This window comes from Passer montanus, unplaced genomic scaffold, assembly GCF_014805655.1.
Source record: "Passer montanus isolate IOZ18808 unplaced genomic scaffold, ASM1480565v1 scaffold6, whole genome shotgun sequence".
In the NCBI taxonomy this organism is placed as follows: Eukaryota; Metazoa; Chordata; class Aves; order Passeriformes; family Passeridae; genus Passer; species Passer montanus.
In genome coordinates, this window is record NW_024371037.1 from 14,937,251 (window position 1) to 15,070,535 (window position 133,285).

The 133,285-nt window shown below is 40.1% G+C and overlaps 1 protein-coding gene, 2 long non-coding RNA genes and 1 other non-coding gene across 11 annotated transcripts; 3 read left to right on the top strand and 1 right to left on the bottom strand.

Annotated features, from left to right (window-relative positions):
* Positions 1-9,451: 9,451 nt before the first annotated feature.
* LOC120510805 lies at positions 9,452-9,601 on the top strand. The gene has a single exon (XR_005629595.1). It is a non-coding gene; the product is annotated as a U1 spliceosomal RNA (small nuclear RNA).
* Positions 9,602-49,006: 39,405 nt separating this feature from the next.
* On the top strand, positions 49,007-89,213 carry LOC120510697. Of its 4 annotated transcripts, none has more exons than XR_005629555.1 (5): positions 49,007-49,227; positions 52,708-52,830; positions 53,783-54,075; positions 83,052-83,204; positions 86,295-89,213. It is a non-coding gene; the product is annotated as an uncharacterized LOC120510697 (long non-coding RNA). The 4 variants fall into 4 exon arrangements; XR_005629557.1 differs by lacking the exon at positions 53,783-54,075 and adding an exon at positions 56,458-56,650; XR_005629558.1 differs by lacking the exon at positions 53,783-54,075 and adding an exon at positions 56,461-56,650.
* Positions 89,214-89,292: 79 nt separating this feature from the next.
* SLC38A4 (solute carrier family 38 member 4) lies at positions 89,293-110,370 on the bottom strand. The gene is made up of 16 exons (XM_039726761.1): positions 110,260-110,370; positions 106,242-106,472; positions 105,356-105,446; positions 103,954-104,069; positions 100,947-101,020; positions 100,728-100,820; positions 99,084-99,165; positions 98,908-98,990; positions 98,740-98,798; positions 98,096-98,374; positions 97,903-97,982; positions 96,711-96,811; positions 95,610-95,734; positions 92,889-93,033; positions 91,807-91,904; positions 89,293-90,377 (listed from the first exon to the last, which is right to left on the bottom strand). Exons 2-16 carry the CDS (start codon positions 106,358-106,360, stop codon positions 90,276-90,278), a joined length of 1,647 nt encoding a protein of 548 aa, XP_039582695.1. The 5' UTR covers positions 106,361-106,472; positions 110,260-110,370; the 3' UTR covers positions 89,293-90,275.
* Positions 110,371-120,006: 9,636 nt separating this feature from the next.
* Positions 120,007-129,820, top strand: LOC120510716. Of its 5 annotated transcripts, none has more exons than XR_005629566.1 (5): positions 120,007-120,226; positions 122,216-122,273; positions 127,016-127,128; positions 127,424-127,547; positions 128,045-129,820. It is a non-coding gene; the product is annotated as an uncharacterized LOC120510716 (long non-coding RNA). The 5 variants fall into 5 exon arrangements; XR_005629564.1 differs by having other exon boundaries at positions 120,010-120,226; positions 122,216-122,256; XR_005629563.1 differs by lacking the exon at positions 122,216-122,273 and having other exon boundaries at positions 120,017-120,226.
* The last annotated feature ends 3,465 nt before the right edge of the window (positions 129,821-133,285 follow it).

Sequence of the window (133,285 nt, forward strand, 5' to 3'; positions counted from 1 at the left end):
TGTGAACAATCATCTTGTTACTGTTTCCTCTCTTCATTTTCTTTTAAGTTTTAAAAAATTTTTTTAGAAAAACATTATTCTTCCTAAGAAGTCATATGTCTGTTTTCTACCTTTTCTCACAGTTGGTGTAGAGATGTTTCCCTTTTTTTTAAAATTTAGAGGTATTAATTTTCAGTTGGAGAGTATTAGGTTAACTTAAACATACACTGAACAAGAAGGTTCCAAATGTGCGTGAATGTTTGTATTTTGCTTCTGGAGCAATTAAAAGGTTTTATTGAAGGTTACATTAAAGGAGTCATAGAAAACAAAGTAGCTCTTAAAAGACATCTAGTTCATCCTCTGTTCTCAGGACATGGATGACTAAATCATTCTTGGCAGAGATTAATCTGGTTCTCCCTTTGTTGTAATTTAAGTCCACTACTGTTCGGTCTCTCTGCAGTCACCTTTTACACATCTGAGACCATTATCATGTCTCTCCACAGTCTTCTCATTTGTAGGTGGTAAAGAGCCTGGTCCTTTCAATGTTTCCCAGGCTCAGGGAGCTCTCCCTGTTTTCTTCTGTTCTCTCACCATTTAATTCCTGGCATACCTGGAAATAATGCTTCAGACTGAAGATTGCTCAGATGGAGTACTAAGTATTTCTAGTGGCCCTTTCTGAGGATGATATTTACTTTTCTTGTAACCTTGTGACATTGCTGGCACATGTTCTTTTCTGACCCATTGCCATCTCTGATTCCATTTCTAGAATTGCTGTCCATTCATCCCCATCTTATATTTGTTCAGTCAGTTATTCCCAAGTGCTATGCTTTGGATTTGTCCATAGTGAAACACATTCCATTTGGTTAATGACCACATACATCTTATTTTGATAATGCATCCTCTCAAATTCTTCAGTTCATCCTTCTGAACTCCAATCCTATGGTCTGCATAGGTCTCACAGCTTTTCCAAGCACTGTATCCTTTGCAAACCTGACATGAGTGCTATTAATTCCATTGGGCAAACCACTAATGGAAACATTAAAAGTGCCATATCTGGGACAAGTAAGGTGAGATGTAATGGTATGGAATGTCCTGGTCAGTGACTCTCCACTGTTGCAGCTCACAGGACAGGTGTGGTGTGGACAGGTGGTTGTTCCACTGATGGGCTATGACTTGAGTGAGCTCAAGGGAAATTGTATCAAACCATTCCAGATCTGGGGAGGTCTGAGTCTCTTCAGCAACAGTGCTGATGATGGTGCCCATAAAGCCCAAAGCCAAAATGACTATAGCCTGAAGCATCATTGGCTCTTCCAGAGAACCAGGAGAGTTATACTCTGGTCCCTCCATCTTTATGCTTCTGGATGTAGAAATCACCTCTATATAATCATACTGGAACTTAAAAAAAAAAACAACTTATAATTTAAACTGTTTAGTGAAAAATTAAATTGAGTTCAGCCTACTTTCTCTAAAAAAAGAAAAAAAGGCATTCTTAAGTGGGGGGAAGAAAATTTTAAATGTGAGCAGAAAGTAGAAGTATGGTTGGGACAAATATTCAGAAACTAGAGCTGTTGTGCTCAGAGTAAATAATGATGTTTAAGTTTTCTTGTTTAGGGAAAATCTTGTTAATTTTTACTTTTGAAAACATAGGTTTAATTTCCCCCCTCACTTAAATGACATAAATGGCATGTTTCATTACGAAATTGTATTTTTCTCAAAAAATATTGATGAGGGTTTTTTTGCTTTCATCACTGCCTCTCCATGAAAATAAGCCACCAGATATATTTCAGCTTCAGAGTAGTTTTTTTGAATTTCATGTGTTTTAAACTACATTTCTGTTACAGTTGTTTTTTCCAATAACTTCTAATAAATAGATACTATACAAGAATGGCCTTTTGACAACATATTTTCCTGTGAAAATGGCCTTTCTTTCTTAGAGTTTCCTGTAAAGTCTTTCTTTATCCAAACTCATGATAAAGATGAATTTGCTGTTCTTGCTAACAATTTTATTGCACTCTTTTCCAAGGCCAGTTACAAGAAAATAAATATTTTGAGCTGTATGTGCCCTTACCCTTTCTGTCATTCAGCTCAGCATATGAAACAGTTGAGATCCACAAGGAAACATTTTAATATGTTTTGCTCTCATCAGCCTTGAAATTAGCTGCAAAAATAATGCCCACTTATACTTAACTCCTTTGTTATAGGCATGGCATGACAGGATTCCTGAGACTAAACTCAGATTTTTGCAAGGGCTCTTTAAAAGTACTTGCTCATTTAATGGAAGTAAAGTTACCAAATACCACACCTGCTACGTATTACATGGTTTCTAAAGTATAGCCCTGTATTTCCTTTGAAAGGGGGTAAGGCATGGAAAAATTTCCTTAAAAAATGATGTGTCAGACACGTAATTTTCCCTTAAGATATAACTGATTCATAGAGGCTGATTCCTGCTGCTGTGTTACTCAGTGAACAAAAACAACACAGCCTGATATAAAGCATTGTTTTGCTTTATGTTAATATTTTTCATGACTGAGTGGCACTGCATTATATCAGCATAATAAAACCAGAATCATCCACTAGTATCTCAAACATTAGAATAATTAATATATGATTTTGGGCATAAAAATACTGAATACTCGCACAGGCACAGTTTGAATGGATTGACCTGAATTTAACTCAAGGTTTGCTCAATACAAGACTAGTTTGAAAGAGAGCAAATGTAGTTACCAAATCAATGGCATATGACCACAACAGAAGCATATTTGATGCAAAAAGGAAATTGAGAAATCCAAGACAATAAGATAAGGCAGTGGTCTCTTCATGGTTTATTAAAGTTAGGAAATGTGTGACCTAAGAGACTAACTTGCCTCATATTTTTGCAACTCTCATTCAGAGCTGGTATTTTGCATTTCAAGCAGTATTGTTACTTGAAATGAAAAGCTGAAACTTAAATTAATATTTTCATAATTTTTTTTTCCACTTTGTGATGTGTAAATGAAAGTTCAGACTTCTTTTTTCTGTTACTCGTCCATCTTTTACCCCAAAACCCAGATAATGTTTGGACTGGAACCTTCTTTTTTGCTTGTTCCTGAGTACCAGGTGCTGTTTACTGACTGAAAAGCATGAGTTAGTAGCAACTGAAGGGTTAGGCCTGGCTTTGTTAAACCATACGAGACTAGCCCACATATTTATGGCTTCTGCTAATGGGGTGAAAGGACTAACTTACACAGGCTTTTTTTTTTACCTGCCTGCAACTTTATTCTAGCTGTCAATATCCATCTACCAAGCTCCAGTCTCCATCAGAACTGAATGTCTGGTTACTCACTAACATATTCTGTCAAAATGATTTGAGTGACTTTAAATACTTCCTAGTGGGAGATTAAAAAACAAAGGAAAAATAACCCCTGAATCAAACTTGACAGAACTGGGTTAGAGGAGACTATGCACCAGTGGCACCTCACCTGGGATGGAGGCCTGAAGGAGCAGCTTGGGGAAGGCTGGATGGGGCACCACTGACTCTGAAAGGGCCACAGACAGAGAAGTTTTTCTGACAGGCTGGTTTTTTTTTTTTTAATCTAGCCTCACCTTCAGTGCATTTTTCAGTTAAGAAAAAAGTGTGAGGTGACAGCAGCATCAGCAAAATGGCAGCAGCAAAACATCTAAAGGAACAAACATTCCCAAGAAAAGCAGGGTTTTTTAGCTGTAATTTTTAGGCTTTGGGGTGTGGGGGGACTAATTTGTAACCCATTTTAATGCCTGTGATTAACTTGTCTTTGGAGTCACAGCTACTGCTAGAACCATGGTGACTTCTCACCTTCACTGAAGGTTTTATACCAACTTGGAGCACTTTTGCACTCCTCTGCACAGCTGCTCCCCAGCCACTGGAGAGTATTTCTCAGGACGTCAGCCTGTGCTAGGAAGATAATGCCAGTTCAAGGAATCCTGCCTTCTTGCACACCTGCTCATCTCTCCTTCCTGCCCCTATACCACAATGTATTACCCTCTCCAGGCTTTCTCCTGACCTAGACCCTTTCTGCAATTCACCTCCTTGAGGAGCCTCACTAACAGCTCCCTGAGGATGGCTCTGGGGGCAGCAAACTGGTGTGGTGAGAGAGGAGAGACCCAGGGCTCTTAAACTGGTTTTGCTGTGGAAGCCAGTGACAAGTGATACTACCATTGAGACAAAATGTCTAAAATTACTGTAGAATAAATATATTAAAATATTCTAGAAATTGTTTGGAATGCTGAAGATGACGGTACAGGTAGGACTTTTTTTTTCAACTTTTCAAAGACAAATGATCTGAAAATATGCACATTTATTATGCTTTCCAGCATGACAAAACATGAGCATCCAAATTTGTTAAAATATTCTGGAAATTGTTTGGAATGCTGAAGATGACAGTACAGGTAGGACTTTTTTTTTTCAACTTTTCAAAGACAAATGATCTGAAAATATGCACATTTATTATGCTTTCCAGCATGACAAAACATGAGCATCCAAATTTTGTTTTTGACTTTCAGATCCAAAGAACACTGTGTATGATGTATTAAAATGAATTATTGTGGTCCCTCGCATTTGAAATTTTCTACTTAGAAGTATAAGAAGGAAAGCATTGAATTAACATTTTAGCATCTGTAAAAAATTGCTCTTATAAAACAGCTGTTTTGACCTGGCTAAGAGCGTGGGGACCACTGCAGCTTTGTTCATTGGTGAAAGTCATGTCATTTCAGGTAAAATTTTAAAACCTGTATAATCTGGGCAACAGTGAGTTCTTTTGTACTGTCTCTTCCTGTATTTGTGAAGCTCCTGCTGCAACAGAATTCCAGTAATTTGAGAATGAGAACATTAGAGATCACCTATAATACGAGCAATAATCATAGTTCAACTGGCCAAACACTGATTTCTAGCATTCTGTGTAGGAAGATTACTAACAGGCAAGAGTCCAAAATACTTTCAACCTTCTTAAAATATTTCCAAGAAAATATCTGATTTTAATAATGACTATGCAATATGTAGGAAACATGAATGCTAGAGGTTAAGAGATCAGCAAAGAGTTCTCAGCAGCACCGATTTAACACAGGAAGTATTGGGAAAGTCTAAGATTAAACTGTTCTGCTACAGCCAGAACGGAAGCTGGGGCAAGAGAAAGAAAACATGGGTTTGTAAACATGATGACATCTCTGTGCCAGGAATATGAGCCACAATAGTTGTAAAACCTAGGTACAAAAAGTTCATTATGGATTCTAGAAAGTAAGTCAGAGTTGGGAATTGTGTCACCATAGATTAATCTATTTCCCCTTTTGATTAAAAAGTCAAGGGAGTGCAAATGCAATCAGATAAAGCACATGGTAAATCACATACTTAGATACCCCCTTTAATGGAATATAATAATATGACAATGAATTCTTTTCAGGTTAGAGATACTTTTCTTTAAAGTATTTAGGCACACAGGTAAAATATTGCAGAGTTTTAAGCGAAAAGAAAAGCATGTTGTTCTAACTTGCTTAGATCTAGAATGCACCAGCTATTCAAAGAAGCTGAGGAAAGTGTCATGATCATCTCTGTGCTTTTAAACGAGGAGAAATTCAAATGCTGCGAGAAGTTGAATTCCGTGGCTTTCACTCAGGAAAGCTCTCAAGCACGTTCTTATTTTTAAACTCAAATATTCCAACGAAAATCACTGGTGGTGCCTCAGCAACTTGCAGTATAGAGTTGTTAAAATGTTTCATGTTTTGGTTATTTTCATTATCTTGCATGTGTGTTGTAGGTTCCCCTACTGCAGAGCAGCAAGCAGCTACATGTCTCTTGTAACTGCGGGTACAGAGGAATTTACAATGTAAGCGTTTTGTTTCATATTTTGTGAACTATGTGCCTTCACCTCAAGTCTTTGCTGTAGATTCATTGTAGCACAGAAATACTGCAGAACTAACAGAAATTCAGTGGAGAGGATGGGGGATAATGATTCTTTATTGTCGAAAGACATTTATTTGTGGGAGACTTTATAGAGCAAGAGCAATTTATCACAAGTTTTATTGCTTTGCATGTGAGGTTGGGTAACGATTTAATGAAACTCTATTGTTTGCTAACTGGAGTCATGGCATTTTGTAAAGGAGAGGGACCTTTTATGTAGCAATACAGAAATAGTCTGGCTGTCATATTTGTAAAGGAAATAATCTACATTCATTTCTTAATAATAAGGGGGCTTGAAGTTATGCAAGTACACCAATGTAAGATGGTCTTTAGCTATTTAAGAGACAAACTATTGCATTATTTTTTCCCCTAGTTCTTCCTGTTTTGTTCATAGTAGTTTTAGCATTTATTTGCACTTACAGCCTCCTGCTTCTAGAGGAAAAGAAATTATTTTTGAGATGTAGACGATTTACTGCCTGCAATATATAAAATTGTGGTTTGCTTATATTTTACTGCAGCCTCTACCCATATTCTGTGTTCAGTTAGTACTTCATGAAGGAGAATAATATCCTCTTCTCCTTCATTGTTTCTGTTGATTCTGTGTCTTGGGATTTTAACAGGAAGAGAGGCTCCAGTTTAAAGCCAGAGTTAGGAACTAAGGGTTTCAAAAATACAGGCTAAGCAATTACCACAGAAGTGGCCAGAGCAGCTAGTTTGACTGTGGGTAAAAGATTTTCCAAAATTTTCCTTTAAGCAGTGGTTCTGGTTACAGCTGACTATAATAATCACAGTTAATAGTGATTTTCTTCATGGCATCCTGTTTGCAGCATCTGGACCGGCAGAATCCTGATTTCTGCCAAGGACTTCCAGGCAACCACAGTAACAGGCAAATGCTAACACTGCTGTCAGTAACAGAGAGATTATCACTACAATTTAAAAGACTGAAAGCTGAGAATAGGTTTACCTATACTGCTGGACTTTTCCTTAAAAATGCAACAGAAAGTAAATTCTGATCCAAAATCTACTTATATGGTTTCTGCATGTTGTTTTGATGCAACAAAAATGCTTCTAGATGTACACAAGACTAAAATAAAGTGTGCTAAAAATCAGTACAAACCTTACTAATTTTAATTTTTTTTCCTCTGAATGTTTAAACCAGTGCAGAGTGGCCAGCATTAACATGCTTCTGATCATCTGCTGGTCTGCATTGGGATGCTCTGCATTGGGGCACAGGAAAAGATTTTATTTTACAATCTAGAGAAGCAGTTGCAGTCTTTCAAAATATGGAAATTTGAATCACTGCAGCCTGTGAACTACTCTACATTTTGTGACACAAGAAAGAATGAATAAACTGCATCCTCTGTGCATACCAGGCTTGGGTGCACAGTGTTTGCTGATATGAGAATGCACCTTCTTTTTACTCTTTCTGTAAAAAGTGTCTTTGGTGATATTTATGCCTCCAATAGCACATTTACTATGCTTTGGAAGTTACCTTGCTTTATAAGTGTTCAAGTTTTCTTTTCTTCAACTTGGAAGATGCTGATGGACTTTAAATTACTTGTCTCTAAGGAAGGAAGCCAGTTAAAAAATGGAGACTCTTGATCCATCTTTCACACAGACATTATGATGTTATTCCAATGTCCTGGAATGAAAAATATCAAATAAACATCTTAGATTTCGAGATGCTTTTGTATGAGGAGGGGTAAGATTTGAAGCATGTGCCATTACTGATGATGTGCCACATAACACAAGCTGGGTTTAAAGTTCCTCCTGCTGCTGGTGATTGGTGGCCCTGGAGGTTGGGCTGTTACTTCAGAGCAGCTGAATGAGCCAGTGTTTCAACTGTGTTTCTGATTAGGAGAATGCTCAGTATTTGTGCTGAATGTTTTACAATATGCACCTATGTTGATTTTTGATTTTTTTTCTTAAAGAAATCCCCATAAACTGTTTACAGCCATCTCAAATTTCTAAGAAAATGTTCTGATATCTAGGTTCTTCACAACTATTGAATTGCTTATGTATTTAGTTAAAATTAGCTTTTTAGCCTGATCACTTCTGTCATCATTGCACATATTTGTATATTAATGGTAAATGAATGCAAATGGGAGCATGATGACACTCAAACAAATTTAAATTTTAATTTGTGTGAATACTGTTTGAAGGTTTGGCCTGGTATTATTCAAAATGCTGTGCTTCTGAATCAGAAGTCATAAACTTACGAGAGAGGGTGCTGGAAATAATCCATGGACATCTTGTTCTTATTAGACATGGGCTAAGTCATTCTGACAGATTTCAAACCTGCTGAAATATTGTTCATTAAAATCTTGATGTTGATTTCAGCATTACTGGGAGCACATTTTGCTTATATCTTTAAGCATGACTATCAAAAAGAGACAATACAAGTATACATGATGAAAAACAATGTGAGAAAAGAATCAGAGAGCTGACAGTGAGAAAAAGAGACACACTGGGAAATCAGCAGAGAAAAAAAATCCCAAGTTTTGTAGTTATGTCTGTTTAGGACTGAGCCTGTGCCAAACCTTGGACTTGGAGGCTGTTCTGTCCTTAATACATTGCACATGATTGTCTGTAGCTAGAAAAACATTTTTCGTGGTTTTAAAAAAATTGAATTATCCTTAAATGAAATAGCATAAACTATGAGTTTAAATGACAGAGTAAAAAGAAATTAAATTCATTTTGTAAGTGCTCAGGGAATTTAAAAATCCCTTAGGTTCACAAAACCTCAAAATCCATAAGGTTCATGTATTCCCAGAGTAGGACACCCAATGAAGTTAATGAACTTTAATTAAGTTTTCATTACTTTTTCTATTTAGCTAACAGATTCTCCTTTCAAGACATGTTTGTGTTAAGGACAAGATCAAAAATACCCATTGACAGTTCCTGTGCAATCTAGATAGACGTTAGCTAAGAAGAGAGGTTATAAAACCTGGGTAACTTTCAAAGGTACAAGATCATGTGCAGTTGAATATTACTACGAATGTTTATTTCAGTAGCTATGTCTTGTTCCAGGCTCATTTGCCTTTTAGGATCTGAATTTTTGTCCATTGGAAGGATTTATTGTGTCTAAGCTCCAGAGAGGATGATCTTTATGGTATTCCTTGTAATAAAATTGCTAAGTAATAATTACTGGTAAGTAATAATCCCCTTCCAACAGAGCTTTTTGGCTTGCTCCTTAGCAATGCCAGTTTCCACCTGATGTCATGTCCAGACTCTCAGCTTAGTACCTGAACAGATGAACTGTGTCCATTTTTCAGACCTTGGACTGCTTCTGAGCACAGTGGAGCTGTCTCTAAGTGCTACCCTCAAAAGGCTGGTGGCACTCAAACCTGCAGCTGCCATGTGTCCTCTGGGTAAGTAATGCCTGACAAGTGGGTGCCAAAGCAGGGCGTGTGTGGAGTCAGACAGCGAAACAAGCTGATGTGAATAGTCAATGTCAGTAGACTCTGATAATCTACAGAGATACCATAGGGCTGGCTGGGTGAACACAAGAATGGCTGTGCTAGGTCAGGGCAAGGATTCACACAACCCGGTATGGTGTCTGTGATACTTATCTGGCAGGGAGGTGTTCTGATCCTGAAGGTGGTTTTTGAGAGGGAGCCTTGTTACTAGCACTTCAAGTAGTCTGACACCTGCAACTTCCCCAGATCCAGGGAATTTGACTTTAAAATTTGTGATGTGGGAGATTGTTCTTTATCCTGAATTAAAAATATTTCTACCACCAAGGATTGTTTTTGTTCTTTATCCTGAATTAGATATTTCTACCTCCAAACTACCAGTAAACTCAAGTGAATGCCTTAATTTAGGAAAAATTTATGAAGAGGTGGTTTGGTTTCCACTTAAGTCCATATCAACTTTTAGCATCTTTGATTTCCTTTGCAAGGAATTCCACCCCCTTAATGAGAACTACACCTTTTAGTTCAGTTTGAATTCTTATTTGGACCTTCATTTGATAGTGCTCACTTTTGAATTGGTAGATGCAGTACAAATTTGCCAGACTACCCCCTCCATGACTCTTGTGATTTTGCACATTTCTGGCACATTCCTCAGTCATCTCTTTCTCTGACTAGAGTCCTGAGTCATTTGATAATTTCTTTATTTGGAGCCATTTCAGACTTCTGACCACCTGTCCTTGTTCTTTACCACTTTATTATTATTTTTTTTCTTTCTTTCTTTTTTTTTTTCTTATTTTGTTTAGAGCCCCATTTCTTTATTCAGCTTTGGAGATATCTCTAGATTGTAGGTGCAGCCTTCCTCCAGGTAGAAGTCTTCCTTAGTGTTATTAGCCTGATTAGACAAAAATGATATGTAGTGTCTAATTTTTCTTAGGACATTTATGTACACGCATCAGTGTGAGTATATGTGAGTATTTGAGATTTACTTTTCTACCTGAGTATGATGGATAACACAAAAGTGTTTACACATTACTGCACTTGGAGCAGGTTTGGAAGCTCAGGTGTCCTGCTTTCCTGGCCAGTATATGACCCAGTATGTGACTGGAGACTCACACAGGCTCGCTCTCACACTCAAATTACAGGATCATCACTTCAGCCATATGCAGTGTAACTGCTTCAGGGGCACCCTTAGTGCAGCATGGCTTTGCCTCCTGCTTCAGGCCATCTCTGAGAGATAGCAGACGTGGGTTTGTGTTTGCTTGGGATCTGGGAGCAGGTTTTCCTTATCATCTGCAATTGCTAAGCTATTGCGTAACAGGACTCCTCCTCCAAGTGAAACATCTGCTGCAGTACTTCCTCCATTACTTACTCCTGTAGTGGGGAGTGTGTGCATGTGGCACACAGCACTAGGAAGTGTGCCCAGTGGCACTGCAGGGATCAGAGGCCATGGGTCACAGAGCAGTTCATGGTGACTTTGGATCACGTGCAGGTGATAGCATACTGAAGAACTCTGCTGACAAAGGCTTAGGTGCATATAGGATTAGAGGGCAGGAAAGACAGAATCCTAGGATTTATCTGGGACTGAATAAGTGCACAAGGTTAACTTGATCTCCATAAGATGTTGATAATATTGCACAGAGAGTTGTTGAGCAGCAATTGCATTGTCATCATCATTATCAACATCCTGCAGCACTGGCAACCTGTGTAAGAGGTCAGCAATATCCTAGGCGCTTGATGTGGACTTACTAGGAAATAGCTGTTTCACTAAAAACTATCTCTCTGGGTTCACAGAGGTGCATTACTGTTATACCTGTGTAATTAACGGACTTGGGGAGCAGAGGGATTTACAATTGTCTAAGCCAAGATTACTCAGAAAGTCTCTGACAGAGCCCAGAAGTGACACCTGACACCTGCTGCCTGGAGTCCCAGTATCATAACTGGCCACCAAACTAACCTCCCTCTCTTCCTTTCTCCCTCTCCCTCTCTTATGCTTTCTACTGTTCTTCTGGGAAGAAAACTTGTAGGGAGCACAGAGGAACAAGTTGATGGTTCAGGGAGCTGCTTAGAATGTTTCTTTCAGTGATTTCATTTTCCCTCTAACCATGTCCAAATCCCGTTGCTTTCACAGAACAGTTTTACAAAATAATGGATCAGTCATATTATTTGTCTGTGAAGAGCAAGGGCTGTCTAGTTTTCATTTAAGAGGGAGTAAATGAACAGTCACAACCTTTCTTGGGGACAGCTGATTTAAAACCTAGGTGATTAAAACTGGAAATCAACTAGAATAGAGGTACTCGGTTTAGAAATATGTTAATAGAACACTAAGGTTGGGATTTATACCCATAGCTAACACAAGTTTCATGTGTGTGTTGTGACATTCCTACTCACTGTTATCAAGTGCAAGCAAGGTGACTTTCTGGTCAAGTATCTGTAACGTAACTATGAAGTAATTAGGGTAAAATTGTGATTTTAGTAGAGGGATGTGTCAGATTTTCTTGGTTTGGGGGTTTGTTCACCTATTGTTTTAGGTAAAAGCAAGGCAGAGATGGAGAGAAGGAAATTCACCTTCATCTTTTCCAGAAGAGGAGAGGTAATGGTTTAATGTGATTAATGATTTAATGGTTTCATGTTCCACAGCTGTCCTAGACAGAGCAAATCACTCTAACTGCACCTCAGGGATGCCATAGAAGCTGGAGCTGTGTGGGTGCTGGTCCCTGTGCCACTGAGGTCCTGTGTGGTGCTTGTCAGAGGGAACTTTTCAGATGGAACTCGTCTTTAGATCTGTGTAATGAAGTGCATTAATGTAGCCTGGAAATGTAGCTCATTTCTCCTGGGAGGCTCTGGTACATTTGGAAGGATACTGTGCTCCTTTACTGGTGTGTTGCTTCTCTGCCCAGCTGAGTCCAGAGTGAGAGTGGCAATGATGATGGCAGGGAGACAATTTGAGGTGTATAACCTCACATTGGAGCTTTTCCTTCTGTGTGTGCAAAGGAACAGGGGCTAAAATTCATTTCTCATTGGAGTAAACTAAGAAGGTAAGGACGTGAGAGTTTGTATCTGAATTTGTTTATTTCAGTTTGCAAGTATAATGAGTTGTGAATAAGAGTGTTCAGATAAGGGGTTTTTTTTAATGAATGCACTATTACCTATACAACACCACCACCCTGTTTTGTACAGTTGTTTGAAATTAGTAGAACTGTTGTTGAATATGAAATAAAAACATCACTAAATTAGCTGCAGATCGATATTCCTTTCTGTGAGCAAAATAACAGGTGCTACTCTGGTTCATGGAAATTAGTTATCAGTGCCTACTAATATATTCTAGTGCCAGGGAGACAGGTGAAAATTCACCAACGAAAGTTTTATTTTGTTTTGTTTTGTTTAAAATCTCATAGTGAAATTCCCAGTAGGGGAGCTTAAGGCAGAAATCCAGAGGTACCTAGAAGGAACTTTAAACAATGAGCAAAACATAATAATAATAATAAAAATTAAACTATTTGTGTTTCATGTATAGGAAAATCAATTTATATGTTTGTTTTTTCCAAAATACATAATCTCCAGTAATATCCATTTCAGTAAGATAATTTAACACTTTAGATGTGTGAAAGTACATGTTTATTACAGTCTATGTGAGTCTTTCTTGACCATCCATACAGAATAAGGAATTTTGCTCTCAAAGCCTTACAAGGTCTGGTGCTATTGAATACATGAGAATAATGGTGCTAACAAAATTCTCATCCTTTCTTCAGCCATGGCCTCTTTATCCTTTTTTTGAGTGACTAGTGTTAACATCATTGTCCACATGTATTCATGCACAGGAGCTTTTAATCTCAGCTTTTGTGCACTGAGTCGCTGTGCATATGTGGACACACAGTCATAGTCATGTTAAAAGATGACAAAATGACTTTTGCTCCAAGTGTTCTTCTACCATTTACTCTTTTCTGCAGTGTATTCACATAAGTGGTCTTTCAAACTTCCTTTATTTGATAATGTGTAAGCATTTCCATCATGCTATTGAAATTATTTTTTGGGCTTATATTGAAAGACTATGTATAATATGCATTATGCCTAGGTAGTAGTTATTGTTTTTCAAACAAGTTGAAATGTTGAAATACATATATATATATATATATATTTCAAGTTACTTAGTTGTTAATGTCTGCCTTGAGTATTGTAATCTGCTAGTGTCGAAATAGAAAGCTGCATGTTTATTCTTGCAAAATAGTAATAAAGGAGTATAACTACAAAAATACACTGTAACATAGAGAAAGATGTAGAATCAAAACATATTCTCAGCTATGTTAAAAACATTAGTGGATTGAACTTACGGGTATGTTCATGTATGAAATGAGAGATACAGTAGTTCTGAAGAAATTTAGTAATTTATGTTTTATGAATAATTTTCAGAGCATAAATTGTATGGTTCAATGCTCAGATTGATTTCCTTGAATTATGATTAAAACTATCTTTTGGATGTTTGTGACTAAGAGTTTTCTCAAAATATTTTACATGTTTGTGTCTGCAAAATGAGAGTTGTTTTTAATTTATGCAAGATGCATAATCAAAATAATATATAATATACCTCTGAATGAGATAAGGATTTAATATTTTTGGAACCAATTGTATATTTATTAAACAACAATAATTTCCTTATTTTTTGTCTAAACATTTGTTATTTTCATCTCATTTTCCAGAGACACCTCATTATTATGCTGTTTGTTTTATTGCTACTGCAGTATTAAAAAAAAAATCTCCTGTTACTTATAAATAGAAACTTAATATGGGTTATAGTTCTGACCAAAACTGAACATAAACTCTAATTAGATTATGGTACCTCATATACAAAATTATTAAGGTCACTTATGATCTTATGAACGAATGACCTGTGCATCCAAGAGAAATGGGAAAGGGCAAAGGCAACACAGCTTGTTTTTCTACTGCACCCCATTTGTAGGCAACAGTACGCAGACGAATATACAGTAAAAAGAAACAAAGTCTGAAAGTTAATACCCCAGGCGCCAAACACATGTCTGTGAAAGAGGAATGCAAGCAGACATTTCTGTGTGCAGTACATTAATTCCTAATGGGCTCTCTCTCTTTTACAAAGGTCACATCATTGGATGGAACAGAATCCCATGTCAGCAATGTCTTACCTGCCTTGGTGTGTGTGGAGTAACGGCAATGGATTTCCTTGCTATGGGGTTAACACCCTACAGTAATTGATTAATACTTCTCCTGGTAAGACATGGACAGCTCAACAGGTCAGTCCTATTAGTGCTGGCTGTGTATAAATCAGGCTTTTTATGCTGCCAAAATATTCTCAGCCTCAAAGTTCTGGGTGTCCCTGTAACACTAGAAGGATGAGATGCTGAGAAAGATGTCTGCACAGGATCATACCCCATCTGGAGCTTTGTTCATATGGCCCTAAATTTAATATCCATCTTTCCTTTTTAATGATGGTGATGTGATGGAAAACATAAGGTTGATAATTTTATCTCTGAAGCTAGGGTGTAATGCAGTCATGAAGTGTGAAATCAGTGCAAGCCTTGCCATAGCCTCCAGTGAAGTTTGCCATGGGAGAAATTGAGCCTGGGCAGAGCCAGTGAAGGGGACACTAACATGCACTCAGGAGAGAATGGAGTGGCTTTGCAGATGGCCTCTCTGCTCCTGAACAAATGCACAAGTCACGGCCAGCTGCAGGAGTGTTTCCTGGCTGTAGCCATCTGTCCAGCAGAAATCATCAAACCCACACCTGCTTCAGTCACCAAACAACTGAGAAAATGTGTTGGCACTCACAGCTGAAATCATATAACAATCTGAAGGGTTGAAAATAATAAGCCAGTCCTTCAGCCTTTACCTCTTTTGGGAGACCATTCTTTCTAAATCAAGGCTCCTAATTTAGAATTTGGACTATTTTGTACTTCTGGTTTGATATAGAAACAAACAACTATACTACATATGTGGTATGTAGTACTATATGTAGTATATTTGTACTATACTACATATAACTGTAGGACTGCAGTTTGCAAATCGGATGTGTCAGCATTCCTCTTGGTTTCAAAAGTATTTTTTTTCTCAACTAAGAACCACAACATTTCATAAAGCAAGTTTATGCAGGATTTAAACTGTGATTAACAGGTAGTGTAACAGTATTAGGTTAACTTTTGTCAAGGGAAGCCAAGTGGAAGAAGAGTAATTGAGACTGGGATTTCTCACTGTCTTTGTTATCCAAATATTTGACAAAAATAAAGCTGATCTTTATATAAGTAAGTAATTTTTTCCAAGAAGGAGGTTGGTAGCATACACTGCTACTGCATTTGTGTTTCAATTTCCCCTTATATCTAGATTTCTATACAAATATATAAACAGTTTATACAACTTGTTAGCATGGTCTGAGTGTTATAGATATTGCATAGCCATGTTTATTCTTTATCTTCAATTTTTTCCTTTAACCTTTTGAAAACTAACTGAGAATCTTAAATGGTAAATGTAACATTTTTGTAGGTGATTCTTACTGAAATCTCACTCTTTTGTGCAGTGATAATAAGTTATGAAGAGTGTAATAAATATACAAGCATCCTAGATATTTTGAGTCAGGCTGTGTCTTTTTGACTCTAGCTATAACATTGACTGTGAAAATTTTAAGGGAGGGTGAGAAAAGCAGATTCTGGAATTTAGGTCAGATATCTTTTTCTCACCCATCATCCCTTTGTGAAAGAATGAAGTTTGTGCATTAGAAAGGTGCAGGATGTGAAACCTCCAAGTGCTCAGAAAAATGAATTTCAGTGTTACGGAATAAAATCCGATGGGTGGAAATGGCCTTCAAAGGCTATTTCCTTCCCTTGAACAACAAATGCTGTTTTTGATTAGCTTGCGAATTATGCTCCTGTCAAGATAATAGTACTCTGGTTACAAATGCACCTTCAAGTCTAGCAACAGTCATATAATCATGAGCAAAACTTCACACCTGCAGTGGTGTGGGATTATTCTCATGGTCAACAATGAATTGTTGGGTTGAGACTCGCTTGTGTAGGACATGCTTGAGTCTTCAGCATCCATGACATGGGCTGTAATTGTTGCTGAGAGAAAACACAGCACCTCCTAGAATATACAGTTTGAAAAACTGTGGAGAAGTGAGAAAAGTGAAAATGTGAATGCTTAATCAGCAGAGAAAGAATTCTACTCTTTTTTTCTTGGCTACTTTATATACCCTATGTAGAGAAAGAGCAAAATATTTTGGGGAAGCAATTCAGCATGTTATAATGATGTTATTCTCGAGAAAAAAATTATGCTAGGATGTAAAAAAAGTGGAGAACAAACACAGCAACAATGGATTTGAAACAAATCAGGTCCCTAATTTCTACTTCCAGATAAGCCTACTGAGTACACAATTCTTTCTTTAGCATTCGATGTATTTTTAATTTAGTGGTACAATAAGTAGGATAGATTAACATTCATACTTCCACTTTTCTTACTTCTTAGCATAGCAGTCTAAACAGTACAATTCATTGCTGCTCACATTTTTCAAATATTTTGTAAGTTACCTGTTTTCTATTCTTTTACCCTCAAGCTTTCTTCTTCCAACTTAAGTCAGACTCTGTATCTTTTTTATCTCCACTGTTGCACTTTGCTGAATTCCTTCCAATTTGTAGCTCTCATTCTGGTATTGAGGTATCTAGATCTCAGATACCTCCAGATATCTGAGAAATATCAGCATATCCTAGTTCTGTACCAACAGTGCAGAATTTTCAGGCTTATAAACATTCTGACATTCAGTGTCAACTCAGTCTTTTCCAGTAAGGCTGTTCTTTCTCAAAGGACGTAGTAGTTAGCACTTAGTAGTTAGGACTTAGTAGTAGACTTAGTAGTTTTCCTATAGATCTTTTTTTTCCAAAACTGTATCCCACTTGCTTGTTTTCCATCAGAATTTTTACCTCATGATTTCATTTGTGAACACTAATCCAGTTTTGATGTTCATCTTGCATCTCACTCATCACTAGAAGAGCGAACCTTTGATGAATGTGATTACAAGGTCTAGATTTCCCACAATTTCCAGAAGAGAATCTTGTGCTACTTTCTACTTTTTTCCGTGATTTAACCTAGAAAACTAAATACAGATGAGCTTTCCACTGATTCATGTGACATTCACAAACCACCTCCAACTTTTTAGCACTTCCTAGTCTTTCAGGAGGCTTGCTGTCTACAGCCGAACCAAAGGAAAGACCCATACACAAATTATAAAATAAAGAAAAGGATCAACTACTCTCAACTTTGCATGAATTCCTCTTCAAGGACTTGGAGGTGACAGATCCTGCTAGCAGATAGAACCACCTGTTGAGGATTGACCCTGTTCTTCCAAGCCGATGGAAAATAACCCCAAAATCCTACCTGGATATCTTGTAGAAGATGTGGCAGCACTGCCTTTGATGAAGTGCTCCTCCACTATCAGTCACCTTGCAATAATAAAGCTGTCAGCCAACATGGGGGAGCCACAAGCAAAGGGGCCAGGTGTAGCTGTATGGTGAAATGTGTTCCCAAAGATGTATGGATGCCCATGAACCACCTTACTCTCAGGGCTAAATACAAAACTCTTTCCTTGTTTCCTTGATTTTGTACTTGCCTAAGACCCTCATATGCAACAAACAAATTGTTCTAGTAGCTGAAAGGAGGGAAAGAGGATTTGTGTTTAAGTATTTTGATTGTATTTTCTACAGTTATGTGGGTTTTGTACTTACCTAAACAACCAGAAACATTCAAAAATACCCTGGTTGACCGAATAATTTAGTTAAGCCTTCTAGGAAGTTTTAATACAACTCCTGCTTTTTGAGGAAACACCTTTTTCTACAAATTAAACAATACAGCTGAGGTCCTCAACTGATAGGAAAGAGTGCACAGGGCCTAAATCTCAGGACTACCTGAATCCATGTCATCCACAAAGCTACATGGTGTGTAAGGCTGCTGGGATAATTATCCATCACCTCCCTGCCGTTAGTGCCCACTGGGCGCTTCGCCCTGGGCACAGGTTAGGGCACCAACCATAACCCCCCTACCCAGGGAACTGAGCATGGACATCTCCAGCCTTATGTAGGGAGAGCAAGCCTTCAGTGCTCTTGGGAGAGCTCATAGATGCTAAGGGCTGTGCTGAGACGCTCACAGGTGAGGCTGTTTTCCATTGTGCTGATCTTGCCTTTGTTGTCAGGAGTAAGAATGATGCAACCGCTCAGAAATGTTGAAGCAAAAAACCCCTGTCTTTAAAAGTAATTGCTTCCTTGCTTTGTAAACTGCCTACTCTTTAAGCACTACGAATCACTGTAATTAATCCTTAATTCAAGCTGCTGTATCTACGTTACATTGTTGTGTTTACTTAGACGTAAAATGCATTATTCTTTACAAGATAATGGCATCAGTCCACACAGTGTCGGTGACAGGCACAGGCAGCTCTCAGCCGAAACATTAGGTGGAGGGTTATAAAGCTAGTTATGTGCCAATATGTTAATTAATTAATCACAGGCATGTTTTCAAAGCATTCTTCATACCTCAGGTGGGGCTGCTGGGCTATTATGAAATGCCAAACTTCCCTTGGGGCTTTGAGGATTGCACTTCTAAATTCCTCAGAAGTTCAGGGAAGTAAAAGGGTATGTTTTTGGTGTGAGTCACTGAAGTGAGGCTGGAGATAAAGATTTTTTTGTTTTGTTTTATAGTGGGGGAGGAGGGCAGTAACCAGCCAGCAAGCAAGCACTTCAGGAAGGAACTAGGTGGAGGGCAAAGCTGTATTTTTCTAACCCTATGAGCCTATTTTTTCTAAATACATCAAATTTTTAATTTAATTTTATTTTAATTTAATTTTCCTGGACTTTCTTCATTTTGAATTCAACTCTCCAGTCTATATCAGCTTTCTCTCATCTTCTGGTTAGAGACCCAGCAGCTTGTGCAGTACAGGGCAAGTGAATTTATGCCTCTTTCACAGTTCAGCATCAAGGACTTGAAAACAATGTATTTTATCCTGTGTTTTCACAAACAAAACATTTCTGTTTTCTTTCTGCTTGTCTGTGAATCTGTGAGGTACCTGCTGTATCTGTAAATTCCCGCCCCCCCCACCGCCAAGCTTCTTTTTTTGTAGTGAAAGAGGAGATGCCTATCAAATAACTGCATTCCATTTCAGTGGAGGTTTAGGGTGGGCAGGAAATATGAGATTTGGAAAAAAAAGAAAAAGAGAAAGAAAAAAGAAAGTATACTTCATAGGGATTTGCTCATTTTTTAAGCCCCACAGCTCTAGATGTGTATGTGTTAGAGCAGTGTAATCCAGCAAGGGAATCTCAACTCTGTACCTGTCTGGCCAGCCCTGTGTCATGAGAGCAAGGAACAAAGAGACACCTGAAATGCATCCTTGGTGAGTCTCAGTGAGACTGGCATCTAAAAAGGACCATGCCAGCTAGAAACTGGAGTGTGTCAGAGACCTGAAAAGGGCTCTCAGCAGGACTGGGCTGAGCAAATGTGGCTGGTGATGTCTGCATGTGGGTAGTGATCCCCACTGTCTCATCCCATCCTCTCATTCCAGAGGAAAAAGCTTAGTGAGTTGTAGGCCACCTGCTCTGCCTAAAACTTTCACTTGAATTGGCAGGAAGAGTAAGTGTAATGGAATTTTTTAAAGGGTTGGGCAATTCTGTTTATATCTGACTCACATTGCATGTAGATTCATGAAATGTAAAGTGATTCCTGGATTAGATACAGAAGAGAGGTGCCTCACATGTCAGGACAAAACTAGTACTATGTGGCATGTTGGTGCTGAGGGAAGGTCACTCAGTTTCGAATTTTTTCTAATTACCATTCCCACTCGGTATCTCATGCTTTACCTGCGGCAAAGTTGTGTAACACCCTGGGAACGCATTTATGCTTTCCCAGCGAAGGTGCAGAGGAGAGACTGCGTTCAGAGAACTCCTCCTAAGTCCTGCACAGCTCAGCCTGGAATATGTTCAGGCAGGATTTTGGGAGTACGTCCAGTGCTGCATAGATATCATTGATGGAGAGAAAAGATAGCCAAATCATTGGTCTTTTTACTCTGATTCAAAGAATTCTCAGTCCACTGGAGAAATGAGAAAAGCAGAAAAAGTTTTTTCTCATTTGGAAACTTCACAGAAGCTCATTAGAACAAGGCCTTTGATATACAGTGTGCAGTTAAAGTGCTTTGTGAAAAGTGCCTTTTTTCTGAAGAAATAAAAAATACAGCACAACTTCAAATATTTTGCTTGAATTCATCCAGGATTTCAGTTCCTGATTTAAAAACATATCTTCAGGAAAAGGAGAAAAATTCAGATGAATGCTGGTGTGAGAGAGGATCAACCTTTCACCTAGATTTGTTCTGCACTAATCATGGGAATATGGGCATAAGCTCAAACAAATATGGAAAGGGAGTGGCTTACTGAAAGCCTTATAAATAAAGTACAAAGGTATCGCAATGGAATCTTTAGAATTGGTAGAGCATTTTGTAACCAGGAAAGATTTGGCAAGGATCTCTTATTTACATTCTACTGGATTCAGCTGTTTTTAGCTGTTCATTTGTTGCTTTCAGCTGAAATGGCTAAATGCAACCCCACAAGAAAACTCTTATTGATTTTAAAGTTAAGGGGTATTCCTCTTGAGTGTGGTAGTAGAGTATCCTGGATTATAATGTTAATAGCCTAATAAAGAAATCTACTTTTTTTTTTTCTTCTTTCCCTGTTATGGTGTTTGCAAAGAAATGTACAACAAATACAAGTACATTAAAAAAATCAAGAGTTAAATAGTGTAGAAGGAAGGGATGAAAAAAAGCTGCTTTATGTATACAAGTTTTGACTTTTAATACTGTATTTTGTTTAACACTTCTAGGACTCTGCTGCCAAGTGGCCCTTAACTTACAGAGCTGTCATGCACTTGAATTCAGTGGAACATCTTGTTTGGAAAAAACTACAGAACAAAGCTTGGTTTTATGTTACTGGAAAGATGTGTGCTTTTTTTTGGTATCAGCAGGCAATCAGAGTTTCTATGGACCTGCTGCTAACAGAGTTATAGCAGCATGAAACCCAAATGATACGGTGATGAATGAGCCTGCAGGTTGGGGGAAACAGAATTATGTTTTGGAACAGGATGCTTGGGAACAGGATGGTGTTTGGTAGCCAAGGAGGATCCTGCCACTATATATGGTCAGTATTTTGTTCATGTCCTGAAATTCAGGAAGAGCCACACCTTAGGCATTTAATGGCTTGACACTGCAGGATGATAACTGACTGTCACTTTGCATGTGGGATAAGCACTCTGATATAATACCCTGGGCTGCACTTGCCTGTTTTTGCATGTTGCAGCTTGTGTTATGTTTCAAACTTGTGATCGCAAATAGGAACCATACTTCTGCACCTCTGCCCATTGGTATTGATGGAGTGGATTTTCTCAGAAACTCTCTCTGAATAATTCTGGATGGATTTGTATCTCCAGAGCAACAGCTTATTTGCATTAGTAAATAGTCTATCTTTATGACTAATTAGTATCTTCATCTGTTACTCAAGTATTTATGCTTTCTTTCCTTTGATAAAGACAGGGAGACCACAAGTTCTCTGAAAGCCAGTGGGAAATGCCCATTGATATAGTGGAGTCAAGGACCGACCTCCTTTGCTAAGCTCAGGCAGAAAAGCAGACAGACAAATGAATTAAATGGGAAAGGGGAACAGAGGCTACATGTCTTGCAGGAAATGAATTATTATGTAGCAATTTACACTTAAAGCTTAATTATTTTAATTAGATATTACATAGATATCTACCTTGCTCTTTGAAAGTGGCCTGGAGGACTTAAGTTGTTGCCATTTTCATTTGAGCCTGGCAGACACGTAGGGTCCTGCATGCCCCAGCAGGCACTCTGGCTGCTCCTGAGCTGGGGCTTTACTCTTCCACAGGCCATGAGTGTGGCATTGATGATGGCCTGAAAGACAGCCTCTATTCACCGGTCATACTTCCCACATTAATCACAGCATGAATGCAGGAGGAAGCAGAAGCCTAATCTTCCATTTTGCATCTCCCTCCTTACCATCTGATAGTCCCAGTTACACTTGGTCTTACAGGAATCTAGCAGTGGTGCTCTGTTGTTGCAATGGACTCTGGCTCCATCTCCTCAGCATGTGCTGAATGCCCACAGTAGAGCAAGCCTTGGAAATAGTAGGCTTCTGTCTCTGAGATCAGAGCTCAGAAAGTATGTTTGTAGAAAGATGGGTGAAACATTTCACCAAAATTTGATTTTACTGTGATGCCAGCCCTGCAGAGAGCAACATAAGAATATGGGACTACTCCTCTGGGAAATATCACAATGACTTTTTGCATTACCTTAAATGACAACACAGAATCGGCTCAGTGATTTTATTCTAGGCTAAAAGGGTATTTCTGTATAAGAATATATGGAAATGCTGTCCATTGCTAAGACTCAATCCTAGAGGCTCATGTAGTTCCTGTGCTGAAGACTTGTACATTTATTTGGGTTTTAAAGTTCCTTCACATCCAGAGAGTGTGGGGGTATAGGAATACTGAGAGCACAGGCTGCATACCTAACTGTGGCCATGAGCTGATTTCATGGTCTGCATGAGTTCCTAATTTACACCCACATGGTGTTCAAAGACCTCTTCCCTGCTCAAAATTCTAGCAAAGCTCATTTTTTCTGGTCAGCCTGCCTTTGCAATGTCATGTTTCCCAGAACATGTGCAGCCAGCTTGGATCAGAAATGATTTTTGCAGAAAGCATTCCCATCATCACCAGTAGTGGTCCTCCAACTGAGCTGCAAATCTTGAACTACACAGCTTGACTGAATTTCTTTCGCATGAAGCTAATCCTGTCAATGTTCCTCTGGAGCACACCTAATGGTACACAGGGCCAGGATGGAGCTCTTCTGAAGGAAATCTTCAGTTGCACATGGTGTGCCTTGAGCCTTGAGCAGTGACTCTCTTGTGCTACAAATCTTCTCTTGGGATTCAGGGCTTGCAGACAGAAATCTCTTTGCTATTATGTTTCTTTCCAGTTCCTATTACCTTCCAGTCAGTTCTGTTTTCTGCTTGCACTCTTCAAATCCTTCTTCAAAAATCTCAATTTACAGTTTTCTTCCACTATCACCTTCCAGTCATTGAGCAAGCTCTGAACCTAGGGGAAACATGAAGTAGAACACAGGTGGCCCAAAAGCCACAGCCCTGGTGTCTCAATTGTCTGGGAAGAATTACCAAGCAAGACAAAGATGAAGACTGGACTCTTTAGAATTTTTCTCTCTAGATCCTGTTCCTGTTCCCCACCAGCTATGAGAGCTCCTCTCTCAGCTGGATGAATGTTTTCATAATTTTTTCAAATATGTGTATTTTATTAAATTTAAAAGGAGCTAGTTATAAATAGGATACAGCACTCTGGGCTGAGAAGTCCTTTAGCCAATGCACACATACAAGGGTGTGTATGCAATTTTCACTGTCCTGCATGACCAAAGTGTACATAGTTTTGCTGATTGAAAAGCAGCTAATCCAGTGAGGTTGAAGGTTGCAACTCAATTTTTGCTCCTGAAAATGCTGGGGTGCATTTAATCTTGTGCATGTGAGAGGTATGGATATATGTGGCCTACTTCTGCTCTCAGGGACTTTCAGGGGAACAAGGTGGTTAGCTACTTAAGAACAAGCATGTGCACACAGAGCAAGAATAATTAAACTTGGCTGTGCAAAGGCCTCCTCCCTTCCCTGCTCCATCTCCCCCCACGTCTTCTCTCCAAAAGTGCATTAAACCACTTCCAAACTGCTCATGCAGTTGGGGATTATCATGCTCTGGGGGTTGTAATTATTTGAGATCTGTATACTTCCCAAGTTCTGGAGGCAATTATCATTTGGCCTTATCCTTCAAAGAGTGCTTGCAGAATGTGGAGCTCTTACAACTGTGCCTCTGAGATATTCCTTACATAACTCCCAAGTTATGAAAATACAGTGTTTAATTTTTACAGGCAATGAGACTGCTTGGTCTATTGTTTCCTGTTAAATTCACCACACCAAATTCCATCCCATGAGAACTGAAGCCAGTCAGTAACTGAGATGAGGATTTAGTCCATTCTTTTCTGTCAAAATTGGGATATTTCAAATGTCTGATAGTGCGTCTGTTAAAGGAACAAATTCCTTACAGTGTGTTGGCCACTTCTGTATTAAAATCTTACCTTAGATGTATTCACATTCCCATTCAAACTTGTCAAGATATTTAACTTATTAAAAAAACCCAAACAAACAAACCCATGCTTTTTTCTGTACTGATTGATCTTGTCTTTTGATGCCATGCCCATTATGCTACAATGCATCCGGAAAATAGCCCATAATTTTTCTTAAGGCAGGAAAAAGTATTTATGGCTGTACAATAATATTTTACAGTATATATGATCAAAAGATTACAACTTCATTTTTAAATCAAGTCCAAACAATAACAGAAACTATCAAGGTACTGTGCTTTGTTTCCCATTTCTCAGAATATCCCTGGAATTCTGCCTTCATTGGGTATACTTCCCACACTGCATGGTTTGGGGTCTGAACTGATGTACTACAGCTTGAGAAAGCACAAAACAAAGTGCGAAATGAAACAAATACAGAAGTGAACTATATCTGTGGGGAATAGCTTTAATTAATGGAACTCTGCCTATATGTTGCCCTAAGAGGAGCATTATGTTGATTGAGGGTGAACGGAAATACTTGTAGTTCCTTTCACCATAAGTTATCATAAGTTACATGGGTTCCAGTAGCTGAGTTCAGGATGGTTATTCAAGCAGTAATTTTTTTTTCCTTATTAGAGAGTGCAGTTTTTTGCCATACTGCATTTTAGAAAATAGTGGAGAGCAAGATTCAGCAATTCATGTGAAATTTCAGGTAGGCAACTGACATGTATCAGTATATTGAGAGACAGTAGCAATGAGTGCAGAAAAAACCTCGGGCTGTTAAGAAATCTATAGTTCTCCATGCTTATGACAACCACTGGATAGTAGGACCCTTACATCACTGTTGTATATCTTTTTTTCCCGTGTAATATTTTTTGGTGGCAGTACTCGAGGGTAACAAACAAGTTGATGTAGAGATCTAGTTTTGTATTGACAATCTGGTGTTTAATTTTTCTTTCCCTTCTATCAATAAAAATGTGTCATTTCGATTTTACTGACAGGAGGGTTTTGTGCAGGCTTCACAAGAATTGCAATTTATTGGTAAGCTGAGGAAATTGAGGGAAGCCTTCTCTTCAGGGTACAGGAAAACCAGCATTAACTCTCATCTCAGACTTTCCTACTGACAGTAAAATTCTGTGACTAAATTGAATGCAATATGAGTTTGACATATAGTCAGCTTGTTCTAAAAGGAATTGGTATCTCTTATTTTCTGGATAATACAACATTTACAATCCTGGAGGAGTTTTAAAGTAAGAAATCGGTGCTATTTGATATCAATAGTTGACTGATGATGCCACAGTGAAGCTATTCCGGTTGTGGGAAGCCAAGGGATTGAAGTACCTGGGTTCCCTTCCTCCACGGTGTTGCAGTGATAAAACCACGCTCTGCAAATGCTGCAGGCTTCTCTTTTTCACTTGTAGCAGGAGGGAAATGAAGCAGTGCCCAGAAACCAGGAGCTTTGCTGTCCTTGGCTTCAACTGGCCAAAGCCACCCCTCTTATGCTGTGACTGTCACTCGGCATGTGCAGGCACAGGTAGGAGCTTCTCTCTGTGATGTAGTCCAGAATCCTCTTGGAAATGAGTGTACCATTGGGGAGGAAGCTGTCAAAAGTCTCCTGGAAGCTGATAACTGTAAAAGTCACATTTGCCTTAGAACAAATGTAAAAACCCTGAAAAGATAGAGGCTGATGGCCACAGCACATTCCATTCAAGGCCATCTGGGAGGTAAGATGGATCACTGCAAGGGTTTCAGAAGAGGACAAAAGAAAGGAATGGGGTATGTCTGGGTGTGAGCTGGATAAATGGTGTGTAGGCTGTGTAGCTGGGTTACCACAGAAGGAGGTAGGGACCATTGTAGAAAGCCAAGAATGGTCAAATGAGCTTCAGTAATGGGGCCCTAGAAGGGGAAAAAAAAACAAGGAAAAAGGTCATGCTTTTTGGGTGAAGTGCTGGCTGGTGAATAAAAGGCTTGAAATAAAGAGCAAAGAAATTCCTTCTTGCTGTTTGATGATTAAGAGAAATACAATTTAATGCCCATTTTCAGTAAATAAACAGGGTTGCTACCTGTTTGTACACAATTCAATCTTCAGCTTCCTCAAGAAAAACAGTCTGAACACCAGCTAAGGATTATGGCCCAAAGGGGTAATAGTAGCCTCTAATGGGAATAAATAGAGGGTAGGCGGCACTCTTTCAACACACTCTTTGAAGAGCAAACTGAATACAGCCCTTAAAAAAGGTACAGGTACACAAATATTTACCCATTAGGTCTCTATTCACGATGGGCTCAACCCTATTGTACTCTGAAAGTTGTTGCTTTCAGCCCTCCATAAGTCTGTCCCCTGACGTGTGACCTGCACTTGCAAGCAGTAATTAGAGAACCAGGTGGCTCTGCTCCATCACAGGGTGTTTGGAATTGGGGGGTGAGAGCAAGTTGAGTTCTGCAAAGGCAAAGTTCTCTGTATGGTCTCCAGAACTTGGGGCAGCTCACAATTTGGAAGGATTAGGGCTTCATTATAGTATTTGATGGATAGAAATTGTCATCTTTTGGAAACACTTGTTGATAGATCTGCCTTTATAATTTACCTGCCCTGTAATCAGGATACTGGGAAAGGTCTTAATAACTGTCACTTTCATGTTGGGTCTGTCATGTAATTTGATCATGGTAAACCATTTTACAGGATTAATTCAATGTAATCTTGGATTTGCAGTTTTGCAAGATTAATGGAAATTAATTTTTTTTTTTTTTTACAGAAGTGGGCAGATTAGGATTAAAGGATTCTCCTCCAGCCAGATCATACTGAGGAAATGAAATACATTGTTCTGGAGGAATATATTTGTCCTTGGAAATCCAGGTCTGCAGTAAAAGCAGGTGAAGGTATACTGGCTGTGTGCAGTGTCTTGCAGTTTGTTTCTCCTGTTTCTGAGGGCCCTGTGTGAAGCAGAAATACACACCAGTCCTGTCCAGTGTGTGACTGGAGCAGCCACACAGTGTGTCACTGGTGGCTCTCAGAAGAGGGCCTGGGGAGGCAGGCACCAGGACTGCCAGCAAGAGGTGCTCCCAGGTGCCACCACTGACCCCCACGTGGCAGCCAACAAAAGCCCTATTGAGAAGGGACAGGGAGGCAGGGCTGTGGTCAGGGTGGAGGAACTTGATAGCAGCCTCTTGAGGCCAGGGAATCTGTAAAATAAACCACTGGGCAGCATGAACGTGGAGGTGAGGAATGTGAAACCAGAGTCGAGTTATTTGGGAGCGGTGCCAGTCCAATGCTGCGCAAGGCATTGCTGGCCAACGGAAGAGGCATAGCTGGTTATAAAATACAGCCGTGACAGGACAAACCCTTTGTTGGTATAAATAATTAAATTCTGATCAGATCAACTGCCCACTTGCACCAGGGAGCATGGGCAGCACCTGTGGCTCACTGTTGTCTGGCCGCTTTCCCCACCCTGGGCTTGGCCAGCCTGATGGAGCCTGTCAGCTGCATGGCTTCTGTGACCTCTTTGTGGAGGCACATGGCAAAATGACTTCTGCATCTCAGCCAAGCCTATACCCTTTCCTACTCGTGGTTACATCCAGACACATTCTTGGCCTATTTTACCCGAGGATGAGGTTTAAGGCTAAATCAAGGCTGTGTCTGCTGGGAGACATGGTCTCCTGTGTTCCCTCCTTGCACTATGTTTGGACCCTTGTTTTCAGCTTCTCTACACTGTTCGTAGTTGTGTGTCTTGGGTTTTCCTCCTGCCGGGTCAGGTCTTGTTCACCACAAGTACTGGTCTTGGCATAAAGGGAGCTTACAGGCCCATGCAGGCAGGGGGTAGAGGGCCAGAAGGGCATTGTCCCTTTCTAGGGAAACATTTTACCAAACCTTCTCATGCTGCTCTGCAATCTGCTCTTTCGGGAGTAGTGGTTTTCCAAGCCTCTCCAACCCACCTTGTGGCTATAGTTTCCAGATGTCTTCAAGAAAGAGAGCATACAAACAATTTGTGCAGAAAAAACTGCTGGTAGGAAAAAGGTCAAAATATAGAAATGGCTTTGCAAGCACTTTCTGTGGGGCAGGCAGCAGGTCCAGTCTCCTCATGCTCCTCAGTTCTGCTCTTTGTCTGTTAGATCAGCTGCTGACAGAACAGCCCAAAAAACCTAAAAATAGGGGCTGGGTCATTTTATCTGAGGATAATTAGAGAAATAAATGAAAATGAAACTTGGATTGGGCAGTCAGTCTTCCATCAATCCCTGTGTCGTGCTACTTCACTCCTACAAATCAAGCAGTGCTAAGTTTTAAGGAATTTTGCTGTTCAGAAAAAGAAAAAAAAGTACCACAAAGAATCAATTCCTTTTGATGCAAACAAGCAAAGTATGTGGTAGGCAATGCATGTTATAATAACCAAGCCTTCCTATCTGACAAGTTTTGTATTACATCAACTTCATTTATAGTTCGTAACACTATTAAATTGAGTGTTCTGAATTGCAACTGGAGTGTTTACAATCATAGCAAAGGAGCACATGAACACAAAACTGTTTTAAAAGAAGCCTGATTAAGACAACTGAGCTATTGTCTACACAGTGGTTTTAAACTTGATTTAGCTGGTAACAAATTGTAACAGTGCCTACCACAACATGTCTGATGTCTAATGCTTTCCTTTGGGGTGCAATGGAGGAATAATTCATTCTTCTAATTTGATTCAGATATAAACATAATGGTGTATTTTACTATTTATGTTATTAATAAAAAAACATTTTTATGACAAATCACTGTCCTGTGCTGTATCTTTGAAGAACCTCTGCACCACTGTGGAACATGACCAGAAGTTTGTTAAACTGGAGGGATGAAGAATATAGCCATAAAATCTGTTATGCATGACTTATGATTATGTCCTTAAGTTTAATGTGTCTTATTTATATGCATTTCATCAGCCTAAATTCTAATTAAAACTGAAAAATAAACTCTAACTATTCAGTCATAATGTTCCTGCACCCTGTCTTTAACAGCAATATTTTAAGGAACATATTTGTGTCTTCTCCAAGTTCTGGATTTGTTCTCCCTGTTTAGGAATTGGAATGGAACTGACTAAATATTTGTAACTAATAAAGAGTATTTGGCTTATTTGTGGAGTAATTTTATTCATTCTTTGTATATACTGAGATGACTTAATTTATACTGAGGTTCTTGAACAGATGTTTTTACAGAACTTGCCTAAAGTTTTAGTTCAAATAATTATTCCTAAAAAGGAAACAATGGCTTGCTATTGGCTGATATTAACTCTTTGCTGTTCTTGTTGTTCCTAAGTTTGGTTCTGACTGGGCTTTACAACCATGCTGTGGAGCTTTGATTACCTGGATGATGTTATTTGGGAAAAGGCAAAATGAACACTTGAAATGTAGATTGTGTTCTTTACCTGATTTCTGACATTTAAAGACAATCTAGCAATGTAGAAATCTGAATGAATATTTAAAAAAATCTAAGTGGAAGAAAGGAAAAGCAGCTTACAATATAGAGTGTCTCTTTACAGTGCAGACTTCTCTCACTTTAAGAATTTGTGGTTTTAGCTGTCATTGAGACCTGATGGTTTTAGCAGTGTATTGCCATAACCTCATATGTGTGTGTCTGCTGTTTTGCTGTCAATGAAACATGAAATTGTTCATCCACATTCCTGAAAGGGGCTCTCTTAAGAAGTACTTATTAATTCTGGCTTGCTCAAGGAGTATCTGTCTTCCCCAGCATGTCATATCTTTTGTTCTTGGTTGTAGCTCTCTGGCCTAGCAATGAGAGTTGAAGCTGGCTCTCACCTAAGTCATGCTTGCTTATTTGTGGTAAAGCATACATTAAAGAGCAAAACTTTCCTTTCCTCCTTTAAATGTAAAGCAGTGCCATGATGTGTGATGACAGTCTTGATGAAGTGTCTGAAAGACTGGCTTGTAAAACAACATGTGCACATAAACAGAATAATTTCTGTCTTCCTTTCTAATATAGAAAACCTATTTATTACACAACTTTCAAATAATTTTTAAAAGATAGACTTGCTTGTAAAAAAATGCATGAAGCATTAGAAGCTGAAATTCCCACTAAAGTGCTGTGGTTGTTCCTGTGGTGTTTTGCCTGTCAGCTTCTGGTGAGGCCACTAGGGATGATGAAGTGATGGGACGTTTCTAGACTTTTCTCTGAGAGGCAGGAAGTTTTGTAGCTGTATGTATTTTCTCCTGCTTTGCCTGTAACACTTCTCTTCCTCAGCTCTCTACTGTCCCAATTTGTTTGTCTGTACAGAAAATGCTGTATTGAGATCAGCTCATTTGTCTATCAGCAGATATCTGCTGCTAATGGTTTCTTTCTGTTTTGTACTTGCTTTGACTGTACATGAAACAGCAAAGTGGAGATGAAATGACCCATATTATGTTTGTGATCTCCTCTGCCATATGATCTTCATTTAGGAATTTAGATTTAATTGTTCTTGTGTAGGCTGGTAGATATTAATCTCTGAGATGAATATATGTAGGATAGGCAGTGCTTAAAATTTTTTGGATCGTGCATTTCAATTTTTGCACTCGTGTGCCCAGAGCATAGGATGTACATTGAGCACCAGATCTAACTTCCACCGAAGTCAAAGCAGCAAGAGAAGAATTTGACTCTTATGTAAGAATGCATTAATTTAAAGAAACAATTTCTCACCCTTGTTCTGTTTTGCCAACTTTTAATATTATCACATTAAAAAAAAACCCAGGAAAAACAGTGAAAGAAAAAGAAATGCCTCATATATAAGTGCTTGTATTGAATATGTACTACAAACTGAAATAAAGTGTTTTCCTTTGGAGTATCATTCTTGCTGTGCCTCTGTTCCCAAACATTTATGATTTCAACCAGAGTATCAACACAATGTTTAACAATATGAACATTCTTTTGAAGTACAAGCTGAAGATAGGAGGGCAAAGGGAAAAATTGTATTTTTTTTTAAACAAAGTACTGTATTGTGAGAAAACTACTGTATTCACTCTCTTAGTTCAGTTGGAAAAAAATCACAAGTCTTTCATGTCAAAACTGAACGGGTTTTTCAACTCATCTATTATTCCTCAGAGTTGCTGCCCAGGAAACTGAATGGGAGAACTACAAAGTATCTGGCTAAAGCGATGTTATTTAAAAAAATGTTCCACTGTGTTTATAGTAGTGCAAGACCAGCCAATAGATAGCCTGAAAATGTGGAAATAGGAAAACTGCGCTCTCCAGTTATGGAAAATCCCATTGCTCAGAATTCAGATGTTTTGTAAAGCAGGGAATTCTCTTCTGAAGATTTGGCTGAATTTTTTACATTCTTGTATTATCTCGTTCTGCTCAAGGAATGTAAACAGTGCTCATCTGTCAGTATAGCTGTTGCAGCTGGATGGCCTTTAGGACTGGGATTTTTTAAAAAATGAAGTTTTATCCTGAATGTGATGCTTACAAACTGTCAGCTCTAAACAATAAAATTTCCACTATGATGGGTGAGGTATGACAGACAATCTGCTTTGTCTTGCCCCATTGCTCTGTCTATTGTGACTTGCTGAGGAATTCGTCCCAGGCTGGATATGTAATCAGATTTGATGCCTGACTTCCTGCTCTCCTAAAGTGACCAATTAAGATGCCATTAATTAGAAGTGAACAAGTATGAAAGCCAAAAATAAAATCCCCTTTTTGTCTTTTTCTAGTATTATATTTATTAGAAGATTGAAAAGTTTTGTTTGTAATGATTAGAAAACATTTGCTTTTCCTTTTCAGCATTATCTATAAAGCAGAAATATTGTAATCCTGCACTACTTTGCATGTCTAGCTACCTTGCAGGATACAATTTTCTCAGCAGCTGGGGGCTTTGGACTTGGAATTGTACAGATATTAGTCACCCTTCTGTTTCCTTACTTCTACTTCCCCGGAGCCACCCTTAGCCGTACATTCCTATTAATTCATTTTCTAAATGTTATGATTCTGACACAAACAGAAGTCAGTGGAGACACCTAAATTCAACTTAAAAAAATCTGTTTCTGGAAAACAGTCCAGAACAGTGTATCTAACTGTTCAGCTCAGATGCAGCTTTTAAAATTTGTCCTTTATACTTCTTGTATTAACCAGAACGGGACACATAAACATGAACTCAGGACTCAGTACTGGACAGCTGTCCACTTATTTGGCTTTATACTTAACTCTGAATATTGTATTCTTCCTTTCTATGTACCAGCTCGGCTCCAAAGTAACAATTCACCTCTGCCTTTCTCTTTCTGGTAGTACAATTTTTAAGGCAGGAGGTGATAGGTGAGCAGGCTGTTTCTGTACTTAGCAAGAATGGGAAAAGTGGTTGAATTCTCCATTGTGTGTTCACAACTACAATGTTTTGGACTAAACTTAGCCCAGTTCACAGGCAGAGTTTGAAAGTGCTCAAAAAATGCATGAGAGCCTGAATCTCATTTGTCTGTTGAGAACTTGGACACCCCACAGTTTAAGCAGCAGGGTGGAGATCTTATGGATCACTTGCTTGAACTTGCATACACAAATTTCTCCTAAATTGCTCTAAGTAACTATTTATTTTTTCATTCAGATTAGGTTCTTCCTTTTGCTCTGCTTCTGTCTTCATGCAGAAAAGAATAATAACAGCAATTGCTGCCTCTCCAGGGTGCTGTGTAATGAGTATTCAAAAGCTTGGAAGACACCCACCTATGATGACAGCAGGGGTTAGTATGTAATGAGCACACCCAATTTACCTGGTCACTGCATGTTCTGGTCCAGTAGAAGTAAACTGAGGGAGTAGTTATTTTTGCCACCTTCTCCAGTTGCTTCTTTGTATTGATGAGAATTTAAATGGATGAATACTTTTTCTTCATGCCTCTCACTCCCTGACTTCTCTCTTGTATGCACATTCTCTGCAAACTTGCCCAGTCCTGATGTAGTGGACAAATCTATTTATTGAGACTTGCTGCCATTTCCAAATAAAGCAAGATTTTCACCTCCTCTAAACAGAGTCTTACATAAATGTAGAAGCACACTTATCTGTCAAAAACTAAAATGTGTGCGTACATGTACCCCAGTACTAAAAGTGAGGGTCATTGTTGTGGATGGATTTAACACCAATGTGTGAGATCATCTCAGTCATACGCTTGTAAGTTACGAGTTCTGTGCATAAAGTGTTTTAAAAAAGCGTATTCCAATTGTATGTTTCATTAACAAAATGACTAATCTCAGTAAATGCTACAACAGTGCTGATGGAACCCGAGCTCTAAGCTATGAATACAGCATTATAATTTTACAAGAGTAGCTGTTCTTAATAAACATCAAAGTGCATGTAATTATGTGACTTTAGCCCTTTTTTTTCCCACGGTACTATGGTTAATTTTGACAACAGCTAGCATTAAGTGCAGTGATTTAATTCCCCTGATGATAAAGTTTAAAAATAGCTTTGGTTCAGCTTGTTCCTCTCTGCCATTATCCTCCATCACTTGGCTCAGGGGGGTGACCTTCATTCTCTTGTTTGGAGGCAGGCCTTGGACATGCTGGACACTGCCTTTCAGAGACTTTTTCCTGAGTTTTGGGAAATGGAGCTGGGAGAGGGAACTGCATGAAACATCCTCTTGCACAAGAAGACCAACCATCTAAGACTGTGTTAGTATTTGGAGATTATATTTCTCTGAAGTTGATCTCAAAAGCGAAGAAAAGCCAAACAAAACCAGAGCAATTGGAAGATTTTGGAGTAGAAAATGCCTTCCCAAAAAGGCAGATGTAGAGTAGTGGAGGTGCTCTGTTGTGGCTGGAATTGGGTAATGTTTTGTCCTGCTGCTGGGAGGCTTGCAGCATGGCTATAGAGCCTGTAGTTGCAAGGTGCCCTGCAGCTGGGCTTCTGCAAGGGTGTTACTCTTTTGCCTAAATAGTCTTGATGGAGGTTTCAATAATAACTTAGGAGAGTGGGGAAAATTTAACTTAAATCTTCCATGATAGAAAAGTGCATATACAAGAGTCTACTTTTAGGGGATTTGAGGGACTGTTGTCTTCCAGGCAAAGGAAACAGAACAAAAGTTCCCTAAACAGGATTAGGACTCATTATTTGCCTCAGAAGATCTCAGCCATATTTTACCTCCTTCTTTGCACTAATGGTGTCATCTGCCAAGACCAAAACTGAAAGAATTCTTTGAGAAATTCCCTTAAAATACAGACTAGTACATTGCGTACAAAGATTTCATTCAGTTTGCTGACATTTGCAGTCTTTCCTTCTGTGCTTTTTTCACACTACCCTTGATTTCTCAAGCTGCTTTGAACAGGCCATTTTCTGATAAAACCTATTACAGCATGAGTCCTTGTAACATTGTAAGAAAATACAGAGATGAGTCATGAAACTAGTGAAAGTAATACTTATCGTACTCTATGGACAAATAGAAATACATTGGTAACAACAATATTGTTGTTGCATTTACTGAAATCTTTAGTTTATTTTCAGTCTTAATGGGCAGATGCATTTGCTCTTTTTGCAGACAAAAGAGTATTCAAAACCCCTAACTAGAAACAAATGATCACACACTGTACCTGTATTTCTTGAACTAAGAACAGAACAAAATCAAATGTTTTTGTCGGGCATGCTTTATAATTGTGCATTCCTGCACATAGAGGCCCAAACAGGATCCTTCTCAAATGACACAGATGATTATTATTTTCTTCCCAAGGGAAAGTGGTATTACAGCATCAGTATTATCCACTGGTAATGAGGTGCTCACAGATGGAAAGAGGAGGGGTAAGACAGATATAACATGAGTGACTACCCTGTGGCAAATGTTGCTTTAAAAATGTTTTCATAACACTTCAAAGAGTCTCAGTGAAGGGATCATGTGGTAATACTGTCTAACTCTTGCTTTAAACAATAGGGACTTCCAACCCCAATCCTGGATAACCCTGTTAATATTGCTGGTAGTTTCTTTTCTTGGTGCCAAGTACATGATTAAGACACTGATTCAACAAATCAGAGGTGATCACTTCACCAGAAAGCATCATATGATAATGAAAAGCTTCTGAGAGGGAGATCTCCTCACTTCTGCAGATCTGCTTTCTGTTCCTTTCTTGCCACAGTCTCAACCACCATTGTTAATATCTGCAAAGAGCTCTAAAGAAGAACTCTGTGATGGTGGTTAAGCATTTTAACAGATGATTGTTAGATGAAAAAATGGGTGAATGCTGTCAGTGACATGTATTTGCTTTTTGTTCTTGGATGTTATGTGGTGACATTACCTTTTTGTTATGGCCAGGAGAACAGGTGTAACAGAGTCCCAGACCTGTCTCTTTGAGAAATCCTCCTTGGAGTTTTTGCCTGCCTGAAGACTGAAAGTGTTTACTGATTTGCATAATTGTAGGAGCAGTTCTTCTGGTTTCACTAGAGATCTAATATGGAAAATATTTCTGAACTGTTCCCTCTGCTTGTAACAAAAGCAGAAATATAATTCAATTACTTGCAGAGAGAGGTAGTAAAGCACCATTAACTACTTTTTAAATGTGAAATCTTCAATGTGCGTAAAAGAATTGTCTCTCTGCACCCAGGTGATACACTAAGTGCTGATATGCTGCTCCTTCACAATTATGGGGTAAGTTTCTCAATTAGACTTGTATATGAAAGGCCTTTTTTCCTTTCATTTTTTCTTCACTTTTAATTTTTTTTTTGTGTGTATGTGAATGGCCACAATTCCAATGACATGATTTCTTCTTATTCTGTGCATGCAGCTTAATGATAATTTTCCTTTTTAACTGGTCAGCCAAAATGAATGCAGAAAAGGTAGAACTGCATGGACAAAACCTAGAGAAGGAAATGTGTTTATAACCACACTAATTCCAGCTCGTGAAAATTTCCTGATCAAAGCCTAAAATCTGTCCCCTACACTGATAGCAAGTGAGGAGTAAGTGGTTTTGTGAGTGAGCTACTGCACTAGTAAAGCCTTCAAATCTCTCTGCTACTGTTGTAGTGCAGTATGGCCACAACCATTAATCCCTTCTGGGAGCAGTGATCAGCAGCAGGGAAAAGTGGCATTTTCCAGGGGAAAGGCTCTCTTTTTGGGTGAATTAAAACTTAAAATGCCTAGTAAGAATCTGTGCCCAGCTGCTGGGGAAAAGCAGCATGGTGATGGGAGCTGGGCTGAAGAGGGTGTGCATCAGAGGTGTGATGATCCTTCCTTTGAACCCCCTTCTGGAGCAGTGAGCACATTGTTAAATACTTTAAGAAATGCAGAGATCAGATGGAGATCACAGTTTCCTCTGCCATGGAAATGGCTAAAGATGTACTTAAAATAGGAGGAAGGACAGAGAAAGAAAAGCTGTTCACTTTTCTCTGAGTAGTGAAGGAAAATGTGGTTATAATCTTCAAAGAAGTGAAAAGTTACTGCAGAACAAAAGGCAACGTGGTATTGTTAGACATCCAATGTTGCTAGGACAAGAACTAATGGGGTTATATTAAAAAAAGATATTTAGGCAGGAAGGTTCAGTGGAAAAATGTATTAGGAAATTTATTCTCAGGAAAGGTTAGTGAAATATGGAAAGTGATTGCCTGAAGATGGTAAAGCTTTTAAAAGCAAGTCTGAGAAATATCTGTCATAAATGCCGTGCAGTCAGTCCTTATAGCATAAAGAGTTCCAAGGCCCTCTCTGAACCTTTTTTTTTTTAAATTTAAATGCTGGGTATTTTTTAGCCTTTTCTATAAAGGCTTTATCCATCATATTTATTTTTTGTCTTCACCTATCTTTGTTTAAAAATCAGCTTTGTTCTTAGTATTAAGATTTTTTTTTCTTGATGACATTTGATTTCTTTATAAAATGAAAAGCCATTTTCATAAGGTGCTCTATCAAACAAAATTGTCTCTGCTGTTTGAGGATATAAAATTCTTTTTGTGAAGAAAATGCAGATGCTGTGTTGTCCATCCACCCATGTTAAAGAGTTACTTAAGCTACAGTAACCTGGCCAGAGACATTAAGATTACAAGTGGACACCTCCTGAATTTATTTGGGGTGCTTGTGGAGGAGACTGGGGCAGAGTGGACTGAAATGTACACCAGTACATTTCAGGGTACAGGTATCTGGAGGGTGGCACTTGCTCAAAGTGAGTGGAAACTTTCTTTTACCAGCACTGACTACTTAAGAGACTGATGATGTTACAGGTGTGTATAAATGAAGTCAGCTTTGCAGTTTATTTGTGGAATGATAATGAATTATGATATCTATCATGTTATCCAGATGACTTAGCGTAATCATGTCTCACATCACGGTTTATTTCTCATTGTCTTTCAGTGTGCCAATGCTTGATCCATTTTGCATCGATGATGGTTTTGTAGTTGGATAATCAATTCAGGCATTACACTCAGTTTTAGTGGAATGATTTTGTTGTTCATCTCTTCTTTTTCCTACTTCAGCAAATAGCCACCATCCTGAATATGTGTCCTTAGACTTGACGAATGCCTGTCTTCTAAGCTTGTCTCTATCACAGATTTGACTTACAGCTCTCAGCAAATTGTGTCTTCCTTCTGCTCAAACAGATGTTACTCACCTATATTTCAGCTTTTCCAGATAACATTTGCATGTTATATTTTGCATACAGCCTAGTACAGCAACTGTAATTAAAACCTGGCAGAAGTCAATGTAAAGGCTAAACGATCCAGGGTGCTGCTAATAGTTAAGCCAAAATAGACTTCTCAGAAAAGTAACTGGAGTCCTTCAGTGCACTCTAAAACCAGGGTGACCTCCTTTCTGCAAATCAGTTTTTACTTCTTCACATTTGTGGGGCATTTCATCACTTGCTTCAGAGTCATTAGTTGAAACAATATCCTCAGTACTCTTTTACCTCTGTCTTTCAATTTTCTTAGATATTCTTGTTCCATGTTTCTTTGTACTGTCTGCAACACAAAAGTCCAGCACTGTTTGAGGACAGAGACAGTACTCTTGATTAAATAATGTTATAATGCTATTCATCAATGAAGAATTTTCAAGCGTGTGAAAGGGGATTCCCTGGTAAAGTGATAAGTGCTTTAGTTATTATTTGCTCTATCAGACAAGTTTGCTCCATTTATTTATTCCGAAGATCCTCTTTGATCCAGTGTAACGATTTCACACAATTTGATGGTACTTGAAGGGGGAAATCTATTTCTATATGTTTAATATTTCAGAGAGTTCAGGTTCTTTAAAAATGTCATAAAATGTCTCCACAGTGCATCAGAGTGTGTGCTTGAAGAAATCTCTCTTTTGTAATACTATCTGTGAGATTCGCAGAAATGGAGAATCCTGGCCAAAATGTTTCCAGAGGGACTGAGACAAGCCAAAACTAACATGGTTTAAAAAATATCTCTGTAAGCTTGCATTAAACTTTTCTAGGAGGGATTTATTCAGTGAGCATGTGGATAGAATTTTTAAAACTGAAATAAAATGAGCGTCAGTCCCTCAAGCATTTGCCCATGGCATTTGCCACAGTCTGAAGTATATGCCAAGAGAGAGTGGGATAGTAGTGTACAATACGATGAAGAGCAGCTGGATCTTCCTTCTCACGAGCAGCTTGTGCCAGATTGCTGCATTCTTTGTCTGCATGTTTGGGATACAGAGTGAGTTAGATTAGAAGAAATTGCATGGAAGCAGCCTGTATAGTTTTGAACACATCTTCAAATCTGAAAAAATATTCTTACATAACCTCTGGTCATTTGCTGTGATGAAACCTAACCTCTTGGTGACTCCCTGAGCAGATTTCCCAGGTGCCTGGCAGGCATGTTGGATCTTGGCAAGAAGTGCTCATCTTATGTTGCCTAAGTGACTGCCCTCCCTGTTACATTTTATTTCTTTAGGAGGCTTTTGAGAAGCACAAGTAAACCCTTACAGATACCAAAACTTCGCATGGGTGGTTTTTATCCCACAGTTGGTTTGCTCGCAGTTTAAGCACAGGCCTTTGCAGGCAGACAGCAAAGCAGTCTTGCTAAAGCACCTCCTTTCTGAAGGTCAAAATGCCCTTGGGACTCCCTGAAATCTGTCTGAGCTGGATAAGCTATGTGTTTTTCTTCGTTGAGACTCTGATATGGGAGGTATTGAAAATCTCTACAATAAAAAGGAGATGCTGCTCTTTTCATAATTTCTTTTTTCCTCTGTTATCTCCTTGGCTTAAACTTAAGATTTTTTTTTCTGTCAGTTCATGTTTAAATTTTTGTTACCATCCTCCACATATGCCTTATCAAACATCACCAACACCATTGTTCTTAGAGCTTTTTTAACCAGCCAGAAAATAAAGAGGTGGTTTTTTTTTCTTTCTTCTATCCTCTCAGTAGCTAAAAGCAAAACAAAACCGTGTAGCTGCTTTAAAGATCTTTATTCTATCACCCACAATATTTTTACTACTGTGTGGAAACACAAAAATTCCTGAACTGAGTTTTCTAGTAGACTTTCCAATGATTTTATGATGATGTTGGGAGTTGGGACTAAGGTGCCACTGCTCTGCTGTGGGTAAGCCATCACCCACTGGCAAAGAGAAAAGGGGTCCAGAGCTCAATAGAGTCCCCAAGAAGATTTCTGTCTGCATCTCAGCTAGCAGGTGAAAATAGTGACCTGCAAATAACACCTAGTACTGTTATTGTGGGACAGACTAGGCTAACAATGGCTAAAAAAAGGAGCAGTCTTTCAAATTTGCAAACAATAAAATGCAGTTGTCTGTCCTAGGAAAGGAAAGGCAGAAGATCAGTACCCCACAGCATCTCCTAAGGGAGAACAGGGAGCGGGGAGCTGCTTGGCCCAAGTACAGTCTGGTATATTTGAGCAAGAGAGACAGGGAAGAGAAAGGAGGAAGGAACTTTGATGCAATAGGAAACTTCTGAATTTATCAAGGCAGGTCCTCTGCACAGTCCTGGTGCTGAGGCCTCATATATAGCCTGTGCTATTCTTAGAGCATGCAGCAGAACAATGGTTCCATTCGCAGAAGCTCTTTTATAGCTTGCCAATATAAAGAAGGCTGTGCAAAATGATATGATCATGTAATTGAACACTGTAAATAGATACGCTGACCCAAACGATAGTTTGAAATTAGATCACTTTCCTGCCACATCTAAACTTTGTAGGCTTAACAGAATGAGAAAGACTTGATTATTTTTTCTGGATTTATAAATGTTCATGTTACTTATATGTGATTTGTGAAATCAAGTGATTTGATGGGACAATGATGGGAACCTTTTTTCTGTTCATTGAAGCAGAAGCTAGATTAATTTAATCCCTTTGCTGGTTTGACTTTAATGTCTAGTTATAAATTTAAGATCTGTGTATCCTGCAAAATCCAAACCTCAAACGTTATGAATACCTTTCACTTTTTATAATGCTGCCACAGCTTCCCCTATTAATTAGGATTAATTGGATTATTAAAATTGATTCTGTGAAATGCAATAGAACTGGTGGTACAGGCTTGAGTCAGAGAGATACAGCTTGCAAATACATTTTGAATGGCCACTGACAAAACAGGAAGCTAATATGAGAAGCATGGCTGGCTGGCATGAGCCACGAAGTGTTGTGGCTTGCATAGGCTCATGACAGATGCTTGATTCCCTGTATGCTGTGGGAAATGAGCAGTATTGCACTATGGAGGTGTTTTTTTATAGTTGCCTTCCTAAGAGAACCAGATGTGGCCCAGTGCAACAGCTTCTTGAAGGTATTCTGAACTGCCTCAGAGTAATCCCATTCCAGCTGCTTTTCACTTTCATTCTGAGCAGTGAAACAGGGGCTGAATCTGCCCTGATCACACCCTGGTCAGTGGCTGTGTAGTCACAGCAAGGCACTTGGCATGGTGGGAAGGCTTTGCTCTCGCAATGGATGACATGGGGTGTGGCCCATGCACAGAGGATGCTGATGGAGACAGAGGTGGCAGGCCCAGAGGTGGTGCCTTGAACAGCAGGTTCTGCTGTGAGGAGTATTGTGAAGCCTCCTGGCAGGCAAAAATTGGGACAAGACTGGTAGTCAAGACAGGGCAAACCTGGTATTTTGGTCTGCAGCTTGACAGCAGATCAGGGAGTGGCTGAGTTGGGCAACATCCCAGAGTTTAGCTGTGTGCCCAGAAAGTAAGATCCCAAAAGGTAAAATAATGTCAGAGTATGCCAGAAGTAGCAAATGGTCTGCAAAGCACGCAGGCATTTTCTTTGATTAACTGATGCTGGATTACTGTGTGAGCAAGTAGGAGTGGAGCAGGGTGCCAGATCTTGGGCAAAAGGTAATCTTACACCTGGGAATCCCAGACACCAGGTTGCCCTTTGAGATATACAAAGTTTTGAGCCATTCAGATGTCCAGCCTGACTTGTGGCACATACTTAACCTACCAGCAAACCTCTCTGGAGTGGTTTTGATCCAGCCTCATGAACTCATGCCAGAAGAATCTGTTGTGTCATGGGACCATGATACTTACAGCGTTTAGATATTGCATGTCTCAAAAAGAAACCAAGAATGTTGAATTAATGAGCTTCTAAAACACTACCATACTGAATTTTAATTGCAGAGCACCTGGGAAACTAGCAGGTCTGAACTGTACCCATTTCATATGAGCTGCTTTTTTCATGTAGTTCTGCCATACCCTTCCTAATATCTGGATCTTCTGCTGAATTTAGTTTTGCTTCCATGCCGTAGCCTTAAGCTGTGGATCAAGTGGCATGTTGATATTAAACCAAGCTGCATTGTGAAGGTGCTGCATTGGAAGAGGGGAGCCCCTGTATTTGCTAAGGACCAATAAATAACTCCTTCCCAAGGTGATCACACTGGGAGGCTTTTGCAGGGAGAAAATTTTTCCTATGTTCGGTTTTGCTGTTATGTTGGAATTTGTGATAAATGTCATGGTGGTTTCTCTACTTTCACTAGTGATTTAAACCACACATTTTTAATATCACAGCTAGAAAGACAAAATGTGAGTGTTGAGGGCTGAGCTGGGAATAGGACCCCGAAGATGGAGCTGCCTGACTTCAATGTTTCTGGAGCCTCAGCTGCAAAAAGCTGCTTTGCATTTGTTTGATTTGCATTGATATATTGTTACATCATGTATGTGATACAATAGATTAAAAAAAAGCCATGTGGCTCTTGTCAAGAAAAAGGGAACTATGCACTTCTAGTAATTATTACCATATGATTCTTGCACTCTTCCTACATATGTGGCGAAGCCACTTATATCCTACTGAAATGCTATGTTAGTTTTTTTTTATCAGAGAGAACAGTTGAAACAACATGTATATTGCCACAATAATTTCAGCTCTTTACATCTGTTACTTCGCCACATCCTGTGTGTGCAGAGGATCTTTAGTCAAGAAAGTGAGCTTCAGATGTGATTGCTTATAATAAGTTAAACAAATTCCCAGGCAAATAGGTTGAGCAAATAATTTTCCTTTTAAATTATTCAAAAACTGATGGTGACAATGCAAAGCAGAGACAGGAACAGTATTCCATGTGCAATAATTTGACATAGCAAGTTGACCCTAGTTGTCTCTTCACACTCAGATCTTATTTACCAAATATTTTCTGAGTGAATTCACGTAGTGCTTGAGTGTGAATCGTCATATTAAATCTTGTCAGGGACATTTTAAATGCTGTACAATTTGAACTAACCTGCTTTAATGCTCTGCTCCTTTAACTAGTCCTGTTATTGTCTGCTGCAGTTGTTGACTCAGTAGATTTTCTGATGTGGTCTGGGAATGAGTTCTTTTGGACTTTCACATTATCATATTACAATATACACCACAGATTATTTATACTGGGGGTTAATTGCATCATCTAAATGGAATTCATTTTCCATTGTATCTACAAGTTTGCATTTTAAAATAGTATTTTCTCTTATGGAAACTCGGAATAAAATTACATTGATTTTTGAGGAAATGAGCTCTAAATAATGACTCTATGATTCCATGTTTGGCTTTAAACAAACACATTGGATTGGAATAAATAACTGGGAAGTATTATTAGAGGATGAAATATATCACTTCTGTACTGTAATGGAATATGGAGTCTGTCCAGCTAAATGTAGCAGATAAATAAATAAATTTAAAAGTATTGAGCCTTCTCAAAGGGACAGAGTTGCTAAGTACAACTTATCCGTGCTTAGTATAATCTTAACTTTTCTTCCAAGCATTTCCATTTAATTTTAAAATAAAATCTTGAAAAAGTTCCCAGGACCAGTAACTAGAAATATGCAATCTCATTCATGAGAAAAACAAGTGGGAGACAGAACTTCATTGTGTGTATGATTATTTTTCTGATTGGCTGTCAACACATAAATGTGAAAATAAATTGGAGGCATTAACTCAGAACCCCATTTTTTGTCATGGCTTATTGGTGAGTTTAAAACCTTGAAGTTCGTTTTGGGTCAAGCAAACATTTTGCTTTTCCCATCAAACAAAGCACCTCATTGACTTGCACAAGACACCACAGAAAGGAAGGGCTGACCCACAGATGGAGGAGGCAGGGCCTCCCTGGCCACCGCGGTGCCTTTGCCCAAAGTCCCTCGGGTTACGATGGGATGTGGATGCCCTGCACCAGCTGCCACATTGTGCTGGACTGCTTGGCTGAGGGTGACCAGCTCTGGGAGAGGGCTGTGCCTGAAGCACAGCGCTTTGGGCACCCAGCCTCCACACTTCCTTTCCTCCCTTTGAAAGCAATGTGCAGTGAACACTCTTTAGCTACCAAAAATAAGAGAACTCTCTTCTTCCTCTTCATCCCAAATGACAAACAACGAGAGAGCTTTATTTTTTCCTCCTATCTCATAAATCAAACAATCCCTTCCCTCAGAAGGCGGCTCAGGGGGAGTCTCCGCAGCCCTGTCTGCTCTGCACAAAAGCCTCTGAAGCGATGCCAGGCCGGGATGCAGCAGGAAGAGCCGGGCCAGTGACCCCTACGATGGTGTGGCTGTGTGGCTGCCTCTTGGTCTCATATTGGCCACTTGGTGCTGCTTCTGTGACAAGAAAAGGGGTGGAAACTCTGATGAGTTGGGGACCGAGGCTGCCCTTGACAGAGACACCTTTCCAGAATGCAGCCAGACTATGCATAGATGCCTCTGAATGCCCACATTTGAGGCACATTTTCGCTTGACAATAGTGGCCTAGAGGTCTTGCGGAAGAAAGATGTTGTTTTCCATGGCTGTTTTGTATTTCCTCATGAAGATCTGGACTGAACTGGAAATGAGTTAAGTAGATTTGTTTGCTAGGCCTTGGGAAGCTTTGCTGATTGGCCCCCCGTTGTGCTGTTGAAAACTGGGGTGAGCAAGAGGAAGGATTTGTCAAGATGAAAAAGTCTAAGTCCCCAGGGTCTTAAGTGCGTGTCTGCACACAGAACAAAAGGAAAGAGGGAATTACAAAGCTGCTAATTTGTTAATAATGAAAGGACACTTGCCAAGGTCCAGTCTGTATTCATGTGCCATGGTTAGCTCCAAAGCAGAAAGGACCAAAAGCAGGGGCTTGGTGAGTCCTTTCCACCTCTGTGTTCTCTGGAGGCACCAGGGCTTGGTAGTTCTACCCCCATACGACGCCGTATATCAAGCTATCATTAAAGAAAAGAAAATCACCCCTAGTCTACTAGCATGTAAAAGTGGATTTAATATAGGTAACCAGAGGTATAATTGTGCAAGGTGCAGGCAGTGACTGAAAACCAAAGTGTGATATCAGAAAATTGATGAGTGAGAGGACACTAATTTAATACAAAAATATTGCCTTCAGATCAATAAACAATGTATTTTTTCCTTGGAATGCAGCATTTTGGGGAACCCAGCATGCCTTTCTTTTTCTTATGCATGAGACTTTTTTGACTCCTGATGTACTGGAGTAGCAGAAAACACCCTCCTGCACTGGGGCTAATGGGGGCTAGGAAACTAAGTGCTCAACATATTCTACTGCAGCCTAAACTATCTTTTGGGTCTGTTTTTTATTTTCAGTCTGGGAATGAGGGGGAAGTTCTTGGAGAGTTACCAAACCATTACAGGTGGTTGAAAATATTTAACTCTTCTCTTTTAGTAATAGAAAAACATTTGCACTTTTAAAAAATTGGTTCCAAATCTAGCTGACTCCTTATAACCATTTAATGAGTTACTGACAAGAGCAGTGTGGGATGTGGGATGTACTATATGAAAACAGCTTTTTCCCTTCTTCCCAGGAAGAAATTCCCTGGAGGTACCTGTCACCACTGTGGCCCTGTGTGCCCCAAGCAGGCAAGACTGAGGGGAAGCTCTCTAGCTACCTTGCCCCTAAGAAGTCTTTTCTCTGACAACATATGAGAACCTAAATCCTGCTTTAAGTTAGAGAGGGAGACATGCCTCTGGGAGGGTGGCCGTGCTTTGGTGAGAGGTTTCTCTCCTGGTGCCATGCCTGTCCACCCTGTGTTTCACAGCAATCCAGCTCCCAGCCATGAGTTAGCTCTGGGAGCCCGTGTGGGTGTGCAGGGAATGCACATTTGTGGTTTAGTCAGTGCAATGCTGATGGTTAGTGAGGTAAACGTCCTCCAGGGTTGCTAATAAAGGATGTGCTCCCCCTCCCTCTCTTTGACTGGGCTGTCAAGACCTGTCTGGGCTATTCAACTGCTCCTCTATTGGTGAGGTGCTCCAGCTTCTTGGTTCAGAGTCCTGTAAGTTCTTCCGGCCCAAAACTTGGGCCTAATATGTTTTCCTGGACATAAATCAAAGCAGAGTTAAAAATAATAATAAAAAAAAGCATAAAAAGCTGTTTGTGTTTTAGAGATACCATATCGTTCAGACTTCAAAATACAAATTCTGTTTAAAGTCTTTTTCCCTCCCCTGTGGTTTTAGATTCATTAGTTGCTAGACTTCCTTAGTCTGAGCAACAGTTTTAGTATAGATTAAGAAGGAAAACAGGATCTTGGTTTGCATTATAAATAAGTCTAGATTGTGCATTGACTGCCAGTATATTTTTCTTATTCCATATCTATGTCAGCTTGGGATGAACACTTCATCATTGTCAAGCCACCTGTGCGACTGCAAAGTGCCAGCTGAATCTGTCAGTGTTGCAAAGAGGAAATGAAGAGACTTTGATCCTCTGAATAGCGTCCCTTATCACCTAAAGATGTTGATTCAGATTAAAATTTGCTATGACTTTCAATATGAAAAATTCGTTAGCTTTTTATCTGCTGCAGTATTGCTCTACCAAGGCTGTCATGAGATTGTGTGGACATGATCTGCAGTTATTTTACACTGCCCTTGTGTGCTGCAAGGGTTTGTGCTCCCCTGGCCCTACCTTGAATTCAGCAGCTTGAGTTCCAGCTCAGCCTGTGCTTTCTTGCCTTGGTTCACCCCTGCCATTTCAGTGGCCACTGACACGTGAAGTGTTGCACTCTTGGCAGTACTGGCTGCCCTTGGGTTCCTAAGGGAAGTATTGTAGAGAATAGTTCCCCAGTGTAGGCAGCAGTAAACATGTTTTTTTTTTCTTTTCCTCCCCTTCTGGAGATGCCTGTATGTCTTCATCTTCTGAGCTACTGACTGAGGCCACCTTAGGGATCTCTATATGTCTCATGGCCTGGTGTAGTGATATTTTCCCCCAAAGACTGTGGTTGTGTTCCCTAATCCCACCTGCAATTTTCTTGGTTGGCAGGCGTTTGTGTGGCCAGCTGTATTTGTAACTCTTCTTTGTGCTGAATTAGGTAACCAAGAGAAAACTGATCATGAGACTGCACTGACAGGATGGTCTTTCTCTTGGCTATATGCTCCCACTGGACATCTTCAAGGAATTGAATGCTCAGAAAACTATCAGAACCACAACAACAAAAGCTAAGTGATTTCAATTTTCTTGGGGTATAGCTTTCCCATATTTGCAATCTGCATGAATAATTGAGCCAGTATAAGAGGCAGGGCAGGGACTTGCACTTTTGGCAGCTGCTCAACTCCACTTGGCTCAGCCCTGATGAGAAGCAGAAGTCACATTTGCTAGTAGGATCTGGCTGCCATTTAATATCTGTTGGTATGTTAGGGATCTGACTCATGTTTGCTTGACAAGCAGCTAAAATGGGTTAAAGTATGTTACTCCCTCAGGCACACATCAGCTCTTTTGCAGCTGGGGTCAGGACGCCACGGTTTCGCTGGCATGCTGCAGGCACAGTATGCTCTGCTCCTGGACAACAACCTGTGGCAGTGGGGAGGAGTGAAGGCCTAGAGGGGAAACACCTCCAGGTGTCACAGACAGATTTGCAAAAGCTTATCTCCCAAAACCCTCTGTGGGGTCAGGGACTTGGCATGTCACCAAGCGGGGCAGTGATGTGGGGCAAGTGGCCCAGGCTTTAAGCACCAGGCTTGCTGTCAGCAGCTGCCTCATGGCAGCTCCAAGAGCACTGCAAGGACCCTGCCCTGGCTTTGCGGGCTGCTTAACTTCTGTATCTCATTTTGCCCAGCAGTGTAATGTGAATGGATAAGTGCACTGGGTCCCTTTCAGGCTCACAATTCAAGAGGAGTCTTTTTTCTTTGGCTATCACTTCTATCTTCCTATCTCCTCCCCAGCAGCCACTTCTCCAAGAAGTAATAACTCAGATCCTTTAGTTCCTTATCCTAGCCAAATGCTTTGATCAATTTAGTAACTCTCTAAACATTTTCCAACGTTTCTAGTCTTTCCACCTTGAATGAGCCTCTCAGAAAAATGTAAACCATTTTTTGCTTTCAGCAGATTATTTCTTGCTCTTCAGTTATGGTTTTCTTTTCTTTCTTTACTTTTTTTTTTCCTTTTAAAAATACTTACACCATTTTACATAAAAACTAGACTGACATTTTATTTCTGGCACAGGACCCAATCAAATCCCCCCTGCAGTTTCTGTTGGGTTTAGAGCAACAATCTCTGTTTGAAAACTTATAATGCTCCTTACTTAGGATAACTGCTGATACACTCTCCCTCAGTGCTTCTCTTGTCATTTGTAGATGACCACAAGTGTGAGACTATTTTGCCTACCTGAGCTCCTAGAGCAGCACTATGAGTCTGGAAAGAAAATTGATGTTGTTGTGACTGCTGGTCAATATCTGCTACTGCTTGTGTCCACTTGTAATTTGGACTCCAGCAGCCATCATGCTGGTTGTTATTAATGCTCCAGTCTGTTCTCAGACCTGGTTCCGTTGCAAAACACATACAAGGAGAAATATGCAAGGAACATTTAGCTCTGTTAAAATAGACCTGCTGTTTTACTGCTACATTTCTTTTTCTTCTCTACTTCATCCTCTTAGTGTAGCATATTTGTGGGTGCACACAGTAGTTCATTGCAAAATATGCTGGATTTAAAGCAAAACAGAGAAAAGCTCTCTGAACCGAAATTGCTTTTTTAAAGCTGCAGCATTAACTTTGGCCATGATCCACCCTGGAGACTTTCCCTGGCAGAGAGTGTGATGCACACATCTCAGTTTGGAATTGCTCTTTCGGACACAGATCCCCGCAAGAATAGCAGGAACATGATAGGCCAAGTCAGGCTAGGCAGCAAAGCCCACTGCAGTCCAGTGAAGACAATCTGTCCATTCACCTCTTATGGACTTTTCCGGGGCTGTCTGCATGTAAGGGGGCGGGGAAGAGAAGGGGACAAGAGGACAGAAATGTAGTTGGGGTTTTAAATTGTTCTGTTTCTGAAGGATTCAAGTCATGGATGTGAAACAGTTCAAGCTTCCATTATGGAAAATTATTATCTTTCACATGTTCTTTATGCTGTTCTTCACTAAAAACTTGTTTCATTGTTGGACTGTGTTGAACTCTTACTGGAAAAATTCCTGCTCTTCATTTTCTGGCCTGATCCAGCTGACTTCTAAGCTAAAAGAGATTTGCTAGATTTAGAAGGTAAGTTGTGAGGTTAGAACAAGCAATGCAAAACCGAGTACATGTTCTGAGTGATACTGAATGACAGGAAAGAGATCTGAAGGCTGAGATCCCTTGTTGGAGCAATGGTATAACTGAGCATGTAGATGTAGCCCATTCATTTCTAATTTGGACAACAAAGAGTCTACCCACTTCTTACTGTCTGGCTTGGAATGACAAACAGGTGAGCCTGCCCTGCTTCATTTTCCACCAAGACAATGCTGGTTTGCAGGGCCACCTGAAAACCAATGTGTATTTGAGTGGCTCCTCACAGCAAGTGCTATGTAAGGGCATATACGCTCTGCTGCTATTTAAAGCATCAGTACCAAGTTAGTGCCTGAAATACTACCTCTGACCTGGTTGGCAAAACTGATTCAGTTCACTATAGACAGATTAACATCTCCTTGCTCTGCATTGACTTAGTATTAAGGGGCAAGAGTTAAGTCAGGGCAAGGTTTTATCCAAAATATTTTGATCCTACTCAATTTAAATGAATTTGTCATTATGTTTTGCTATTGAAAATGAAGGGGAGTCAAGTGTTAGCATTATCTCTGTTTGATTTTTTAAATTATTCTTCTTTTTTCCCTCTTCTGCTGGGAGTGAAGTATTTATTTCTGTTGCTTAGAAAGCCCAGCCAAAGCTCATCCATATTTCTGATGCTGGATGCAGTCCATGAGCAAATCATGATTCAGTTCTGCATAACATAAAGGGTTTTTCTTTATTTAAAGAATATAGTTTATAGAGTTGCATATGCTAGTTCTTTAAAAGTCCTTCCACTGAGCTCTTTTCTTCATAGTACTCAAATGAGAACACAGTGTTTTCTGTATTGTTTGGAATAGCCTGGGAAACAATGCCTCCCAGTGTGAACAGATCTCCTTCAGCGCACTGGCAAACTCATCTCAGAGGAATGTGGTTATCGACTAACCCATGATTTCTGATAGCAATAGCTAAAAAGAGTGGAAAAGTACTCAGCTCCTTGCAGTCCAATAGCACAGCAGTTTACCGATGCGCATGAGAAAGTCGCTTCTATTTAAAAAGGTCATAAATCCTATTGGCTCAGAGACAGCATCCTGGCTGCTCAGGGGTGGGGAAACAGCTGTGGACCAAGGTCTCTGGTGGTGTGAGCTGGTGTGACTCTGCTGGTTCCAACAAAACGGTTTCATCTACACAAGTTAAATATTTCATCTTAGTATACATTGCAACACTACTACTTGCAAAAAGAATACTTTGAATTAATGCTTGTGCTTGTGGGAAAACATTCAGATGGAAAATATAATCATCCATTGTTAACATGAGTGTCTGGATTCAATGACTGAAAGTTGGCATTGATTTGTGAAATATAAAATAAGGAACACACAGAACAAATACACTTGCATAGACACTAATTTTTTTTTTTCCCCTTGGGAGAGACTGGAAAGAGAACAGGTTTTGAGCAATTTCTCCAATGAGTGCAAGGGAGCTAAGGGACTCTTGGAATGCTGCAAAGGTCAGTGACATTTGTCTTTGCCTCAAATTGGATGCTGCCCAGATTTTGGGAGGGAGCTCTTCTGCTTTCACCCCACGTTCTGGCGAAAGGCGTGCCAGCAAACGTCTCACCATGGATGAGGCATGGGTGGGCAGAGGGAAGCTCACTCTTGTCTCTAGGCCCCTGCTTCATTGTGGTGGGCCAAGGCTTCCTGCCTCCATCTGCTGCTGTGGGCTGAGCTCCCCAGGGTTTGCCAGGCTTCAGGGACTAGGCGCAAGTGGGAGTGCCGCAGAAACTGCTGCTGTAGTGCTGGCAGAGCAGAGGCTGGTCGTGCTTTCACCCTTCCTGCTGTATTTCAGAGTGATGCCTTGTAAGGAATACCTGAAGGAGAGCAAAATCTTGCAAAGCTGCCGGAAAGCACTTCCAGATGTGGCCTTTTCTAGAAAGGTTGGCCAGGCTAGGGCTGCCAGCTTGCTGCATTACACAGTTTGAGCTAGAGAAATGAAGGTATAACAATCACCAAAAAGGAACAGTGAGATGTTCCTAAAGCCAAGGAAAAAAAAAGGAGAGGATGTGTTTGTATTCTCTGCACCAGTGGACCCCTCTTCAATCATGTGCTGAAGAGATGAGCTACTCTTGCTGATGCTGATATTCCTCTCCAAGAGCAACCAGAATTCCCCAAGAACTTCAGACCTGTCCTGTGGAGCTGTGTGTCTGTACAGGAAGAGTCATCTGCAGCACTGCCTTGGTCATTTCACTTAGTGCTCTTGTTTTTCATGCAAATGATTTTCTTAAGAAATGTTCACCTAGGAGGAAAAACAATAAAATAAAACTCAGCATCAACACAACAGCTGTGTTGTTCATCAGTGAGATTTCCCAGATCCGGCACCTCCCTGTGCCCCCTCCTTTCTTCTGCCACTGCCCTCTCTTCTAGCTTTGGTGTTAACACTTCAACCTCATGCCGAGTAAGGGTAGGCAGGGAAAAATTGAGCTCCCTTGTACCACCAGGTACATGAATTTCCCGTCTCCCAGGCTGCAGCCTGCATTTTGGAAATTTTTGTTCTGAAACAAGAGGGTTTGAATTCCTTTTTCAGTGCAAGGTATATAGGAAATGTAGTTACTGCAAGCAGCCACACCATGGCACTAACAGTGTAGAGCGGTTCTCAGCCAAAACCTGGAGCTCAACTCAAAACTTGCCACACCAGCACTCTTTACTACAGCACAGGAATGTTAATGTGATACAATTAAATATTATGTTGCAAAGAAGCTACATGTCCCGAACCATTGCAGTGTGTACCTATGACACGGGGGAGATATTTGTCTTAGCAGTGTGTTTATGATTATACCAAACTCCCCTTTTGCTGCTGTCCTGCAAAAATCATTCACAGTCCCAAGCAGCGTGTGGCCACGGCTGCCTCTGACACCCAGCGAGTGGTGCAAGGAGGAGCAGGGCCAGCTGACTCTGCAGATTCAGGGGAGTCAGACCCGGTCACCAACAACTTGCTTTGTAATGGGACACCCAAGAAAGTGCTTTGCAGAGGGTGTTTGTGAGAAATCAAGAGCTGTGCTGGCTCTTGCCTCTCAGGTTGTGTTCCAACCTGGGGCAAGGGCTTTTGGAGGCTGGGGATCCTGCCATGATGGGGCCTTTGTGGAAGGATATTATGAAAAGGTGCAAATCCAGTGGGGAATTTGCTCTCCCTCTAGGTCTGACTGGTGCAATATATCCTGTTGTGGCAGGTGACTGGTTTCAGTCCTTCAAAATCCTCCCTCTTCTCCAGCTTGCACAAGTCTGGGTGTCCCTGCTCTAAGTTCCCTTAAGAATTGATTCAAATCTTAGCGCCTTGCTCTTAGAGCAAAAGATAATTTGCTCAATCTCCATTTGTAGAAACCACAGATTAGATAGTTCAACTGAGAAGTGGCCATGGAAAAAGACCCACTTCAGCAGAAAGGATTAATACCTGTTCTGCCCTTTCACCTTGTCCTTTTCTCTTCCTCAGTACTGCCAACACTTGGTATTCTGCCAGCCACGTTCATTTTGAGGAATCCTTGGAGACGCCAGGTAATAACTAGTACAGGTGGAGTGGTCCCAGGGGCTTCCCAAAGAGGAGCTGCTGGCACAGGTATGCTCACACACAAGGATAAATGTAGAGGTACATCATTACAGTTTTCACATAGAATCAGTGTATCAGATATTATTTCAGTGACTGATTTGCGTTGAGTGAGGGGAAGGCATGTAATGTGTGTCATTGCAGTGTAATAGCAATATTTATTTAAAAGTCCTTTGCCCCAAAATCTGGAGAAAACCATCACATCGCTAAAAGACAGATTTGCAAGCCAAAGCCTTATAATCATGAGCTGTTTCATTTTGCTAACTCTGTGTTAGGGGCAAAAAAAAAAAAAAAAAAAGGTGACATAAAAATGCTTAAGCAAATAGTGTTATTTCACTCTGGAGTTTGATAAGCCTTAATTTTCTTCCTTTTTGGCAAGTCCCATTCCTCTGCTCTGAAAAACTTCTGTTTTCTTCTTATTCTGTAAGATCTGCCTGCATGAAGAATCTGCCCCTTTGCCAGAAAAAAAGCACCTGTAGCATCACTGCAGTGCAGGGAACAGGTCGGGAATTAATTCACCCAACATATAAGAATTAAGTCATGCTCTGTCTCCTGCGCTTGAAAGGAATCTTCCAAGGGCTTCTGGATGCCCTGGAGGAAGCTGGGAGACATCATGAAGACTGCCACCAAACCTGCCAGGGGAAGTGGCAAGAGCAGTCTTGGGGCTATGCTTCCTCCAAGGCTGCACGACTGGCCGTGACCCTGTCTCCTGAAAACCAGATTCAGTCACATCAGCCTCATGCAGGCAGTGTTGCAAACCTCAGGATGTGTTGTCACAGCCTGTGTGATTTTCACAAGCTGTTCAAATCATGGTGTCCATTGTCGGTGGGAGAGGTGATGTGAAAGAGGGGGAGGAAGGTTGTGTTAAAGAAAACTTGGAAATTTATGTCTTTTTTCTGTCAGCTGAAAAATTTCTTCTGTGGTCAAAATGATGGAATATTTTTTTTTCTTTGATTTTTTGAAGGATAAGCTGTTGCTGAAGGAAAAAAAACCAAAACAACCATGAAAGCTGTAAGAGCAGTATCCTGGTTTCTGTGAAAATGGAAATAAAACCCCATCATTCTGCCAAATCGATGTTTTCAAAAGCCATTACCAGACTAATACTTCAGTATAAAGCAGTATGAGCTCTCTGTATCCTCCCACTGCCATCCCAGGGAGAGAGCCCAGGGAAGTACAGGCTCAAGGACCTCTGGATCTTGCTCACAGCCCTCTAAGGCACCATTTCCTGCTGTCTCTTTTCCTGCAGACGTCTACCTGGTGAGCTCCTCAGACACTGCCTCTCTGTTTAGATAGAATTGAATCTTTCTTTTTTTGCTTTTTCTTTTTTTTTTTTTTTTTAATGGGTTGATTTGAATCAGGTCCTAACTGCTAACAGTCAGTGCATTCAGGATTTTTTTGGGTGACTCTTTGAACTTCAGCTGTGCTCTTCCAGGAAGGGCCTTCCATAGCTGTGTCTCTGTGCATGGCTGGGAATGACTGTGAAACCTTCCAGGGACCAGAGAACTGCGCTCCAGCCCAGTGAAATACTTTTATATATATTGTAAGCTGAGTGGTTAGGAGAGCCAATGGTATGCTCCTTGGCTCTCCCCTAAAATAAACTGGGGAGGCATACACACCTCTACAGAAAATTGGGGATTAAATCTTACCTCACAATTTGCTAAGGTATCAAGACTTCTGCTTTTCAAAGTCTGTTGTCTACTCCACAGAGTACAGATACACATTTCCTTCTCCATATTGAGCAATTTGTAGGTTCCACTGTAGGATTAGTGTAAGTTATCCCTTCTGATGAGTTTTCTAGACAAAAAGATTGCCTATGAGCTAATACCATGAGGACAATTCCTCTGTCTGTATTCCTAGAAAACCACTTCAAATTCTAGGCAATGAGAGAGAGACTTTTTAAAGTTAAGTGGGAAAAAAGAACAGTTACTCAAGTTGCAGAGATGAGAAAGCAGTAGTGTTTGTACTACTGGTTCTTTACTGGCCCTTGCACCCAAGTCTGTTCTGGATGTACCCCATTTCTGACAATAAGCATAATTACATGTAGCTATCTCTTGGGCTATTTTTTTAATCTCTTAAGGACTCTTGACTAATATTTATATTAGTTAAAGTTCTAATCTAATCTCATCTTCTGCAAGTCCATGCACATTCTACTGGGTCAAGTTCTTTTCTGTAAACAAGGTCTGTTGGGTGACAGATGCTTGGAGAGCTGGTTATAACTCAGTATAACACAATATTCTGTGTACTGTCCCTAGTTGCAGCATTTGGACATTGGGAACACCAATTAAAACCTGCTGTGATGAAGGACCACATCTTCATCCATGCTTTTGTCTTCTGTCCAGCTCCCAGCACCCAAAGCTCAAAGTGAAGGGTGGCGCAAAAGGCACTATTGCACACCTCTGCAGGCTGGTCACCTGCCTTATTGAGGAACAACGAATTTCCCCAGCTGGTCTGGAAAGGGATCTCCACTCCAGTGGCACTGCTGACTAGGTGAAAAGTGAAAAAGGCAGTATTTGGTCCAGGCATCTCAGTTCTGCCAATTTCTCTGCCATCACAATAAGGAAAACTCACGAAGGCAGATGAACATCCACCCATTGAGGGCCATCTCCTCACTGCAGTCACACCTGCACGACTCCTAGGGAATGTGAACCCTTATTAAACAAGAGGGGCTGGACAGTCTAATATAAGTCTAACCAGCAATTTTGCATGTTGATGTTTGTACTTCAGGTAGATCAACAGCAACAGATATGAGTTTTTGTATATTATGTATCTTATTTCGGCCTCTGATTAGGTTATGTTGTGTGCACAATCCCTTTCTTGACACTTGACACAGCAGCTGCCAAAGTTGGTTTCTGGACAGGCCTGTCTTGGGAACAGTGTGTGCTGTGATTTGGATAAAGGGTTCTCAGCCTGGATGTGTGTCTCTGCTTGCCCCTTCCATTGCAACTTTGTTGTGGTAACTGTTATGAAAGCCAAGCCAGCTGCTTCCTAGTTTTACACAAAACACATTAATTGTGACCTCTAGCTTTGCTGTAACAACCAACTCCTGCTTGCAGGAATTGTATACTTATGATCCTCATTTGCACAAATTGCAGAAGTTGCATCGCCTCAAAGTTTGATACAGATATTATTAAGTATTGGTAAGTGAAATCATACAAAAACTTTGTGGTGAGTCCTTCATGACCCCATGTCTACTAAAAATAACTGCTGACAGATCTGATTTCCACATGTCAGAGTGAAAGAGACTGCCAGGTAATTCACCTGTGCCTGTCACTGACTATATATTGTCTGGTTGCACATTTAGTCAGCTCTTTGCATGAATTCTCCCCAAAAAGTGCTTAGCGAAGCTGCCTTCCTGAATTAGTTTCTCTGCAAGGTTATTTGCTTTTAAAATCAAAAGAGTCCCAAACTTAGCAGCAGGAGGAGGAGTTAAAAATCTTTGCAGCCCCTTGATACATTTGGCTCAATCAAATATATTTCTCTAATGTATTTAATGTATATGATTCTTAGTAATCTTTTAACAGGTACTAAAAAAATCTGGAAATTCTGTATCTCTTTTAAGATACATTAACTTTTCAGAATGATTTAAGACAAGCTGGAGGAGGTCATCTATATCTCTTGTTGTGATGTTTTTTGTTTCAGAAGACCAGTCCCCACGACTGACAAGCCACTGATTTACACAGTGGCCCTAGCCACGTGAGCACTATTGATTTTGTCATGAGGGTCACAGTCCAAACCCTCCCAACCTGTCCTTGGCCCAGCGCAACCTCCCAAGCCTCTGAAGTCAAGGGCAGAGCTTGTCTGACTGCGAAACAGGAATGAAGTCCTAATCCCTGTAAGCACCTTTTCTAGATAAGCCCTTGGTTCACAGAGGGGTTTGTTGCTCTGGCAGTGTCAGCATAATGAGAGCAGTGTACCTGGTTGCTGCAGCAGCTGGTCTGGCTTGCTCATATCACTACAGCTCTGTTTACGATGGAGCATTTACACAGGCACATGTATCCTTTTTGTACAGAGCCACCTGGCAAAGCTTTGCTGCCTTCACCCTCGGCTCTACAGCCTGGGAGCACGTGTTGGCTGTTTGGGTCTATCAGCATCAGGGCAATGAGCGTGAGTGGTGCTGAGGGACTGAGGCTGAGGTGAGAACTGCATTTGAACTGGCAGTGGAGGGATGGAACTGCTGGGTGTGCCACTCAGCAAACATTCCTGGCTAAAGCAAAAAACCTTGGTGCTTACAGACCACAGGTACCTGGGGTGTCTAATACAGCAGGCTCAAGTGCTGCTGCTGCCCAGTGGTTGGATCACACTGGTTTCAACACTTCAGCAGTTTTGTGGTTCAGAAGCATAATTTTGTTTCCTAGCATGACAACCCTCCTGCTCCTCTCCAGGAAGGTTGCTCTCTTGGCTTGTACCCTTGCAACAGCAGCCAGAGTAATACAGGCAGCCTCCTGCCTCAGTTAACACAGCTTTACATGGCATTAAAGAGTATGCCAAGCCAATGAAAATGGGAACATGGCCAGAGGTAGGTGGTAGCCATTCATCTGATCCTTAAAGTTTTATCTCGTTTTCACTGCTGTAGATCCTTCTGTACTAGTCTGGTTGTCTCTGTCAATGGCAGAATAGACAGGGCCATGCTGACACAGTTACAGGAGAAAGAATGACCAATCACAGTGAGAGTTTTGTGTTTGGAGCCTGTGCTGTCATGCAGTGAAATGGCCCATGCTTGGGCAGGGAAGGGAGGAACTGCTGTGGGCTGGTGGCTGCTTGGAGTAGCTGGGGTTGCAGTGAGGCTCAGCTTCCCTAGATTAAAGCACTGTTTCACCCCATGTGTGCCCAGTCAGTGTTGTTCATGGCATAACATTTCACAAACACTGGACTTAGACACATCTTTGGGAATTATCTGAAATAAAGAGGAGAAAACATCACTTACTGTGCCTGCCCATATGCTCTGGTCTGTTCCCCTTCCAGAATTGTGTTACTGTGCCTGCCTGGTCTGCTACTGTTACTGCTCTGGTCTGTTCCCCTTCCAGAATTGTATTTCTGTGGGGTGTGAACATTATTGGAGACTGGTAAAACTCTTGAGCATTGCACAGAGCTGCTGAGTGACAGGAGAGAATGTATTGGGTAGCTTCTGTGCCACCAGTGCAGGGGCAACCAGCCAGGGAGCTGAGACAGGTGCTGCTCCCAGGGCTGGCTGGCTGTGAGCCAGCTTCATGTTGGGGCTGCTTTAGGTGGTACCATGCTGGGGCAGGTGCATTCTATTGCATGGAAAAGCTCATAAGCCCACACAGAGCATCATGGTAATGCAGCTCTCTTTCTGCTCTTAGAGTCTAGACAATGACAATAATCCTAGACAATGACTACTGCCACAAAGACAACTCAATCCTACCTGAAGGCACATTTAATTGAAAACTGCCACAATATCCATTGGCCTAGAGGTGCTTTAGTTTTTACTAGCAATTTCCTAGTGGTGCTCTCAGTTTGGTGACAGCACAGCACACGCCATCAATGCCATGCTGGCTAAATGATAGGCTGCAAGGTGCTTCTCCCAGCCAAGACCTTGTTCACATGGCTCAGCATCAAATCTGGAGACTTAACTCCCCAGTTGTGGGGCCAATATGTTGGCTTGTCATCCTGGGCTAACTTGCTATTCCAGGGGGAGAATTAAGTGTTTGTGGAAAGAGGTTTGTCTTATAATAAAATGGCTGAAAGCCATCAGTATACAGTAGCTCCATGCCTAGACACCTTCTTGTGGAATATAAGGCAGGGATTTTGATCTCTTCTCTGTCTGAGAGGATTCTCAAGCCAACTCCTTTCTGCTGGTGCCAAATCACTGAGCTATAAAGAATATTGTGAGGGTAGGATTGAGGGGGAGAAACAACATCCTTCCCTGTGCCCAAAAGCCTTGGTGGATGAGAAGGCCACTGCCTTTACAAAATTTGGGCAAAACTGAAGAGCAACAATGGGAGGAGTGGTGTGCTTCTCCTCTGCCAGTGCATGTCTCTCAAAAAAAAAAAAAAAAGCTTATAGCTGAAAGATGTGGCCACAGGCAGAAGTTTCCCACCATTTGAGAGGAGCAATGCTGTACTGGGCTATTTTGCTCTGTTCTGCACCTGTGTTTTAATTGAGAGACAAGTGCCTGAGTAGCTGAGTGAAACCCATGCTCTGTGGTTCTTTCATGTGCCAGGAGAGGCACCTGGAAGAGAACATCTGTGGTGAGCAGAACATAGCACAGCTGAGCCTCTGAGAGCTGGGACAAGCAGGGATGAATATACAAAACTGAATTTTGGATGCAGACACAGGAGTGGTTGGCACATCCCCTGGCCATCAAGGCAGTTTGACTGGCAGCTCATGATGGGCAGCTGAACATGTCCCCAGAAGCACTGGCAGCATCTGCAGGGCCTAAGGTCTTTTGGCACTGCAAGCTTGGGGACTGCCACAGGGGCTGAAGCACTGCTCTGCCTCCACTGCAGCAGAAGTGATCTGCCCAGTACCAACTGAATATCTTAATCTGCCAAGGATTGATAGGCATGGGGGCCTGCTTAGCTCTCTTTTGAGGAAGAAAGTTTTGGCTGCAGGAGAGGTTTCACAACAATGTTGCCTTGCAATAGGCATAGGCTTTTTAAAAAGGCTTCAGGTTTAGACATATCCCCTAGGGCAGCCTTTGGGCTCTGTGCCTCCTGTACCCTGAATGCCTGTGCTGCATCCATGGGCCACCTCTCATGGGGCTGGGTACCCTGTTGTGTGGTGGAGCCCCCTGAGACAGTACTCAGCCCCATGTGGGTTTTCCTATAGCTCTTGCCCAGAGCCACGTGCGGACTCCACCTTGCAAGTCACTTACTCTTACAAAAGATTATCCTGGATGTTACTAGGACTGAAAAAGGGGTTGACAGTAGCTGGATCTCCCCCATTTCTCATTCCTATGTGAATTATCTGTGGCTGGTCACACCTAGCCATGCTGCTGATGGGGCTGTGCCGAGGTGGAGTGTGGTGCCAGTGCAGTGCTTACCCACTTGGCTCAGGGACCAGCCTTCCCAGGCCCAACAGAGGGCAATGTCAGAGTAGTAGCACGTGGTGCCATTTTACCAAGATAATATTCACCTTTCAGTATTCCTTATTATGCTTTTCCTTAGTAGGTTACAGAGGATAGTCTTTACCTCAAATATGAGGCATAGTCTGGTAAAGCCAGGGAGTGAACTCCCTGGATGGAGGTGGCTGCAGTCTACCTCCATCACCCAGTAGTAGGGTTGAGCAGGTAGGAGCATTGTCACCAGAGAAGGAATTAGTTAATTTTTTTTCCGCGATAGATACTGCTTTTTCTTGGTGCTGCAGACCACTTTGCTGTGCAGATGGGAAAAAATTCTCTGCTTCCACCCACAGCGGAGTTGGCTGCTGCTTCATTACAGGAATTAAAAAGGGAGTTCGAAACATGATAAATGCATTCATTAGGTAAGTTTGCCCTTTACTTACTTGGACTTTTTCTGCAAACACAGTGCTGATATGAGAACTCAGGAAGGCCATGGGAACATGCATCCTGGTTCCTGCAGGATTCAGAAGGAGGGACTGGAGGTGTGGTAGTCCTTGCATGGGCTCACCAGCAACAGCTCTGCTGTGCTGCAGTGAAGTTGGTCCCCATGGAAGGCATGGGAACAGCCTGTCCCTGTGATGGCAAATAAAACTTCAGCCAGGGCTGGTTGCTTGTGACAAGTAGTGGCACTGTTTCAAGGTTTCCTGAACCTAAAGAAAGAGGGTGATTGAAGGGAGAGAGATGTCCTTTATGTATCTGTTAAATCAAGTTTGAAGGAGATCTACTATTGTGTATGGAAGAAAAGCCGGTTGTTATGGAGCAAAGGAGCTGAAGTGTCTGCCAAAGTGTCTAATACCATTCAAAGCCTTTTGACTTTATATAAAGAAACTACACAGCTCAACTAAGTAGGCTGGTTAAAGCCAAGCAGTCTCTTACACTTTAAACAAAAACTGGATAAAAGCTTCTCTCGGCCACGTGGCTGGGGATAATGTGCTGCCTCTGGACTCCTTGAGCCTGACCTGGCAGGCACTAATTTATCTGCCATGACTGAGCAGCACTGAGGAGCCCTTCCTTACTTGAGGGAGGCTGTAAATATGCCCACAGTGACAAATGCATCTCTTGATTACACTACAGTAGGAAAAAAACAACTTGCATAAAGACTACCTGACTCTAAGATGGTAAGTTTTGGAGAGTATAGTGCCAATCAAATATTAAAAATCAGTAAATATGTGCCATGGAAAAAACCCCAAACTCCATTGTGTAAAGTGTCTTGGTTTTTTAAAGTGATGATTGTTGTGGTGGTATAAGGCAGTATCTGTCCACTTCAGTGTATTTTAACAACAGAAGAAATATTTTCATGTCTGGAATTCAGACACTGAAGTGAGTCTGTGTGGTCCAGGGCCTGACACCCTGGGAAGGGGGGCCAGCTGTAGGCATGGGAAGGCCCATCATATGGCTCTGTAGCAAATCTTACGATTGCTCTCTTCCATCAGAATACTAAAATTAAAAGCCCACTCTTTCTAAAATAAGCACTTTAATTAATACATGAGAAGTTGTGTGTAGAAAGAGCTGAGTACACAACTTTTTCCTATCAGTAGTGTGTCAGGTAATTCAGAGATGTTCAAATGTGCCCATGACAGACAGTGAGGCTTGACTGAAGCAGTGACTGGATAGAAGATGCTTCCTCCTGAAACAGCTACTGGCATTAAAATTGCCCTTTGAATTTATGCCAGAAAATATGCTGAATAGAACTGTTAATGGGCTACGAACTATATGTGTTCTTCTTTAATAACTCAATTTCTATGTACATATGTTGCTTTTTTTTCTGGTTGATTGGATTTTTGTTTGTTTGCTTTCAGGATGTTTTTGAGAAAGTGCTCAGTTTTTCTGTTGGAGGGTGATACACCCACTATGTCACATTCACATTTTCTGAAGAATCCCTTCACCCAGGATTTTTCTCCTGGGAAGCTGAGAAGCCTCAGAGGAAAAGGAAAACAATATTATCTCATTTGCTTCTCCTGGGTTTTGCTCCTTTAGAATGTGTTTGTAGATTTTTTACCAACAGGTGCTTGTTTCATTGGTTTCTGCTGTGAATTATTTTGACTCATTGGGCAATCAGTGCCAAGCTGTGTTAGGACTCTGGAGAGAGTCAGAAGTTTTCGTTATTACCTTTTTAGCCTTCTGTAAGTATACTTTCTGTATTCTCTAGTATAGTTTAGTATAGTATTTAATATAATATACTATAATGAAATAATAAATTAGCCTTCTGAGAACATGGAGTCAGATGAATCATTACTTCCAATGTCAAGGCACCCCGCAAACACAATACCACCAGGATGGGAAAACTCACTGGCCCTTGCCAAAAATTTCATTTTAAGCACTCATTTGTTTAATACAGAGACTGAGTTTTATTTCAAAACATGTCTGTTTTTGTTTAGGTAAGCATAGCAAACTTGGGTGGGAAGTAATGCTTATTACTGCTATTATTATTGTTAGTTAGCCAAAACTTTTGAGGATGACTGGGTGAAAATAAGAAAAAGTCGTATTCTAGCATGTCTTCATCACATGACAGAGATTTTTTTTTTAAAGTCATGCTTGGAAATTTTGTGTTACCCTGTGTTGATGACACTGGTGTATTTAAAATGCTGGGGTTTTTACCTTCATGTCAGAAGTGAATTCCATGAGTGTGAGTAAAACGTGTGTGTGTGTACTCTAGATACAGCTTTTTGGGGTGAAGACATTTTACCAGTGTCTGTCGACATTTATCTATTTTTCCAACTGCCCAAATCTCTGCCTGAGAATAGAGGACCTGGTGTGGGAGGTGCAGAGGGGGAGCACCCTACAAACCTGTCTGTCAGTGTGGTGGGGCCCTGATCCTGCCTGCGTGAGGGGCATGGGTGCTGCAGGGAGCAGAACACGGGCTGAGAGACCCCCTTACTCTGCTTGCTTTGTTCTCCTGCAGGGTGCAGAACTTGGTACCCATGGAATGCAGAGATGCAGACACATAAAGTAACACAGAGGTTTCTCCACTCTGCTGAGGAGAGAGGATGCCTGTGGGTTAGGATCAGCAGGGATTTTACAATTGTAATTTTGTTCTCTGTGGATTTATACATTGAAGCATGTTTTTTGGAAGTTTTATGTGTTCTGAAGCCTTTGTCCAAAGCAATTATATGCTTTATTAAAAATTTTTGATATGAAGGGAATCTCATATAGCAAGGATAAAACAAGAGAGGTTTGTTGTCAGAAGTCATTTATAAGCTCCAAGGGGAAGAGACTGTCAGGAAAAGGAAATTCTCTGGCACAGCAGAATGGCAGGTAATTAATAATTGCTGCAATTATACTACATAATAACTAGAGTACATTCTGACTGTTCATCATTGGCTTGCCAGGCTTCATTGCCCCCAGGTTCTTTCTGGTAAAAAACCCAAACCAACAAGCAAATCTCATCGTGTTTTGGTGTGACTTCAGCTCTTCATGAAATTTAGGTGATTGATATTGACTCAGAAATGGTCTGGATTTTAATTTAGGGAGAGAAGTCATTCTGAGGGCTTTGACGCAGCTGGACAGGGCTGTCACCAGAACCTGACAAGACCTCTGATTTAAAAGAATTTCGGCAAAAGTATGTAGTGATTAAAAAATTAGAATTTTACGTTGTGTTAAATATGGGAGGCAGAAGAAGTTGTGAGCAAAAGTTATGCTACTTAGATGGTGATGTCTGATAGCCATTAAAACTGTGTGGACAATGACTTGTTTATTTTCATTCATGAAAAACAGACAAATGTCTTTTGGATGCAGTGATCCAATGGTATGGGTGAGAGCTGGTCCATCAGCTGGCTTTTGCAGAGCCCAGTGAAAAAATGCCTGAAGACTTCCTACCTAGGATGGAAGATGTCTCAAAGAAATGACAGTGTTTCTTGACCAGGAAAGCTCAGCTGTATTATGGCAGCCCTAGTGACATGGACTTGGAATCTGCTCTTAGGAGAGTATATGCTTATAAGAGGAATGTGCAGCTCTAGCAAATTAAATGTTGTGGGATGTATACCTTAGAATAATTCATTTGACTGACTGAGAATATCTGCTGAGTCTTGAATTATGTGGCTTTTATTCTGCTGTGTGTAACTACCAGAACATTGACAAAGAGGCCATTTTTGGTGACAGTCATGTTTGAGCCAAGGCTGTGCACGTGTGTGATGCTGTTCTGATGTGTGCTGTTTTCAGATAACTGAGCCCTGGTGACACAAAGTAGAAATTCTTTCCTCGACCATTGTTTAATGGATTATTTTTGTAAAAAAACCTTAATGATAAAAGATGGTTAAAGAAATGTAGCATGTCTAGTGGACAATTTAGGGCTTAAAAAGCATTTTAGACTATGACACCAGCATAAAATTTTAGTTAATGGCACACAAAGCAATGATGCAATTATTGTACACTAACAGGTGTTGGAAAGGAAGAAGAGGATGTATAAATCATGGGTAAGGGGTGAACTTCAGAGGAGGATGCAAAGCCTTGGGCAGAACTTGTTGTCTTTCTCAGAATTGGCTTTGAAGGAAGGGAAAGCCAGTGGTACTCCAGGCTCTTATGTAGGAGCTTCAAGAGCAATGCTGTTTTGTAAATGATTATAAAGCTGTTGATAAACCCAGAGCTTTTGGCTGTGAGGAGCTCCCTTGCCATGAGCTTGGCAAGGTGAAATGTGGTACAGGGCCATTGGAAAGCATCTGGTCATTGCGATTCCATAATTAGACCAATGTGGTGTTATAAATAAAACAAAGCAGATGAAGACTCCAAGACTTTCACCAAAAAAAGAGACTTAGTGAGGGTATCAAATACTCCCCCTGACTCTCCCACTGAGCAACTGAAGGCAGAGGAACTGAGTGTCTCGTCACTTCAAAACTGAATGTGCTTCTGGCTTCCTCAAATTCATCATGGTGCTTCTGGAAGTGCTATTAACTTGTGAACATGTGGAAGGGGAGAGTTTTCTTCAGAGAACAAAGATTTCTGCCAACTCCTCTGTGCTTTAAGTGTCCAAAATAACAACCTCCCTGTTGGTGTAATGATGGCATTTGGTGCACAGAAAACTTCCTTACACAACCTCCCTGTTGGTGTAGCAACAAGAAGAGGTGTAATAATGGCATTTGGTGCACAGAAAACTTCCTTATATTTTTTAAGAAGGCATGGAATTTGTGTGGCATTTGTCTCAGACAGCCAGACATGCTGCTTTCCTAAATTATCCATTTGACCCAAGCAAGTAGTACTAGGGTTTCAGTTGTGGTGGTTTGAAATGGGGAGATTAAATGTAGCATGTTCTTGGTTGTTTACCAAGAATGAAGGATGAGGCATCTGAGAACTTGTGTGGATGCTGAGCCTTTCCAGGATTGGAGAAACTAAACTGAACAGTGTAAGCTAGATGGTATGGGAATTGAGCAAAAAAAAAAAAGGAGATATGCCTTTAAGATGATGAGAAACAAAGGTCATCTTTGGATGGTCTCCCAGATGCCTAGCTTGTGACAACATTAATAAGCAACACAGAAAATATTAAAACACCTGTTTCCTTCCCTCTATATGGTTTTGCAGCAGGTTGTGACAGCTTGTGAACTGCGAGGTGGCAACTTCCAACAAAGATCTGCAGAGGCAGACAGATGCAGAGGGCAATCCTGTCTTGCTGTTGTTTAGCAGAGACCCTGTGAAACAGGAGCTGAAAACTCAATTTCTATTTCTTTCAATTCTTAAAAGGAGCTTTAACAGTGCACTGGAAGTCTGTCATAATTGACATTAAGTGGGAGTTTTTATTCTTTTTCTGGTAAAAAGTCCACAGTAATTCCCTCCCCCATCACCTTTAGAGTTGCAGGCAGACCTGTGTTTTGATGATGGTTATATCCAGAAGGTTTATGCTGCTTTAATAAATGGTTTAAAATTCTGCTTAAAATACTTTGCTCTGCTTAATCTGTAATTTTCCAAAATAGTTTAAAAGGCCTTAGGGATTTCATTACCCATCTTGTCTTTTTAGGCGTAAGGCCCAGTTATTTTTGATAGATAGCCTGTCTCACTGCAGATGTACTTTGAAAGAGTTTTTTTTGGAGAGGTGCTGCATACCTATACCCTGTAATCTCCCAATGTGCATCTGCAGCTGGCTCTCCCTACTGCTTCTTATAAAACTTAGTTTTGCTGGTTTGGGGAAAATATAGACAGTCTGTAGTTGTAAAGGTTTTTCCTGCCCCTGAATTATTATTTCTGTTTGTTGCAGAGGCCTTAAGTCCTTTTAAGCCAATACCCTGTTGAGGCTACAATAAATCTTGAAGAGATTCTTCAGTGTAGTCATGTCTGGTAGCTGTGCTGTCATATGCCAATATGAGAATAGATGTGTGCTCACATCACAAAAACTGACATAAAGAACATTGTAATGGTAAAAAACAGCATTTAATAGAAGCTGAAGAATAGGAGATATCTGTAAGTAGAAAAGTTAGAATCCCTTAAAACTATACTTATTTAGCTTACCCTCTTAAACAGCCATACCACAAAAAGCAAAAAACAGAGTAGCTGTTAAATGAGAAAATAAATGCATGGGTTTGAAAAACCTCCAACTGAAGTTTATCGTTCAATGTGAAGAGATTCAGAAAGAAGAGAGGCTAGTGAGGCACAGTGTTGGGCGTGGATGTACCTGGGATCATTTCCAAGCCAGACCCATCTACTTCTGGAAATTTTTTTCTTCAGAGACCTTTGGTTCAAACCATACACTGAGCAGTCCCAGCATGGGCTGCCTCTGTGCCCATTTGTTGTTAACTTGTTAGCTGATGAACCACTGTCCTCTCCTTCTCCAGCTCAGATCCTCGCTGCTGCTGCTCTCCTGCAGCCAGACCAGCTCTCTTTGGTCCAGGGTGTCCCTGGACAGCTGTGGTTGGCCTCACAACAGTGCTCACCTGGGGCTTGTATCTTGCTGGAAGCTGTCTGGAGAAGATCAGCACCAGGAGGCCCTGCTTCCTACCTCCACACCTACTTTGCTAAAGGAAGAGGCTTGTGGCAGAGGCTGCAATGGTGGGATTTTGGATGTACATGGCCTGTACCATATTACATTCCATTTCGTTGCTTGGCACAAGGAAAGGAAGTGTGCAATCTGCTCAGATGTTTCTAGGTGTCAGATCAGGCATATTCTGCTCTTCCATCACAGGACTTGTGCCTTTTACTCTCAAAACCACCCCAAACTCAGTTGTAAATTAATATATATTTGTGGACCCCCTGAATAGGTATCACTAGTATTAAGCCTGACTCCAGATGAAAGCAGCTACCTTGGGCATCAGAAGAGCTGTATTTGAGCTATTGATCTGTTAAAAAAATTACCAAGTAATTTGAAAAGGGTGAAAAAAAACATGGCTAGCAGTTGAATTCATGGTACAATGACACATAGCTTTACTTTCCATATGTGAGTTCCCTTAGCAGTAGTAGTAGTAGTAATAATAATAATAATAATAATAAAAATAACCGTTTATTTTGTAAACGTAAATGTTTGAGAAGGTATTAAACACCTAAACTGACTTCTTCCAACTTGCTCTCCAGTTCTTGGTTTTTGGAGGTATGACAAGCAACACCAGCAAGAGCCTGTTATGCTCCAGCCCAGTGGTGTTTCCAGATGGTGCAACCCAGGTAGAAAGGTGGTCCACTGCAAAGAGTTTGTATCTAATAGGTTGGATTACTTATTTGCAGCCAGCACCACAGTTGAAATTTATTCTTCACAACATACTTCCACAAAAATTAATTTAAAAATTATTTGAGAATTTTGTACTATCTTTAATGTATAGCATATGCTAATGTTCCTGTCTGAAAGCTTTATTATAAATCAGCTGGGACAGGGATTTTCACAGCTCTTTTCATTAACATGAATACTGGGACAAGCAGTGAATGAATAATACTCAAAATTTCAAGCTGATAGTTTTGATTACAAAAGCTCATCCCATAACTCTATGTTTCTGAATATCTCTCAAAATCTTCTGCTTGTTGCTTTTGAATATGCATGGAATGGAGATTGTAATTGTGCTGCAGCGTTGTAAAACTGTTCAATTTGTGAGTCTTTGGAATCTTGTGCATCTCTATCTTGTGCAACAATAAAGGAAATCAGAACATAAAATTAACTTTTTTTCCATCAAAATAGGCCATAACAGCTCTTTTAAACAAGAGATGGCAAATGATAGAGCTATCTGAAATTGCCTGTATTTGCTCTTCTATTATGTGCTTGCGGTAATTGAAATTAGGTAGAGGTTGAATACCAGCAGGTGTCTTAATTTCAATTCAGTTTTAAAAAAATAAATCAGAAATGAATACTATAAAATATGTACACATATGCTGCTAGGAAGATATTTGACACACTTGATACAACTATTACCTTTTAGAAGTTGTAAAACATTTTTGGCTGCTAATTATTCCCATTTCATGTATGTGAATAACAGCAGAGAATTAAAAAGTGAAAGTGTTTTGATACAACAAAATGTCCTTTATATGTTAATGTGAATTCCAGAAGGTTTTTGCAGCTTGAATGTAGTGCTTGCTGGGCAACTGCTGTTACTGAAATGAGCTGCAATAACAAGAGCTTAATAGTTAGCTTTGGTACAGGGAGACTTGCAGGAGCCAGGAACTTTCATAAAGCACAAGACAAAGGGGCAACTTTTCAGATTCTGTCTTAAATATAGCTCTTTCTGGCAATCCCAGAAGTTAAACAAGCACTGGATGTTGTCATTAGCCTCTCTGGAGTGAGATTGGAGGCATGTGAGAGACTCCACCTTGAGCTCCCATGGAGGTCAGGGCCAGAGAGCAGAGGTGAGGGGTAGGTGAGGAGGGGGTTGCACCCACATAGAATTGAGTAATGCAGAGTTTGGATAACTCAGTGACAGTCTATCTTGATATAATCCTAAGGGATGGGGCCAGAGAGGTGAAAGAAAGTATGAGTTATGTCAATATGGGATTTATCTAGATTCCTTTCAGGCTCTTGATTTTGGCTGTGCACGACAAGGATGTGCAGCCCCTCCTGTCTCATGCTGTGATTTAGAGCTGTATTCTTGCCTCTGTGAGGATTTTGACACGGGCAAGTTTTCCAAATACTTAATTTTTAAATTTTCTTTGTCCCTGTTTGAAAAAAAATAAATCTCTCTTGCTTGTCTTAAAACCCATTTGGATATTAAAACAGCCAGATTTTTATTTTCTCTCATCAAATAGTTTGCTCCAAATGCAACTTTAGCTTATCATGGGCTGCCTATGGATTGGGGATAAACTTGGCAACAGTATGAATTAAAAGAACAGAGAAGAATATCTCATAATTTTATGAATGGTTTGCTTTGATGTTTCAAAAAGAAACCAGATTTGCTGCATAGAACAATTAAGACAAGAAGCCAAAGGCTTAGGGGGTAACTGGTGAAGTCAACCTCTTCCTTCTCCCATCAAACATCCTCTGCTAGTCTGGGATTCTTCCTGAGATGGTGGCTTGCAGCCCTTCTCTGAATTGGACCTGTTTCCCCTCTGTGAGCTTGTTCTACCTGCTGGGAATAGGAAACTGGGTGGAATGTCTCCTGCAGCTTTGGGGTAATAGCATGTTGTCTAGTGGCATGAAAAATATAGTAACTCAATAAAGGTTAATATTTGTCATCAATTAAAAAAATTAACTTCTTCCATTCTTCTCATTGTACCTCAAATCTCACCCATCATGAGAGACACTATGGGCAGGTTCTGTGAAGAACAGCCTGGGAAGCAGAGTACTGTTTGCATGCTCCTACAGCCCTTCCATTCCCTACTGCAGGATTTAGTAGCTGAAGATGTTTGCCAGTAGCAATATTTGGTGCAAAGACTGCTAACTGTGTTTAATGGTAATAAACAGGAATTGACTCTGCCCTAATGTATTTGTCCAAAGAAGAAAAATGAAGAGAAATGTCATAAGGGACCTTGTATTTCCAAAATCAGCTCTGAGACACTGTGTACCCACCAGGGTGCTATGAATACTCCCACGGACTTAGCATGGGTTTCCATGCTGGAATGTGACAGGTGCCAGTCCTCTGTCCTATTGGCAGCACCCTGGTGCAGTGCCTGTTCCTTCTTACACTCAAACATACTTGTCTCTTTCCACAGGGTCTGTGCCATGCTTTCCATGGAGAAATTATTTATTCTCTTTTCCCAGAGGTGGTGGTGCCTTGGTGTAATTTCCATGGTGATTTAATTTTTGTCATGGCTCCTCCTCAGGTGCCTTGCCAAGGCTTTCCTTGCAGCTGGCTTCAGGCCACCCTTGATGGAACCCATCTCTTGCAGAGTTAAGATGCCTGCATTGGGAAGGGAGAGCTATAGCAGGCTGGTGACTTCATGAGGGGGCCTTGGAAAGGCACAGATCCTCCTTGCATGGAGGAGTATTTCTCCTGTGAGAAGTACTGTGGGGGGAAGCAAGGATGTCTTTCATGGCAGAATCCTGGTTCCTTGAGAGAGCTGTTAACTCACCTGCCTGACTTAACCTTCCCTGGGTGTCAGCAACTACACTGGCTATCCTGAGAGAGGCCAAGGACAAAGGGGACCTGGTCCATTCTGCTCTCCTCAAGAAGTCTGTTGCCTGTTGTGCCTATACCAGGAACCAGCCCTGTGTTGGGTACACTGTTGGTGTGCTGGTGTTTGGTGCAAAGCCCCCTAAGAGTTTCCCTGGATCCTCTCATCCATGAAGAGTGATATCCATGACAGACCAGCAGCTGTGGCACAGTAGAAAGCCCCTCCTGGGAGAAAGCATGGACAGTTTTGGTTTTTTTCCTACCATTAAAGATTTTCCTCATAGTGAAGAATTACTTCTATAAGTGGATGAAACTTTGTTCTCTTGGAGGCCAAGTCAGAACATCTGTCAGCCTCAAGAGGCTAAAACAGCTTTTTCACCCCCCTCTCTCCTGCATCTTCTGCAGGCTTGATCTTTACCCTTTGATCTCCGGATCTACAGCCCTGGAAAAACAACAGTTTCATTGGGTTGGGGCAGAGCCCTCACATCTTCCAGGCTGTAAATCTGACTATTGTGTTTGAGCATTGCCTGTGATGCTTCTTATCGAGATTATTGTTCCACCCTTTCCTGTTTGGTTTCTTTCATAATTCCTTTTGAATGGGCTCCCTAGTAAAGAGCCCATCATAAACAAACACATAGAGCTTTGCACAATGCAAAATAACATTGATTTCCCAGTTTTCCTCCCCAGCGGTATAAAAAATGCGCCCCAAATATAAAATGAAAGGATCCCAAAGGGATGGAAATCATCCAAGAAAGTCATACCCTCCAGTGGCAAACCACCACTGGTGTAGCTGAGACCCACCCCCGTCCAGTTTCCAGCTTTCCCAGAGTTTTCATAAGTGGGAGAAGGCAGTGGTGTGCGCCCAGAGCCCCCCCATCCCATTCCTAGCAGCACCCCCCACTTCAGCCCTCAGCAAGGTCTCATGTTGATTCAGTGTCCTCTAGTGGCAAACCCGCGACACACACACGAGACAAGAGGGACGTGGGGACCCTCTGCCTGGCTTCAGGAGAATCAGGAGGATGTGTCCTTGAAGGAGATATCTTCGGGAAAAGAGTGACTGCACACGTCATCCGAGCCACGCGTGCAATGTGTGGCAATGTGTCAGCCAAGTAAGTCACAGTGTTACTGCAATCTGCTCCAGTCCTTGGAGTTACACATGCCAAAAAAGGCTTCTGGAGAGTGCTGTCAGTAAAATACTTCAATATATTGTTACAAGTGAACAAACTGTTGGAAAATTTTCAGGGTTCTTCATTATGAATGATTAAGATACTTTCTTAAGGTAGAGTTTACAGCTTCACTTAGGTGGAAGATACAGTGGCAAAGCTGTAATAGTGAGATGGAGCCCCCAGCTTCCCTGCATTGGCTGGGAGCCAGTTTTGTGGTGCAGAAGCAGCAACAGTGCTCAGGAGGCTATCAGAATGGCCCCAAAATATCTCGTCTATATCTCTGGGAATAGCACACTCATTCTTCATGTTTTTAACATGTTGGCATAAATTCTTATCACATTCATGAGCCTTTAATTACTTAAAGTATCATAACAAAATTGCATTTAAGATGTTTTCATTGATCCCCAAAATTTTACAGCAATTTCTAGCTTTTTGGTTTTCCCCAGCCTCTATTCCCATCCTACCAAATTCTTCTGCTCTCTACTGTTGGAAGCTATTTCCTGATCTATGGTTTAGTGATTTCAAATCCCTCCAGACTCTGGGTATGTTTTCTGTCTGGAGATGGACTCTGGCTAAGCTCATTTCTAGTGGTGACATGAAGGCATGACTTGTTATTTTGGCATGCAGCACAAGTCGATAGAGAAATCAGATCAAATGGATCTCTGCATTAGGCGAGCTTCCTGGAAAAGATGATGCACTTTTAGTTGTTATCACCACAAGCTCACAATTAAAAATATGTCATGACACTACCACTGAGGAATAATGAATCAGCTTCTCAGATAATGGAGTGTTTATCCACATCAGAACACAACGTTTTTAGTGGCTGCAAAATGCCCCAGAATATCTTTCTGTGCTGTAAAACCACACATCAAATCTTTGACCATAATCATCCCCCCTCAAATATGAAATTGAGCACTGTCTAGTATTTTCCTTAAACAGATGCAGAAAAGACTTTTTCTTCCCCTCCCCTCCCTCCTCCTTCCCCCTCCTTTATTTTTTTCTGTGGCTGAAGGGCAAAGAAGACTCTATAAAATGTCTGAGGCTTTTCAGATGGCACTGGTTGGCTGGTTTTATTCATTGTATTGGGACAAATCAAGACTGTAAAATGACCTTATTTCTACTTTTGTTTGCACAATGTTTTGCATCAGAAAAACTGGTTTGAACATGTCCAACATACTTTTTTCTTTAATAATCAGCATTGTTTGGATAAAATGCTGAGGCAGTTCTTGGAGGTTGTACAGGAACCCAAACCTTGTCCCAGACTTACTAAGTGTTGAGAACCTCCTAAGGCCCCCGGGACATCCTCACTCTCTGGTCTCAGTGAAATTCCCTTGCAAGGCAGAACCACTTTGGAAAACAGGCTTAAGGACTTCAAAATTAAAGGCTGCTCTTGGGATCCATCTAGAAGGGAATCAGCAGCTGCTGTACACTGGGAGAAACCCAGAGCCTGGCTCTTTACCCTGGTGAGGCAGACAGAGGATCTGCTGAGAATGGCAGATGGTTTACCTGAGATGATAAAACACCTCTGGTCTTACCACCAGCTTGGACCAAGCCACAGCTGTGTAAACACAGGTTTGCTGCCTTCTGCCACTTAGAGGTACGTTGTGACAGATTCTGAGTTCATGTCTAGCCATTGCCAGTGCAACAATCATCACCTCCCTGTCACAGTGGGCTGTAGAAGTGAACAGTCTGACCCTTCTACACCACATCATCCCTCTGTGTTTCTCCCTTGCAAGGAATATCCACTTCCAGTCCTTCAAACAGAGCATGGCAAACCACAGCTTTGCCCATGCCACTAAAAGCCTGCTCCTTGTTCAGAGGGTGTTCATTGCATTACCTATGCTCCAAGAATGGATGGAAAAGGCAGGGCTCACACTAGGAGAAGGCAGTGAGACTGCTTTAGGGCTCCACTGGAGGTATTTTGACTCAGATGCTCCTATTTGCTGCTGTACATGGAAGCCCAGGGGAACTGGGAACATCTGCCTCTGTACTAACTGAACCAGGCTGCTCCTCTGTCTCTGCAGAAATAATATTCCTTGTAACTCTTATCAATCTTTGCCTTTCCCAGCATGTTCTTTAAACCCCTCTATAGCTTCCTGCTCTTTCACCTAAGTGCTGGCTAGGCAAGAGGTAAGACATTGTCTGTCTGTCTGGAGACATGGCCAAATAGCCAAATGGGCCAGAGGAAAAATGCTTGGTTTAGTGATTTTCCTCTGGTGAAGATATGAGTATCTTCTCTCTATAGATGCTGATTTTCATGCAAATCTTAAAAACATTGATTATTTGAAGACTGGGAGGTCATGTCAGATTGCATTGAAACAAGCCAAAAATTGGTCCAGAAAACTGCAGGAAGAGGTGATGGAGAGAGAAAGAGAAATTACTTAATCTTCATTTCCATGGGAACCCAGGCTAACAGTATTTTTATCCTATCAGTCCAATCTGAGTTGTGAAAATATATGAAAAATAATGTGATTTCTGAAACTTCAGGCTGTGGCTTTCAGCATGTCTTTATGCCCTCATGCATCTCCACCATCTACTCCTTGTTACCACTCAACCAGCAATGCTGGTCATGAATGTCAGCAAAGCTGTCCCCATGAACCTGCAAAGAACAGCTGAGTAGCAGTTCTCTGGCCAGCTCTCACTCCCACTCACTTTGTGCATAGCAGGGTATGTGAAAGCTCAGCGGGGATGTGAAGAAATGTGTTTTGTGACTGGAGAGTCTAGATCCCACTTTTATGTGCCCAAATTCTTTTGTTGTTGGACCAGAGTTCAAAAGCTGTCAAGGAATTTTCCAGTGAATCCATTGTGAGAGATTCTCAGTGAATTGAGGCACCTGCACATGAATAGCACTGATGGACCATGGTTTTAATTTGACATTTTGCTTCAGATTACCTAAAAAAATTGCATTTATGTTCTGAAGAGTTATTCTGTAAGGCAAATTAATGGTCCTGTATGTTTTTATCTTTCTAAGCACCTCTTTCCCCCCCCACCACCCCGCCCCTGACACCCCCCGCCCCGTATCCTAGAGGAGATGCACCATAATTTGATGCCTTGGAAGAAATAGGAAGTTTTCATGCTGCTGTACTAGTGTGGTGTCACCTTTCTTCTTGGAGAGACAAGGTGATATAGGAAAGTGCATATATTTTCTTTTGAATAGGGATTTGACAATTAGCTATAAAGTAAACAAGGGGATGAAGGTCAGGCCTGATCAAGTAACTGGTTAAAAAACCAGAAGGATCTGACTGGATAACACATAGATCTTTAATAATGGTTTAAAACTATTTGTCTTCATAAGCTGGTGGAAGAGGGAGTGAAGAAAATCAGATAGTAATGTTGCACATAATGGTTTTTCTAGTTTAATAAAAATAGTGTGACTCACTAGTCAGACGGACCGAACTCAGCTACCCAACACAATGATACAATATCATATTAAATACTGCTTGTGCATGTGGAAAGAGTAATTTGGGCTGGAAAGGATTTTTAGTCACTAAGGAAATCAGAAGTCATTTTGGATAGCTCAGTGAAAACATCTGGTACAGAGGATCAAAGGCAAATGCTATTTTGGGTTGGAGTAGAGTGCTATTGAAAGTAATATGATAGCATAATGTTCCAATCAATAGTGTTTGGTAGGTTGTTCAGTTTCAAATGTAGAGATACAGCCAAAGAATCACATTGGAAAGAACTAGATTTCAGAGGTGGTGGTGCTGAAGAGACACGTGGATGCTGGGCCAACAAGGTGGCTGGCCTCTCCTCCTGGTACTGTTATTGGATTGTGGGACACTTAAATCAAGACACCATTTACTTATTTGCCATGAGGCAGGCAGTTGGAACTGCTTAGTTATGGCAGTGGTAGAGACTCCAGCACCAGAAATCTTTACCCCAGGGCTTGATTTTTTTATTTCCACAAGAATTTAGGGAGACCTCTAGTCTTTGTTGACATGAGGAGAGGGTACATAGCAATCAGGATCAAATAAGAGAGGAAGGAGAACATAAGGGCAAAATGAGTGACCATTTAGAGATTACATAAAAATTCTAGAAACACATTTAAAGTAGAGGAAGAAGCATGCTGATTAACTTCTCACTGAGGAAGACTGAACGGGTGAACTGTAATAGACCCAGCAAAAAAGATGTGCTCCTAGTTCATCAACGTTTGTGTAGCCAGATTATCCAAGTTTAAAATCACCAGATATAAAATATTTTGTCTATGTCTGAAGACTTTTTGTTGTCCTAGAAAGAAATATGTCCCATGTGTCAAAACAACACCTGTTTTCTTTCCTTTGTCCGGTCTACAAGAATAAGACAGGTCAGAAATAATCCACATTAGGTTTTTTTACTCCCAGATTTCTGGTTCCAACATAATTTTACCCATGAGGGGCTTTGCACATGCACTAGAACAGCAAACATTTTGATAAATTAGTTGGTTTAGTAGGGACTGATGAATTTTATCATGAGCTAGTGGAGAAATGCAAGGTCCAAGTCTAAGATGGATGGGGTTTACTGAGGAGAGTAGGAGAATTCCAAATAAAATCTATTGGGGAAATGTCAGTATTAAACTTCAGCTGACTGATTTACAGAATCATAGAATTGTTAAGGTTGTAAAAGGTCTCTAAGATCATCAGGTAAGAAATTCTGTGTATAGTGAAGTGAAATCAGATATAGGATTACAAACAAGATGCAGGCATTTAAGCTGTAACAAAGCAAATCCATGGGGATCTGGAGTCTATAATGGAGTGCAAACCAAACAGCAGTCAGCCATATCCAGAGCAAAGGCGGGAAGAAAGAGTCACTAAAAACCCCAAATCATCACAAAATCATTAAGGTTGGAAAAGATCTCTTAGATCATTGAATCAAACATGTTGCAATGGTTGAATTTACAACTTTGTTACCCACAGTGAGCAAAGCCAGTGTGAGACCAGTGCTGCAAATGCAGTGGGCTATTATCAGACCTTTTAAAAGCAGTTGCTGCCTCATTTAGGTGTATCTCATAAACCTGGTTTAAATTCCCCCCCATTTTGCAAATGCCTGTTCATAATGAGGAATGATGGGCCTCTGTGTTCAGTAGAAAGGAATACAGGTCTGAAAAATCAGATGTGAAAGTCTGCAGAGGCTGGAACTTTCATTTTTTTTGCTCAAATTTGGTCACAATTTCAAAATGAAGAGTGTTTAGGCAGTAGAGACCACTCTACCTGCAAGGACAGCCCTCACCTGGGAACATCTCCTCTGCCACAATTTTCTGGCTTAAAGGACAAGCAGGTCACCCTTCAGCTGTGTGAAGTATCATTGATCTTTGTCTTAGGGCTACAGGCTGAACTTCAGCCTCATGTTGCAGATAAAGCCATCAGCATGGTACTCAGCCTAGCAGAGCCCAAGCCAGCCAGGACCTTTTAGCACAGCAGCAGTACAAATGTTAATAATAAATCAGTGAATGGTTGAGAGATTTGCCCTAAAAGGAAATCTCCCAGCTCTATTCTTTCCAGCTATGTTGTTTCTGGGAGGTTGCTGTGCTGTTTTCCTACCAAATAAAAGGACCATTTTTTCCCCTCAATGTGAGATGCCAAGTCTTGAGGTCCCACTGCTCTGAATAATTAAGAACAGAAAGTCCTTTCCTACAATGTGACTTAGGCCTTGTGATCCGTTATGGTCTTCTGATTTCTGATTCTGCCTTAAAATGACCAGATCTTGAATTCAATATGAGGCTGAATAAGTAGTTACTCATACATGCAACCTGATTTCATCAAATGGAGCTAGCTGAGCATGACTGCTTAGCTGCTGGCGCACAGAGCTCATGACCTGCCTGCTGTGACGGCATGGTCATTTTTAGCAGCAGTACATTTTCCTTCCTTTTCAGATTTAGGGCAAGTATGTTCCTGGACACAGGAAAGAAACACAGTATCTGAGGTTCCATGTGAAAAAGAGGAACTGACTAACTGAACAAAAAGTGGGGCAAGAGTCCCCAGCTGAGCATGTCAAGCCCATGAATCAAGTTGTATTATTATCTTTTGGTGTTTTTTTTTAGCCAGCGTGCTAAACCTGTGATTCAAGTGGGTCTTAGGAAGCAGAAAAGGGCAGTCTGACCTCTTGTAGCCCCTGAGGGATGCCACTGTGATTTTTCCAAAGCATCAGTTGTTTATTCCAGAGGACTGGCAAAATGCAAACTCCGGATTAGAGCTGCCATCCTTGAGCAACTACTACTGAATAGGTAAAAGCTTTGCTTCAGCTGAGCTGGATGCAAACCAAAGATGGTCTCAGTGTCTGACCATGGAGGTCTTACCTATAATTCTTCCTGTTCTCAGTTGAAAAATTTGTTTTGTGGCTGTTTTCGTGCCTGTAGTTTTGCTGTTGTGTAGTTCTGTGTTTCAGCCCAGAAATGGTAACTTTTACTAGCAGCTGAAATACCTCACCTGTTACCTCATTAGTTAAAGAGGTGTTAGATAATGATACTTAGTCAGTTAAAGAGCAATCCAGGATGCTTTGGATTTCATTTGAAGACAGATTTGTAGATGTTAAGGCTGTTGAACAAATGTACGTTCATGGCCTTAATTTAATTACGGTTATGAACAATCAGAAACTATGGAAGGTAACATAAGCATTGTGCAGAACCCTGACAGAGGCTGGAAGGCAACCTGACAGAGAAAACTAGTAACAGAGGTATCTGGGAATTGCTTGGTATAAATCTCCCCTATTATCAAATTTCCCTGTGGCCTCCACAACCAGTAGAAATCTCTCTATGTATAGAAAAGCTTATGGACAGCTGCCAGTAGATGATGCCTGAAAATCAGGAATGAGACAGCTGGTGTTTGACCTTGCTTTACTTGATCCTGATTTATAAAAAAAGCTGGAAATCTCAGGGCTCCCATGACTCCAGTGGGAATCACCCTTTCCAGCCTTGTGGAACAGCCTTCTCAGAAAGATCTATAAACCACGAGTGAAATTTTCCATGTCCCCTAGAGACTTGCTGTTGAATCATACCCCCGAAGGGAGTTTCAAAGATGTTCATTGATGGTGATTGTTTTTTTTTCCCCAAAACTGACACTGGAGTCCTAGAATAGGCCATGCAATTGCAGCCTGAGAAAATCTAAGAACTATGCAACAGATCCAGAAAATTGCACAGCAAGACTTAAAATCTCTTAGTATATTGCCTGAGTGGCACAAGGATTTTCATAGGTGTGTTGATAATTAAAATAAACCTGGCACTTTGACTAAAACTTGCAGGAAAAAGAGTGAGTTATAAAGAACTCCCCAAAGCTTTAATCCAGAGATAAGAACAAAACAAAAAAAAATTCTACCTCTTCTCTGTCTTTGCTTGTGGCCTGTCCCTCAACCCAGCAAAAATAGCTCAGAAAAATTTAACACTTCACACTAATTTCCAGAATTCCGGGGTCTCCCAGTAGAGGGAAGTATTGTTTCATTTCCTTTGACTTTGAAAGGCTTTGCCAGGGGAAATAAGGCAAAAGTACAGAGAGATCAATAATGTGCAAAGAAGGAGATGGAAATGATCACTTAGACCTTAGTCTTGCAGGTACACACCTTCTTGCATAAGCAGGAACTCAAAATAAATGAATGCATAAAAGCTGCAGGATAAGGCCCTACATCATTTAATATTCATGTGAAATACACAGAAACTGTACCAAACAAAAGTCCTGCAATGGAAGCTAAAAGTGCAAATTAATTTTTTTCCTGTTATTATCTGTGCTTTCCTCGATGATAGTCTGTAGCCAAAGCTTTTGCATATTTTCTTACTGCTGTTATGTCTGTCAGCTCTAATTATCCAGGGGAAAGTGGGGATGAAATATCTGAGTCATACAGATACCATGGCTTCCCAAGGCAGCTCTGCAAAAAGCCAGCTTGAATTTCTGCATGATGCTGCCAGGTGAAATAGTTCAGGGAGGTCTTCCCTGTGTGTTGTCCTGTGGGTGCTGGAAACTAGCTGAGGTGGGGTCAGGGTCATTGCTCCTGAGCTCCTGGAGCAGGAAGCAGGAGGGAGTCAGGCATGGAGACTGCTCAGTGTACCAGCTCCTGGTGCTGTGCTCTGAGGCTGTGGACATGGTGCTTCCAGCTGGCTCAGTGGGAACAGACCTGTGCTCAAAACAAATAAAACTGATTTGGGTGCCTCAACCATACTAAAAATATTAGGACTGGAGTATAAACTCTGACAGGCATCCTTAATTATTCATACACTCCTCAGCTGATTTTCCCTGTGCTAATTAACTCCTCTGCAGACCAAAATAGGGTCAATTCAGAGAGCATGGGCTGGAGGCAGAATGGACATAGTCATCTTAGTCTGAGCTGAAAGTAAATTTGCCCATATGGACATGATCTATGTGGTATTGCATAGAGCAACACCACCTGAGTGGAGACAGCTTTGTTCTTTCTGTCCTGTGAGGTGTTATCTGCAGAGGGATTAAATTGCTGGCTGGTGAGGAGAGCAGATGGAGCAGATCATGTTGCAGAGCTTTTCTTCTCCTCAGCCTGACCGTACCTTACAGAGCTTTACTTTTTCAAGTGCTGGTATCAGTGTGAGCTCCAGCACCAGGAGCTGCAGCACTGGCCTGGTGCCCCGGGTAATCATCAAGGGTTGAACTGCTCAGGGATCCCTTCTTCTGCTGCCCCATCTGCATGTCTCTTAGAATCCCCTCCAAAGTAACCCTTGATGTACCTCAGGAAAAGTCTCAGAGGTGACTGAGTGAATCCTCTTTCCTGTGGAACAAATGAGATGATCCTGCTAAGGTCTTGAATTATTTCTCCCAGCATTTTAGGTTCTGTGATGAATCTAGCCTTGACTCCTTAGCGGTTCAATACTATTTGCAAAACTTCTTTTTCCGGCCAACACAGTGCTGCCATTTTCCCAGTAAAGGCAAAGACAGGATTTTTGTACACTTGAATGTGATTACTTCATGCTCTGTTATCTTTCTTACTACTCATGGCAGCAGTAATTAAAATTTAATGACTGAAACTTTGTACTTATGGACCGCACCAGTTATGTTTTTTTTTTTCCTACCTATAAATACCATCTAAAGTTGTTCTACCTTATTTACTTTTTCTTGAAATCAATGAGATAAAATCTGTCTTCCCTCTGTGGAGTCAAGACAGATGCATCTTCTCTCTCCCAGTTCAAGAGCATATCAACCTAGGAACTTGCCTGGCATTTCCCCATCTAAAATATATTCTGGGAAATTTGTCATTTTAAAGTCAGGTTTATTCTGCATCCCCACCTCTGCTGACTGCCTAATACCTCAGGAATCATGTGAAATTATTCTGCATGCAACAGCTCGTGGTGGCTTCCTCAAAACATGAGTCAAAAATTTGGGCAGGCAGCACACCACTACTCTCTGCATGGTGGCATAGAGCAAATAGTGACTGTGTATGATCTGTCTCCATACTCAGCTCTTATTCAATCATTTTGAGAGTGATTTTTTAAAAGACAGGGGTGGGTACGGCAGAAAAGCTTCCTCAGCTAGTTAGTGGTAGTTGTGAGGATTAGTAGGTCATGCTTTGCAGGAACTCAAGAACCTGTTGTACTCTTTACACAAGTGTGAACAATAGGGAAACAGCAATGTAGAGATTATTCTAAAATACACATTTTTCTTATGCACATTGTGGGTTACTGAGTGCAGAGCTATTTAACATTGCCAGAAATGTCAGAGAAATTTTCTTTCCTCATACAGAAATTTTCTTTCCTGATAAAATGCAAGCAGAAGCAATTTTGTTGGTTGCAATAGACAGATTAACTCAGAGAACAGGTATCAATTGGTTTGTTTTACTCATAACCTGGAAGTTAAAGGATACCAGACAGCTGCCTTCAGTGACCTTACATATGATGACAGGTAAGCATGTCTTCACTGGAAAAGGACTTCAGCACTTTGAAATAACACTTGTCTTCTGCCATATTACTGCTCTTTGCTGGAGGTGATGTCCCATGGCAGAGTCATTGGAAGGGAGGTGTGAGTGCTCATCCAAGGTTTCAGAGCACGATCTGCCTGCTGGATTCTTGCTCTGGCAAGTCCTGGAGAGGATGCCTGGGCACCCCTGCTGGGTGCAGGGCTAGGGAAGGTGATCCTGATGGCCAGCAAGCAGCTGTGTCTGCTGTCACTAGGTCCACTTCTCTTCCTTCTTCTGGAAAGATTTAGTGTCTGACTGTTAGCAGTTTATAAGATTTTGCTAATGCTGAAAACTCTTGTCAGAGATATGTGGCTGCATGCTTTCTCCAAGCAGAAGTGTCAGCAGAATTATCCACAGGCACCAGTCAGGGCAAGTGTCCGGCTGTTTCTGATTCCTTTGACTAAAGGCTGTTGCTGGCTCTAGCATGGAAGCATGCCAGTGAGCAGTGTCAGTTAGGAAAGGGCATTTAACACGAAAAAAGATCTAATCAGTGTCTGGTAAACAAAGACATCTTGCCTTGTGTCAACAATATGCTGGACACATGGCTACAGCTTCCTCCAATTGTGTGTCCTCCAATGCACAACTTTGTAGCTAGAATAGCTACCCACATAAGCTAGTCTTAAAAATGTCATTGTTTTAGGCTGAGGCTCATCAGTATGATGACAGACACTGTAAAAGAAAAGGCAAAATACAATTCCTTATATTGCATAAAGCTCAGGACTGGATTCTTGATTTTTTTTGCTATTGTGTTTCACCCCTGCCTTCCTTCTTTCTGCCTATCACATGTAAGACTGTAATTATGGACAAATATGATGGAGGGAAACTGCTAAATGTTTTCTTAAAGATGGGACAAAATTTCGTCTACTACTACTACTACTACTTCTACAACTTTACACATTTCATTTCTGACTGGGATTTATCTCATTTAGCTTAAAATCTATAAGAACTTTGGATGTAATTAAGCAGAATGCTTTCAAAGGACATGTCCATTTTATCAGTAGATCAATGGAAACTGAATCAAAATGTATCATTTCACATTCAACTCAACTCAAGTATCTGTGTGCAGAGTAAATGTAAATATAAGGTGATTTTAACCCACATGTTAGAAATATTGCACATTTGGTTCAGTATGTCACATGCTTGGCATATCACATTTTGTGTTCATGGTTTCAATGAAAATCAGAAAACAGTGACACCCCAGAAGAAATCTCAGCAGTTTATGCTGTAATTGATATTTTATACAGAAGTGACAGACTCTATGAATAAACCACATGCTTAGTGTGTGCCTAGTTGTTTTCCATTACAAGTTTATACGTGAGGATCCTTAAAACAGAAGAAGGGAAAATTCTTCCAGGAATATGTAGAATATGTTCCTCACTGTTTTGGTTGCCACTTTTCTTTGGGTGCATGTGAATCTTTTGACTTGCTTTTAATGGAGCAACATCATGCCAGCCAATGATAGATGTATGTTGCATCAAGTCTGCATACCTTAGCAGAGATTATCTAACTCTTCAGGGCAAACAGTTTAACTCCATGTTTCCTAACTGATAGGCCTTGTCACAGGAAGATGATGTATTTTTATGAGTACTTTTGTTTTCCTCAGTTCCGGAGGGTTTCAGTTGAATGTTGGATTTCTCACAAACTATTTCCCATCACTTGTTTCAGCCCCAAGTGACCAGTAATTCATACAATCCATGGTGTGTTGGCTGCCTCCATCTCATGGGATTGTGTCTGCTCTCTCACTGGCAAGCTGAAACTTTTCATGAAGACTTGAATGAGTCCCTCGGGGATTGGACCTTTCTGAAAATATATATTTGTGTAAGTGTTGCTATAGCAATGTGTATTATCTGTTACAGCTTGCAAGTCTCCTCAAAGCAGCAGCAATCATTCTGATGAATTCATTTGCACATCGGTGCTTTTCAGGTCATCTCTTTGCATGAGAATTGTCATGAACAAAGTATTTCTGTGTTCAGGAATGAGAAAAGTGAAACACATGGGTGATATTTTAGCAGATGTTGTAGAAAAGTTAATATTTCCCTACTTCCTCGCCTTCTGCACTCCAACTGAAGGAGAACAGTTTTGTATCTGTTGTGAGTTGGGTTTTTTTTTTTTTTTGAGACTAACAGGGCAAAAGAATTGCCTTTATTACTAACTGCTGATTAAAGAACAGAAAATGCTGTTCCTGGCTTCATGGTTCCAGAAAGCAATACTCAGAAATTCTTGCAGGGCCTCTGCTCCTGGGATTTACAGTTTGTTGCTTGTACCCATACACTAGCTTAGTTTATATTATTCAATGATGGTGAGGTATATGGTTAATGGAAAAACTAAACGTGGAATTGAAAAAAATCTTTGTCAGGGAACTAGTCCAGTTTGACTGTAGGAGACATTTCTTATTCTTATTATAGTGATTTGCTTTGTGATGTTTGCAGCAATAACCAATCAAAATATTCTATCAGGCTGTTCTAAGTATTACAAAAAACCTTTTCACATGTGCACACTGCTATGAGGTCTTTCTCTGATCTGGCATTGAATCTGGAAATTGTTGACTGAGGACTGTGGGACTTAGTTGACTCCAGTGTTTTAGCAAATCTTCCCTCTGCTGCATAAATATCTTACTCCTGGTGGTGGTTATGCTTCAGAGTGACTGGAGTAAAGATTGAGGTGGTGCTAATTGTATGCTCCCAATTTCTGAAGTTAAGGGTTGATCCCATTGTTGCTGGTGGCACAGTGTCTATGGGAGGCAAACAGTTTCAGTCCCATCTAGAGGATAACTGTGATACCTTTTTTTTTCTTTAACTGAAATACTGAACTTGTCCTTCTCTTTCTTCTGTACCTGAAGCCAGGTAGAATATTCCCATTTAATCAAATGGCTTTGACCATGTATATGGCTGCATGCATGAAAATGAGTCATGCCAGACTAGGTTGCCTGAGTCACTCCATCAGGAATGTGCTAGTCTGAATGCAATTCGATGTATTTCATGTAGTAGTACTATGAGGTCTTGGACATTGGAGACAATTTCAGGGAAAATTGTCTTCTGAGTAATCTTATCTTTGATTTCCCAATAGCTTCTAGAGCACAGCTGCTTTAATTGCCAGCTGTTTCAGCCACAAATTGTGTGAACATTTATGCAGCTTGATATAGGTGAGGTTAGTAGGAATATTCAGTGTCTTGCAGACTCCTAATGAGCAATACCAGGAACAACCACATTTCCTGTAACAGCTTGGGGTTTGGCATCTGATTTCCTGGAGAAAATAATGGGGAAATAATTTTCTGTTGAGCTTGCATCTGCCCAGTTACTCATAGGTGTAAAAGCAGGGGTAATCCTTATGTTTGTTTTCTTTGAGGCTGGATTGTACAAAGGGCTATTTGCCATTTTGCAGAAGGTTTGTCAGAAGAAATTTAGAGTGCAAGACAATTATTAAGAGCAAAGGGGTAAATTAAGACAGCTCAGGCACTATCAGAAGATTTATATCTGTTCATTGCAAGTTCTAGATGTAAGTTATATCACTCTGTAACAGAAGGAGGGAAACAGGTGGCTTCTAACCCCTGAAATGGGGCTTTGAGAATGTAAGTAGGGCACCTATTTCTGCCCACTAGTGATATATTAGGTCAGGAGGTGTTACAAGCCAAGGGAATACCATCAAGTGACCCATAAGAAACAGTAAATAAGGTGAGGTATATGAAAAGGTGCCTGCCTCAGCAGCTGCTTCTTCCTGGGGAACTTCAGGAATCTTTTGTACCAAGCCCTCCAACTTTGCTTAGGACAGACCCGGTTAAAGGTGGGGATTCGAAGGAGAAGTGTCAATACTAATATGGGCACTAGCATTAACTCCTGGATGTGGAGGTTTTTGGGTTAGTCTGACTCTGGCAATCTGGAAACTAGCTCAATGGCTTGAGCTGCTAGTGAAAAAGCCAAGCTCAGCCATCTTGGAAGGAAAGGATGGCAAGATTGGGGCAGTCTGTGGTAGAAAAGACAGAAGTTCCACCTAGGTCAGAGAGTGAAAATGAGGATGATGCTGATGGTACACAGTCATCGCTTCCTGCCATCTGCAAGCTCCCCCCCGAGAGGAGGTACAGATCCTCTTTTGGGAACAAACAGGTAATAAATTATGTGTATACAATCTGGAACTGAGTGCAGGATAACTTTCCCAAGCCTCAAAATAAATGAGCCAGAAGAGGTGCGTGCTACATGTAAAGCTGAATGAATGCTGCGGACACTTTCCATTCAAGTGTGTGGAGCTTTGAAACATCCACTTCAAAGTGTCCTGGAGAGCTGCAGCCAAGCAAGCATCCTTTTATGTTTAGTTTTGCTTCTGCTGGGAGATAAACACCTTCTGTTTCACTGTTAGTAACAGCATAAGGTCGCCTGCCCATTTTATGCAGCAAAATTAGGACATCTTGATTTCCAAAGTTATCATTATGGGATGCATTGGGTTTAGAACTTGGTTCACCTGGGGGGCAAGGGGATTAGGTTCCACAGGACATAACTCCTGTTAGTGCTAATGCTGTGCCGATGAAGGCAGCAGCTCTGCAGCACTGTGAATGCCCCCACCACCTCTTTGTCCAGGGGGTACTGAGATATACATGATGTGTCCTGCATAGCTGGAAGCAACATCTCTTACACTTTGTAATGGTTGTGAGCCAGTTGGCACATCTAGTTTTTTTCTTTGACTTAATTAAATGTTGGAAATGAACAGCTGGAGCCAATGTAGTTGGCTTCAAACACTAACCTAACACCTTCTGATCCAGGTGTGGAATAGGAGGCTACCTGAGATCCCTTTCAGCTTCATATATCTCATACTCTTAAGAAAACAGATTTTATCACCCAGATTCAGCACAAGATTTTAAGTGTTTTCAGGAAGTGATGATTTAATTAACTAAAACCATGCTCTTTTTTTTTTCCCCAGGATGGTATTAGACAACATAATATGGCATGGAAGTATTGACAGTCTGGCTACTACAGCACCAAGGCTGACCTCCACAGAAGGAAACTCTGTGACCCTGAGCTCACCCTGGACCCTCAGCCAAAGCACTGTCCATGCTGGGTGTGAGTGGGCTGGCTCTTGCCCATTGCCAGGAGAGAGGGAGGCCAAGAACTGCAAGCTGCCCTGGAGCCCACAGCACTTTGCCAGGCAGGTTAATGGAAAACAGACAGGGCTCTGCCAGAATGTTGTTGCAATTGCACATTTTCAGTAAAACTTCCATTGAAATTTAAAGTCAAATGAATGGAAATATTCCATCTATAGCACCACCTAGACCTCTTAGTGAGTAACTGCTGACTAGCCTTATTTACTATTATGTCAGCCATTGAGGAGGTTTTAATGAAAACGAACACCAGATCCAGCTACTCTGACTTACCTAGGCCTGCTGCCCTTGTTTAAAATAGATGCTATTGAATAGAGCCTTTGATTATTTGTGGACTAGAGATGATTTTGCCCTCTAATGAATTCCCCATTTTCTGCCCCTTACTACATCCAGAGCTGAAATATTCATTACTTCATTACTTCACTACTTTTTTTTTTTTCTATATCACTTCTGGCATTCTTGAAACATCCATTTAATGACATACCTCTATGGCCACTAAAATTTCTAACATTTTCATTGATTTTTTTTCCTCCTTAAAGACACACCTTTTACTTTTCTTTAACTCCCCTCATTCATTTCCTACAACCATAATAGTTTAATTAAAATAGCCTCCTGATACAAGGAAATTATACCTCAAGCATCATTGAGACAGAGCAGAGCTGATGCTGCAGGGAATGAGGGCTGCCTAACTAGAAGGAAAGGAGAGGTCAGGGTGGATGTTTGTGGAATAGGTGTTGAGCATGTGTCTGGGACTGCAGTGCCTCCCTCATTAGCAGGCAGGCTGCAAATGCTGGCTGGCCATGGGCATGGTTCTCACATGAGCTCATTGGTGCTGGAGCTCTTTGTAGGCCAGTATATTTTGGGCTGTGAGTATGCATCAGACAAGTATGTAACAGCGGGAAAACCTGCAGCTGCACTGATAGGAAGCATTTGTACATAGTGGTACTATGTGGTGTGGGCTCCTATACTATAGTTAGCAATATTCTATATATACTCCCATACTATATTTAGTTGCCATACCATGCATCCCAGCTAATCCAAAGAATGAGGCATTCAATACTCCCAGATAACCCCACTTTTAACACCAGCCACTCACCATACACAATGACATCAATGCAGCTCCATGAATAGATAGAAAACAGGGAATGGCAAAGGGTTATTATATGAAGGGGCTGCCATCTTGCTCATCTGTGAATGCATGGATACACAAATTTCTCTCTTAAAAGGGAATGAAGTTTTAGCAATATCTGTGTTAAGGCTACCACCTTGATTCTGCTTGGTTTTCAAGCAAAAATTATTCTTCTGCTAGACTAAAGCAGAGGAAGAATAATCTGTAGTCTTAAAAAATTAATTTATTATACATTCATGGATCGTCTAATAATAAAAATCCTCACCAAACCTATTGTCAACATTGCAAAATGAATAAGAAACTCCAACAACCAGAATTCCCAGCAGTGCTAATAGTTAGTGAGCAATACTACCTTTACTGCCAGAGTGTGCAGCAGCTGCATATTACTGTCACCAGTGTATTTTAATTCAAAACCTCAATATTTTACAGCCCCTCTACCCATGTCTTTTTTTCCCATAAAAAGGCAATGAGTTATGCCATAGTTCTGTTACTTTTCTTGAGGTCATCTGTATATTTTGGGTGGACTACATGAATTCCTATGTCTCTACACTCAGCTGTAGTCACAATACATGTTTTAACTCTGAAGTAAATATGAGTTATAATTTCATACATACAACTCTCAGTAGTAGTAAGAGGAAGAGAGGTATGGTGGTGTTTTACTATTCATTCTGGTCCATGTTAAAGGTCTCTTCAGTAATAAAGCAACATTATTTGTATTAATCTGCTTAAACTACAAATATTATTGGCACTATTTTCTTTAAAAAATGTAAAGCCAGACTTAGCATTCATAAGGAAGTGTTTCCCAGTATATTAAGGATACAGTACTCAAGTGAGCAGATAATACTGCTCAGAAAGGTAGCATTTGACATGAAATACATATATTCCTTTCCAATCAATCTATAAGTATACACAATTTATACACACACAGACACACAAACAAACAGAATTTTGTGTGAAGGCAGGAGTACAGACAACTTTTGAGTACTTCACAGCCTTCTGAATCTACATGTTTTTGAGTAAAATCTGTTTACTCAGCAGATTTCTGAGTCAGAAAATGAAAACTCATTTTACATGAGCTTGGGTTTGTTTAAGTGTGACAAATCTGACAGTGGCACCTTCCCACTTGTTCCCTCTGCTAAGGAGCCAGCATGACCTCTCTGGCTGATTTCCCTTGGTGTGTGCAGGGAGCATATTTAGTGAGTACTCCACAACACAGCCCAACTCATGATTTGACTGTTAGTTAAACATGAATATAGCATGGAATGGAACCTTTTTTTCCTTGTCTTGCACAGCTGTATAGCACGATACACTGAGATTGTCAATAGTGCTGTCACCCTCCCATAACTTAACCATACAGGATGTTGTTGAATGCTGAGGTATGCATAGACAAGATGAGGTACAGCAATTGAGCAAATAATTCAAATTTGTGGTGTACAATGGTAACACAAAACTTCAAGGCGTGTATTAAGAATTCTCAAGAGGAAAACATCTTGAAATTTATTATAATGTAAGTAGTAAACATAGGAATGTGTTTTTACAAAGGTGGCAGTTAGGGCTTGTTACAGGTATATTTCAACCACTGGTGAATAAAACCAGATCTTTTACAAACCCACCAATTCAATACGCTTCCTTCAAAATAGGATTAAGTGTGTGGCTATGAAAACAGAGTGACACATAAAAAAATTCAAAAATCATATACCACAGGATAATATTTTTATGACTAGAGGAAAACAAAAAATTATGTACATAAATACATATATTTTTATATATAGCAAATTACAGTTTCCTGCACTGAACATTTATCAAATACACAAGTACTGAACAATACTGGATAGGGTGCTTTGTCACACCTTGTGGTCTTCTTAAATTCCTGTGAGAGTGGAAGACAAGTTTTTATGGAGGTTACAACTTGTTCAGTGATGTAAGCTCACACAATAATTAAAAATTAAAGAACAAAAAAAACCCTACTGCAGAAATGACTGATATTTCCAGCACAGGCATGTTTAAAAATAAAATGAGAATACTCTACTGTTCTTCAAGCACTTGTCCCCAAAAAACAATCTGTGTCAGAGAGCTTTATTCTGTACAACAGCTGGACGATGAATCTGGGCAACAAATCTAACACTCAGCTTTGTCCACTGCATTGTCAAAGCCACTGTCTTTCTGATAGGCAGGTCAGTCTATCAGGCATGGAGGAATCACCTTCCAGATCCCCTCCAGAAACCGTACCCTTTCTCTTGGACCTTCAGTGGCTTGGCAGCCACTCCCATGACCTTCAGATGGAAAACGAGGCACTGGCCGGTTTTCTGGCCATTACCTTTCCAAGGCTCCAGGAACTGTGGTTACTATCATCATGGGAGATTTTTGAAAGGGGTGACACCAAGCTATTTTTGAGAACTATGTACAAAGTTATTTTGGTTTTGAAAACAGAAAGCATTCACACCACACTTTTCACTTCACCTGGCCAGAAATGCTAAGCTCAGATTCCTAATGCATAAATAACAATCCTTGTTGACAAGGATGATGTAGACTCTGTTGGGTTCTTGTGACCTTACCAGAAACTGTCTTCAAAGTACTGCAGTTACTAGCTAGGAATAACAATCCCATTCAGATGTTCTTCAGAGCACAAATACAAATATTTGTGTTATAAAAAGCACTTGGTTGTCTTCACAGGTTAATGATGCCTTGAACTTGGGGGATTGTAAATCCAGTCCATTACAATAAGAGTCATACTCACAAGCATGAAGATTATGCCAACTATGAGGAAAATTAGAGCCTGCAATTGGAAAATGAAATTTAATTAATAAAGCAAGTGACTTAGCAGGCAGTAGCTCATAGATTGCCCCACTGGATCTGCAATTAGTGTAATACCCATGGCCTAAGTTTGGCTTATTCTATGAGACTAAAGCCCAAGTAATGTTGTACAGGGATACATGAATCAAAGTTAGTCCTGTGTGAATTTCAGTGCAAGACAGATGGACTTTACACAGCTAGATCTGAAGACAACCCACTTTGGTACTGTGAACAATAATAAAAAAAATATAACAAAGAAACAACTTTGTTTTTTATCGTTAAAAAATGACACATTTTCAGTCAGTGGTCGTAGTCTCTGGCATGAAGAACAACTTCAGATTTAACCTGCTTAATCCTTATTAGACAAACATGTGAGCCCATATCTCTTATCTGACAGTGTTTCTGTGTATATTCAAGGGATTCAGATGCTTGTAGTCACCATTTGCTTTAGTGGAGCTTTAGTTTACCATAATCTGTCTACACTTAACAATACTCTGTCCTTGTAAAACAAAGATGAATACTGTATGTGATCTCAGTGCAGGATGTGAAATTCTAGATGTGCCTAACACACAGCAACATGAAGAGTGAACAGAGACACATGAAAAAATATTCACAGTCTCTCTACAATAACAGCTTCAAAAAACATTGTAGAAATAACTTTGTCATAATAAATTTATTTTATACTAGAAGTATGTATCAGTTACATGACTTTTGTGAACATATATATATATATATATATATATATATATATGTGTATATAAGCCCATTTGTTGAAATTATGTGCCCACATATATATTTCATCAACAGGTTTTCTAATTACATTTTCAAAGAACATTTCCTCAGTTAAATCTGCAGATAGTTATTGATGTTCAGGATGAAAGGTATTGCAGTGGCAGTCCACCACGATGTACAGACACATGCTGTGCATAAATGATAGACCTTCATATATGTATCTTATAGGTGTGTGGATCTATCTCAGAGGAGAGCTCACTATTACTTACTTATCTCTGCAGCACAACTTCCTTCTTAACCTTGACCTCAAATCTTCCTGTTAATCCAAAGCTGGTCATCTAGCATGAACCAACAAATTTTTATAGACTGTCTTGCTGCTATTTATGCAAATGTAGGTGTTAACTGGATTTTAGATGGGATTAAAGTTAGTCCCTTTTCCTAGTGGTTTAAGACACACTTTATCCTAAATACTTAGGTGAGTGTTGGGAGCAGTAGGCCTCTAAAGGCTTTGTCTTGAGAAGCCTCAGGTGAATCCCACTGCCCAACCTGTATTTTCAGTGAGGCACTACTGTTCAGGAGCAAGTGCCAGAGGTTGCGAGTCAATGGTCTGAGTATTAATGAAGAGTGAACATCACACACCCTCCCACCCTTCCTTTTGCAATTGCCCCCAGTCCTCTTACCCCAATCTTCTGGGGAGACCTCAGAGGTTCCTTCTTAACAATTCTCAGGTAGAAGGCACCAGGGAGGATGAAAATCAACATTGTAGCTGAAGAGGCTCCTGGAAGAGAGAGCAGAGCTGAGTGCTGCCCCATTTGACAGAAGAGCAGAGTGGTGCACCTGCAAAAGAGAGCATGTGGGGAGGCAGCTGCTGTTCTGAGCCCAGCTGTACAAAGGGCTCTCTCTGTAGACAACATTCATGGAGACCTGTAGATGTCCGAACACTTATTTGGGTGCTTGGGGCCTGAAGAGACATTTGTTACTGGGAGGGTTTTTTCAAAGTGGTGTGGCTGTCTGTGGTGGGGATGTCTGCACGTCAGCTGAAGCCTGTCTGCTGTCAGGCAGAGCAAAGACAAACAGACATTCCCAGGGTGGGATGACCCTGGAAAGCAGGTACTGAAAAGAGAGTGGATGATCTGTGCCTAAGAAGTGCCGACTCCTCTCTGGTCAGCAGAGTCCAGCATGAACACCTGGGTATAAAAGGCAGGGAGGAGCAAACCGGCTGCAGAAACCCCATGGAGGTACCTTGCTCAAAGGCATCTGCATCCCTGAGACCTCACTCCAGAGAATGAAGGCTCTTTATGGACCTCTGTGGTCAGAGGCCAAAACTGACCCAAAGAAAGTTGTAGGGAGAGAACTGTTAATGTAAAAAAAAAAAAAAAAAAAGCTGTCCCTTTTCTTCTTTTTCGAGCACAAGAGTTTAGAAGTCAATACATTTTTTCATGCTATAAGTGCTTGAAAAACAAAGGTGATTTCTCTCTCCTCCACATATATTAAATTCCCTTTTGGTCAAAATGGGAATTTCTTACCAGTTTTTATATTGGGATTACTGGATTTCTTGTGCCTCATGCAAAGTAACAACAAAGTTGGGTAGCTTATAGCTTTGTCTGTCAGCTGTTTGGGAATTATTACATCCCCTTTCACTTCAATTTGTGTTTATAGTACTCTACTGTAAGACTCAAACAGAGATTGACTTTCAGTCCATGAATGTAAATATGTTGTAGAAAGGATAACAGAGTCAGCAAAGAATATTTATGAAACCTACCGATAAATCCAAAAATGTCTTTAATAGTTGGGACAAAAATTACAAGCAGATTATTAAAAGCCAAAATTACTGCTGCAATCAGGAAATGTCTTATCCAGCTGAATGGCCTTTTGGGAAACAGCAATGCACTGATAGATGAACGGATCTGCAAGATGAAAGAAAACGGAAAGTAAGACAACAATTAATTAATGTTTGCTCTCAGTTAAAAAAACCAAAACAAAACTATATTAGTTACATCTGCTATCAGAAATTCTGACTGAAAAAATGTGTTTTCAGTCTTTGATTCCCATAATATAATCTCACTCTGATGTAGGTTTTTGAGAACTGGTTTCACAGTTTTAATGCAGAAACTCAAATATTTGCTGTGTAGGAGAAAGTCAAATAAATAAGGTGTAGAATCAGGGACATGAAATCTGTTCAACTGAAAGATGCTAATATCAGCAAAAAAAATCCTCAAAGAACCCCCCCACTATAAGTACTAATCAGCAGGCAAAAAAAAGATCGTGTCTGAAATATGAATTGCTGTATTCCTGAACCTGATGAAAATCCCACATAAATTCTGTCATTTACTCTTCTGAGAGATAGAGGAAACTGTTGTACTTAATCATTAAATATATATATATACATCTCTGAAAAGAAAAGTATATTTTTCAATGCCACTTGAAAGTTATAATCCTAAAACCTATTGCAGAGGATCATTTTTTGCTTCACTGACTTTCTCACACATCATGGATTTTTTTTGCTTTTACCAGGTAAAAGATGGTAAGTAGAAAAGAGGCCAAAAGCAAATCCATTTGGTAGTGGGAGATAATGTTATCCTCAAGCACCAAAATGAACTTGAAAGTTGATATTTAGAAATTGAACAAAAATATTTTTCTACTCAAAAAAGTTCCAAATGCACTTCTGTTTGGTTGTTTTAAAATAACATAACTGCTTATAGGTGAGTTTGGCAATTGAATAAATACATGGGGTTCTGTCAGTGTATCATTACTTGAAAACACACTATGAGTTTTGTATTTTCTGTTCTTCAGGTTGATGTAAACCAATATTAGGAAGAGGGAGGCAAATTGAAAATATTTTGTTCAGTTTTTGAGTTGTTGTAAAATAGGTTTATTACAGAAAAAATTTCTGCCTGCATTCTTGTGAGCTTACTGTCAGCATTTTGTGCATTATTCCTTTTGTGACACAGTCCTTAAAAAGAAGCTATCAAACTGAAGTTTTACAGTGACTAATGGTATATAGATGTATATTTGATTAATTTTTCTGACAAAGCAATAACTTTTTTTAAAATAAAAGACTCTGACTACTTTAAGAAAATATAAATGGGATGATTAATTAAAAAAAGTAGTTGATATAGTTATACTGCTTATTTCAAGTAGTAAGATATGCTGAGATGGATGTCCTGATAGGGTGTGTAAAGCTCTTTGATATTCTGGTTTACAAGCAAAAGATATTTTCTCAGGAGTAATTTTAATGGAAAAATCAGTGTTATGGTTTGTAACTGCAAACTATTCAAATATAAAAATGATTATACAGAAATCTAAAAATACAAAATGCTACACCTGACAGACAGGCTTCTTTGATCCCCTTAGCTTGTTTTCCCATGAAGACTGATCAATTTGTTAAGACTAATTTAAATATTTAGCCACTGGTTTAAACATGATGTTTAAGGCAGAGCACTGAACCTCTCCAAGCTAGAAGGACTGACTGCTCAGGGTGCTTTATACCTGATTTTTTTTTTTTTATTTAGTAGACAACATTGAACAGTGATCACTGCTCTTAGGCATTTGTCAGCAAGCCTGGAAACAGTACTTATGCAGAGAGTGTATTGCATCCAGGACAACAGAGCAACAGGACCCCCGGGTTACTCAGATGGGAACACTGGTGTGATGCAGCTTGCTGGGAGCCCTTCTGCAGCATGGTGCTGGGCTTGTACATGCTGTACTAACGACACACCAGCCTCAAAACCAAATGATGAGGATTAGCTGCTTTCTCCTCCACTGCCTGGCAGCTCAGGGAAGACATGAGGCACAGTCTTATACGTGCAGGAGCCTGGAGTTCTGCCCACTGGGGGCAGACTGATCCCTGAGGAGGGTCAGTCCCTCTGCAGAGCAATTTGTTTAGCTGTGTCTTTCTGTCCCTGCTGCTGTGCTTATTGTGTTTTTCCCAGTGAAGAGCACACTGGGAAGAAGTTCCAAATTTTGCTCAGATAACTGACTATGCAGCTCTTTTATACCTCTTTTTTCTGGCATTTAGTTTCCTCACCTGTCCATAGACTCAAGCCTATAAGGTGAGCACAGGGCCCTCTGTCCCTGTACTTTACAGCCCAGTGTGGGAGTCCTGCACAATGCGTGACCTGAGCTTCACGTGTCTGTCCTAAGTTTGGATGCTATAGTAGGTGCCTGTGTCTGTATTAGGAAATCTCATAAGTGGTTTCAGTATATCTCCAAGGCTTTGGTACTTAACACTGCTCTGACAAATATAGTACAGAAAAAGCCAGGGAGACAGAGAAGTAATTCCTGATATATTTATAAAGACTGATTTATTTCAGTCTTTCAGATTTTGCAGCTCTAAATGCCTAAGGTCCATGCTCTGGTCAAATGAGAAAACAGACCTCTCTAAATAAAAACTCGGGCTTACTTTTCTTCAGTGTTAAAATCTGTGCTGATCACATTCAGTCACTGTGTATGGGTTACCCCCGATTTCAGCTCTGTTACTTACAGGGAAAAGGACAAGGGGCACAGTCAGGGTTACAGCCACCAGCACTGCCAGGCGAACTGACAGCAAAAGGGTGTCGAATGTGTACACTTTAGTGTATGTATGAAGAAGCTCATCTTCAACTTCTCCTACGAAAAGGAAACAGAAAGGAGTTACGTCACTTAAGCAGTACCTTGAACATTTAAAAGGATCTTTATACTGCAGCCAGATAAGAGATAAGATTAACTTCAGCCCAGCTGCTGTCATTAGATACAAGTTATGGGCTAGACATGAAAATGGAATTTTCCCACTGTGACTGATACTAGTCCATCATTCAGAGATGATGAGGGTAATACAGCTCTGAGGTGATGCTTTGCACTCCAGTATCTTTGAGATGACTTTGAGAAAGTCATTAAGTGGATGTGGAACTTGAAGAAAAAATAAATTCTGTGATATGAAACAACTCACTGAATTGGTAACAGCTCCTTTTGACCTCCACCCAGATGTCTCAGCTCTCAAGCAGAGCCCTCTTGCCCCAGTGATAGGGAGCAGAGTGTGCTGTATCATTCACTTCTCTGCTGCGTGGAGGGACTAACAGGGTAAAAACGTGGCGTTTGCACAAAATGGTGCGCTAATAGAGGGACCACTCTATTTGCCTATCGGTTAGTTTAGCCCATCCAGATTTTTTTACACTAGAATGATTCACACCTGTTTTTCAGCATAGATGAAACTGAACTAGTGGCGTCAGAGACAGATTGGATAGCACTTAATAGTGTCATGTAAAACCGTTGAGCACTAGAGTATTTTTAGTACTCTTGGCCTTTGCCAAGAGTCAAGTTTACAGCAGCTTCTTACACAGTCTGAGTTCACAAAGTCAAGGGAAACAAAACTGTAGTAGGTGCCTTGGAATTTCTCACAGGTGAGGAACTTGTGGCCTGACAGTTGGATAAGTCCCTCAGTTCACTCAGAAGGTTACACACCATGTATTATAATTGAATGTTGCTTAAACTTCAGGCCCCCAAAAAATGCATTAATACTTGAGTCTTTGTGATAGAAAAATATAATGCAGCCCGCCTGCATTAAAAAGTGAGGGAAAATTCTGCAGAGAACAGTGTTTTGACTTACCATAGAAGGTAAGATATCCAAAGAGGGCAGCCAGAAGATACATGATAAGCATGCCAGTGATGGAGATGTTTGAGACATTCTGCATCCGCTTTCGGGAGCGACTGAAGTACAAAAGAAAGAGAATAACAGTCCTATAAAGTCTCTATTTGTACAAGAAGTGCTCTGAAGGGTCTTAGCTCTCTAACACACCCTCACCAGATAGGAAGTTCATAAGTTCATAGCAACTGTATTGGTTACATAGAGCTCTTGATGCTTTACAACTCTGTGCAGTGCAGCACAGATTTATAAAATGTGTTGAAATTGCGTTTCTAGTGCTTTTTCTGAGCAACATAAAAACGTGCCACATTATTTTGTATATCAATATTTATTAAATGTTAATCTCAAATGGTTTATTTTAGATTTAAAAAAAAAGGAGGGACAAGAATTACAGGTCTGTTGACAATAATAGACGAGTTTCTAGCCATCTCCATATGAACAGATCCTTATATCTACATAGGACTGTTCTGCAGGTTCAAGAACCCCTTACAGATCACATCCTTCCTTCATAAATCCTTTGGTTAAAGAAAATCTTCATCTTATAGGACCTGCAAGCATTTTCTCAAGTAATATTAATATTTTTATGGCTTTTGAGGTTAAACCTACTGAAATAGGAGGTAATGGTTCTTAACCTCCTTGAGTGTTGCAACACACCCTCCTGTAATGCTTTTTTTGCTGTTCAGCAAATGCCTTTTATTAGCCCTTCCCAGCTGTTAACTCTGTGCTGTTTTAAGCAAGTATATTTGATTTTTGATATTTGTTAAGCAAAACAGGCTGAGTGAAGAGCCTATCTAAGACACCCAAACCGATGTCATCCCAAGAAATTTTAAGAGCAAGCAGCAACTGACACAGACACAAAACACATTTAGGTAATATTAGAAACTAGAATTATCTGTTTCAACCAAGTTCCCCCCAGTTTATTTCAGATAATTTGAAGGACTTCCCAGAGTCCTCCTTTACTAAGTAATATAGATCAATGCAGTGGTTCTCTGTCACCAATATCTGACTATAAGACCAAAGCAAAGCCAAAATCTGCTTAATATGGAAAGCAATATTTCACTATCACGTGGGTGTTCACACACCAGCAATCAATGGACAGATGTAGAAAATTATCTATGGTTAACTGGAAGTATTGGACAAAATTTAAGAACCTTACTCTTTGAGTTCACTGTATATTGGTAGCACCTCAGGGTGGCATACGAATGCAAATGCCAGGATGGGAATTGCATAGGCAGTCTGTAAAATAAAGCTCCCATTAGTAAGAATGGTCACGGCTGTACCTCTGACTTTTGGCAGGCAGCAGTTTAGCTGTGGTACAAGTGGTGGAAGTTCTACAGAACCTCCCTTACCCGTGAGTTGAACACAAAGTATTTTGGCTGGCACTTGTCACCGTTGTCGCTGTGTGCTTCATATTCTACACTGCTTTTCGGGGAGATATCTTTTGGCTCCTCAAGGCTTGGGAAGTGCCCAGCTGTGTTGTCCATCATGAAATTCACACCAGAACCGAGTGACTCATTTGATAACATGACCAGGTGCATTGGCACTGTGCTATTGGTGGCTGTCCAGTTTTCAACCCCGTGGTTCATGACAGGAAGAGGACAGGGTATTTGGGATTTCTTGAAGATCACCTACAAAAGAGTAGACAATGTTATCAGAAGAGTGCCACTATAGGAGATTACACATCTGTGGTATTCCAACAGAAGTATAAACAGACACTGAGAAAGAGAAGAAGCAAGAAACCAAGAGCTACCAATTGTGCTTCTTCTGCAAATATTTGCTGTTACTCTGCCTCTGCTGTTTTCCTGCTTAATTTTTTATTCTCAAGTGTTTTTTAACAGATTTTTTATTCTGACTTCATTCAGCAATACATTGTTGATTTAATTCACTTGCAGGGGCTATTCTAACATAAAATAACCACAGTATGAAGTATAAAAGTGTTCAAGGTTTACAGAGTCTGTATTTGTCTGGAGACAATATCCAAACAGTCACCTACCACACTGACAAAGAAAACCATACAGGTCAGCGAAAACCCACTCGTATAACCAAGATAACCTGTGCAGCAAGAAAAACAAAACAAAACAGAACAAAATAGTTCAGTTACATAAAAATTCACAGTCCTAAAAGGACTAAGAAATGAACACAAGCAGGGCATTAAGCTTACCTAAGCTTTTTAGAAGGGAGAGGGGAAGAATAATCACAACTGTTACAAGTATGACGAGGTAGTTCCCATTAAGGTACCATTCTCTAAAGAGGAAGAATAAGAAAAAAAATCAAATCATCATTGACATCAAAGTGAAAATTTGTCATCTCAGGTTCAGGCTGGGAAAAGGTACCTACCCAGAATTCTCCTCAAGTTTCATAAACGCTCTGATGACTTCAGGAAGTTCATATTTAATAATAAAGAGGTAGCTTGACATTGCTGGGAAAAAAAACCCAAACAAAAAAAACACCTTCAGAGAACTGAGTTTCCAAAACTGTAGTTCCAAAAGAAAAAAAGTTTTGCTAAAATAAGAGAAGAGTTTTATTTGAATAACAGTGTGACTAAATAAACAAATAAATAAATAAATCCTTTATATTGTTATGAACATGTTCTGAATAACATCTAGCATTCTGTATTAGAATACAATACAGTTACTACTAAATTTATAGCATACTTAAATCACTATTAATTTTTCCTTTTGCTTTTTTGTTACATGTTTTTTTCTCCAATGGATGCTGTCTATCCCCATTCTGTTGTAACTTTAGATTTACTTCCTCTACATCTCTTCAGCTGTCTTAGCCTTCCTACTTTCAACTTCTTTCTTCCAGTGTCTTCTCTATATATAAAGAAATCGAGTAGTTGTCAAGATTCCTGATGTAAGAGTGGACTTCTATACATCTCATTTAAAATGTACTGCCAGAAGTAGTACTTTTTAAATTTGTGTTTTTCATTCGTTTTGCATTTGTCACAGAGAAATCTCTAAAGACCTATGGATCAATCTAGACAAGAACTAGAGGAACAGCTATTCCTCTTTAATAGGAAAGCATACTTAATTTCTGAATTCAACCAATTTGACATCCAGGCTTGAGGGAGGAAAGGAATACCATAACACCTTTCATGAACAAAATCAAGAAGTCTTTTGCAGCACAGAGATGTGAACTACCTCTGTGCAGCAAAGTTGCTGTAACAGTATTGATCTATTGATGGAGTTTTGCAAACATAGCAAGTTCCAATAGAGAAATCACCAAAAATCCTGCATAAATTTAATTAACTAATGGCATATTTAATTTAAGTTTCAATTACTTCTCCTTAAGGAATCTGTAAGAATTACAAACTCCCTTTTGTTTTCAGATCAGGTGTTCTTAAGCCTCCTAACAGGCTTCTTCCAGGATAGTAAAGGAAAAAACTTTGTTGAATGAACGTACACTCTATCACTACTGTTTATATTGGTAAGTCTCCTGTTCTGAGATGATGGAGGTTATTTGATAGATATTTCACAGGAAGTATCTTTGTGGGTGAGTACATTAAAAAATTACTTTAAACATGCATTTTATGAATAACACAACTCAATTTTTATTTGAAGGAATAATTCAAATATGTTCATTCAGCTGAAAAAGAACTACTGAAAAGCCTTTTATACAGAAGTCAGAACACTGTGCTATTCCTTTTAGGTCAGACTAATATTTTCTAAGTTGAAGCGGATGCTTTAACTAGATGCTAAGAACAGACTGAGCCATACTCAATAAAGAGACTGGCCAGTTCCTTGAGGACAGTCAGTCAGGCTCTTCACTGGCCTGGAGAGATCCCAGGCAACTGTCTTTCACCATTCACTGAAGTGTCAGCTGAAAATGAGATTAATTCCTCATATCCTCCATTTTTACAATAGAATGTATGCTGTATCTGGTTCATCTCTGATTCCATTTAGCCAGACAGAGGAGAAAATGAAATCACTTGTGTTCTGTAGGAAGAGCATTGGAAGCTAGAAAACTTTTGTCTCTTACCTCCAATATTCTGCATTGTGACTGAAATGAAAACACCACACTTCCCAGGCCAGCCAAATGCCTTTGCTCCCAGTTTTTCATATATTAATGATCCTGAAAAGAAACCCAAACAAAACCAAAACAGAAATGTGGGCCACTACATTGGACATACTTAATAAATTGCATTCCAAGGTAAAATACGTGCATGCAATACAGACTCCGTCAATCACAGCCTCCTACCTCCTTCTTTTGAAATCTTCAGTAAAAGGTGGACCGAGTAGAGTGACAATATTGCTACGCTGAGCAGCAAAACTCTGCAAGAAAAAGCAGAAATCAGGATCCTACGCAAGCCATTAGAGACACTCAGTTGATTTGAATATACACTTGCTCGTTCTCATGAAGTTCAATGTGTAATTTTCAGCAAGTTTGTTCTTTGGTCTCCCAGTGCTAAATGCAGAGCTAAGTGTCAACTGCAGCTTACTTGTGAGTACAGTTGCACCTTATGCACTCTAAGAGCCCCTGAAGGGTTGTTGAAGTCCACTAAGTGCTAGTTCTGTGCTAGTCCACAAGGACAAATTTTTATATCTTAACAAGATCCCACTGAAGTAAACAGATTTCTATGCAAGAATCTGGTCTTAGGATTTTCACCTGCCCACTGACCTCTCATCTTCAAATCTCTCCTTAATCAGAGCTGTCAAAAAACCCCACAAAAATGAAACCCAAAATCAAATTGTGACTGGGACACCTTCAATGCTACCTCTTGGCTGGTCACTGCATTTGACTTCTGCCATATCACTGTGCAGTGGGGGTTAGTTGCCTGCTGTGTGAGTACATTAGAAATCTTGCATCATGTTAAAGCACGGCACAAACCTGGAAAACCTGCTCTTGGAGCACTGGTAGCTTAACTTGTAGTCTTAGTCTGCTTGAAGGTACCAGTACCTGATTTCAATAATTCTGATTACTGCCATGTTCCTTCCACACAACAGGTGCATTTTATGTTATTTCTTCAGCTATCTGCCTCTTGCAAACTGTTTGTGAAAATGTAGCTTTGTATGACATTTTTGGGGCACAGCACTGTGCAAGCATATCTTATTACCTTAACCATCTTTTCATCAGCCTGCCCAAGTGCTGGTGAGGAAGAGAATAACTTGACAGATATAGAAAATATGGATGAACTTTTCCTATGGCTGAACAGGAGGTTGTGCCCACAGCTTCCCCTCCACTGAACACGTGGCTTGGTATAGATATAGGAGACACTGACAGCCAGGTTCATAAATGAGTTACAGTCTAGAGCAGACTCGGGCCCTGGGGCCAGGTGATGACCACCAGACCATCAGAATTTCCTCTGAAGTTTCCCTCTTCAAGAGAGGCAGCACCTTGGTGTGGGCAGGATTGTCTCCTGCTGTGGGCTCATGCAGTATGGTAAAGGGTGTCTGAGGTGGCAGTGTGTCCTGAAGAGGTGGGATCCTCCTTGATCAGGGCACCCATGCAGCTGCTGTTCAGAGACATGATCTCTGTGTCCTGATGCATGAGGTGGGGAAAACCAAAGTCCTCCTGGCTGCACATGCTAAATCATGCTGGGCAGCAGAAATTATGCTTTTGGAGTTTTGTGAGCCTTCTATTTTCCTTCACCCTGTAGAACACCTTCCAGCATGAAAGCACTTGGGCAACATGAGAAGAGTAATTAGAAAAATTTAGACCATGCTCCCAGCATAATCTAAATTAGAATTCATGTCCAGTAGTTTCCATTTCATAGATGGGATTTTTCTGTTCCACTAGCACTAACATCATGTGTTGTGAAAACAGAGGAACTTCAAGCAAGTGGATAACTGCTGTGGGGGTAACAGTATCTACACACAACTTCATACTTTTAAATAAAATTCCTTCCTTTACCAAAAGGGAGAATGCTCTCATGCAGGAAATATGAAAATAGCATAGTAAAGAAAGTGAGCTGTGTGAGCGAGATACTTTTCTTTTTTTGCTTTAGCATTACTCCCTACTTTAGCAATGCCAACAGAGCTAATACCATGAAGCTCATATCAGAATTTTTAGCCACCAGTCAGTATAAACAGAATTTCAAAATAAAGATATTATAAAGGTAATATTTTTTCTGTTAGTGAGGCTTAACATATCACAGTTTTCTTTCCAGTGATCATTTATGAACATACCAGTTAGTACAAGTGATCAGAGAAAATTGGAGGACAAAAAAAATTCTACATTTTTCTGATCCTGATAAAATGTGAGTTTTAGAACTGGCTTCTAATTTTTGCTCTGCAAACACTTTATCTAAACCAGCTGGGTGCAGGTGTTATGAAGTGCTTATACAGAACAGCATTTGAATCTACAATTAATTTTCAGTTAAAAATTTTATTGTCAAAACAGGAGATGTTTCTTAGCAACTGTAAGCTACATGTAACATTTTAGATGCTGTTGATGTCATAGTTACACAGTCCCCACAAGCAAGAAGTTCTATGAAAACATGCTAGATTTCAGTAATGTCAAAAAATGGCTTATTGTCACACAGTAATATCATGGTTATTCCAGTCTCATGGGAAGTTAAATTAAGGCTTCAGGCTAAAATTAAAATCAGTTATTAAAAAAATCCCCAAAATTTATTTTTGATACAGTTTGTCACATTAAAAGGAGCCAGATATTAGCCATCAATTAAAAAATGATCCCTTGGCTATGTGTTACTGTCTGTCAAAACCCATGTGTAGATGCTGTTTGTCAGCCACAGAGCAGTTCTGTCCTTTGTGCACATTGGGTACAGACAGACAGACAGACTTGAAGCAGCATCAGATCTGTGAATGCCTTTGCACTCAAAGCATGTTGCCATTTCAGATTATATCGAATGCTCTTCTTCCATTTCTACATAGTAATTAGATAATTGGGGTGATGCAAACATATTTGTGGGTGATTTAATTAGCTTGTTGGATTCCCATACTGAACTGGCAAGATTGGTCTTGTTATTTTAGGATCAGCATGCTGTTCTTTCCTTCTGATTTTTGACCACACACTATCAATTCACAGTCATGTTTCTAAGACAAAAGAGGTCCAAATATTAAAAACATAAAAGGTTTTCCAGCAGTGAATGGTTCCTTGTGGTGAAGCTGAAATACTTTCATTACAGAGGCTCTTACAAGAATCTTCTGCTAACAAACCAAGATTAACATACCTCTCTAATCATAAAAACTCCACCTCCATTCCCCTGCTTATATTCTATGTGCTTCTTTTTCTATGTACTTACATGAAAAGAATAATTCCTGTGTTGGCCATGGCATAGGAGAGCCCTAAGATGCCGCTGCCCATAATGGCATTGCTGAGGTTGAACGAGGACATTCCAAAGGAAGTTCTGCCCCTGTGCTGTTGGGTGCAAGAACAGAAAATGGCAATTCATTTGCATTTTACTGAGCATGACTGGGTAATTATCCTCATTGCTTGTGTTCCCTGTACTGCTCCCTTGATCCCTAGAGGTGGAGCTTTTTCAAGGCTCCCAAGCCCAGAGGGACTTGCTACCATAAGGCGTCTAACCCAAAAACAGCCATGCTGGTAGTGTTTGCCTCTTCCCACTCTTTCACTGTCTCAGTCAGGATGAGGCTTACATTCCTGACAGGTGACTTAGGTGACACAGTTACACTGGCTATGTTGGCCAGCCTCCATGGAAATACATGCTGTTATCAAACAGATTTCTCAATTACCAATTTTTAAATATTCAGATTAAAAAAAATGTAAAACAGATTATTGAATTTGTCTCCAAGTAGAATGTGCTTTTTTTCTTTGGGGAACTAAAAAGGTGTCTGGGGAAAAGAAAAAAGGAGTGCTGCATTCTTAGGGCTGGAAGCAGAAAATGGAAGAGGACAAAACCTAGGAGAGAGGGGATGGTGTGTGAATGAGTTACAACTGACATCAAGTGGAAAAGAAAAAGGGAACATGGCTCTTAATTTCAGTTTACAAACACAAAAAATATTTTTGACTTTATGTGATCATTCCTTAATAAAATTTGTAACACCACTGATAAAATAATGCCTTTCATTTCATCAAATTCACTAAAAATTGAGTAACAATAAATCGTGAGCAGGGAGGTACCCACATGCATGCCCCAGGAGCTGGTGTGCTTCCACTTGCATGGGGAGCTATCTAGGGAACTGGATGTGAGCTGACTGTCCTCAGCATCATAAAGCCAAAACAATAAGGTTCTTTCTTTGAAGCAGTGCAGCTGAATGTAGATTCATTACACAGATGCTGGAAACTAGAAATACAAGGATGCATGCACTAAGGCACAGATCTACCTGGCTGTAGGAACAGCAATGTCCTTCTGAGCCCAATGTCCTGTTAGAAAAATGCGTGCAAACCCCCCATCTGCACATCTCAGCTGGGATTACATGGAGATGCTACTGAAGCTCAAGTGTGATCTAAAGAATTTTTCTGGTGACTTGTGAAGGAAAGACTCAGTTTTACTTGTAAGACAACAGAAAGGGTTTGCTGCACTGTTAGAAAATGTGTTTACCCTTTGAAAGCCAAGACTATGCTTGGAGCTTAGGGCTCCAGGGTAATTTTGCTTACTGACACTTTAAGATAAAAAACAGGTCAATAAGATTGACTTTGTCATCATTCATTCATTCATTCATTCAAAAAAGAATAAATCTTACATATTCTTCATTATATTCTTCCAATTTCTTTTTATCCAGATATCCATTTGTAAGGAACTTCTGACTTTCTGCATCATCACTAGCAAAGGGACTGAACACAAAGCAAAATAAGAAAACATTAGATAAAGGTTATGTCACACATTTTATTTGAGTAGTGCCTTTTGTCATCAGTGGAAACTGTCCTTTGACATTGCTATGAATATTTAAAAATCCATCAAATAAAAAGCTCTATTCTCCTGTAAAGTTCTCATGTCCAATGGCACGTTTAGTAGATATTTGCTTTGATTTGGAATTTAGTTTTAGAGCCAGTAGTCTTCAAATTACACCTGATTGCAGATGTTGGAAAGCAGATCCATACTGTCAGTAACACGCTGAAGATGAGCACGTGCTTCATGTCTGGGGAGCAAAGGGCCTTGCAACTGCTGTGTTGGAGATATGTGCTGGAGGGAGCAGCAAGCTGAGAGCAAGACTGATGGCTGGTTTTGAGATGTCTTTTTCCAGCCACACAGGTGCTAGTGTTGTGGTGGGTTCTGCTGGAATATCTAAGGGTGGGCTGTCCCTGCTGCCCTCCATATCTTGCCCTGGGGAACATTCCCCCTCAGTGCTCAAGCACTCTCTGCTCTGAAAGTGCATTAATTACACATGTACTATCTGACTGGAGTAGCTGGAAATTGCCAAGGGTTAGTCTGTGCTGGAAGCCTGAAGATATCAGTCCAGGTGGTGGCAGGCTGGGGGGACCTGTGCTGCCTTGCTGCTCTGGGCACACTGTCCTCCAGAGCACAGAGCAGGGAGGGTCAGTGCTGTGGGGAAACTTCCCAGATGCCATTAGTGAAGATTATTTATTGATTACTGCTTTCTAGCCTTAACAGAGCAGATAAATGCTTACCTGCTAATGGCAGCCTTTTCCGAATTGGCCGGCTCTCTGTAGTTGTCTTCGAGGCTTTCCCCGCTGTTGCTCTGATCATCAGGTTCGATGTTGACTTTTTGCAGCTCCATGCGATCCATTAGAGCGGTCAGCGCTTTCCAGCACACACACTCGCTTCTTCAGGGTAAACAGCACTGTGCCGTCTGCTTGCAGGTCCTCTCTGTCATGCAGGGACTGCCAGAACACTCTGTTCTGCAAACAAAACACAACAGAACTCATTAGAGTTTTCTTCAAATTAGATAAACCAGTGTGAATTGTTTGGTTTGTGTTTGATCTTTGTAATAGCATTAAGAGGCGAAACTGTTGCAGACTGGGAAAATTCTGGGCAAGCATAAAAGTCTCTTTATATGCCACCACTTGGTTCTCCTGTCTCCCTTCAAATGGTAAAGGGTGCAGAGGCCAACAGATGCACAGCAGATATCCAGCATCTGGAAAAAAATACAAAGGCAGCAGAAAATAATTTCCTGAACTGCTGCTTTGGAGTTCTTAGGGGAGGGTGATGCAGAAATAAATAAAAACAGGAGTATAGCAGTATAAAGGCTTTCCCATTTGTTGGAAGATTCATGTTGTCACAGGTTTAAATGTTTTATAGATTTGTCCTTTCACTGGGATCTGATAGAGGTGACATCTTTGTATGATCATAGGAGGTGCAATTCTGATAAGCCAGTTTCTGTTTTTAAGGGAACTGGTGTTTAATTCTTACTTGACCCATCATTGGAAGGTCTGTCTCACACAGGATTATTACATGGATATTAGACTGATTATCTTTACCCCATGAGAAAAATTCTTGTCTTTTATAAATCATATGAATAAATGGTCAACTCTTTATTTCTTGTATGGGCCAAATGAAACCGTATGACCCACATTTATAAAGAGAACTTCACCTCTGGGATTTCAGCAGCTATGTGCTACAGACTCATCTGTAGATACTCATGTGAATTCATTTGTTTATGATCAGATTTAAGAGGAAAACGCTGCTCAAGAAATGCTGCAGTTCTGCAATGCTTCTCCCTTTCCAAAGATATTCCTTGATGCATTCTCTATTTCCATTCCACAGCTGAGGGGACACCAGTGAAGGGAGTGAGCAGAGATCAGAGAGAACACACCTGGGGCCACAGTTACAGTTTCCTGGACATTTACCTACTGCCTTGCAATCAGGCACGCTGGCCAGATTCATGACACTTTTCATAAATATGATATTTCAAATGCAGCTCAACATTCCATAATAACAATATCAGAAAACACTGCAACAAATAATTTCTAAGTCTGGCTCTTTGCAACACTAAATCTACAATTATTTAGTAGCCTTTCTCCTGGCTTTGCATTTAGGGGTATATATAGGTCCAGCTCAATGACCAGACCTTTGCTCTCCTCTGATACTGATCACATGCTGTTCTTAAGAACATCTACAAGCATATATGTGGTGACAAGATGTTGGAGTGCGTGTGTTTAAAATGCAAATATAAACTTTAAATACCAATCCTGGAGGTTAAACTGATTCCAGGCCAGAAATTAATGTCAAATTCCTTGCTTCTTACTAAAATCACCCAGACCAGGCAACTGAACAGGAGAAGTAATATCACAGTGCATTAGGAAATTTCCTACCAAAGGAAAATTCCTGGCTGGCTTTAATTCTTTCTGCTGCCTTACGGAGTGTTTGTATGTGTGAGGGGGTGAGTGACTCAGGCATCAGGACAGAGCTGCTGGCACTCACATTCCAGTGCCTGGGGGATTCTGCTTGCTTGGGGTATGAATAACTCCATGAGATAAAAAACCAGGGACAGCCTCCTCACCCCTCCACCCCCAACAGAGCCCTGACAACTGTGGTTTCATTCACAGAACTGTCTTCAAACACAGACACTGCCTTGTCTGAGAAAGAGAGTTTTTCCAGTTCTTGATGCTTATTTTTAATCTGTGGCGTAGAAGTCAAGCAAACAAATCTAACTGTGCTTATCCTTGTTCTGGTAAAGGGTAAAACCTCCTATGTGTGCGCTGCCTAATTGTTGTTGAAAATATATCTTTTCCAGAAGTAACAGTCCAAAAAATACAGATCTTCAAAGAGATGGGAAATGGAGGAAAAGTAAGCAAAAAAGTTGCCAGGAGTTAAGCTGCACAAAGATTAGGCTGAGGATGAAAGCTTGTGCAGCACAGCAAACAATACGGAAAAATTGACTGAAAATACATGTTACAGCATAAGAATCATCTGGACATTGCCCTGTCAAACATTTACACAAGTCATCTGATTTATGGGTGTCATCTCAAGAGACTGTGTAATCACTGCATAAAGCAATGATTTTCTATTTTATTTTATTGTTGCTAATATTTGAATTCCTAAAAGTCTTCTGCTGAAAGTACAAAGCTTCAGGTGGCAAAATTAAGTCTATTTAGAATCTGCTTTCTTGCAGTTGTAATTTATTAAGGAAAGGTTGGTAGAACTCCTGAGGTTTGCAAACCATGAGCAGAAAGCTGTTGGCATAAATGTGGGGAGAGTGAGACCCATAAAACAGGCCTGCTATTAGATTTGAATCCTGCAAACAATAACTCTGATTATGCCCAATGGTGCCTTTGAACTTCAGTAGAAGTTGGCAGGGCTGGTCCTTAGTTGGTGGCAATCCACATCTTCAGGTTCCTAGCACTACAGATACTGTGGGGTTTTGGGAGATGTACAGGCACTGGTAGCATGTTCTTCCCACAAGTAACAGAGAGGAGACAGAGCTGTCACTTCATCTGAGGGGGACATGGGGTGACCCTGCACCTCTGGAATTGTACTCAGCCTGCAAGATATTTAGATAAATGGGATGCACTGACATTGGGCTCTCAGTTGCATCCCTTCAGGGGTTGTGCTGGCTGGATTGCTGCTCCTGGAGGGACAGCCAGGAACCAGGGCAGGGATGACATGAAAGCACGGCCACCAAGGCTGGGCAAGCCTGGGCCCTGCCTGTAATATTGGATGAAAACCACCAAGGTTCATCTGCTTTAGCTTCCCTGGGATTTAATGCTTTCTGCTTCAGATCTGTAATTTTGGTGCCTAAACATACAAGAGAGATCTCTTAGATTTCCAGTGTTCCTCAAACTTGCCTTCAATACAATGATGTTTTTGCTTCCTCTTGTAGCACTTGGCTGAACAGAAAAGATTTTTCCTAAAGTATGCTATTAAAATGGAAATACTCATTGCAAAAAATATTCACCTATTATTAGAGGGCAGTTATTTATTCTTATAAAACTAATTTTCCTCTTCAAGTATAGGGTACTGTTTGGCATCATTTGTTAAGTAATGCTTTTCAGCAATGATTTGGAAAACTATGAAATTTTTGGCATCTGATTTCACAAGGTTATTGATTTCTGTCCAGTCTGCAGTTAGAACTTTAGGCGAATGGGCAACCACTGGGCAAATAATGCTGGGTCATAGATATGACTAACACTTTCATGGGTTTTGCAATATCAATATTTGTAATCTCAGCCATGGTGTCCGATGAGGCAGATTTTGCCAGATTCTTTGTCTTCATGACAGTGACTTTATAAGTTTATTGTCTATGTGGTTATTTCAAAATGAAATAAGTGTTGCAGCTGTGAAATAAATAATCAAAATCTAAAGTTCACTTTCCCAAATTAATTTGCTCAAAGAAATATTAGCCAAGTAACTCAGGAGTCTGGAAAAAAATTCTCAGAAGGTAGCCAAGGGCTGCAAAGGAAAGCAATCATTCATTTCTTAATTGACTGGGAAATTTTGAATACTTTTGCTGTTCTGTGGTTGCTTAAGTTTTGATTTTCTGTACAAAAGAGAAGCTTAAATTTCATTCCTGAAGAAACACCAAAGATATTTGCCAGTACAAATTACCATGTCAGTAAATCTTAAGGAGCCCATCCTTCATATTGCACTTATATTTACAGATTAATTGAATTTATAATTCCCAGTTTCTGAAGATATGGCCAGCATCTAAAATACATTGATAAAATTTTATAAAGAAAAAAAGTTTACCTCTGAGTTAAGCAGGTTCCTTTCCTCACTTGCTGGACAGGTTATATATTTTAGGAATTGCACCTGTAAGAAAAAGTTTACTCATATGCAACCTAGAGCAGTTGAACAGTGATTTAAAGACAAATGGGAGTGTATGGGATAAACCAATCAACAGCTGCTACACCCAACAACTCCCTTTGACAAACTTGCGTCAGCTCTTAAAAAAACGGGGAAAAAAAAGAAGAAAGGTAAATCAGTTTATTGGAGCACACTGAGGGCAAACATCTCAGTTACCGGAGCTATTTGCTCTCTGAGCTGAGCGCTATTTCAAAATGCTTCTCCCCAGAACACGCCACCCAAGCTTGATCACACTTTCATTTGACAGTCTGGGTTTTTGAATAATGTGCCTGCATTAATCTTGCAGTAGCACAATAATAAAGAGCCTGAAAAATAAGTTCTGGAAGAAATACCTGTTTGATCCCACACTGTTCTTATCTCTGTGACAACAGAGCTACATCTTGCACTGCCTGTCTGGACTGAAGTGTGTGCTTTCAAAGGGGCTGTTTGACCTGTGCCTTAGTTTCCCAGTTGAAATATTTAGTGTAATTTTAGCTGAGGAGATATATGTCCAGTGACAAATGTTATTCATTTAATGGCAATATAGGCCTGTGAAGAAGTATTTAATTATCTGTGATGTGCCTGTAATACTTCAGAATTTACTGCAGAATTTTATCCAATTACCTAATGACCATGATTAAAACCTACAACCCTCCAGCCCTCCCACCCATGTAGGCTTTGTGATTAAAGCCCTCAGACTGGTCTCACTGTGAAGGCAGGAGGGCAAGTGAGGGGATGTAATTTTTAATTCTTAGAGTTTCCTGTGGAGCACTCAGACTGCTTTAGCTCAGGCTGGGTGACAACCTGTGGGAACCCAACCCTGCTCCAGTGTGACCAGGCCTTCTGCTTGCTTGCTGCCAGCACCGGCTATGCTGTGCTGGTTTCAGAGTTCCCCCCTGCAAAAAAAAAGAATTCTGAGTTCCAATATAGACTCAGACAAATGGTTTAACAAAAATAAGCTCTGTCTCCCTCAGTTTTGCATTCCCATGAAAAGACAACTGATTGTAAGGCCAGTCATGCATCCGATGCCAAAAGCAGTGCAATCCAAAGATTAGGAGGTGCAAGGTTTGGAGCCAGAGGTCCTATCTTGATTTAAACATAGCTGGAAAAATGAACAAATTTTTGGGCCTAGTTTGGTTGAATGGACTTTGAGTCTGAAAGCTCCCTATGTTTTTCATTTCATCTGTTGATCTAATGAGGGAAACAGGCTTTCCCTCTAAGGCATATGACCAAGAATAGGGGTCCTTAATGTATTAAGGCAGTTCTCAGCAGAAGTTTGGCACCAAGCTGTCCTATGCCATTGCTAGGGTAGGGGAGCAGAGCTGCCAGGGGAGCTGGGGCAGGCAGCTGTGCTCTGCTTGAGCCTGTTTGCTTTGCACACTTGACAGGGCTGTGGGTATGGACAGCCTCTTGTTGCTCTGTTGATCATGTGGCTTGTTTCACTTAACAATAGGGGAGAGAAAAACATTTCTTTAAACAAAGGAAAATAAGACTGCAAACCATAAAGAAAACAGCAGGGAGATTTGGAGATAGTGTACTAACAAATCAGCAGCAGCTGTGAAAATGACTGCTGATACATTTTTTTGAACCTGATTAAATATATAATAGTCAAGATTAGAGGTAATTTCCTTTTCAAATACCACAAATATCCACGTCTATCTCTGATTCCCACTGAGTCAAGCAGTGTGGCACAATTCTCTCTGTAACCACATCATGTTAGTTGGGTGGATCTTTCCTCAGCGTATGGGGGGATGGATTTGTCAGGGTTGATGGTGCTCGGCAGTGCCCCTGTCCCAGCACCAGATGCCTCAAAAATACCAGGCAAGGTGTGCAGGGAGCTGGAGCTGGCAGAAACCATTCACTTACCTGTAGGCAATTTTTTTTCTGCAGAGAAGAGCCAGCTAACACTGTTTCTTAACACAGGTTTTTTTGACTCTGCCAGTTCTTTCTGCCTATACCTAACTGGAAAAGCACTGCTTAATTTTCATCAGGAAAGCCTTTCAGCACAGCACAAATGTCAGTGTCCAATCTTCCCACTGAAGGGAGGCACATGCTAACTCAAGACTCTTTCTGTTTTGTCTTCAGCTTGGCTGATTTCACTGTTTGTAAAGAAAACTTTGTATTTGCTAGTATTGCTTGAGGTCATGCAAGAGTTCAAAGAAAAAGCCCAAATATTTTCTTTTTGGTTTCTGACAAAGAATGGGATTAAATTCTCTATTAGAATGCTGGAAACAGTGAACAAAAGAAAGCACAACATTGTGATGTCCACCCTTGCCTCTTGTAGCTGGAACTAGCTTTGTCACATACTAAAATGTGTGACATGTCTCTGCCACAGAGTCATGCAGTCAGAGTAGATCCACTTACATTCAAAAAAAGGCCAACTGTACTCTTGGTTACTTTTCCACCAAAAGATACTAAGTAAAGCTCTTCTTTGTTAATTTGTGGGATCATACTACAAGCTCTGTTAGTCACCTCAGTGCCTATGGAGCACCCTGAAGCTCACCAGGGAGTGTTTACCCAACCCAGACCCCTGTTTACCCTTTCTCTGAGGAAGCCAGATTAACTGCAGTTAAAATTATCATATTGGGTAGATGTTACATTTTTCTCTCCTGGTGCCTTTTGGATACCTTATGTCTTATAGAGAAAACTGCTGCAGTAATACCTACCATTGTTGACAGGAGAAATGTCCAGGCACAGCAGATCTGGGGACTGAGGCCACATTTCCTGAACAGAGGAATCAGGAACAAACTTCTGTAGCTATAAGTGTGTATTTCCAGAGTCTTCAAGAACTAGAAGGGTGTTTCCAGAACAGAGGTTTTTGGCAGAACCTAGAGCTGGCAGTGGTGGCAGTGCCATTATAAAAGGCTCAGTGATCCTTTTCCCCCCAGGCACAGCCTCCCACATTTGCCACACAACAGCTTCTATTTTCTGAAGACTATTATGCTCTTTAGGGCACAAAACCTCTCAGCCTATTGCTTAGAGCCCTTGTTTGAGCCAAAGAGTTATCAGAGAGGGTCTGGTTGTATGAATTGGAGGTGCTGGCCCAGAGCTTGGTGCTTGGGATTCCCCAAATATGGGAAACACTGCTGGGGGAAGTTCAGCATCTTCTGCTGCCTGCCTCTGCCCCAGATTTTGCCCCCCATGCAGCTGGTGGTCAGCCTCCAGGGTCAGGGCTTGGGCAACACAGGTCAGGGCTGTGGTGCTGCCCTTGTGGCTGGAGCCTAGGGTAACAAAAAGGCTTTACAGCATGAAATGAGATTCACTAAATACGCTGGAGATATTTTTTACCAAAATAATAAACACTTTAACCCCCTGCATTTTGGCCTTGTTTTCATGGAGCTTGAGGTTGTGTTAAATGTTTCATTAACATTTTCCTGTTTTGTAGTAATTGCTGCTCTCTGACTCATGATACTTTCCTCTTGACACAAGAGCCTTTATCTGTCTGTGTTTGCTTCTTGTTCAAATACTATCTTCTGAAGTTGAAGGAGGTTTTGTTGTAGCTCTGTGTTTAGTTTTCACTCTGTATTCATTGTCATTGGCACTGAGACAGTGTGCAGGGCAAACGAAAGTGTATTTTGCAATTTTGTTGTGGCTGTCTGCTCTATGCTAATACACTACAAGTAAAAGTAATCCTGGTCATGATAAGCCAGCTGCATTCAAAGCACCTGACCCTACATACCCATGTATACAAAGGTCCAAACTCCTCCATAAAAGGGTTAGGAAGCTTTTTGCAGGGATCTTGTCAGTATTATTTGATTCTTGCTGTATTTTACCCTTAGAAGTACCCATTAAAGATTCGAGTTTTTTCTTAGTTTTTTTAAAGTGTAAGGCCAAGAGGGACAGTGATACCTCCTGCACCTCAAGCAACCTGAATTCTCATTCAGATCCTGAAAATTCAAGGTGCTTCATGATTTCAGCTGGACAGAAACATTTGAATTTTTCAAAATAGGAGATTTGGAGAGGGATGTTTGTTTAAGCTGGGGGAAGATAAAGGGCAAGCTACAGCTACTTGAAGGGTAGTTACAAAGATTATAGAGGCAGATTCTTCTCAGTTGGGCCAGGAAGCCCAGACATGGGGCAGAAGCCACCAGAGTGTGGGAGGTTCAGATTGGACATGAGGAGAATGGTAGTGCAAATTTGGGACAGGTTGGTGAGGGAGCAGAGGCTGCAGAGCCACTGTCCTTGAAGGTTTTGAGGATTTAAGAGACAAAGTCAAGTCTGAGATGGTCTGGTGTTTGTGTCAGCTGCTCCTTGTGGAGGAGGCTGCAGCAGCTGCTCTCCACGAGTCTCTTACAATCAGTGTTTTGATGAGTCTGTGAAACTGCTTAGTGCCACAGGCACAGACACAAAGATATTAAAGATGCTCTCAAAAATACTGATGGTAGGAATGCATTTAGGTGAGACATGGCCAGACATTAGGCAAACAACACTCCATGTGCCAGAAAGAAGTTATAAAAAGGACTTACTGAGGAATTCAATAGTCCACTGACTTCTTCAAGAGATTTGCTGAAGAAAGTGGACAGGTTTTGGCTTAAGGGTTTTTGTCTTCACACATACATATGTAAATACATAACTACCCACAAAAGAACCCAAAGTGCTCTTTAAAAATATTAATATTCACAAATTTTGCAAAACAAAACTGAGGATAGTTGGTAAATGTATTAAGCTATGTGTAGCAGAATAACTGGCGTGTTCTGAAAAAGATTGCAACATCCTGTGTTTCCTTTCCAAAACCAGAATTTCTTCTTATCCCCAAGTTTATTTCAGTCTCTCTGGCAATAATGAGCTTCAAAGGGCAAATGAAAAGCTGCATTTGCAATTGGTTATAGTGAACTAAGAGGAAGAGCTAAAGAAAAGTATTAAATAACACTCATGTGATTAATTTTATGAAATAGGATTCCTAATAACAAACACAAGTTTCAGAGTCATGTCTATAATTTGCTATCTATTAACTGCTTTTCTACTGTACTTTTTGACTTAGTGTGCTTATAATATTCAGTGTGACTGCAGGCAACACAGGATTTTTCCTTTCTGACATTTCTACCTCTCCCTGTTGAAATGATTCCTGTCACTGCAGAATGTATTTATTGCTACCCAATATTTTAAGCAAAAAGGAAAACTGAAGGTTCATAACACCTAGCAAAAGGCAATTCACTGCAATGACTAAGAATGGAAGCAATTTACCTCTGTGTCTGTATAATCTCAATAGAAGGAGAGAGGAATGTCTCTGAAAATGATTCAAACCTCCTAGAAGGGGCTTATGGTCACTAGCTAGCTTCTTTAATGCACTTCAGATTGCTGCTTAAAGGCTTGCAGTATGAGTCTAGGCTCTGGGAAGGGTATAAAGTATTACTCATACTATTTCAAAGAAGAATTTGCGACATAATTTTTTGTCTGCTTTCTATTTTAATGATGTCAGGAACAGAGGTAAAACATCCTCTAGATTTTTACCCCATGCCTTCTGTTCTACATCTTCACTTAAAAAAATTACTTCAGTGGCTTCCCCCCTCCATTACTTCCAGAATACATCTGGGAATATCTTGCACTATCAGGACAATTACTCCTGGCTTCAAGCATAGCCTGAGCAAAACAGGGGGTACCTGAATATTTTCACTACCAGCCTGTGTCTACTGTTTTCTCAAAAAATGTCCCTGTGTACTAGAAAGAGCATATTGTCCATGCTGTACATGGAATGAAACTGAGCAAACAAAGCTGCATGGCAAAAGAATGATGAATTCATTAAAGTAGTAAATTGGCACTGCAGCATATTATGGAGTATAAAACTATGATTTTATGGTTTAAAAAATATAGTAGCTGAGTAATATTGAGCTATTATATCCCTTTCTGTACTGATTTATATGAGAAGTCTTATTGCAATTTATCCAGTCTCTTTTCACTCTGCCTTTTGCTAAGGGTAGAGAACTGCATTTTCAGCTGGCTACAGAGTGCCTGGGGTTTCTCATAGCTGCTGCCATGTTCTGCCCAAACATGAGCAAGTGATTTGGGCTCTCAAATGTACCACTGGTTTGCCACCTATGATTTGGGCATTGAGAGGTGCTGAGACTCAGGAGCTCTAGGAACATCATATTAGGCATGTCTTTGGAACCTCTGCTTCTTTTAAGATCTGGAGAACATGCAGGTCCAGAAAGAAAAGGAGTTAAACTTAGTTTAATATTTTGATCTCCATTCTTATTTTAGGACGTTAATTTTTGCAGCAGCTGCAAAAATGGCTTGCTAAATTCCAAACAATTCATCAGAACTGGTTCAGATCAGATCCAACCTGCCAGAACATTCCATCTGGGTGGTTTCTACCTCTCTGCCACCTCTCACTGAGGCCTTTCAGCTGTAAGGAAAGGTTTCCAGCAGGATTACATGCTAGACCGGTGTGCTTATGGATCCTCCTTCACTGGGGCCCGGTGCCTGTCCCACTGCATGACCAGTCGTGTCCACTATAGCTTGTCTCTGCAGTTATCTACTGTGAGATAAGCACACTCCCAGTCACACAGGCTGGGAAGAGCTCACTGTTCATTATTCAACAGGGAACACATGGAACATATACATTCATTTTTGTTCATGTTTAGTGAGCCAGAGGAGCCTATATTTGCTTAGTAGTGTACAGTTGTCAAATGTCTCTGTATGTGCAGGATGATGTGCTGGGGTGCAAGGCCTGGCCATCATGGCTCCTAAACCCATGGTCACAGAGTGAAGGCCTGAAGACTTCTCATGAAACCATCTGGATTGTATTAGCTGGAGCACAGCAACCAGGTCAAAGGTGTGGAAGAGATTATTCTCCTTCATCAAGCAATTTTGACTTTTGCTCTGCCAAGGAAGGAGTACAACAAGATGGTGGTGGAGTGCAAGGCATACAAGGTAAGGTTGAAGGAGTTATCTGCAGGAAAAAGGACAGGTAGGGATATTACTGCTGTCTACAGCAACCTAATGGGCATATGAGAAGAGAGAAACAAGTTCTCCTTGGAAGCAGAGAGGCACAAGTTTTATAAAACATAAAAAGAAAGATACTGAAAACTAAGTTTTACCAGTAATACTACAATTCTGTTTATAAAAGTAAAAAGATGTTAATGTAAACAAGGTGCATTTAAAACCAAATTCCTCTTTCATTAGCAGACTTTGTGGGAGACCAGTATTACTCTTTGTGCTGTCTGAACAGTACATAATTCTTTACACCACTTAACAACCTTTCTCAGACCCTGAAAACAAAGTCAGCCCCTTAGAAGCACTCACAATGAGATATGAGTCTTAAAAAAGTTTATCTTCACACAAGGGTAAAAGCACGCCTTTGGAGACATATGGGTGTTGTCACCTTACAACAATTTCCCATTTATTAAAATCAATCACAGAGAGGTGAAGCCAATACATTTCTGGCCCAGCAGAGTCTGAGCCCATTAAATTCTTCTGGCAGTGAGAGCAATATGCTGTACTCTCAGAGTTCTCCCCAGGGGTCCTGCAGTTCATCCAGGAAAAAAAACCACCTTAATTCTTGGTTCTGCTGCAGACTTTTCCTCCTTATTAAACACACCTCTAAGGCAACATTCATGGAGAGTTTAGGCACCAGAGTGGCAGTCAGTGCTTGCACTCTGGTGTGCTAGGCACTGACATTTTCCCCAGGGAGAGAGTGTCTCATCTGGCATGGCCACTACCTGGCAGGGCTATGCAGATCAGCACCTCAACAACTCAGGCTCTGTAAAGTCAAAGTTTCTTCACTGTTCAATCTACCCAATCTGTTCAAAAGACACCAAGCACACATGTGCTGGTGTGGGATGTGACAGCCTAACAAAGTTTCAGTTCTCCTCTGTTGCACTAAGGGATCCATGGGCTGGACTGACTTTGAGTGCTGGTGCATGTCTGTCCAAAACATACCTTTCACATCAACTCACAACAGCTCAGGATCAGGTGTTGCAAAGTCCTTGCTGAATTTAATCCACTATGTGCTCCACAGCCCTCAGACTGCAAAACTGGGAGTGTAGTACATCTCTGTTTCATTTGGATATCATAGGGATAAGTACATTCAAGGCTGAGCAGCAGAGGAGCATGCAAAGTCCTCAGGAAAACTGTCTGCCATTTATCAGCTATTTAATGATGTAAAAAAGCTACATGAAATAAAAGGCAATGCAGAAAAGATTAAAAACATACTCTATGTGACACATTCATGTTCCTATAATTTTTTCTTATGAAACTTCATAGCTAGAAAAACTTTGTCTCTATCAGTTCCAAATATTTCTTTTGATAGTATACCACACCCCATGGTAGTGACTTTCTATAATGCTTTATGGTTTGTAAAAAAAAATTAAATCACCAGATGACTTATAACTGTGATTCATGTTATTGTTATTGCTCATTATTATCATTTGTCATATGAGACAATGCCTGGCTATGCACTTTTCCTCTTTTGTAAGAGAAATCTGGCTCAGCTCTGAAGGCTCCAAATTCTGTTTATTATACTAGCTGAAACATGTTTATTACACTGTCATGTTTTTATATCCCTCCTGCTACCTCATGCAAAACATACTTTTGCACTGACCAAATTGTGAAAATTCTGCAAGGCTTTGCTCTCTCTGATCAAGCCACTGATCCACCGAGTTTAGCAGCCTCGTGTGGTGGCAGCCTGCATCTGACCCAGCAGTGTCCTCTCCCTCCAGTACCACACCTAATCCTGAGAGGACTTTCATGGGGACGTGCCTTCATGACCTCCAGTGTTAAGATTTCCTGAGTTTTAAGCGCTATTCATTCCTCAAAAAAAGTGAATTAGAAAAAGTACTACTTGCCTGTATGTTGTTATGGTGTAATAGTTTTCAATTGAGAGGTAAAGCCTCAGGAGACATATATGTAATAGCTAAAAATAACAGTGATAAAGTAACAGTAATGACAACCCTATTTTCATGTTGCAGCTGCAGTGAGTTTCTGCATAACTTCAACCAAGAGGCTTTTAAGACATTTTGGCCAAAGCCTTTTGAACCCTGAGCTACACTGACTGCACAACTTGAAGGCAGGAAGGCTGTCGAGTGACATTCTGAACACAAATAACAGTCAAAGAAAGTCGTCTTATGAGAACTCCATCACTGCTGCTCCCTCCTTGATTTTGTACCACTTCTGAAAGACCAACTAGCTCTACCTCTGGACATTTAGAACTGTGATTGTTTCCTCCTGATTTCTGCTATTGGATCTAATAAGTTACATTACCTCCCCCTCAAAAACTTACGTCATCAGGTTTGCTGTGACTCAATAGCCAGAGGGATATTGCTAGGAACACGAGAAGGGTTCATGGCTGCAGGAAAACCTCCCTCCCTTTTCTTGGCTTTGCAATGATGTCAATATTTATTGTCACTGTCACAGACACAGAAAGATTACACAGACACAGCCAGGATATTGCACTTGCAGTTTGTATAGGGTTACATGCAGCACTTTCCATCTGGCTTTGAATTTAAGAGATTTCGCATCAGAACTGGTGTCAATAAGATGAATTTTTCATTCTGCCTGAACACTGTTGGGAGAAGAAGGGAACTAGTGGCTGACGTATCTGGGTTCCTGTTTCTTGCTCCACAGATCCCAGCTGGGTTTGAGCCTCATAGGAGTAATGCTAATTCTGTAGTCCCACAACTCCCTTAAGTCAACAAAAGCAAATGCTGATGCTAAAAGAGGCAGTGCCAACTTCACACTGACCCAATCAGTGTTTTCACTCTCTTTGCTTCCCCAGTGATTGCAAATAGTCATATATACATATGGGAGGGGAAAAAAAAGAGGTTAGTTTTAACCCAGAGTGCTGTCCTTTTCCCACTCACTGTGTGGCTGCATGAACATCTGGCAGATGGCAGAGAGAGATGCAAATGGCAATAAGCTGGCAGAGTACTGGAAGGTAAGCCAGGACTGCTTATTACAGTTTAAATGGATTTGCTAATTCTGGAACTTGCAAGAAAATTACAGCACTTGTACAATGTCCCCTCATGGCTAAGCAGGAGTGAAGGGAGGGTGTGCAAAAGCACAAAGCAGACATCCCTGATCCATTATCTCTGGATTAGATGAAACAAATTTTCTGTCTCAGAAAAGGCCATCAGACCTGTTTAAACTATGCTAAACGTACCTAAAGAATGCCTTACTTACAAAGTGCTTCACACTGTCTATGATGATGTCCAAAATCAAGTACTGGTAGCTTCTAATAAAACATAGTCTAGTCAAGATGCTCTTTTAAATCAAAACCATTGTCTCATCCTTTTTTTTTAAATGAAAATAACTTGCCTCATAAAAAGTTTTTATGTTTCATAAAATTATATTGAGAATAATGTTTCTTAATAATGACTCTCATAAAGGCATTACTTAAAACAATTAAATCAATTAGTTCAATAAAATTCTTCAACTGAACTGCAATATTTTGACATTGTGACTGATTGAGTTTACTGCCTTTGCAATTAATGAAAGATTGGTTCCTTTTGCAATTACACTCTGATTAGTCCACAGCAAGAACATTTCCCATTACTCATCCCCCACTGCTACCAAAGGGCCTTTACTCTGGGCTTTTAGTTCTGTTTTAATCCTAAATGAACAGAATTTATCAAAGTCCTTGCTCACTAGAACTCTTGGAGAAAATTTGATTTTGTATTTTACCTGTGCTAAAACTTCACCAAAATAAGAAAATCCAAGAAGTAACTAGACACCAAGGCACAGGTACCTAATATTTTAGGTTTAGTTAAAAATATAGTAGTTTTGGCTGTTCAATAACAAGTAAGAGTTAATGCTTCAAACCTGTGATAAAAAAATAACTCTTTATTACAAAACAGCATAAAGAATCTTTTCATAGCCCAAGTAATCAAGCTTCTGTCAAAGTGAGATAATTGTCAATCACACTTTCAATTCAAACACAGCTGCTAAAAATCAGAGAAGAGAAGCCAGACACTTCACTCCACTTAGAGCACTAACTCAGAAGTGAGAACAGAGGCTTGGCAGCAGCTGAGACCTTGCAAATCTGCACAGTTCTAGAAGCACTCACAAAACAAATCTCTAAATTGGGGAGTTTTGTCTTTCTGAAGTTGAAAACAAATGTATTTACCATGCTGGTTAAAATGGTACTTAATGAGAAAAATCTGTTAGTATATTAACTTTTTTTTTTTTTTTTTTTTTTTTTTTTTTAAATCCCCAAAGTACTAAAGGTGGCTCTTGACTTCCAGTACACAATTAATATTTCTTTTAGTCCAATCCTATCAGTAAAGCATTTTCCTGGCTCAACAGATTGAATGAACATGGCAGGGAAGATGGTGAGCCCAGCACAATGAGCACACACCATTCCTGCAAAGCCTCTTCATTCTTTACTCTGTTGTTGCCTGTTGAAAATAATCAGAACTTAAATATACAGGCATTGCTAAAACAGAGCTATATTATATATTGATTTTGTCACCATTGGTTTCCATTTATTTTTTTCCCTCAAATGTTAAAACTTGTTTAACATGGTATAAGTTTTGTTGCTTACTCTGCTTGACTCTCTTTAGCAGAGTTTGAAGTAAAAGCTGGAAAAAACAATTCTCACAGGAAATTAATGTTCTGCTTATATGTGCTGCATATTCATACACCACTATTGTGCATTATACTATTTTGCAAGTGTGCACAAATATCAACTAGTAATTTCATAAATCTGAAAACCACAATTCCCCGATGATGACCATGACCCTAGAAAAAGCCTAGAGAAAACAACCTCTTTACGAGACATACCTTGCAATAGATGTTTGTTTAACTGGAAATCCACAAGAGCAGCTGCCCAGAGCAATGGTACATATTTGCTTCTGAATCCTTTCTCAAAGACACTATTTAAACATGCTGATGAACTGAGCTGGATTTTTCCCCACCTCCATTCCAGCAAAATAAGGAGACTCAGAAGATAAAATTTGTTTTGTTATTGTAAGTAGTGCTATGTGGTAAGTGAGAAATTTACTTTCTATAGTCCTATGTAATTATGAAGGTGGTAAATGTCCATTTCCTGTACAGATGCAATGTCTGTGTGTACTGCTCAATGATTTTTCTATTTGAAAATGAATATACTTCTATTTCTAGAAGTGTTTGTGTATAGAGCTCCTTCTTGTCCATATTTGGCTTGATGTTAAAGATCTGCTGCTCTAGCTTCACCATATTGGCAAGAGGAAACAAGTATTTCTTGTATTGAGACTGTAACTGCAAGCTATAGAATGTGTTTCAGTATGGTTCTGATTTATGTTAAGCTCTAAACAACTGAGATTTTTTTAACATAGGTTTTATGATGTGTGCAGCTGGACTAGCTATCACCAAGTTTCATGCAGCATCCTGAATAGGAACAGTGATAACAGAGATTTTTTCAAATGTCCCAGTTCTGTGCTAAGTTTGATGCTTTCACTTAGAGGGGAAAATTTGTGCCTCTTAAGACAGTCACATATTACACTTTCTTGGACCCTGTTTTAGCCTTTTCTCTGCCATTTTCTGGATAAGAATCCCTTCACCCAATGAACAATTTTAATTGGCAGAAGAAATTTCTAAAGTGCTCCTTCTCTCCTAGAACTGTTTCTGCAACCATTCTATCTCCAAAACCAAAGTAATTTGGAATGACCATAGCTGAGGTGGTGTCACTCATCTTCTCCTCCACCACTGGCCAGTGGTGTGAATTGTCAGAAAGGACTTGACTCAATGTTCCTCCTACTCCTGTGGGCAGTATTTTTGCATGTGACAAACTTCACTCTTGAATGGAGAAAGATCTTACCTGAGGGTATACTGAGTGACACAAAAAAAAACTTTCTCAGAGTAGGAATGATATTTTCCATAGTAAAATAGAAACAATATGGTACAAGATGAGTCATGCTTTTAAGGTGTGTGAAGTCCTGGGACACCTGATTCAAACAAAACTAAAAATGTCCATCAGCCATTTAGTCTTCTACTTGCTCTGTGTTTTCACTTGCTTTGGAGTTTGTGGGCAATAAATCATAAAGTCGAAACATGGGCTGAATCTCGAGATATTTATTCAGACTAAAGTCTTATTACTGGCAAAGGTCTGCCTGAGTAGCCTTGTCATCCCCTAATTTTTTACTGTAAAAAGGAAATATACTAAAAAATCATATTTCTGCAGCATCCAGCAATTTTGCTTCTCTCAGTTTCAATAAGCAAAACATTACCCACTAATCTGCTTTAAAAGAGGAAGGGTAAAACCATGCTTTCTAACAAGACTTGTGATGAGCTTGAGGAACACAGGTTTATTCCTTAGATATTAACCTGGTTTCATAGTAGAATTTTCAGGTTCTGGCTAACTTATCCCATCTTTTCTCATCTCCTGCAATGATTTCAACAATAGTTTCTGAAAAAAATTACTTTTAAATTTTCAGATGCAATTTCTTGATAAATTAAAGAAAAAAAAACATAAAACCCCTGTATTTGGAATCACAGGTACTTTGTAAATGAAGATAATTTTTAGATTTCTAGGAAAACAAGATGTTATACCTTTTTTGCAATGTTTTGAAATTTTCTATTTACTTTGAAGAAAACTCTGCCTTTAAGCAAAATGGTGGTTTAATTGTGAATAGAGAAACTGTCCATGGTGGCTATGAAATTCAAACTCAGTCAGGACCAGATGACAATCTTGACTATTATTACTATTATTTTCAGGATCCATCAGAGGTAGTAATGTGAGAGATGTTTTAAGACCTAATTTTCAGTTTGGATGACAAGGAAATTGTGACAATAACTTTCTATACATTTCACAATGATTTTATGAAAATCAGTTAGTATTTGTAGAATTTTTTGATTGGATAAAATGCTTAATGAACATTAATCTTTTAATTGGATAGCTGAACTTAATGCAATATTCTTAAACATTCTTTATATGTTACTTAATTACATAACTTATATTTTTATTTCTTCCTTCAAACTCTGAACTTTTTAGCAAGATGTAATATAGCATCTGCTGTTTTACACAAGGTTGTGATTTCCTTGATAGAAAAGTGAAATTAAAAATATTGACAAGATGATGAATTTTTCCCTTCTCTCTACTTTACACATGAGGACAATAATGATAAAAATCATCATGTGGTTTTTTGTATTCTGGTTCTAATAGTTCACAGTAGCAGATGAATATCATGTCAAATTATGCACCAAGGGTGCCTGTTCCACAGTGTCCAAGGCCTGGAATCTGTGTTTCTAACTTTACCTGAAATTTTCTGTCATAAGAATAAAGAAGGTAACATCAAATAATTTTAGCCACCAATGACTGTCACTAAGAAGTTCTGGACTACTAAGGAAAAGCAATGAATATGTATTGATAACCTTAAAACAATTTATTGTGACTCAGAAAAGTGATACATACAACAAATGCTATCGTGCTGGTACAAATTTTTAACCACGGACCAAGATTTTTAAAAATCTCTTCCATGTGTTCTATTCTATACTTTTATCATCTCAAGGCTGTACGTTCAATGTACTCTAAAGGTAATGGCCATAAGGGAGCCAGAGGTGTCAGCTGTTCCAACATGTACACACTGACCACCTAAGGGATGGTAGGAGGTGGCTCTAGCACATTGCTCTGGTGAACCATGCTGTTTGCCCTTGGGTTTCCTGCAGAGAGCTGAGATGCTGTTTTCTAGAACTGTTTATATGAAAAACTCATTTGTGTCCTATCACGAGATGGACAGAGGTACCAGGCTTTACCCTGCTGATGTTACATGAGTATTCACCTCTGGGGTGTGAAAATTTTGCAATAAAGAATCTTAAATGTAGAACTTACTTCATTCATTCAAATCCTGCTTTCCTTCAGTTCTTTTATGCACAAGAGAAGGAAAGGGAAAGAAACAATATGTTGACTTATTGTCTTAGAAGGATTTCTTTGTACATTAAATACAACTGAAGATAATTGGTATGGAAAATATGAATACAGCATCCCAATAAAGGAAAAAAATATTACTAGTCCTAGTGATAATTCTTTTGAAATATGGGTAGGCTGGTACCTTACTCCTGTTCTACTCATAGGCACATACCACAAGAAAAGTAAAATTCACTATGTTCTGCTACTTGTTTGTTTATGTTATTGAATAGTATTTTCTAAAATTTTTAGTGTTGCTGCTTTTGACCCTAATACTGCAATATCAGATATTGCCTTTGGAATGAAGGCCTTACAGCACAAGATTGAAAGGACATTTCTCATCTTCTAGTGCTGTAGTATTTAGTTTTGTAGAGCTTGAGGTCCATCCTATGCAGGAAATGAGCAACAAGTTGTGCAGTAACATCCAAATACCATAGCATGTAAAACTTGGAGCCACTCCCCAAAACACCATCAACATTACTTCAACGATATCTATGACTCCATTTAATATGAAGGGCTCTAATTCAAACTGTCAAAAGACCAAGCTTCTATGGTTTATGCCAGGGCAACATCTAAAACCTATCACACCTCTTTCTGATTATTGGAGTGAATTCTCCAAAAATAACCTTCCCTTCTGGTTACCAGCTAACGATGTACATTTATGATCTGAGTTTCTCTATCCAATCATGTTTTTCCTGACTTTTGAGGAAGATGTGTTTGTTCAGCCACACTGTTTATCCACTCACAAATGATCATCCACTCTTCTGGCTGAAATGAAGCACACAAGAAAGCGTTTCACCTAAAAGTACAGCTTTTACAAGGCCAACATGAAAGCATACATGCACATCCCAGGATAATAATCAGACCTTATGGACAAGTTGGATAAACTTATTTTGTTCTTTTATGGTAAATTTTGACTTTTCCACCCCGGTCCTTAAAACCTACAGTTTGAGTGAACATTGAAATCTAGTTAAATATGTATTTAAAAACATTTTTGTGGCAGTTTTGCTTAAAAAATATTATCTGTTTTAAGAGATTTTGTCAAATTTAAACATTTCCCACAAAAGTTTGTTAAAAATGCCAATGAAAGGAAAGCATTTAATCAGGGAAACCTAAACGTGTATACAAGAATTGTCCTAATATACACAGGGCAGCTCATGGAGAAAAATATTCTCAGAAACATGCTCAGTCTTTTTCAAAGCAAATGATTAGGACAGTAAATAGGTGCCAAGAAGATAAAAGTATTCAATTACTTCCAACTAAGCACTCATTTCATAAATGTTAGGCTGGAAAGTCACTCAAATAATTGCTCAAAAAGAATGCACTGGAGTCTTCATGTTATACTTCTGATGCCATTTAGTTAAATTGAATCATTAAGTACAAGAACTAAGGGCCTGGTTCTCCTTTATACAGAAGTGTTTTTATGTGACTCTGGCAGTACAGATGGGCTGTAAAAAAAGTGCAGTAATTAATGCCCGACTGAATGACTACCTGTACCGACTGGAACAGTGAAATGAAAACTAACCCCCAAATTTTCCTAAATATTTTTCTAAATGAGAAATACCAGAATAACTGTAATCAAAATACTAACCACTAAAAAGTAGAAGCAAATGCATTGATTTTTTAATTTGATTTTTGTGACTGAAGACATCAGAAAGGTATTGATGCTGTGCTAAAAATATACTGGAAGAGTAAAAAGGACTTCTGTGGATTTGGTTTAGGAATAACTTTCTTTTTTTTTTTGGCCAAGTCATAACAGGAAAACAAGTGTTTTTCATAGAAATGCTGACATAACTTTACTAATAGGACCTTTAACAGAGGTTGTTACAATGTGTATTTACTCAGGTACAGGATTAAATAAGAGATGTGAACTCACCATAGCAACCCCCGCATCACATTGTAGATATGCTGCTTCTAAGATACGGCAAATGTTTCTGAAGAAATACACAGAATATGAGGTAAACATCTATCAATTCCAAATTGTGTTTCAAAAACACTTTACCATACAGCATAACAAAAATGCAGCATAAATTGATGCTCTGTAAATTAATGCATTACAGTATCATATTATATTATATTAATTATTATTGTTGTTTATTTATTATAAAATACTGGATAGTATTTTCATTGTCTTATGAATTTTGGCTCAAAAATATAAATTTAGATAATTCCCCAATTCACGATAGCAAAAATAGTGACAAACACACTATTGAGGTCCTCACAAATACTGCTGTGAATCCTTTCATTCAATAGGAATCCAGAAAACTCCCCTGTCTGTTTTGAACCACCTCCTGCTGACGTTCTGAGATCTTGCAGTAATACTAATGGTCACCATAAGATATTCAGCAGAATTTTGTGAAAACAGTTAAAGTTGGAAGTAAGTCCTTTTAAACACTTTACTGTTTCTGCTTTAGTATCCCTCTGCATCTTAAATTCTTTCAGCTAATGCATATCCCTTCAATTTATCTTTATTCAGGTTGGCTTTCTTGTTTTGCTTAAAAAACCTGTCGTTGTATATACAAATTTACTGCTTCTTCTTTTTTTTATTTTTTTTTTCATTTTTTTTGTTCAGGTTGGCTTAAAAAACCTGTCATTGTATATACAAATTTACTGCTTCTTCTTTTTTTTTTCTTTTATTTCCTTAATGTTTTCACTTTCATGTTCAAACCACTTAGGGAGTACCTGAGGTGAGATCCTGACAATAGCCAGTAGGGTTGCTATACCTCTGGAAATTAAATACAGCTTTTGCTGCTGTATCTTTTTTATACTTTACCCAACAATTAACTGCAGAACTGACTCCTGCAAGCAGAACTAAGTGATCATATTGCTTTGGGATTTTTCTTGATATTAAGCAACCCTATTGTTTCTCCCCAGATTTCAGTTGTAGAGGGGCAGCACCAATTTTCTCACATTGCCTGAGATGACTGATAAAGAAGACAAGTATTCTGGACTGCCACATAAAGTCGACTCCATTCATTCTTCCATCACTGTTCAAGGTTTTGTCTCTGTGGTACAGAAATGCAGAAACCCTAAATAAATTTTGAATATTTTTGGTAGCAGAAGCAGAAGTTTAATTTAAACCTCAAAGCATTTTATTAATTCTGAAAACCTCATTGTTAATCTGCATACCTACATTTTATCAGAAGGAAATGTTTTTTTATTCTTACAAATGGACAAGTTTGTTCATTGAGGATGTTAAAAAATCTGTTTAAAAATCTACTGATAAAATGCATCTCCCCATATGCAACTTTATATTTATTTCAACACCATTTCCCCTTTGGTTTCCCATGTTTTTTCACAGAGGGCTATTTATACTTGGGGTAAGGGATGATGTACAGTGCCTGAATGGTTTGTCCCTGGTGTTTCTGTGCACTGAGGACAGGTAACCCTGGTTGTGATGGGGTTGAAGGGCTCACCTTACCCATGAGCTGGGGTCCAAGTGCTGCTTGGTGGTGCTCCTGCCCTGGCTCTGTGTTCCCTGGGATGCTGCCTTGATCCTGGTGGGAGCTGAGGCTGAGTGCCCCAGGGCCTGGGAGAGATGTTTGACTTGTAGTCCCACCAGGACTCCTCGCAGACAAGCTATGCAAGGAGCTATATTTCATCTCTGGTTTTTATTCCCTTGTCATGGCTACCCATTGGTGCAAAACATGCAGCTGCTCAGGTGAGAAGGAGGGTTCAGTCAGCATCAAAATGTCTGCCTGAGAAGTTGTGTGACAATTTCCACCTTTGCTATCATTCAAAACTTCCTTTAAGCAGTTCTCAGTGCTCAGTTTTGACTGTGCCTTTGCTCAGCTTAGGGATAATGTTAATTGTGACTACGTGCTGGCAGAGGTTGTCAAAGGGTATTTGAGCTCTTCCTTGGCTTCCTTATATCTCCTGTAGTCCTCCTAGGTTTTCTTTGGCTTTTTTGTAGTTGTATTTTTGTTTGGTTTTTTGCCTGGATGATTGATTCAAGATACACCCACCCCAAGTTTATGAGCTCCTGAAACAAGGAGTTGCTGGCTGTGGTCCTCAGATAACTGAAATTATAATAATAATAATAATATGTCCAAAATATGTTTCTTATAAAATAATAACATTCTAGATTACTTCTCATGTCCCAGGTTTACACACTGCAGTTTAACTGATGGATATAGCCTAGTCACCATGGCATTGAGTTTCTTACATTAGCTTGAGACCTTTATGATTAACTATCACAGGGATATAACCACACTTGCACTTGCTGTTGTAACTCCAGATCACTAAACCCTTCACAAACTGTATCAAAATGAGTCAAATGTCTGCCTACATGGTTCTCCAAATAACCACGATCAATGGGTACCATTTTCTGAAAGTAGTGACAGTCATGGGTGTGATGTGGCCAGTATCATGTTCAGCTGCCTTTGAGACCCTGCATTCAACAGAGTTTCTATTTATAACTATTTCTATTTATTGAGAATGCCTGTTGGCACCAGGACAGGCCAGAGCTTGCTCTTCGGTCTCTGGATCCACTAGGGAGAGCACTGTCTCCCACACCCTGCCTTTTCCCTGTCCAAAACAACAGCCATGTGCGGAGCTGTGGAAATAGTCATGACTTCCTGCTATACATGTTGTACATATTGGGTGAACCCAATTCATTAAAAAAAAAAAAAAACCAACAAAAACCAAACCTCATGACTTCCTGCTATACATGTTGTACACATTGGGTGAACCCAATTAATTAAAAAAAATAAATATATCTCATCCCCTGCCCTCATTATCCTTTCCTCCCAATAATGTATTTCATCTTGACTTTTCCCCCACCTGCCTTACTTCTGATCAAAGCAATCTATTCCACATATTGCAACCTGGTGTTAAAATTATTGTTTCATAGTGCTTAATATTTTATTTTTCTTAAAACTGAACTTCTTAATTTTTTTAATAGGAAAAAAAATCATCAGCCTTGTAAAAATGAAATGTCAGCATTATATGGCTCAGAGAAGTACCGTGAATCTTTTGCTATTGCCATCTCAGATTTTTGGGCTTACTACTTGCTATATCTGTGTTTTTGCATAGTGTTTTCAATTGAAATATTTCAAAAAGAAAGTTTATTTCTCTTTTGCAGCGAACATTTCTGTTTGATGTCATGTAATTCCTCATCATCGGTGCTTGAAATAAGCAAGCATTAAGGATTGATATAATATTATGTGGCTCACTGCTGCTCCTCCCACCCCCCAAGGGAATGGGACACCTTGAGAGCTGAACAGACTTAGAAAATGACTGAAAATGACTAAACCTCTCTCCCAGATTTGTTGAAATGGTCCCTTTTAACACTGAACTCCATAACCGAATCTGCCAATTCACATTTCTTCCCTTATTTATTTTTCATTAAAATTTGTTTGGCTTTTTTTTGTGGTTTTCTCATTTTTTCAGGTTTGGGTTTCTTTTTTTTTGGCACAGGGTTGGTTTGCTTGTTTGTTTGTTTGCAGCTATTTGATTTAAGGGAACAAAGAGATCAAATAATCCTCAGGTATTTTTCTTACTGGAAGAAGTGTATGAAAGTTCTTTTATTATCCTTTTCCTTGCCACTGCAAGAAAATTTCCATAGATTATCATTACAGATATATTTTACAATGAAGAAATGAGTAACACAAGACAAACACATCCATTCTCTTAATTGAATGAGCTACAGCTTTTTGGCTGGAAAAAACAATAATATTATTTATAACTCAAATTACATTCCACAAACTATGCTCTCATCTATAAAGAGACTATAAATGGCATGGTAGGGTTTCATATTGGTTTTCCATTATTTTTTTCTCCAGTGACTTTCCTGTTGACCCCTCTTTTAATTTATAAATAAAACCTTGACTTTCTTGACTGCCAGCACTGAAAATCCACGCTGGGATCTGAGATCAAGCTGTGTCCTTTCTGCTTTATGCCAAAATAGACTCTGGTTCACCTCCTCAGTGCTGAGGTGTCTCTGCAGGGCTGGCAAGAATGTAAAGAAACAACAGTAGTTTTGCCAGTAAAAAGATAAAGTGAACGAATTCTCTCAGAAGTAGGAAGATACCAATTTTCAAGTCAGCTTTATAGAAAACAGCTGTTCTTTGAAACAAATGTTCATAAGAGGATTGGGGTGGGACATCTCATTGCTCACTGTTCCTGCACAACCTTTTCCCCTTTGGTCTTCCCAGTTCAGCCTGTAGATCAGTCGAGCTGAGAGGTTTGTGGCTGTGGCTGCAAAGACTTTTTCCCTGTCAGCACTGCTGGACTCAGTTGTTTCTGCCCTCTTCAAGCCATTTGTGCCCTTATGCTTGTGTTGATGCTGAGAATGCTGCGTGCATTGGGTGGAGGGGTGTCCTCTGGAGGTCCCAAGCTCGTCTCTTTCAAGCTGGGTCCCAATACAGCTCTGCAAACTGTTGGGCTGTCTTGGATATTCAGCTTCTGTATTTGTGGGGTATCAGATGAAACCTAGGAAGTCAGTTTCCTAATTATTTTTTGAAGTCTGGTCAAGGGTGAACACAGCCAGTATTTTGAAGTTAGTTATAAAACCTTCCAAAATTCTTTTGAAAGTCAATCTTCCATATCATGGTTGGTAAATACATGTTCTCAGTGGGAAGAAGCCTGATGGATATAAAATCCCTTGGACAGAGTGCAAAAGCTTTGAGATGTTCAGCTTCCATTGGGAAGTGAGTGTCTCTGCAGAGGTCAGGAATCCACTTCACTCAGACACGGGGATCTAGCCCTCTGCTGCTATCATGGGAGAATGGCTCACTCCTTGCAAGGACAGGAATTTACACAGGGCAGAGAAATGTGGGCAAAGTAGAGAGGGTGCAAGTCCTGACAGCAGCCAAAAAAGGTGCCAACAAGAACTGCTCCAATGGTTTTTTAGAAGCTGCAATTATTCCTTCTGTCAGCCAGGAGTACTGAGGCACATGATAGGTGACAAACACAGGAAAATGGTAACAGGTGAGGTCAGGCAAAGACAGAATTGCATCCAAAGGCACACATGAAGCCCACTTCCCTGTCTGCAGAGAGCCTTAGCTCCATTGGCAGAACACAGGTTCAGCTGCTCAATCCTATAATTCACTGTGTTTTATTTATCATTTATTGAAGAATAGAGAGAAGGTAATGATGCATAACAGACAGCTGCCCCTGGAGCTCTTTCAGGATATGGACCACAAAATCCCAGTTTCCAACTCTGAGAAATAATCAGCTACAGTACTGCTGGTTCTTAGGGACAAGTGAAGTTCATGAGGACCTGATGATATCTGGACTGTCAGCTGCCCAGTGCTGTCTGCCTTTTCCACTGGCTGTCCCCTGCCATGCCATGCCACCAGCTATGCTGAGAGCACTGGGCTCATCATGCAATGCTGCCACAACCCTTCTGGAGAGCCTGACAAGCAGTGAGAAGCAAAACTGAAAAATTATTTTTATAACAGGACGGAGTTAACAGGAGAAGAAACACTGAGCCATGGGGAATGTGCATTGGCATTTACAGTTCCTTCGCAGATACATCCTGGGTGAAATGTGAGTCTCTCCACTGCCTCCTTGAGTTTAATGAAAGAGATATTTAGTGGAAATTTTTTTAACGTGCATGGGCATTTACAGTTCCTTTGCAGATACATCCTGGGTGATGAAACCTGCCTCCTTGAGTTTAATGAAAGAGATATTTAGTGGAAATTTTTTTAAATCTTAAATGTAATTTGGCTCTCTGGATATACACTGACATGTAGACTAAGAGAAAAGGAAGATAATTACAAAAGCTAATTAAAACAGCTTCCACATAAACCAGAGATTTACACAGAATTTCTTCCAGAAGAAATTGCTTTGTGCTTGGTTTGGCTAAATAAAACTTATGTTTTATTTTTGATGTACGTTTTTAGGCTACATCTGCAAATATGTGTTTGAGTTCTAATTTTAATAATGACAGTAATTTGGACACTCACTTTTTTCTGCCTAAGGGGTAAAAATCTAAATGTGGCAGAAAATATATCTTTTAACACTGAGCCTCTGTAAATGTTTCCTACCAGCCACCACTGAAAAGGTGATTCTTTTTTAGGAATAAACCCTAATTCATGAAACCAAAGACACTCACAGTTAAGACATTGACTCTTTTCTCTTAGCTGAATACTATTTGTTTATGTATTACAG

What these genes read in the sequence shown, in the direction of transcription:
- SLC38A4 (XM_039726761.1), bottom strand. Translation starts at nt 106,360, where the DNA reads ATGGATCGCATGGAGCTGCAAAAAGTCAACATCGAACCTGATGATCAG. An exon ending in AGACATTTTTGGATTTATCG is followed by an intron (nt 91,905 to 92,888) that starts GTAGGTTTCATA and finishes TCTCTCTTCCAG; the next exon opens with GAGCCTCTTCAGCTACAATG. An exon ending in GGTCTCCCCAGAAGATTGGG is followed by an intron (nt 90,378 to 91,806) that starts GTAAGAGGACTG and finishes TTCCAATTGCAG; the next exon opens with GCTCTAATTTTCCTCATAGT.